This window comes from Tursiops truncatus, chromosome X, assembly GCF_011762595.2.
Source record: "Tursiops truncatus isolate mTurTru1 chromosome X, mTurTru1.mat.Y, whole genome shotgun sequence".
NCBI classification, from domain to species: domain Eukaryota; kingdom Metazoa; phylum Chordata; class Mammalia; order Artiodactyla; family Delphinidae; genus Tursiops; species Tursiops truncatus.
The window spans coordinates 85,885,074-86,028,703 of NC_047055.1; the positions used below are offsets into that span (position 1 = coordinate 85,885,074).

A 143,630-nucleotide genomic window follows, 5' to 3' on the forward strand; every position below is an offset into this window, starting at 1 on the left:
ATGAATATTACTACCCCTGTTTTCTTGTTGTTTCCATTTACATGAAATATCTTTTTCCATCCTCTGACTTTCAGTCTGTGTGTGTGTCTAACTCGAAGTGAGTCTCTTGTAAGCAGCATATAGATGGGTCTTCTTTTTTCATCCAATCAGCCACCCTATGTCTTTCAATTGGAGTATTTAGTCCAATGACCTTTAAAGTGATTATTGATAGGTATGTACTTATTGCCATTTTGTTAGTTGTATTCTGGTTGTGTTTGTACTTCTCTGTTCTTTTCTTCTTCTTTTAGTTTCTTCCTTTGTAGTTTGATGGTTTTCTTTATTGGTTTGCTTCTGTTCCTTTCTCTCTAGTTTTATATATCTATTGTAGGTTTTTAATTTGTGGTTACCAAGGGGTTCCTATATGTTGACCTACAACTGTATCTACTTTTTAAAAACTGTTACTCATTTAACTTCAAACACATTCTAAAATATTTACTTTTTTTACTCCCTTCCCCCACATTTTGTGTTTTTAATGTCATATTTTACATCTCCATGTTTATCCCTTCACAGTTTATTGTAGTTATACTTGATTTTAATTTTTTTTCTTTAAATCTTTGTACTAGCTTACTTACTTGGTTGATCCTCAGCCTTTATTATATATTTGCCTTTACTAGTGGAATTTGTTCCTTTCCCATAGAAATTTACTTTTTGTTATAGCCTTTTCAATTAGAGAAAACCCTTTAACATTTCTTTTAGGGTAGGTTTAGTATTGCTCAATTCTTTTAGTTTTTGCTTGTCTGAGAAGTTCTTTATCTCTCCTTCAATTCTAAATGATAATCTTGCTGGGAGAGCATCCTAGCTTGCAGGTTTTTCCCTTTTAGAACTTTATATGTATATCATGTCCTTCCTTCTGGCCTGCAAGTTTTCTGCAAAATATCAGCTGATAGCCTTATGGGGATTCCCTTATATATGACTCTTTGATTTTCTCTTGCTACCTTTAGAATTCTTTATCTTAAACTTTTGCCATTTTAATTATTATGTCTTGGTATGCATCTGTTTGGGTTCATCTTCTTTGGGACACTCTATGCTTCTTGTACCTGGATATTGGTTTCCTTCTTCAGTTTCAATAAATTTTCAGCCATAGCTTCATCAAATACATTTTTAAGCCCCCTCTCCCTCTCTCTTCTTCTGGGACCTCTATAATGCTTATGTTGGTATGCTTTGTGTTGTCCCAAATGTCCCTTAAACTGTTCTCATTTTTTTTAATTTACTTTTTACTATTCTGATTGCATGAGTTCCATTATTCTATCTTCCAGATCACTTATTCATTCTTCTGTATTACCTAGTCTGCTGTTAATTCCTTCCAGTGTGTTTTTCATTTCACCTTTTAAATTTTTTAATTTCCTTGTTAAAATTCTGTGTTCATCTATTCTTTTCCCTAATTCAGTTAGCCTATCTATTACTAATGATTTGAATTCTTTATCTAGTAAATTGTTTATTTCTGTTTTATTAGTTGTTTTTTTTTCAGGGGTTTTCTCCTGTTCTTTCAATGAAACAAATCTCTCTGTCTTCTCATTGTTCTTAACTTTTGCTGTCTCTAGTCTATGAAATTAGATGAAACAGTTACCTTTTCCAGTCTTGAAGGTGTGTCCTTGTGTATGAGCATCCCCATACAGTCTGCATGTGCCCAGTGACTTTGGTGAGAGAGCTAGATCTGACTTGAGCACAAGTCATGTCTTTCCCTAGAGTGTGCTGGCAGCTATCACCTTGGTAGGAGGTGGTGCTGCAGATGGAGCAGCGAGAGCTAGAGTCATGTGTGAGCCAGGGCTTCTCCCTTTTTCAGTGGCCAATACCACCCTCTTGGGGCTGGGGGCAGGTCCCAAATTGCTGGAGCAGAAGCACTGAGGGTCAAGTCCAAGATGGCTCCATTCCCTCTAAGTGTGTTCTTTCCCCCATCTCAGCACCATCACACTAGCCCCAGAGGGGAACAGTGCTGGAGCAAGAGGGGCTGGAGCAGGCATTTGGCATGGGTGTGGGCGTGGGTTCAGGCTGTGATGTCCCCAGTTCTGCTTGGAATCCTGGAATACTTCTGATGTGGTGCCTCCATAAACGCCAGGTTGCTGCCCCTGCCCCATTCAGATGCCATTTGGGGTCTGGGCTGGCATAGTCCCTCAAATCTGAGCACTCCCCTCAGCCACCCTCACCCTAGTGTAGAGCTAGGTGAAGCAAGTGGGGTAGAACAGGTGCTTGGTTCAGGCTGGCTGTGTGCCAGAGTGGTTGCAGGAAACTGGCCAGAGTCCCATTCAGTTTCAACCTGTTTTTTTCTGCCTTGTTTCAGGAATAAGCAAGTGTGTGTGTGCTCTTCACTAGCAGAGTGTAGGTTTCTTTTGTTTGTTTGTTTGCTGTACAATATATCAAAGTTGCTTATTTATTTTATACATAGTGCTTTGTATCTCTTAATCTGATACCCCTATCTCACCCCTCCCTATTCCCTCTACACTGGTAACCACTAGTTTGTTCTCTACGTCTATAAGTCTGTTTCTGTTTTTTAAATATACATTTGTTTTGTTTTTCACATTCCACATGTAAGTGATAAAATAGAGTATTTGATTTTTTCTCACTGACGTATTTCACTAAGCATAATACCCTCAAGGTCCATCACATTGTTGCAAATGACAGAATTCCATTCTTTTGTGGGGTGCTGAGTAGTATTCCATTGTATATATAAACCACATCTGTATCCATTCATCTGTTGATGGGCACTTAGGTTGCTTCCATATCTTGACTATTGTAGATAGTGCTGCTATGAACATTGAGGTACATGCATCTTTTCAAATTAGTGTTTTCATTTTCTACAAATACATACCCAGCACTGAAATTCCTGGATCATATCATAGTTCTATTTTTAGTTTTTTAAAGAAACTCCGTACTGTTTTCTATAGTGGCTGGAAACAATGTACAACCCCACCAATAGTATAATAACAAACCCCAACATTTGTTATTTGTAGACATTTTGATGATGGCCATTCTGACAGGTGAGGTGATATCTCATTTTTGTTTTGCATTTCTCTAATAATTAGCAATGTTGAGCATCTTTTCATGTGCCTGTTAGCCATATGTATGTCTTCTTTGGAAAACTTTCTATTCAGGTCTTCTGCCCATTTGTTGCCTGGGTTTTTTATTTTTTTGATATTGAGTTGTATGAGCTGTTTGTGTATTTTGGATATTAACCCCTTGTCAGCCACACCATTTGCAAATATTTTCTCCCTTTTCATAGGTTGTATTTTCATGTTATTGATAGTTTCCTTTGCTGTGCAAAAGCTTTTTAAGCTTAATTAGGCCCTATTACTTTATTTTTGCTTTATTTCCTTTGGCTTAGGAGACGGACCCAAAAACATATTCTTACGATTTTTGTCAGTGTTCTGCCTATGTTCTCTTCTAGGAGTTTCATGGTGTCATGTATTACATTTAGGTCTTTGAACCACTTTGAGCTTACTTATATACATGGTCTGAGGGAATGTTCTAATCTCATTGTTTTACATGTGGCTGTTCAGTTTTCCCAGTACCACTTGCTGAAGAGACTGTCTTTTCTCCATTGTATATTCTTACCTCCTTTGTCATAAAGTAATTGACAATAGGTGTGTAGGTTCACTTCTGGTTTTCTATTCTGCTCCTTTGATCTATGTGTCTGTTTCTGTGCCAGTACCATGCTGTTTTGATTTCTGTAGCTTTGTAGTATATTCTGAAGTCTGGGAGGGTTATACCTCCAGCTTTGTTCTTTTCTCTCAAGATGACTTTGGCAATTTGGAGTTTTTTGTGGTTCCCTATGGATTTTTATTTGTTCTCATTCTGTGAAAAATGTCATGGATATTTTTATAGGGATTTCATTAAATCTGTAGATTCCTTTATGTATTATGGCCATTTTAACAATATTAATTTTTCCAATCCAAGGGCACAGGATGATATCTTTCCATTTCTTTGAATTATCTTCAATTCCTTTCATCAATGTTTTATAGTTTTCAGATTATAGGTGTTTCACCTCCTTGGTTAAGTTTATTCTTGGTATTTTCTTCTTTTTGGTATGATTTTAAACAGGATGATATTTTACTTTCTGTTTCTGAAATTTCATTATTAGTGTATATAAATGCAACAGATTTCTGTATGGTAATTTTGTATCCTTCAACCTTGCTGAATTCATTTATTAGTCCTAATATTTGGGGGTGGAGACTTTAGAGTTCCCAATATAAAGTATCATGTCATCTGCAAATAGTGACAGTTTTACTTCTTCCCTTCCCTTCCAATTTGGATGTCTTTTCCTTCTTTTACTTCTCTGATTGCTGTGACTAGAACTTCCATTACCATGTCAAACAGAAGTGTAAGAGTGGGCATCCTTGTCTTGTTCCAGAACTTAGTGGGAAGTCTTTCAGCTTTTCACCATTGAGTATGATGTTGGCTATGGGTTTATCATAATGGCCTTAATTATGCTGAGATATGTTCCCTCTATACCCACTTGGATAAGAATTTTTATCATGAATGGATATTGAAATTTTTCAAATGCTTTTCCTGCATCTACTGAGATGATCATTTGATTTTTATCCTTCCTTTTGTTAATGTGCATCACATTGATTGGTTTGTGAATGTTGATTCACCCTCTTGACCCTGGAAAAAATCCAACTTGATCCCTTTTATATACTGTTGTATTCAGTTTGCTAATATTTCATTGAGGATTTTTGCATCTATATTCATCAAAGATATTGACCTATAATTTCTTTTTTTGTGTGTGTAGTTTCCTTGTCTGGTTTTGGTATCAGAGTAATGGTGGCCTTGTAGAATAAATCTGTGAGTGTTCCTTCCTCTTCAAGTTTTTGGAATAGTTTGAGACGGATAAGTATTAGCTCTTCTTTATATGTTTGTTAGAATTCCCCTCTGAAGCCATCTGGTCCTGGATTGCTGTTTGCTGGAAGTTTTTTCTTTTATTACAGATTCAATTTTACTTGTAGTGATTAGTCTGTTCAAATTGTCTGTTTCTTCTTGAAGCTGTCTCGGCAGGCTGTATCTTTCTAGAAATTTGTTCATTTCTTCTAGGTTGTCCAATTTCTTGGCATATAACTGCTCATAGTATTCTCTCATGATTTTTTACATTTCTGTGTTATTGGTTGTTATGTCTCCTCTTTCATTTCTTATTTTGTTTATTTGGATCCCCTCTCTTTTCTTCTTGGTGACCCTGGCTAAAGGTTTATGAATTTTATTTATCTTTTTAAAGAACCAGCTCTTAGTTTTATTGATCTTTTCTATTGTTTTTTGGATCTCTATTTTATTTATTTCCCCTATGATTATTATGTTTATTATTATATATTATTATTATTATATTATTATTATTTCCTTCCTTCTCCTGACTTTGGGCTTTGTTTCTTCTTCTTTTTCTAATGCTTTTAGGTGGTAAGATGTTTACTCAAGATTTTTCTTGTTTCTTGAGGAAGGCCTGTATTGGTTCTAACTTCCCCCTTAGAACTGCTTTTGCTGCATCTCATAGATCTTAGGAAGTTGTGTTTCCGTTTTCATTTGTCTTGAGGTATTTTCTGATTTCCTCTTTGGTTTCATCATGTCCCATTGTGGTTTTTTTTAACACCTTTATTGCAGTATAATTGCTTTACAATGGTGTGTTAGTTTCTGCTTTATAACAAAGTGAATCAGTTATACATATACACATGTTCCCATATCTCTTGCATCTCCCTCCCTCCCACCCTCCCTATCCCACCCCTCTAGGTGATCACAAACCACCTAGCTGATCTCCCTGTGCTATGCGGCTGCTTCCCACTAGCTATCTATTTTACGTTTGGTAGTGTATATATGTCCATGCCACTCTCTCACTTTGTCAAAGCTTATCCTTCCCCCTCCCCATATCCTCAAGTCCATTCTCTAGTAGGTCTGTGTCTTTATTCCCATCTTACCCCTAGGTACTTCATAACCTTTTTGTTTTCTTAGATTCCATATATATGTGTTAGCATACAGTATTTGTTTTTCTCTTTCTGACTTACTTCACTCTGTTTGACAGACTCTAGGTCCATCCACCTCACTACAAAAAACTCAATTTTGTTTCTTTTTATGGCTAATATTCCATTGGATATATGTGCCACATCTTCTTTATCCATTCATCTGATGATGGACACTTAGGTTGCTTCCATCTCCTGACTATTGTAAATAGAGCTGCAATGAACATTGTGGCACATGACTCTTTTTGAATTATGGTTTTCTCAGGGTATATGCCCAGTAGTGAGATTGCTGGGTTGTATGATAGTTCTAATTTTAGTTTTTTAAGGAACCTCCATACTGTTCCCCATAGTGGCTGTATCAATTTACATTCCCACCAACAGTGCAAGAGGGTTCCCTTTTCTCCACACCCTCTCCAGCATTTATTCTTTGTACATTTTTTGATGATGGCCATTCTGACTGGTGTGAGATGATATCTCATTGTAGTTTTGATTTGCATTTCTCTAATGATTAATGATGTTGAGCATTCTTTCATGTGTTTTGTTGTCAATCTGTATATCTTCTTTGGAGAAATGTCTATTTAGGTCTTCTGCCTGGTTTTGGATTGGGTTGCTTGTTGTTTTGTTATTGAGCTGCATGAACTGCTTGTGAATTTTGGAGATTAATCCTTTGTCAGTTGCTTCATTTGCAAATATTTTCTCCCATTCTGAGGGTTGTCTTTTTGTCTTGTTTATGGTTTCCTTTGCTGTGCAAAAGCTTTTAAGTTTCATTATGTCCCATTTGTTTATTTTTGTTTTTATTTCTATTTCTCTAGGAGGTGGGTCCAAAAGGATCTTGCTGTGATTTATGTCATATAGCATTCTGCCTATGTTTTCCTCTAAGAGTTTGATAGTTTCTGGCCTTACATTTAGGTCTTTAATCCATTTTGAGTTTATTTTTGTGTATGGTGTTAGGGAGTGTTCTAATTTCATACTTTTACATCTACCTGTCCAGTTTTCCTAGCACCATTTATTGAAGAGGCTGTCTTTTCTCCACTGTATATTCTTGCGTTCTTAATCAAAGATAAGGTGACCATATGTGCGTGGGTTTATATCTGGGCTTTCTATCCTGTTCCATTGATCTATATTTCTGTTTTGTGCCAGTACCATACTGTCTTGATTACTGTAGCTTTGTAGTCTGAAGCTACAGTATAGTCTGAAGTCTGGGAGCCTGATTCCTCCAGCTCCATTTTTCGCTCTCAAGATTGTTTTGGCTATTTGGGGTCTTTTGTTTTTCTATACAAATTGTGAAATTTTTTGTTCTAGTTCTGTGAAAAATGCCAGTGGTAGTTTGATAGGGATTGCACTGAATCTGTAGATTGCTTTGGGTAGTAGAGGCATTTTCACAATGTTGATTCTTGCAATCCAAGAACATGGTATATCTCTCCATCTATTTGTGTCATCTTTAATTTCTTTCATCAGTGTCTTATAATTTTCTGCATACAGGTCTTTTGTCTCCTTAGGTAGGTTTATTCCTAGATATTTTATTCTTTTTGTTGCAATTGTAAATGGGAGTGTTTTCTTAATTTCACTTTCAGATTTTTCATCATTAGTGTATAAGAATGCCAGAGATTTCTGTGCATTAATTTTGTATCCTGCTACTTTACCAAATTCATTGATTAGCTCTAGTAGTTTTCTGGTAGCATCTTTAGGATTCTCTATGTATAGTATCATGTCATGTGCAAACAGTGACAGCTGTACTTCTTCTTTTCCAATTTGGATTCCTTTTATTTCTTTTTCTTCTCTGATGGCTGTGGCTAAAACTTCCAAAACTCTGTTGAATAAGAGTGGTGAGAGTGGGCAACCTTGTCTTGCTCCTGGTCTTAGTGGAACTGGTTTTTTAATAGCATGTTGTGTAGTCTCCATGTGTTTGTTCTTTTCCCATTTTTCTTTCTGTAGTTGATTTCTAGTTTCATATTGTTTTGGTCATAAGAAATACTTGATATAATTTCTATCTTAAATTTAATGAGACTTTATTTGTGGCCTAGCATGTGATCTGTCCTGGAGAACATTCCATGTGCACTTGAAAAGAATATGTAATCTGCTGGTTTTGGATGGAATGTCCTGTAGATATCTATTAAGTCCAACTAGTCTATATTGTCATTTAAATCCACTGTTGTCTTATTATCTGTCTGGATGATATGTCCATTGATGTCAGTGGAATGTTAAAGTCCTGTACTATTATTGTATCTTTGTCAAATTCTCCCTTTATGTCTGCTAGTATTTGCTTTATATATTTAGGTGCTCCTATGTAGGTGCATATATGTTAACAATTGTAATATCTTCTTGTATTGATCCCTTTATCATTATACAATGCCCTTGTCTTTTGTTATAGTCTTCATTTTAAAGTCTTTTTTGTCCTTTATGAATATTGATATCACCACTTTCTTGTCATTAATGATTTCATGAAATATCATTTTCTATCCCCTCTCTTTTGTTCTGTGTGTATTTGGCCTGAAGAGATTCCCTTATAGCAGCATATTGAACAGTCTTGTCTTTTAATCCAGTCAGCCACCCTATGTCTTTTGATTGGAACACTTAGTCTCTTGACATTGAAAGTAATTATTGATAGGTATGTACTTATTGCCATTTTATTACTTGTTTCCCACTTGTTTTTATAGTTCTTCTCTGGTCACTTCTTCTTTTTGTTTCTCCCATTGTGATTTAATCATTTTCCTCAGTACTATGCTTGGGTTCCTTTCTTTTTGGTTTTTGTGTGTCTTTACCATGGCTACCATGATTTGTGGTTACCATGGGGTTCAAGTATACTGACCCATAATTATATCTATGTGACTTAAACTGATAGTCATTTAAGTTTAAACACATTCTAAAAGATCTACATTTTTTACTCCCCTCCCCAACATTTTGTGTTTTTTTAATCATATTTTATATCTTCATGCTTATCCCTTTACTGTTAATTGTCTTTATACTTGATTTTACATTTTTTCTTCTTTTAATCTACGTGCTTGCTTATTTAATTGATCTTAAATCCTTACTATATATTTGCCTTTCTTATTTGGGAATTTACGTTTCCTATAGATTCTTACTTCTTTTCTATTTAGAGAAGACCCTTCAACATCTCTTTTAAAGTAGGCTTAGTATTGCTCATTTCTTTTAGTTTTTGCTTGTGTGAGAAGTTCTTTATCTCTCCTTCTAGTCTAAATGATAACCTTGCTGAGTAGAGTGTCCTATAGGTTGCAGCTTTTTCCCTTTCAGGACTTTGAATATATCTTGTCATTACCTTCTGGCCAGCAATGTTTCTGTGAAGAAATCAGCTGATAGCCTTATGGGGGTTCCCTGGTAACTGACTATTTTTCTCTTGCTGCCTTTAGAATCCTCTTTCAGTTTTGACATTTTAATTATGTGTCTTGGTGTGGTGTGGGTCTGTTTGGGTTCATCTTATTTGAGACGCTCTGTGCTTCTTGTACCTGGATATCTGTTTCTTTCTTCAGGCTTGGGAAGTTTTCAGCCATAATTTTCCATCTTCTCTCTCTCCTCTCATTTTGGGACCCCTATAATGTGAAAAATTCCACACACACATGCACACACACACACACACACACACGTATATATACTTTTTGCTGTTCTGATTGTGATTTCCATTTTCTATCTTCCAGATCACTAATGTGTTTTTCTGTATCACCTAGTCTGCTGTTAATACCTTCCAGTGTGTTTTTCATTTCAGTTATTGTATTCTTCAGTTCTGACTAGTTCTTTTCTTATATTTTCTAATTCCTTGTTAAAATTCTCTCTGTGTTCATCTATTCTTTTCCCTAATTCAGTTAGCTTTCTTATTACGAATGCTTTGAATTTTTTATCTAGTAAGTTATTTATGTTCCATTAGCTGTTTTTTCAGGGCTTTTTTCTTTCTCTTTCAATTGAGACAAATTCTTCTGTCTTCTCATTTTGCTTATCTTTCTCTGTCTCTATGAAATTAGGTGAAACAATTACCTATGGTGGTTTCAGAGGGATGTCCTTATGTGGGAGTATCCCTATACAGTCTACAAGGCCCCAGTGGCTTTGGTGGCAGAGCTGGATTTGATGTGAGCACAAGTCACACCTTTCCTCAGAGTGTGCTGGTAGCTGTCACCTTGATAGGAGGTGGGGCTGGAGATGGAGATGCTAGGGCCAGAGCAATGTGTGAGTCAGGGCTTCCCCTCTGTTCAGTGGTCATCACCACCCTATTGGGAGCAGGGTCAGGTCCCAAGGCGCTGGAGCAAAAGCCCTGAGGGTTGGGTCTGAGCTGGCTCAGTTCCTTTTAAGTGTGTGCTCTTTTCCCTCCCAGCACTGGCACCTTCACCCGAGTGGAGCAATGCTGGAGAAAGAGGGGCTGGTGTGGATATTCAACAGTGGTGGGGGCATGGGCTGCGGTAGTCTGATTGCCATCAGAGATCTGATCTGCCCCTGATGCTCCACTTGTGCAACTGCCAGTAACAGCTGCCCCCTGTGCTCAGATGCCACTTAGGGTTTGAGTCACCATAACATCTTTTTTTTATTGACGTATAGTTGATTTACAATGTTTCAGGTGTAATATACACACACACACACACACACACACACACACACACACACACACACGTTCTTTTTCAGATTCTTTTCCAGTATAAGTTGGTACACCATAGCATCTTACAGCCAAGCTTTTTCCTTGTTGTGGCAGCCCTTAGTCCCATGTGGCGCTGCCATATGAGGCAAACTGTGCTGGAGCATTTGCTTGGCTCAGGCTAGGATGCATGCCAGAGTGGTCACAGGAAACCAGTCAGCCAGCTGGGTGGTTTCAATCCACCCTTTCTGCCCTGCTTTGGGAGCTAGCAAGTTTTCACGGCCTCCTCCCAAGCAGAGTCCAGGCATCCCACAGCTGTCCTATTAGTCCCACTGGTCCTTCAACCAGCCAAGGGGGCTCATCTTCCCTTTGTTGGACCCAAGGTCTGTGGCACCCAATCTGTGGCTCAACCCACCACTCCCCAGGGAGGATCTCTACCTGTGTAATCCCCTTTCTCTTCTGAGTCCCCTCCTAGGGGCACAGGTCCCAACCTGATCGATTCTCTTCCCTTACTATCTGATTCTATGTGGATCTTTCTTACAGCCTTGGGCATATAGGAGTCTTTCTGCCAGTCTCCTGTTAGTTTTCAGTGAGAATTGTTCCACATGTAGATGTATTTTTGATGTATTCATGGGGGAAGGTGAGTTCCACTTCCTCCTACTCCTCCATCTTGAGTCCCTCCAAGTCTAAGTTTCTTACAGCCCTCCTGTTAGTCCCACTGGTTTTCTAACAAGCTAAGGGGACTTGTGTTCCTGATGTCAGATTCCAGGGCTGTGGTGCCCAATATGTGGCTGGAGCTGCTCACTCCCCAGGGAGGCTCTCTGTCTTTGTAATCCTCTCCTTCTTTTGTGTCCCCTCCCAGGGGCACAGGTCCCAACCTGATCACTTCTCTTCCCTTCTTATCCAATTTTGTGTGGATCTTTATTACAGCATTGGTTGTACAGGAGTCTTTCTGCCAGTCTCCAGTTAGTTTTCAGTGATAACTTCTCCACATTTAGTTGCATTTTTGATGTGTTCATGGGGGGAATTGAGTTCCATGTCCTCCTAATCTGCCATCTTGATATCTTCCCCCAGGAAGTTTGAACTTCTATCTAAAAGAAATAAGAATTATATAAGGATTTTTCTTATCATGAAATTTTCAAATATATAGGAAATTTTAAATGGTAGCTTCTACCATTAATATTTCACTATACTTTATCACATATCTATCCATCTATCTATTCTTCTATCTAATAGAAAGGTTTAAAACAGAATATTTACATGTTATGTGGAGAAAAAATTGAAGGAATAAAGACTAGAGGCAAGGAAAAAAGATAGGCAGTGATGTAATTGTCTAGGCAAAAGATGATGGTGATTTGGACTGGTGAAGTGGTAATAGGAATAAGAAGAAGTGGACATAGTTAAAACATATTGAAGAGATAGAATCATCAGGACTTGGTAGATGTTTGAATGTGGGGGGTGATGGAGAGGGATGAGTATAAGTTGTAGTTAGGAGTACAGACTCAAGAGCCAGACTACCTGAAATCAAATCCTGGCTGTGACATCTATCAGCTGTCCCTTCCCTATGCCTCAGTTTTCTGTACTGTGAAATGGGGATAATAATCCTTATTTCATAAGATTGTTATAAGGGTTACCTGAAAAAATATATATGTATCTTAGAACAGAACCTAGCACATAGTAAATTCTATATAAGTGGATACCATTATTATATTTAACATTATATATAAGAGGTGACCCTCTGGTTGGAAAGATGTGGGTTCAAATCCCAGATCTATTATTTACTAGCTATGTAATATGAGATTGGTTTTTCATTTGAAACATGGAACAAATAGTAACTCCTTCATATGAGTTTTTGAGTATTAATTTAAATGAGAGGAAACAATATACGTCTTATTTTTAGAATGACCACAGATCTAAGATTATCTGTGGAGATCTTCCACAAGAATTCTTTAATTGTGATTATTTTCAGAGAGACAGTTGGGTTGCTGGTAAAGCATCAGTAGGAAGTAATGAGGGGGGTGAGGATGGGTAGCACACTATGTCACAGTGCTAAGATTCCAGGGCTCAACACTCCTTTTCCCCCTAGGCTGCTGCCATCCAACACTTAGAATCTGCAACCACTGAGTTGAACAAAATCCTGAAGGCCAAGTACCCGACAGAGATGATCATTGCAACCAGGTCAGTCTTCCTTTGGCTCTCTACCTTTGGGATGTTTTTGCCCCTCATGGGCTGTTCCTCAGTCAGAGATGGGGCTCATTTTAATAGCTTGGGGGGTTGAGGCCAAGGAAACCATATGTTTACCTTCCCAAATCAAATTTCTTCCAACTCGAACCTCCTGAATAGAAAGTTTACGAGGGAAAAAAAAAAAAAAGATGAGATTGGGGTGAGGGCTCTTGCTACTCCAAAAAGACAAAATTGTAAGCCACAGATTTGGAAGAAGCGTTACAGAAGGGAAACACGACATTCCATACCATTCAAGAGCATAGCATAGCTCCCTACAGTAGGGAGACCTTGTTTTCCATTTAATACCTGGAAAATTCTCTGTGGTACCTGCTACAGCTGCTTTCTCATAGCTGAGCAATACATTCTCCCCTTCTAAATACATGGGTCATTCATTCCTCCTGGGACTCTGGTGGGTTCCTTCCAAATCTACCACATTCTCTTTTGAGAAACAGTCCCTACAGGGAACATCGTCCCAAAGTCATTATGTTTGTACTAAATTAGCCAGGCCCTTGAACCATAGCTGATTTGACCCAGGGTGAAATCCTGACCCATGTTGGACTGACTGAATTCTGTTTCCTGGAAATTTGGAATTTGGGCTAAGAAATGCTAGTTAAATTCTCTTAGGTACTGGCATATTTCACCATATGCACATGAAGAATCAGAATAAACAAAGAGGGGAGAGGGAGTGGGGGGAGAGGGACAAAGAGAGGGAGGGAGGAGAGATCAGGAAAGAGAGAGGGAGAAGGAAGAGGAGGAAGATGGAAACTAATGACATTATAGGAGAGAAGGTCTCTGGACCTCATGGTCCATGTCACATTGTGTCATCTATCTTATATTTCCAGATTCCTGTGCTCAGCAGTGGAAGATTTTGTAGTTGATATTGTAAAGGCCTGGAGCCGGATAAAACAGAACAATACAGCAATAGAGTCTGTGATTTTGAAAGTAAGTTTCCATCCTTTTTTCTTGTACTCTTTGTGGTGCCAGGGCCCCACTTTTAATAAAAGCAAATATGCCTCTCACTGGGAATTGTAAAAGAGCAAGGAGGAGCAGCTGGTAAGCCTCCCTGATGGGGGAAATCCTCATCAAACTTCCACCTTTCACCAAATGAAGAGTGGCACTATACATGCTTATCCATGTACCATGTACCTAAGCATATGCCAAGCATCTGTCCACACCGAGACAGAAGCGTACACCAACATGTATGCACATGGTTGTATACCAGAACATTCTTGAAAATACATACAAATACATGCTAGAAATACACCCACAGTCACCTCTATAACAACCACAGTAACAATAACAGCTAACAATTATATAGCACTTACTCTGTGCCAGGAACTGTTCTAAGCACTTATAATGTATTAACTTATTTAATCTTCACAACTACCCTAGAATATAAAAGCACAAATAGATTAAGTGACTTGCCTAAGTTTACAAACTATTAAGTGATGGAGCTGGGAATCAAGCCATAATCATGTAGTACACCCCCAAACATACACACAGACAAAGGCAGACACCAGGCACCCATGCAGAGCCACATCCACATTCATAGGAGCATGCCCATGAAAACACCAATCCAGAAATGTTTATCTTTCCTTAGTTTTGCCATATTACACATCATTTTACAGGCCACTCTGACATGAGAAAGACTAGGCAACATATATTGATGCCTGCAGCTGTTCTGTAACAAATAGTGTCTCTTTGACCTCCTAACACCCTTTGGCTATCTTATCACATCTACCCAAGCAGTTCTTTCCCTAAACTTTCATCTCCCCACATGTAGCTTTCTATGCTCAGTGTTTCCAGCCAACTAGTACCCCTCCCTACCTCTCCCATACCATCTGACTCCTCATTCTGTCCTTTCAGGCACAAATCCCTCATAACAATGCCCTGTCTCCTTCCCCATATAGAGCGACTTAATGTATGACAAGCTCAGTGTCCTGATTGATATCCTTGCTGAGGATGCAGCAGTTGAGAAGAGTACGACAGCACATGCAGACAGTGCCAAGGCAGATGGAAAGCCCTTCATCCCTCAAATAGACCACATAGCCAAGTGCAAGTTGGAGCTGGCCACAAAGGCCCAGAATCTCCAAAAGTCCTTGAAACTCATCATATTCCAAGTTGAACAAGGTAAAGGCCCCAGGGTTGTGGTGATTGAGGCAGGGGAAAGAGAAGGTTCCTGTGGGTAGTTTAATGGTCTCCCTCGCTCTGGGTCTACTATTTGACAACACTACCAAAACTTGACTAGATTCTGCATTCATAAAGCATCCAAAGTCCATCCTCAGTCTCCACTGATTTGAAAAGCCTCAGTCCTGATAAGCTGCCCCTTTGGCTCCTCCTACCTCCCAGGCACTCAACTCTTGCTACTTATTTATTTTTGGAACTAACAATCATCCTAAACAATTACAGCTGCTAAGTGGCTTTGCTCAAAGGTCTGTCAGCTTCAACCTCCAGCCATGGAATCTTTTTCCACCTGCTTCTGTCTCCTTCCAACCACTGAGCCTATGATGATTTTAGAAAGAAAATAGTGTTCATCTCTGCATGTCTTGCACAGTATTAATCAGGCACAAGGGCTCTGAGAGTGGTCCTGGCAGCTCTAGCACTGATTGCCATTTCCCATAACTCATGACAATCTGCAAGCTTCCAACTCAGTAAGAAAACTCTTTCAACTCCTCCAACTTCTTACTTTAACATTTTGGTTCCCACTTCTTCTCCACAATGCTTCTTTTAAAAACAGATCAGAAAATATAACACCAAGTGTGTTCTACCTGAGCTATTGGAATTGAACAGAAGTCCATGTAGCAGGGAAGTCCTTTTGGCTGGCCTTTGACCTTTAGCTACAATACCTTCTCCTGCCTTGATACTTTTAGGTACAACCTCAGCCAAGTTTCTAAGAAAGAAAGGAAATAACCCTTCTGCACTGTGAAATCATTAAACAGCCAGTTTGCCTCTATTTCTGTAGGTAGTTTCCAAGTAGCAGGGATCAGATTAATCTGATGTAGCCATAACCCTGTCACAACTAATCCTCAGCCTGCTCCATCAATACATAAATCAGATTTAGAAGTGCAACCTGTGGCCCTGGGACAGAGAAAGGCTCCCCTGGCAGCACAGGGATTGAACCTATGAGCTTTGGCATAGGCTGAGCACCTGAGCTATACAATATATAGGCTGGTAAAAGAAAGGAGATTTCTCAAATATTCTGGGTATTGGTGAGACATTTGCTTGAAAGAACGGCCTGGTCCTAGAGGCTTAAGTTGAGAACAAAGGTCATGTGAGTAAATGAATTAACAAAGAGGCGAGAATGGAGGTAGAAGAACAGAAAGTTTCCCACCCTGCTCCCCCTACCCCTGGCCCCAAGCTTCTACTCACAGCCACATTTACTGGACGATAGGAAAAGAGTAACAAGTAAAACAGAGAAAGCTCAGGCACGGATGTGAAGAGACATGGCAATACTGTAAGAAAGCTGAAACCACAAACAGCATCATGGAGGAGATGTGATGATCAAATGGGAGTCTCCATTTGTCTCCCCACACACTGACTGGTATTAACTGAACAAAAGAGATGCTCAAGAAATGTGACCAACCCTCCCTCCCTCCTTTCCTCCTTTTCTTCCTTCCTTTCCTTCCTCTCCTTCCTTCCTTCCCTCCTTCCTTCCACTTTTTCTCTATAGTTCTTGATGAGCAAAGCCGACAGACAATATCAGTCAAGAACTTTAGTTCAACTTTCTTCCTGGAAGATGACTCAGAAGATATTAACCAGATGAGCCCAAGACACCGTAATGATCTTTCTCTTCTCCTTCCTTTACTCTAAGCTTCATCTCTGTCTTCTAGTTCCCAGAGAATAAAGATGTATTTTCATGCATCTTCCTTTAGCCATAATCCTACTCTGCAGTAGATATCCCTCCCTCTTCTCCAGAAACCTCACACTATAAGACCCCATGCCTATGTCCAGAAGTAATGACCCCATTAGATACTTTGAAAAGGCTGGCCTGATGAAACCCAAGATTTGAAGCTGTTTCACTGCCAGCAAGCAAGCAGCCCAGCCTTACTATTCTGTCAGTGGAAGTCCCTGTCCATCCAAGATGATCCCTCTTTGGAATGAGAACCCTGAATATTATCGAGGAGAAAGTCATTGAGCTTGATTCTGCTCCAACAGAGAAAGTGGGGTGAAATACAAGTGGGGGGAAGGGCTTTCTTGTTTGTATCTGACACCAAGGTGACATCTTTTGTGTCTAGGTTCTCGTCTTGGTACTCTGTCTTCTATATCTTCTCTCAAAAGTGAAGACCTGGATAACCTCAATTTGGAGCACTTATATTTTACACCTGAAACTATGTAAGTATTTAAGCCTATAACCTTCCTATGGCTTCTCCCTTTCTCTGGTTAAGAGAATAGTCTAAGGATACCCAGAGTCAAATGCTGACTATACTTACTAGTTGTGTGACCTTACACAAGTAATTCAACCAAACCTCAGTTTCCTCATGTATAAAATGGAGATAATTGTAGAACTTGCCAGATAGGTTTGCTGTATTTATTGAGTTTATATATCCAAAGTACTTGCATTGGGCAGTGTTTGGCACCCATAGTTAGGTGCTATATGTGTTAGTTGTTATTATTTTTTTTAATTAAAACAACTTCATTTCATTTCAAAGAACCTGTTTTTCACTGTTGCCTTTAACAGTAAATGATTGGAGTTGCTAAGAAGTAAGTGGGCATTGAGGGGACTAGCTAGCAAATCTAAAGACATCTGTCTCAATAGCCCTACCTCTTTAGAATATTCCCAGTAGCCAAGTTCCATCACATTCACTTATTTTGAGTTCCATTAAGAAAATCAGTTACATCAGTTAGAGAATCCCCAATTTCTGGACTGTGGTCAAGGAAGACAAATCTCATGTGAGAGATGTAGGGTCAGTTTAGTAATGAATAAAAAAAATCTGTGGTTAAGTAGCTAAATTGTACCTATTTTCAGTTACTCAAAAGAAGGACACAGCTAGCAATTATTTAAGTTTTCTGCAGCTTCCCAGTTATTCCTATATTCAACTCCCATTCCCTTCCACTTTACCATTGGATTAAGCTCATATATGAGGCCTCAATGGACCTACCTAATGAGTTTTGATCAATGGTATGCTGGAAAATGTTTAACAACCAGCTCTCTGTGGGGAGGAAAGCCCTGATTTATTCCTGGTGTAAACCTTTCCATCATGGCCTATTTCAAGCTACTGATATAATGTCATTGAATGCAGAGTTGGGAATTACAGGCATAATCAGCTTACATAAACTGGTATGAACTGGCTCCAACACACCACTGGTTTTAATGGATGGATGCAGAAGAATAAAACAAACTGCTTGGTTTTGTTGTTGTTGTATATATATCTACCCTCTTTTAACAGTTCTTTTTCCTTCAAATGTATGGTCACTTTGCCCTTTGATGTTAAAGTGCTACAAAGGAGTTCAGACATCTCTGGAAACAGTAATACAGACTTTACTCTCATCATATATTTTTATCTGAGATACTTAAATCTTCTTTCTTTATGAGAATAAGTCAATGACTCTTATTTCCCTTTATTTTATGTGGAGAAGATAATGGCCACTCATATCTGACAGCCTCCAAAGATGACTTCTTTATTATGAATCCCAATTCCACTGAATCCGCCCAACTGGCTAAGTGTCCTCTCTTACAGCTAACAAGTTAGTAGTTAACACAATAGGACATCTACATGTGCCTCTCAAGAACATTAAGCCTTGTGCCCAGTGTAGAGGGGGACTTCTCTCAGTGGTTGTTGATCACGCAGATAAAGTCTGCAGCCCAATGATAACAGCACTTCTTTCCTGCACCAGTGTCTATTCTCTTCTTCCTTTTGGCTAATTTCAGACGCTTCAAAGAAAGGTGTGTCATGAACAACTATTTTGGAATTGGACTAGATGCTAAAATTTCTCTGGAATTCAACACCAGAAGAGATGAACACCCAGGACAATACAAGTAAGGAAAAGAAACTCCCCTCCCTACATACAAACACACAATCACAATATACACACGTATTCCCACATCCCCTACCTTACAGACAAGAAACAGAAAGAGTCCGTCCTTTGGAAGTAAAACACATTAGTCCCAAGGTTAGTCTAGTGGGATATCTTGCCCCAAATATTGACCAGATCTGTGATGACGCTGCACTGGCATCCTGAACTTGGAGCTGCTTTCATAGTCTTGACCTGTGTTCAGCTAACTGTGTTACTGTTACTGAAAACAGATTACATTGACTCAGTTCAGCCAATTGCCTATCTTTGTTCTGTCTCCAAGAACTTGATGAGGTCCTAGTAGTGGTTTTAGGTCTGTTCTTGCTTGGCAAGGCTGCAAAGTATCAAAGATCGCCCTACTGGTTCTTAGTGCTCCTAACTTGGTTCCCCAGGACCTACTGATTTTACCCCATCTTGTTTGGTCTGCTTGGCACCTTCTGGTACTTTTGTGCTACAGACATACACTAAGGCAGCCTCAGAGTTCTTGTGGTAAATTTAAATTACGAGTAAAAAGAAGCACACCCTCCACCCATCATCACCATCCCCTGCCCACCTGCCACCAGAACTTCTTTCTCAGAGCAGGCCTGGGCTGAGGAACAAGTACTTTATCAGATGTGTCTTGCAAATATTGCTTCCCAGTTGCTTGTCTTTTTTGTTATTATTGCTTGTCTTTTCATTTTTAATGGTCCCTTTTGAAATACAAAAGTGTTGAATTTTGATGAGTTCCAATTGATCAATTTTTTTTTTACAGACCATGCTTTTGATGCCATGTTTAAGAAATCTTTGCCTAACCCAAGATCTTAAAAATTTGCTGTTTTCTTCCAAAATTTTTGGTTTTGCTCTTACATTTAAGTCTGTGATCTGTTTCGAGTTACTTTTTATATATGGTATTAGGTAAGAATCTGAGTTCTTCTTTTTGCACATGGATATCCATTTACCACAGCACCACCTTTTAAAACTATCCTTTCCCCCAATGAATTGTGTTGGCACCTTTGTTGAAAATCAATTGACCCTAAATGTAAGGGTTGTTTTCCTAGACTCTCACCTATGTTCCATTGATCTATGTGTCTATCCTGTGCAAGCACCGCGCTGTCTTGATAACTGTAGCTTTATAGTAAGTTTTGAAATTGGGAGATGAAAGTCCTCCAACTTTGTTCTTTTTTCAGAATTGTTTTGGTTGTTCTAGGTATTTTGCATTTCCATATAACCAAACTCCAATTTTTAATAGATAAGGAAACTGAAGTGCCCAGAGAACTTATGGTTTAAAACAGAGTGCAAATAATTTTGTGCTATGTGCTAGGCTTCTTACGTTTTAAAACCCACGCCCTGTGGTGGCTCATTTCTGTGGCTGTACTTTAAAAGCTCACAGTAAATTCTATCCAGCCTTTATAGTGATTGTTAAGTACCCTGCCTGTTTTTATCAGAGACTCTACAGTCAACAGGACCTTGTCCTTCCCACCTCCACCACAAGTCTCCTGATATCCTTGCCTGTCCCATATTCTCTCCACTGGCTCCTACTCTACAGTCTTCCTAGTAAGCTTATTTCTATTCTGTAGCATTGAATTAAGTGTTTAACATACAGGTCTTGGAAATCCCTCCACTTTGCCAGAAAAGTTATGCTTCAAAGAAACTGCAGTCTAAGAGTCACATGTTTCAAATGAAATTGATTCCAAGTGGCTGAAATCTTGAGCTCCCAGAGTGGCACTTGCCAGGGTAGCTGATGTGTACTAGCCAGTTATGCTCACAGCTTTTTATGAGCCTTACTTTCTAAATATAGCCTGTCTCTTCCAAGCCTGAACCAATATCAGAAGCAAGTAAAAATGACAAATCAATGGGATGCTGATGCCTCAAGGAGACCCAGGAACCCATTGCAGCTGGTGTTTGCATAAGGATACCAGTTACACTATCCTAGCATTCCCTCTTGTGTCCAGTTACCATTAAACATGACTCCTCTCTATAAGAAGGCACTTGACGAATAAGATGGTGTCTCCTCTTACTTTTCTTCATCCACTTATCTTTATATTATTCACCCTCTGACTACCTTTATCTCCCTGTAGTAGCCGCCTTAAGAACAAGATGTGGTATGGCCTTCTGGGAAGCAAGGAACTTTTTCAGCGCTCTTACAGGAAACTGGAAGAACGAGTGCACCTGGAGGTTAGTGGAAAAGAGGGTGATCCTTCCTGGGCATGAAGAAAGGAAATATCATGACCCTGGGAATCAACTTTCCTCTATATCCTTAGTTCTTCCCAAGCTTTTTTTTTTTTTTTTTTTTTTTTTGCGGTACGCGGGCCTCTCACTGCTGTGGCCTCTCCCGTTGTGGAGCACAGGCTCCAGACGCGCAGGCTCAGCGGCCACAGCTCACGGGCCCAGGCGCTCCGCGGCACGTGGGATCCTTCCCGGACCGGGGCACGAACCCGCGTCCCCTGCATCGGCAGGCGGACTCTCAACCACTGCGCCACCAGGGAAGCCCCTTCCCAAGCTTTAACTCTGATCCTCACTCATTGCTCGTGGTAGGAAATCATGAAGATAGATTTCCATTTTATGGATAAGAAAATAATAGCATGAAGGGAAGACAGAGCCCTTCCCCCATCTCTGTAAATGGCCCTTCACATTGGTATCTGAAGAGCCAGCCAATAAGGGCTACTCTTTTCTTTCAGTGTGATGGAGAAGCCATCTCCTTGCCAAACCTGCAAGGCATTGTAGTGCTCAACATTACCAGCTATGCTGGGGGTGTCAACTTTTGGGGAAGCAGCACAGCTACCACAGTGAGTATGGAACAAGGAACAGGGAGGAAGAAAGGCTTGACCCCTCTAAAGTCTATCAGAAAGGAGAGTTGAACTGACTGGAGTGTAGGGGAAGAGGAGGTGGGCTGGGGATCTTTATTGGCAGCAGCTGTATGATGAGGTGTTTTTTTTTTTTTTTTTTAAGGCAATTACCACCCCAGAGCACAAGAATCAACCAAAAACCTCAGGATCAGATAAATTCTTCGGTGTTGCCTGGACTTTGAATTTTCCATTCCTCACGTTTGAAAGATCCTTGAAAGGTTACCTAGGCCATGCCCTTTTCTCTAAGGAGGTCTGTCAATAAAATCTCCTGAGAAATTGGCCATGAATCCTTTCATCTGAGCTCACCCAAGAAGGCCATGAGACCAGTGGGACTGGCCTTGGGGATTTATGATGCTAGATTGGACAGGGAGAGAACCAGTTAAGAGTTGTGATCTCAAAAGGGACTGAGTTTTTATCTCAGTGCCCTTTTCCCAAGTTGGCTTCCTGACCACCTTCTTCTCCTTTTAATAATATAGTAGTTTCTCCACTCTTCATTAGCTAGAAAAATTCTCACCAGGAGCTTTCAAAGCATACCTGCTTGTGATAGGCAAGGTGTGGTTTCTCAAGGGTGAGATGTGTGACACAGTTCTTCCTCCTCAGGAATATGAGGCTCCTGCGATAGATGATGGGAAGCTAGAGGTAGTGGCAATCTTTGGTTCTGTACAGATGGCAATGTCCCGTATCATCAACCTGCATCATCATCGCATCGCCCAGGTAGGCACGGGCCTGGTGGGCAACAGAAAGGGTTTGAGCTCTGTGGCTACAATCCAGGATGTGGGGTAGTCTCAGGAATTAGCCAGGTATAAGAATGACAGGGTGGAGGGAGCACGTTATCTGGTGGGAAGCAAGGTACTGGCTGAAGTTGGAAACAGAGGTGGTAGGGACCAAAGGAGCAAAAAGCCCATAGCAAACATGTGTTTCCTCCCTGGGACAATCTGATTCACATTTTTGCCAGTCCTGTTCAGATACACATTTGGCCATGACTGTGAGATTATCAGATTGGTCTACAGTCGTTACCTCATTTTTCTCCCCCATTCTCCCTCCTCCTCTTCTCTGGCAGTGCCGTGAGGTGATGATAACCATCGATGGTGAAGAAGGTATCCCAGTGCAGGTGGATGGGGAGGCCTGGGTTCAGAGGCCAGGCCTTATCAAGATTAGATACAAGAACACTGCCCAGATGCTGACAAGAGATCGGGTAAGAAGGGAAAGGCTCATCTGGGGCTCCTACGTTGTCTCATCTATAGCTATCACTTGAGTACTGAATACTTCCAGTCAGGCAGAATTCCTTAAAGAGAGGTCTGCATAATACTTATCTCAGAGTCACCTTGGGTGCTTGTTAGAAATGCACATTCCTGGGCCCCACACAGGCCCACTGCATCAGAATGGAGATGGGTATTTCCTGGGAACTTGCATTTGCAGACAAGCTCCCTGAGACATTCTGATATACATAGACACTTGCAAAGCACTGTCCAAGAGAGTGAGACAAGAAGCTCCCTTCTGTAGTTTTCCACAAAGTTGTACTCCTCCCTCCACTGCACAGAGTTAAAGGCCTCAGGTGGTTATGGAGAAATCTGCTCCCTTCAACAAGAGAGTCTTCATTGAATATGGTCTTTAGGTTCCTCTAAGGCGTCTTAAAATACTGCATTCACAAATGTCACTCACCTCAGCTAAACCACCTAAAGCTAGAAAGGAGCCATTATTAATCAGATGTTCAATGCTTAGAGGCTTTCTTCCACTCTGGCCTGTGGACAGTCCATAGACACAGCAATAGAGAAGGGATGCGATGTCTAGTTTATAAGCTACCTACTTTGTGTTGGGCACTTTACATATATTCTCTCAAGTAGGTCCTCTCAACAATCCTATGAGGTAGATACACTTATTCCCATTTTATAGGTGAGGAAAATGAGGACCAGAGAGGTTAAATACTTTGCTAAAGGTAACACAACTAGTCAATGACAGAAGCACAATTCAAAATTAAATGAGATATGTCTAGCTCTAAAATCCATCATAATATATTGCCTAGATTTAGCAAAGAAGGGAGCTGAAAAGGGCTCCACTTTCTTATTGGTCATGATACCTACCTATAGGAGCTTCTGGAAGGCAGACATCTGTCTGATTCAAGTATGTTGTCCCAAGACTTGGCATGGTAACAGCAACAACGACAGCAACAACAAAAAACTAAAACTGCTTAGTATGAAAGAGACATTGAATAAAATGTTGGACAGATGTATGGGTGTGGAGATAGGTGTATGGGGGAATGGATGAGGCCCTCTTTCCCCTTTCCCCACAGTACCCACAAATATCAGGCTCACAGACAGATCTGTCACATGCCGTCTTAGCTACAGCAATCTTTAGGCTCTGCCACTGTCTTTATCGCCAGGACTTTGAGAACTCAATGAAAATGTGGAAGTGCAAGCATTCTGAAATCCAGGCTGCCTCTCAACCCCAGCTGGACTCCCAGGAATCTCAAGATAGCCTCTCTGATGAGGAGTATGCCCAGATGCAGCACTTAGCTCAGCTTGCAGAAAACCTCATCAGCAGGTAAGTGGACTGGCCCAGATACAGGGCTGGGAATCCCAAGAAGAGATAGGGAGAAGAAGCCAACTTGTATCTATTGGCTACTGGAGAGCCTGGCCTCAGAAAGGAGTATTGCTCAGAGCTCTGAGGATTGACAGGGACTCTGACATTCTAGGTAGAAAATAGTCTTTGTGGTCAGCAGTAAGCCAGCTTGGACCTCTACCATTAGGCCCAGAGATAAATTTTGATCTCCTCTTGCTGCCCCAGACCCAACAGGACTAAAAATGCTTATCCTTGCCCTTAAATATCAGGAGGGCCTTAGAGTTTCTGGAGTCAGCTCCTTCCTCTATTCTAGCCTCCCACTCTCCCAAAGCACCCAGTATCTAATTCTGGTGAGACAAGGATGGACAAAAGTGAATAGCTAGAGAAGAGTAGAAACATTTTCTGGCATAGGTGGCTCCCTAGAAATGAGAAGAAATAACAGGAGAGGGTAAAGAATACAATTTACCCTTAATCCCAACCCTCACCAGCACCTCAGGCCAGACATCCTTCAGAACTCTAGACTCATTTATCTGTCCTTGCTTTATTACAGACTTACTGACCTGAGTAAGGTCCACCAGCATGTGTCTGTCCTCATGGATTCTGTGAATGCCAGTGCTAACATCCTGAATGATATATTTTACAACCAAGACAGCAGCAATGAGGCAGGTGCAGCTTCCTGCACTCCCATTGAGGTAAGGGGGGAAGCGGCAGATGAAGGAAAGGAGTCAAACCAAATAGGAAAGGGAAGGAAGGGGAGCTGGAGGCTGGGTAGAGAAACTGGGCAAATGACATGGCAGGAAACTGATGGATAGAGTAGAAGGGGAGGCAGATACTGTTTGACTTGTTACTGGGAGAATGGTTGCTGGGAGAATGGTTACTGGTCCAGAGTGGTTACTGGGAGAATCCCATAGCAGATTTCATCAGCCTGATAGCTATCTACCACACTGGCCTCAAGGAGAAATAGCCTGAGAATGGAGAGGAACTTGGCTTAGGCCCTTCCTCATTCCAGGAGGATCCCTATATAACCTGTTAAGGTGACACTTGTCATTGAAACTTGTGCTCCAGGCTGCCTTGGTTTTCCTCTCGTGGGGAAGGTCTAGATTAGATTCTTGATGTTAAATGTGCCATCCTGTGACTTTACCCACTGGCAGAAGATTTTTAAGTGATGCTTTTAAAAAGTAACTTTAGTGCTAGGCAAACAATACAAAAGGGCCACATACAGGGTCAGGGCCTCCTAAAATGTAGGTTACCTATTTATTTGGGGCCGGATTTTAGTTGGAAGAGGCCTGGAGCTCCAGGCCTGGAGTTTCAAGAAGACAGATGGTTAGGCCTAACTTCATGTACCATGGGAAAGGTGGCTTCAGCCTAGTGGCAACAAGTGGCCTCAAACTTACTATCTAGTTTGCATATTCCCTGTTTCCCTATACCCATAGCACTCAATCAGTGATGCCATATGCCAAGTTGTGCTGTGCCACAGCATACAACACACCAATACAGCTGTACTGGTAGTTGATAGCTGGCATCAGTTTTGACTGGTTGGTGCCCATGCTGAACTACTAGTTGTGCTATATTGTGAATATTACTTTTTCACTTATAGCCACATCCTACTAGCCTGCTCCTACCCTCCCACAGAGAAGCCAGCTGCATGCTTACTAACCAACAACTCCTCTGTCTTTGTCCTTTCCCTTCCTTTCTTTTCCTTTCTTCTCCTCTCAGACTCTAACCAGAAATGATGCAGTAGATGTTACATTTAGTCTTAAAGGGCTCTACGATGACACCAAAGCTTTCCTGGATGAAAACTTGGTGAGTGGATGGGGTTGGAACAGGGAGGGCAAAGTATCCCATCTGAATTTGGTCACAGCCTGTGCTTGGTTCTAGAGCATTGGAAGACATGTAGGAGCATTTTGGCCAGGTGCTTACCTGGCAGTCCCTGCTGTGTCATCTTCACCCAGAGTTGTCATTGATCGTGTCACTTTATAAGTTATGCGAATCTATAGGGACTACCATATCCTTGAAGAAAAGTCTATCTCCTTTGGCAAATGTCTCTTGGGTCCAAGACTAGGCCAAACAAAAGCAGCGTTTTCTCATCATACCTCATATAGTTTCAGTAGAAAAGGGTGAGCTCTTTTGAGCTGCTCTGCATCTCCCAAGTTTCCACATACGTCTCTCACCATGTGGAAAGACAGTAAGGAATAGTGGGGAAAGTTGGGGGTCTCTGAGTTCAAATCCCAAATCTGCCCATTACTAGCTATATTAGTTTCCTAAGGCTGCTGTAACAAAGTACTAAAACCTGGGTGACTTAGGACAACAGAACTTTATTGTCTCACAGCTCTGTAGGCTAGAAGCCTGAAATCAAGGTGTCAGCAGGGCCATGTTCCTTCTGAAACCTGTAGGGAAATCCTTCCTTGCCTCTTCCTAGCTTCTGGTGACTTGCTGGCAATCTTTGCTGTGTTCCTTGGCTTGTAGATGCATTACTCCAATCCTCCATATTCACATGGTGCTCTCCCTGTGTCTCTCTGTCTTCCCATGGCCATCTCCTTAAAGGATACCAGTCTTACCGGATCAGGGCCCACCCTACTCCAGAGTCCAGACCAGACCAATGATCCCATCTTAATAATTACATATGCAATGACCCTATTTCCAAAAAATTGAGGTACTGAGGGTTAGGATTTCAAGATATCTTTTTGGAGGGGACACAAATGAATCCATAACAGTAGGTACGTGAGGTAACTTCACCTCTCTGGATCTCAGTTTCCCTACCTACAAAATAGGAATTAAAATCTCTACCTATCCAGGTTGTTGTGAGGATTAAACAAACTACTGTATATTATGTGCCTAGCTCTTCCTAGCAGCTTGACAGATGGTAGATTTTATTAGTGTTAGGGAAAATGGACTGAGGCTCAGTTTTTGAGCTACAGGAAGAGTTGCTGTTTCTCATAATGCAAAGCCCATAGGCACACCTGGTGAGTGTGCTTTAATGAGTCAACTGATCATGACTACTCCACTTTAGGTTTGCTGCTAAGGCCCCTAGGAAGGTACTGTTCTGCCTCTCATCTAATTAAGGTTTATTTGAAGAGGGGCCTCTGAGTTGATTTTTGCAAGAAGTGCAGCCACTTCCCCCTTTCCATTTGCACATCTAACTGGCACACTGCACAGGTGGAAGAGTGGTTAAGGCAGTCAGGCCAGGCTGTCCCAGCATCTGAGCCCCAGGCTAGAGTCTTTCAGCCTTCAGCGACAGCAACAGAAGTACCTTCTATATATAGGCAGAGCTAAATGGCCTTGCCAATTTGGGCAGCAGGAAATATGGGAGCTTGGCCTCTTATTGCCACTCAGGATTTCTTGAGGCTCATGGGGTCATGAAAATTGGTTTGTGCCAGCCAACAACCCAAATTGAGCACATATCATACTTAATATAGAACCTGGTAAGGACCCACACACACACATACACACATCCAAACGAGACCTGGGTGCAAACGGCTGCTAAGAATGACCATGTATCTCCAGAAAGGCCATATCATAGAGGTGGCATGGATGTAAGGCTTATTTCATTTTTTAAAATTTATTCTTATTTTATTTATTTATTTTGGCTGCATTGAGTCTTTGTTGCTGCATACAGGCTTTCTCTAGTTGTGGCGAGTGGGGGCTACTCTTCATTACGGTGCACAGGCTTCTCATTGCGGTGGCTTCTCTTCTTGTGGAGCATGGGCTCTAGGCATGCAGGCTTCAGTAGTTGCAGCATGCAGCCTCAGTAGTTGTGGCACACAGGCTTAGTTGCTCCGCGGCTTGTGGGATCTTCCTGGACCGGGGCTCAAACCCATGTCCCCTGCATTGGCAGGCAGATTCTTAACCACTGCACCACCGGGGAAGTCCAGGCTTATTTCATTTGAATGTTGTTATTCCTCCCCTTGAAGGAGGAGAACAGTCAGTGTTGGGAGAGGGATGTAGCCTTTTTTTTTTTTTTTTTTTTTTTGCGGTACGCGGGCCTCTCACTGTTGTGGCCTCTCCCGTTGTGGAGCACAGGCTCTGGACGCGCAGACTCAGCAGCCATGGCTCACGGGCCCAGCCGCTCCGCGGCATGTGGGATCTTCCCAGACCGGGGCACGAACCCGTGTCCCCTGCATCGGCAGGCGGACTCTCAACCACTGCACCACCAGGGAAGCCCGGGATGTAGCCTTTTGATGAAGAAAATCCCACCCAGTAACTCCCACTTCCCTTATGTGGCAAACTGGCTTAGTGATGTTAGAACAGAAACCAGGAAGTGAGTAACAAAGTCCCCTGAGTCAGTTTGCACATTTATCTCAGAGAAGAGTCCTGAATAAGGTCTCTATTGAAGCCAGAAGGACAAGAGAACAGAGCATAAGATTCAGGCCCAACCATATACTATTTTTCAGAGCCCGAGTCTCTAGGTGCCAAATAGGAAGTCATTAGGAAGCCATTTTATTCCTCTTCTATTATGATTAGGAATCATTTTCTAAGACCCCAATTCCTCTTTCTTCTCTGTGGTTTTGGGTTTGACTATCAAATCCCTTTTGAGCACTGCTGGTAAGTATGCCCCTAAGAATCCCTGGCCCTTTCCCCCTTATCTTGAAGTGATGGCCATTTCTACTTGACACCACTGTTCCCCGTCCCACCACCATGTACACACACGTGTCCTGTGCATCCGGGCTACTCCGTACTGTCCTAAATCATTCGTTGTAAAGCAAAAGCAAGAGATTATTTGACAACATGACTTGTTCCCCTCTCATATCCCATCCTGATTGGTCAAAACCTCCAATCCCATCCCTCGCTCATTCACCTGTCACCCATTTGTGACAGACAGCAGGGTTCCACTTAAGGCTGGCCCATGCACAGCAAGAAGCTACATAAGTGCCAGACTGAAAGTAGAGCACATGCCAGAGAGGAGAGATGAAGCCAAAGTAGGTGGGCTGGAAAGCGTGTCAGAGCTGATGATATCAGCATGCATCTGTTCTCCCAGCTCACTATTTAATGGAACATGAACTATCTCACTTATGTTGTTGGTTTAGAACTTGGTTCTTCTGAGTTGGAGATGGTCCCAGAATAATCTATTTTAACTCTCCCACGGAGCATACAGAGTTCATCCTGTGGGTGCTGGGGGTTACTAGGGAATGCTTGAGCTTTGTTTCCTAAACCCATGGGACAAGCCATCATTCACTAAGAGTGAATAGCTAGGGGCTAAAAGCACAGCCTGGGGAGGCAGACCCTCTTTGCCAGGAAGGGAAAATTTGAGCCAATCTCTCTCTAGCCCTCCCCTTGCTTCACAAAGTAGCCTTTAAATTATGGTAACTGTGTAATAAAGATTCCCCCCACCCCAGCATCTGGCCACCCCACATACCCTTTCTGGAATGGTGTGGTGTAGAGGGTAGGCTATAGAGTTGAATAGATCTGGGTTTCTGTCTAGTCATGTGATCTTGAGCACTAAACTTCTTTGAGTCTGTTTTCCCACCTATAAAATGAGAACAATAGTACTTTGTAAGGTATTATCAAGCTATTGGGAAGATGGAATGAAACTATGTATGCACAGTGCCTGGCATATAGTATTTGCTCAAAAATTGGTAGCTATTATTAGGGGGGCACTTGGGTGTCTCCAGGGGCTTGAGGGTCAAGGGTAGGACCCTTATCCTGGACCCTAAGCTGTAGGGGTACAACTTCAGCATTAATTGATAGTGGTCAAAGGGCCTCTCTGCTTGCCAAACTGTGAGCACGCCAAGCCCTAAGGAAAGCATCACTGTCTGGTTGTCTCCTGGATCTCCCTATTGAGAAAGTAAAGAGCTGGCTATACTTTCCACCGACACCATGAGCCAAAGGAGATATAAGTTGGCACACTGTGGTCTCATGGCCACTAGCAGGGACTGGGAGTTGGGGAGAAGGCAAGAGTCTATGAAGGTAGGGTGCTTAGCATTGGATACTCACTCTTTTTCCTGTCTTCACCAGCTGAGAAATGCTGAGTATGAGGCCACACTGCAAACTTCCCTGGATGCCATGAATAAGGAGTTTGAAAAGCTATCTGAGATTGACTGGATGAATTCAATCCTTTCTCCAGAGGTATGTGACCTGTGGATTGGGAAATAAAGGGGAAGAGGGATTCTTCCTTGGTGCTTTGCCTTCCGGTGTGGGCCAGGACACAGTGACTGATGTAGCATAGGGAGGCCAGTAGTGGCTTTCAGCTTGAGTTCAATGGAGCCTCCTCCTCCCATCTCCTCACCATAAGTATACAGGACAAGGCAGAAGGCACACTGAAAAACTAGATGACCATGAGAACATAACCAGAAAGAAGAACCACTCTGTATCAGAAGATTGGGAGAGAATAAGCAAGAATGGTCTTTTTCTGTGCCTTTCTCCTGGCTGCAATTCCCCTCCCCTGCTCAGTACCTGCTGCTGGGACTGAATTTTGTCTGGTACATACCATTATGGCCAATACCAGGTGTTTACAGCCAACATCTGTTCTAAATGGTTGGTGCCCAGGCCATACTGGTGGTTAAATCTACCAAATATCACCTCTCCTTGCTGCTTTCTGTCCCTCCCACTCTGGGAGGAAAGTAGGCTATCTCAATGCTTTCCCCTAGCAGGTGTGTGGCTTAAAAGAAAATCAAGCATGGCAGCTGTGGCTATAATATAGCTGTGGGGATGTCATCATTTTTTGACAATTCTGAGTGCTCTCCTGAGATTGAAAAATAGTCCCATTTCATAAATCAAATGACTCAAAGATGTCCACCTACCACCAGGTAAATTATACCTTTTACGGTCTGACAGGGTTTTTCTTTAAATTTCTCCGCCATGGAACTGCTCACTTCAACCTGTAGGAATACTTGGTTCTCCTACTCATTATGCCTGTTTTCTGGCTTCATACACCAGTTATATGCATGTGAGCAAGCCATACAAGCATGTTTGGACTAGTGCAGCAATTGGGCTACCATTTAAGAGAAAAAGCCATAGGCAAATTTAGGTCTTAAAGGATTTAATAACTTTCTCATATGCTTTTGCTGCTCTTGACCAGTAGCCCGCTGGGGAAGAAAAACATGCTGTTATGCAGAAAAGGAAGCACACTCTTGTAGCACCCCATTCTTACTCAGTTCAGCTATCTTGCACCAAGCTCCTGACCTAGGCAAACAGACTGGATATTGAGAGAAATGAAGCAAACAGTCCATGCTCTGAGGTCTCAATATGGGAGTCTGCCTGGCCTGGGCATAATCTCTTTTCTGGACTTCAGCATTTCCATAAAGATGAAGAAGTGAGGCTCTAAAGAAGGGCAGAATAGATTGAAAGAAAGACAGGAAGATGTTGCTCTTTCACTTGATACCAAACTTGCTCACCTTAAGGCCACAGAAGGCGCAGATCCACTTTAGTGGGGAAAAGCAGAATGAGAGTCAATTATTTATTGGACTTTCCAAAGCTTTGGTTCCAAGGGAAGGTCCTGTGCCCTTCCTTTAGGTTTCTTCTGAAAGGCAATTCAGAAGAGCATTTATTAACATGAGATCATTTATTAAAGCTTTTAGCAAAGTACCTGGCACAGAGTAGGATCTTGGTAAAGATCAGATGCCTTCTAGGGCACAAGACTAGTGAGTAGGGGTATCTCCCATACCTGGATAGATAGCAGATCTGCCTGCTTCTTGCAGCATCCTCGTTCACCACCTTGCCAGGCCTCTAGGAATTGTTTCTGACTATTAGGCAACTAACATTTTGACCTTCCTCTTGTTGTGGTTTGCCAGGAAAAGTCTTCAGATACTGACAGTAGAAGCCTCGGATTGAAAGTTAAGTTCCCCAAATTGGGAAAGAAGAAGCCAGAAAAGGAAGACAAACCTAAATCAGGCCAAGGCATCCAGGGCTTTATTGGTAAGTTTCTCCCACAGGCATCGAGGTCATAAAGGATTCCCCAGCAGCCTGGGTACTTCCCAAAGACCTGAAGCTCACATTAGAAATGTGCACGGGTATGGTGGTGATGGAGGAGGTGGCCGGCTGGGAGCCAACCTTAGGGGATGCCAAGCAGTCTCTTGGACAAGGTGTGAGTTAGAAAGTGATATGGAGGGAATTCCCTGGCTGTCCAGTGGTTAGGACTCCGCGGTTCCACTGCAGGGTCACGGGTTCGATCACTGGTTGGGGAACTAAGATCCCGCATGCCACACGGTACACCAAAAAAAAAAAAAAGAAAAAGAAAAAAAAGCTCCTTAAAAAAAAAAAGAAAGTGATATATGGATACTGGCAGGGAGAGAACCTGAGAGGCAACCTTGCTTTGTGATCTCTGTGATATAAACAGCTGAAGAGAAAAATGAGAACAGCCAGTACCTTTCTGCTTGACCCATTCCTTTCCTCAGTGGATAAAGTATGGCAAAACAGTCATATTTAGATCTATTTCCCAGTCAAATACAACTACAAGCTTTTGGTCCTGCTCCAGAAAGCACTATTATTTGAGATGGGTTGGGGGTGTCAGTGCTGGGCACCTACAGGGTCAGGAACAGGTTCCACGACCTATCTAAACACTCTTATTCTTTATCTGTTATAGTAAATCCCTGGAAATGCAAAATTTGTTTCATTATTTGAATTTTGGTTCCACCCCTTCTTCAGAATTGGACTTAAATGTTCTTGATATATCAGTGGGGCTCAAAAGAAGGTTCCCTTAGAATTGTCGGCTATGCCAATTCTGATGTCAATCGTCTCTCCTAAATTCTGAGCCTAGATGACCTGGAAGCTTGAGATGGGGGGAAAGGGATGGAGGGTGGCAGTTTGTTTTGTTTTTTGAGGAACTGAGACTTCATACAGATGCCAAGAGAGAATCTCCTGGACCAAGTTATGTTTGGTCCAACTGGTTTGAGTCCCTAAGAATCTGCCAGTTGGGAGACCCATGGTGCTTGAGAGTCTTTCTGAAGACTCTGAAAGGGTCAATAGCAGTTTCATGGATTATCAGGTTCTGAGAACTCATCCCATTTGTGTTTGGCTTGCATGACATCAGCTGGTTTTCTAAGATGGTTTAAAAATGGTTGGTACAATAGGAACAAACCAGTCTGTCTCCTAAAGGACTCTTTGCTCTCTTTAGCATCCATAAATTTAGGCATCTGGCAATGTGCTAACCTCATTATTTCTATACTTGCTTTTTTTCTATAAAGGAAATTTGTGGCACCGCAGACATCATGAAGATGAAGCAAAAGATGATGATCCTCCAACACCATCAGGATCTCAACTATAACCCTTGAAAGCTGGAAGGAGAACTCACAACATTTAGGATTCTACTAAAAACTCTTGAAACCTCAATACAGGCTAGACTAAATTATTTCAGAACAAACATGAGCACCACCAAGAAAGATCCTCCAATTCTTTACACTAATACATTTTTTTCCTGGACTCAATCAGGTCTCCTTAGAGGTTTACATTTTCTCATTGGCCAAAGATTCTTGTTCCGAGTTGTCTTGTTCAGTTCTCCTTCTCTTCGTGCATCTTGAGCAACTACAGTATTTAATTGAACTAAGCTTTTTGTGAATGGCCTGGGATCTACAAAAGATTCAAGGGAGTTCACCTTTTCAGGGAGTTGGGGAATGTTTTTCTCTGACTGGCAGAGAAACTGTTGATGCTAGGGAATGAATGAAAGAAATACTCTCAGGGAGATGAGGAGAGGGGTCAGGACAGCCAGGCTTGGTGGTGTTTCTCCCCCAATCCCTGTCAATTGCAACTTGTGACTTCAGAAGGTCTCTCCTAGTTGGCCTATTAAGATGAGAACTAGGTCCTGGGGGCTTGTCCACTTGCCTCTTACAATGACCATGTGAAATCTTTTCTTGTGGTGACTGCTCTCTCTGCAAACCCTTTCTGTTTTTCCATGTGCGCATGTATGTCTTTGCACATGTCCAGGTGGTGCTCTGGTGGCTGGGTGGGCCCATTGGTTGGAACTCACCCCTATGGCAACCATACAGGCTCCCTTCCTACTGCCTTGATCCTAGCCTGCATGCCTCCATGGAGTGTTTGCCTGCATTCTTGCTGGATTTTTAAACTAAATGTTTTGCTGCTGTGCTGCAGTATAGTTATGTATAGAGACATATAAAGATGTATATATATAAATATATATATATATATATATATATATATATATTTTTAAGAACTGAAAATACAACTCGACCTCTAAATGACCCTATAATTTATTGTGCTAACCCAGGAATCCCTCCCCACCCTGATCCCATCCTCCACCCCCATTACCCTACACACACATATGCCTCTACCAACTGCCCTAGTTCTTGGTGGAGCTTCTAATCTTTTGGTGCATTTTCAGTGTCTTAGAAGTGGCTGGGATCTACCTATGGCCCAGCTGATTCTGATGCCCCCTTAAAATTCTGAGCCAGGCCACAGAAAGGGGAACAAAAACACCAATGCCCTAGAGAAGGGGGCTAAGCTGGCATGCTGCCTTTTTCGCTCTATCTGTCCTGGACTCTACATCAGCAACTGCCCAACCTGTGCTGTCCCCTTCCCCAATAAACACTATATGGAGCAACCAGGCCTTGAGCTCTGTGACTCAGATGTCTGAGCTAAGGACTGCCTGACAATCAAGTCACAGCCTAGGCCCTTCCCCACAAGCTCCATCTTGGCCTGCATCTTCTGGGCAGGCTGTTGGTTAAGTCCCCAAATCACTTTTGAATCTCCCTTCTTGCTCCTTTCCCTTGAGTACAGAGGGACATTCAAAGTGACCAGAAAGAACATGACCCTGGGAAAATGGAGGCTAAAAGCTTCTGCTTCTCCCATGGTTCTTCTTCCAAATTTCTCATGAAAACAAACCAGGCCAAAATTGCTCCAGATCCCAATTAGCATTTTTTTGAATGCCTGCGCCCAGTCAGGCAAATCTAATCAAACTCCAGTATTTCTCCAGGGGTTCTCTCATGTCTGCCTTGTATCCCCACCCACCCTCAACTTATATCTTTGAGTAAGTGTCCCTTCCCATTTATCAACAGAAAGCCAGGAAACTGGCCTCTCCCTACTTCTCAGAAAAACTTAGCGTGCTCAATTACCTGACTCAGTCCAATCGCTGGTTTATCGAGGTGCACAATCCAACTCTAAGCACTGGTTCTCAACTCTGGAACTCCACCAGCCTAGCCCACTTAAACCAGCCACCTGTGTTCCACCTCTGCAGGGGTGAGGAGAAAAATACTAACAAGGGGATAGTCCCCAGACGTCTGATTGCTGTGCCAAACAAACAAAAATGTCCTAGCTCTACAACTAGGGAAGAAAGTTAATGGAAAAACATTGAGAGAAAACATTTAAAACTTATTTAAGCATCAGAATATGTTAACTTACTGTATGTATTTAAGTGGGGAATGTGCTGTTGCTGTGTCTTTGGCTTTCTCCGTATTACTCTTTCTTCCCAGGAGGAGGTATTAGATCAAATCAATAAGGTCACCGTTGCAGCCCAACTTGGCTCCTCCGTGGCTGCACACATTAACAGCTGCACACACATTCACTCACAGAGTTGGGAACCAAGTTGCATATTTTTCAGAAGAGCCTTTTTCAAAATGAAAAATTTCCAAATGAGCAAATTTTAGGAAACAAAAGGAAGTCCTGGGAGAGGGTAGCTTTTACTTGGCAGTGCCTAAGCAGGGCTGTGTCTTGTAATTATTTTTATCACCAATGACAGTAAACTGTAATAGTACTCCATCTCTTGTGTTTACTTTGCTGACTTACTATCCATCTTTGTATGTTGTAATGCTACTCTTGCTCTGTTGTACCATCTGGATTCCCTTTTACCTACCCTATCCACCCACCCTGAATCAGAATGATATTGAATGAAACCACTAAGATTGGAGGCTGGAGTCAACTCATGGAGCAGAATTGATAGGGGATGAGGCCCAGGAGCAGGTGTGGCTTGCTAAATCCCTTGGTTACCTCCTAAACTGCTTAGTTACCAGTTGTTTCCCAAAACAAGGAAGACAGCTTTGCTGAGCACTTGTTTTTGCACATACTAGCTTGAAAACAAAGCAAGAAGTGGTGATCTCTTTCTCAAGGGAGGTGGCCCATCCTCTGGAAGCATAAGCTCCTTTCAGGACTTCATGGTTAACTACTTGCAGTAATATAATTGTTCAGGTGGTGGGACCAGACACCAAATATCCATCTCAATTATGTTCAAAGTTGACATCAAGAGCCAAAGTTCTGGGGTTTGGTTGCATCTTTGGAGCACTTTCTGAGGGACTGATTGAATGGGCAATTCCTAGCAAGAAGAACAGTGGGGAAGGAGAATGCCAGTGGATTTGGACTGCCATCATCTGCTTTTGGTGTCAATACTACAGGAGGTCAGCAGCTATCATTCACCTCACCGGAAAAGGGCCTGTGTTTTGTCTAAAGGGGCAAGGGAAGAATAAGGAAGACATTTTCAATTTAATAAATTAGGTTAAAGTTGATCAGAAGAAACAGTTGGGGTTAATGTCATCTTCCCTCAGGACACAAGTAGAAGAATTTTAATTTCATAAGAAGTAGAAACTAATACCAAAACAACCAAACCCATTAGCACCATTCCATCCTGTAAAGGACCTTGATTGGCTTTATGGTTTGTGGAATTGCATTTGTCTACTTGTCTGCTAATCTTTAATCTGTTTTTTTGTTTGTTTTGTTTCCTCAGAGACCCCTGCAAGTAAGCAGCAGGGCCAGGGGCTGACTGGGGGAGGAAACTGGGGTAGTTATGGGGTAACAGGAAAAAGCAGAAAGAAAAGGTCCACAAAGTGTGCCTATTCCTCCTCCCCACAAAATGGAACACCAGTCTTCAAAGTTAATAAAGTTTTGCTTCTTAAAGTATTTTAATAAATGGATAAATATAATCAACACCAGTGTCTCATCATTTACCTCAGCATGGGAGGAGTTGAATGGTGGTGGAAATGGGGAGTGGGCTTGGGTTGTCATCCAAGCTCTAAACAAGCCACATGCATGTAGGGATGGCAGGTGGCGAGGGGTGGGGAACAGCAGCAGCACAAACTAAGACTCTCCATCAGGGTGATCATAACACTGAAAGGGCTGCTACAAAAAGTTCTAAAACCTGAAACAACTCAGGACAATCTTATGGGGGAATACCTGCCACTGTATTTGTTTTAGAAGCCAACTCTCTGCAGGATCCAGATTCCAATGAAATGAATTAGTTACAGGGGAGGAGAACTGAGGTAGAGTACAACCCAGATTGCTAACTAGATGCATACATGCAAAAAGTACCTCGAAAAACTTTCGACAATACAATCTGCTCCCCTAAACCATACATCACATACTCCTCTCCCTTCCATAAAGGTTGAAGTGGGAAGGAGTGTTCTGTTCAGATGCAAAATTGGCTAGGCCTGGGATTGAAAGTGGTTCAATTTCTGCCCTACTAATAGTGACCCTGAGGGAACCAGTTATTTGTCACATTTAATAGGGAGGCAACTGAGGCTGTACTAGACCAGGATTCCACAAAATGCTACACCAGTGTGAGAACTCAGATATTCTAAATCCTCGACTTTCCAATACTAAAAACTGTCTCTTACTTAGAGACAAAACAGTTGTGACCTTCAGGACCACAGTCTACCTCCATAAAAACAACATTCTTATGCTTTATGAGGGAAACAGCCCTATTTCTGAGGAGCTACCACCAGGGTGGGCCCTGTAATTCCTGCTAAGAAGTTTAGACTACATCCTATAAAGCTAGTAAAGTACCATCAGAATTGAACTTGTCTGTTTTTTAAATTATCATATGATAAAATTGCTTTTTTTTCTTTTGGTGTATAATTCAATGAATTTTAACACATGTAGATATTCATGTAACCACCACCACTACCAGGATACAGAAGTTTCCACTATCCCATTAATCTCCTTTATATCATTCCTTTATAGCTACACCTTAACCCTACCTCTAACCACTGATCTATTTTTCCATCCTTATAGTTTAAGGAATGAATGTCATAGAATATGTAACCTTTTGAGGCAAGCTTCTTTAACTCAGCATAATGCCTTTGAGGTTCTTCTGTTGTTTTGTGATCAACAGTTTGTTCTGTTTATTGCTGAATAGCATTCCATTGTATTGATCTACCAGTTTGTTTATCCATTTAGCCATTAAAGGACCTTTAAGTTGTTTCCAGTTTTTGGCAATTATGAATAAAGCTGTTATGAACATTCATATCCAGGTTATTGTATCCACTTCTCTAGGATAAATACCCAGGAGTGTGATTGCTGGATTATATGGTAAAATCGTGTTTAACTTGATAAGAAACTTCCAAATTATTTTCCATAGTTGCTGTACCATTTTGCATCCAAACCAGCAATGCTTGGAAAGTTCCACTTGCTCCACATCTTCACCAGCTCTTGGAATTCAGTAATTTTTATTTTAGCCATTCTAATAGGTGTTTAGTGATACCTCATCATAGCTTTTCCCTAATAGCTAATGATGTTGAACATCTTTTTATGTGCTTATTTGTCATACTTAAATCCTCTTTGGTAAAATGGCTGCAAATTCTTTTCTCTCTTTTGTAATTGTGTTTTTCATTTACTTATTGTTGAGTTTTCAGAATTCTTTAAATATCCTGGATCCAAATTCTTTGTCAGATATATGATTTAGAAATATCTTCTGCCAATCCATAGTTTGTCTTTTCGTTCTCTCAACAATATCTTTCAGAGGAGAAGTTTTCCATTTTATTTATTTATTTTTTAGGCCACGCCATGCAGCATGCAGGATCTTAGTTCCCAAAACAGGGATCAAACACATGCCCCCTGCACTGGGAGTGTGGAGTCTTAACCATTGGACCACCAGGGAAGTCCCTAGTTCTACATTTTTATAAAAATAACAATTCATCATTTTTTTTCTTCTATGGACTGTGTGTTTTTGCATTATATCTAAAAATTCTTTCTCCAACTCAGTGGTTCTTAACCCGGGGGGACTTTGTCCCCAGGAACATTGGGCAAAGTCTGGATACATTTTTGGTTGTCATGACTTACGGGGCATGGTGTTACTGGTCTCTCATGGGTAAAGGCTGGGGATGCTACTATATATCCTACAATGCACAGCAAAGTTTCCATGACAAAGAATTATCAAGCCCAAAATGTCAGTGGTGCTGCTGCTCAGAAACCCCCATTTAACCCTATGTCACAAAGATTTTCTTTTACATTGATTTCTAAAGGTTTTATAGCTTTATGTTTTAATTTTAGATCTATGACTCACTTTGAGTTAATTTTTGTATAATGAATGAGGTTTAGGTGAAGGTTCATTCTTTAGCATATGGATATCCAACAGTTCCAACATCATGTATTATAGTAAAAAAGACTGCTTTTATCACTGAATTTTTTGCACCTTTCTCAAAAATCAAACAGCCATAATTGTGTGGGTCTAATTCTGAACTCTCTACTCTGTTACATTGTTCTGTCTCTCTCTTCCCCAATAACCACACCATATTCATTACTTTGTAAGCTTTATAGCAAATTTTCAAATTGGATGGTGTGATTCTTTCAACTTTATTCTTTTTCAAAATTGTCTTAGCTATTCTAGTTCATTTGCCCATGATATTTGAGAATCAGTTTGTCTGTATGTACAAAAAAAATCCTGCTGGGATTTTGACTGGTATTGAGTTCAATCTACAGACCAATTCAGAAGTGACATCTTTACTCAGTTGACACTTCCATTCCATGAATACCATGTTTCTCAATTTGCATGATTTCTTTTATTAGCATTTTGTAGTTTCCGCCACATAGATTTTGTAGATGTTTTATCAGATTTATACCTAAGCATCTCATTTTGGGGACCTACTATAAATGGTATTTTAAAGTTTTAATTTCCTTGTATGTACATTGTCAGGATACAGAAATGGGATTGATTTTTATGTGTTGATTTTGTGTTCTGTTACTTTGTTAAGCAAACATGTTAGTTCTAGGAGTTTTTCTCTCTCTTTTTTATTGTAGATCCCTTGATATTTTCTACACATATGGTTATGTCAGCTGCCCAAAAGAAGTCAGTTTTACTTATTCTTTTCAAATCTGTATTCTTTTTACTTCTTTTTCTTGTCTCATTGCACTGGATAAAACTTCTAGTATAATGTTGAATAGGACTGGTGAGATTAGACATCCTTGCCTTGTTTCTAAGGCAAGGGGAAAGTATTCAGTCTTTCACCACTAAACATGATGTTACATGTAGATCTTTGGAGACAACCTTTATCAGGTTGAGAAAGTTTCTATCCTTAGTTTGTTGATAACTTTTATCATGGATGAATGCTGAATTTTGTCAAATGCTTTTTTCATATCAATTGATATATGATTTTTCTTCTTTAAACTGCTAATATGATTGATTACATTGACTTATTTTCAAATATTGAACCAGGTTTGCATTCCCAAGATGAACTTCATTTGTTTCAGTCATACTATTTCTGGATTGGATTTGTTAAAGATCTTGAGTCTATGTTTATGGGTGATACCGATCTGTAATTTTCTTTTTTATACTGTCTTTGTCTGGTTTTGGTTATATGGATAAAGCTAGCTTTGAAAAATGGGTTGAAATGTTCCCTTTTCTGTTTTCTGGAGAGATAGTGTAGAATTGGTGTTAATTCTTCTTTAAATGTTTGGTAGAATTCACCAGTGAAACCACTTGATAATGGAGACTTCTCTGGGGGGAGGTTTTCAACTATGAATTCAATTTCTATATTAGTTATAGGACTACTCAGATTATCTATTTTATCTGGATGACATTTGGTAGTTTGTAGTTTTCAGGGAATTGGTCCATTTCATCTAAGTTGTCAAATTTATGTGCATAGAGTTGTTCTTAGTATTCCCTTAATAGCCTTTTAATGAATATAAAGTCTGTAGTGATTTCCCCTCTTTCATTCCTGATATTGATGATTTGAATCTTTGCTCATTTTTCTTTGTTTAGCCTGGCTAGAAATTTATGAATTTTACTGATCTTTGCAAAGAAGCCGTTTTGGGTTTCATTGATTTTCTCTATTTTTTTCTTATGTTTCCTATTTCATTGATTGTTGCTGTTTCTTTCCTTCTGCTTGATTTATTTAATTCTTTTTCTACTTTAAGGAGGAAGCTTAAGTTATTGATTTCAGATCTTTCTTGTTTTCTAATATGAGCATTTAATGCTATAGAGTGCCCTAAAACCACTGCTTTTTGCTGTATTCAACTAATTTTGATATATTTTCATTTCCATTCTGTTCAAAATATTTCTAATCACTCCTCGGACATTTCTTTGACACATAGATTATTTAGAAGTATATTATTTAATTTCTAAGTGTCTGGAAATTTTACGATTATTTTTCTGTTACTGATTTCTAGTTTAATTCCATTGTGACTAGAGAACACATTCTGTATGAGTTCAATTATTTTTAATTGGTTAAGGCTTGTTTTATGACCTAGGATATGGTCTATCTTGGAGAATGTTCCACGTACACTTAAGAGAATGTGTATTCCTGCTGTCATCGGGTGGAGTAATATATCAGTTGGATTCAGTTGATTGATGTTGTTCATTTCTTCAATATTCTTTCTGATTCTGTCTGCTTATTTCCATCAATTACTAAAACTATAATTATAGAGTTTTTCCACTTCTCTCTGCTCTGTCAAGGTTTGCTTCTTGAATTTTGAACTTCTGTTATTAGAAGCAAATACATTTAGAATTACTAGGTCTTTGTGGTGAATTGACTCTTTTATCAATATATAATGTTGTTCTTTACCCCTGGCAATTTCTTAGCTCTGAAGTCCATTTTGTCTGATGTTAATATAGCCATTCCAATTTTTTTACATTAGTTTTTTTCTGGTTTATTTTTTTAATTGAAGTATAGTTGATTTTCAATATTATATTAGTTTCAGGTGTTACAACATAGTGATTGAATATTTTTATAGGTTATACTTCGATAAAGTTATAAAATATTACCTATATTCCCTGTGCTGTACAATATATCCTTGGAGCTTATTTATTTTATACAAAGTAGTTTGTACGTCTTAACTCCTTACCTTTATGTTGCCTCTCCCTTATTCCATCTCCCCACTGGTAACCACTAGTTTCTTCTCTATATCTGTGAGTCTCTTTCTGTTTTGTTATATCCATTCATTTTTTTAGACTCCAACATATAAGTGATAACATACAGTATTTGTCTTTCTCTGTCTGACTTATTTCACTAATACCCTCCAGGTCTATACATGTTGTTCAAATAGCAATATTTCATTCTTTTTTAAGGCTTTTCATTCATTTTTTTTCTTTTTAATGTCCTTATTGGAGTATAATTCCTTTACACTGGTGTGGTAGTTTCTGCTTTATAACAAAGTGAATCACTTATACATATACATATGTCCCCAACTCTCCTCTCTCTTGCGTCTCCCTCCCTCCACCTTCCCTATCCCACCCCTCTAGGTGGTCACAAAGCACCGAAATGATCTCCCTGTGCTATGCAGCTGCTTCCCACTAGCTACCTATTTTATGTTTGGTAGTGTATATATGCCCATGCCACTCTCTCACTTTGTCCCACCTTACCATTCCCCCTCCCCTTACACTCAAGCCCATTCTCTAGTAGGTCTGCATTTTTAATCCCGTCTTGCCCCTGGTTCTTCATGGCCTTTTTTTTTCTTCTTAGACTCCATATATATGGGTTAGCATATAGTATTTCTTTTTCTTTTTCTGACTTAACTTCACTCTGTATGACAGACTCTAAGCTCATCCGCCTCACTAAAAATAACTCAATATCGTTTGTTTTTATGGCTGAGTAATATTCCACTGTGTATATGTGCCACGTCATGTTTATCCATTCATCTGTTGATGGACACTTAGGTTGCTTCCATGTCCTGGCTATTGTAAACAGAGCTGAAATGAACATTATGGTACAAGACTCTTTTTGAATTCTGGTTGTCTCAGGGTATATGCCCAATAGTGGGATTCCTGGGTAGTATGGTGGTTCTATTTTTAGTTTTCTAAGGAACCTCCATACTGTTCTTCATAGTGGCTGTATTAATTTACATTCCCACCAACAGTGCAAGAGGGTTCCCTTTTCTCCACACCCTCTCCAGCATTTATTGTTTCTAGATTTTTTGATGATGGCCATTCTAAATGGTGTGAGGTGATACCTCACTGTAGTTTTGATCTGCATTTCTCTAATGATTAGTGGTGTTGAGCAACCTTTCATGTGTCTGTTGGTGATCTATATATCTTCTTTGGAGAAATGTCTATTTAGGTCTTCTGCCCATTTTTGGATTGAGTTGTTTGTTTTTTTGATATTAAGCTGCATGAGCTGCTTGTATATTTTGGAGATTAATACTTTGTCAGTTGCTTCATTTGCAAATATTTTCTCCCATTCTGAGGGTTGTCTTTTTGTCTTGCTTATGGTTTCCTTTGCTGTACAAAAGCTTTTAAGTTTCATTAGGTCCCATTTGTTTATTTTTGTTTCTATTTCCATTTCTCTAGGTGGTGGGTCAAAAAGGATCTTGCTGTGATTTATGTTATAGAGTGTTCTGCCTATGTTTTCTTCCAAGAGTTTGGTGGTGTCTGGCCTTACATTTATGTCTTTAATCATTGTTGAGTTTATTTTTGTGTATGGTGTTAGGGAGTGTTCTAATTTCATTCTTTTCCATGTAGCTGTCCAGTTTTCCCAGCACCACTTATTGAAGAGGCTGTCTTTTCTCCATTGTATATTCTTGCCACCTTTGTCAAAGATAAGGTGACCATATGTGTGTGGGTTTATCTCTGGGCTTTCTATCCTGTTCCACTGATCTATATTTCTGTTTTTGTGCCAGTACCAGACTGTCTTGATTACTGTAGCTCTGTAGTATAGTCTGAAGTCAAGGAGCCTGATTCCTCCAGCTCCGTTTTTCATTCTCAAGATTGCTTTGGCTATTCAGGGTCTTTTGTGTTTCCATACAAATGGTGAAATTTTTTCTTCTAGTTCTGTGAAAAATGCCAGTGGTAGTTTGATAGGGATTGCATTGAATCTGTAGATTGCTTTGGGGAGTAGAGTCATTTTCACAATGTTGATTCTTCCAATCCAAGAACATGGTATATCTCTCCATCTATTTGTAACATCTTTAATTACTTTCATCAGTGTCTTATAATTTTCTGCATACAGGTCTTTTGTCTCCTTAGGTAGGTTTATTCCTAGATATTTTATTCTTTGTGTTGCAATGGTAAATGGGAGCATTTTCTTAATTTCACTTTCAGAGTTTTCATCATTAGTGTATAGGAATGCCAGAGATTGCTGTGCATGAATTTTGTATCCTGCTACTTTACCACATTTATTGATTAGCTCTACTAGTTTTCTGGTAGCATATTTAGGATTCTCTATGTATAGTATCATGTCATCTGCAAACAGTGACAGCTTTACTTCTTCTTTTCCAATTTGGATTCCTTTTATTTCTTTATCTTCTCTGATTGCTGTGGCTAAAACTTCCAAAACTATGTTGAATTGTAGCAGCGAGAGTTGGCAACTTTGTCTTGTTCCTGACCTTAGTGGAAATGGTTTCAGTTTTTCACCTTTGAGGATGATGTTGGCTGTGGGTTTGTCATATATGGCCTTTATTATGTTGAGGATCGTTCCCTCTATGCCTAGTTTCTGCGGGTTTATATCATAAATGGGTATTGAATTTTGTGGAAAGCTTTCTCTGCATCTATTGAGATGATCATATGGTTTTTCTCCTTCAGTTTGTTAATATGGTGCATCATGTTGATTATTTTGTGTATATTGAAGAATCCTCGCATTCCTGGGATAAACCCCACTTCATCATAGTATATGATCCTTTTAATGTGCTGTTGGATTCTGTTTGCTAGTATTTTGCTGAGGATTTTTGCATCTATGTTCATCAGTGATATTGGCCTGTAGTTTTTTCTTTGTGACATCTTTGTCTGTTTTTGGTATCAGAGTGATGGTGGCCTTGTAGAATGAGTTTGGGAGTGTTCCTCCCTCTGCTATGGTTTGGAATAGTTTCAGAAGGATGGGTGTTAGCTCTTCTCTAAATGTATGATAGAATTCACCTGTGAAACCATCTGGTCCCAGGCTTTTGTTTGTTGGAAGATTTTTAATCACAGTTTCAATTTCAGTGCTTGTGATTGGTCTGTTCATATTTTTTATTTCTTCCTGGATCAGTCTCAGAAGGTTGTACATTCTAAGAATTTGCCCATTTCTTCCAGGTTGTCCATTTTATTGGTATATAGTTGCTTGTAGTAATTTCTCATGATCCTTTGTATTTCTGCAGTGTCAGCTGTTACTTCTCCTTTTTCATTTCTAATTCTATTGATATGAGTCTTCTGCCTTTTTTCTTGATAAGCCTGGCTAATGGTTTTTCAACTTTCTTTATGTTCTCAAAGAAGAACCTTTTAGTTTTATTGATCTTTGTTATCGTTTCCTTCATTTCTTTTTCATTTATTTCTGATCTGATCTTTATGCTTTCTTTCCTTCTGCTAACTTTGGGGTTTTTTTGTTCTTTCTGTAATTGCTTTAGGTGTAACGTTAGGTTGTTTATTTGAGATGTTTCTTTTTCCTTAAGGTAGGATTGTATTGCTATAAACTTCCCTCTTAGAACTGCTTTTGCTGCATCCCATAGGTTTTGGGTCATTGTGTTTTCACTGTAATTTGTTTCTAGATATTTTTTATTTCCTCTTTGATTTCTTCAGTGATCACTTCATTATTAACTAGTGTGTTTTTTAGCCTCCATGTGTTTGTATTTCTTACAGATTTGTTCCTGTAATTGATATCTAGTCTCATAGCATTGTGGTCAGAAAAGATACTTGATACAATTTCAATTTTCTTAAATTTACCAAGGCTTGATTTGTTACCCAAGATATGATCCATCCCAGAGAATGTTCCATGAGCACTTGAGAAAAATGTGTATTTGGTTGATTTTGGATGGAATGTCCTATAAATATCAATTAAGTCCATCTTGTTTAATGTATCACTAAAAGCTTGTGTTTCCTTATTTTCATTTTGCACAATCTGTCCATTGGTGAAACTGAGGTGTTAAATTCCCCTACTATGATTGTGTTACCATCAATTTCCCCTTTTGTGGCTGTTAGTATTTGCCTTATGTATTGAGGTGCTCCTATGTTGGGTGCATAAATATTTACAATTGTTATATCTTCTTCTTGGATTGATCCCTTGATCATAGGTAATGTCCTTCTTCGTCTCTTATAATAGTTTTTGTTTTGAAGTCTATTTTGTCTGATATGAGAATTGATACTCCAGCTTTCCTTTGATTTCCATTTCAATGGAATATCTTTTTCCGTCACCTCACTTTCAGTCTGTATGTGCCCCTAGGTCTGACGTGGGACTCTCATAGACAACATATATACGGATCTTGTTTTTGTATCCATTCAGCCAATATATGTCTTTTGGTTGGAGCATTTAATCCATTTACATTTAAGGTAATTATCGATATGTATGTTCCTATTCCCATTTTCTTAATTGTTTTGGGTTTATTAATGTAGGTCTTTTCTTTCTCTTGTGTTTCCTGCCTAGAGAAGTTCCTTTAGGATTTGTTGTAAAGCTGGTTTGGTTGTGCTGAATTCTCTTAGCTTTTGCTTGTCTGTAAAGGTTTTAATTTCTCCATCAAATCTGAATGAGATCCTTGCTGGGTAGAGTAATCTTGGCTGTAGGTTTTTCTCTTTCCTCACTTTAAATATGTCTTGCCACTCCCTTCTGGCTTGCAGAGTTTATGCTGAAATATCAGCTGTTAACCTTATGGGGATTCCCTTGTGTGTTATTTGTTGTTTTTCCCTAGCTGCTTTTACTATTTTTACTTTGTATTTAATTTTTGATAGATTGATTAACATGTGTTGTGGCCTGTTTCTGCCTGGATTTATCCTGTATCGGACTCTCTGTGCTTCCTGGACCTGGTAAAATATTTCCTTTCCCATATTAAGGAAGTTTTCAACTATAATCTCTTCAAATATTTTCTCAGTCCCTTTCTTTTTCTCTTCTTCTTCTGGGACCCCTATAATTTGAATGTTGGTGCATTTAATATTTTCCCAGACGTCTCTGAGACTGTCCTCAAATCTTTTCATTCTTTTTTCTTTATTCTGCTCTGCAGTAATTATTTCCACTATTTTATCTTCCAAGTCACTTACCTGTTCTTCTGCCTCAATTATTCTGCTATTGATCCCTTCTAGAGAATTTTTAATTTCATTTATTGTGTTGTTCATCACTGTTCGTTGGCTCTTTATTTCCTCTAGGTCCTTTCTATACGTTTCTTGTATTTTCTCCATTCTATTTCCACGATTTTGGATCATCTTTACTATCACTATTGCGAATTCTTTTTCAGGTAGACTACCTATTTCCTCTTCATTTGTTAGGTCTGGTGGGTTTTTGCCTTGCTCCTTCATCTGCTGTGTGTTTCTCTGTCTTCTCATTTTACTTAATTTACTGTGTTTGGGGTCTCCTTTTTGCAGGCTGCAGGTTCGTAATACCCTTTGTTTTTGGTGTCTGTCACCAGTGGCTAAGGTTAGTTCAGTGGCTTCTTTAGGCTTCCTGGTGGAGACGACTAGTGTCTGTGTTCTGGTGGATGAGGCTGGATCTTGTCTTTCCGCTGGGCAGGTCCATGTCTATTGGTGTGTTTTGGGGTGTCTGTGGCCTTATGATTTTAGGCAGCCTCTCTGCTAATGGATGGGGTGTGTTCCTGTCTTGCTAGTTGTTTGGCATAGGGTGTCCAGCACTGTAGCTTGCTGGTCATTGAGTGGAGCTGGGTCTTGATGTTGAGATGGAGATCTCTGGGAGATTTTTGCTGTTTGATATTACGTGGAGCCGGGAGGTCTCTTGTGGACCAGTGTCCTGAACTTGGCTCTCCCACCTCAGTGGCACAGCCTTTATGACTGGCTTGAGCACCAAGAGCCTGTCCTCCACGTGGCTCAGAATAAAAGGGAGAAAAAAAGGAAAGAAGAAGATAAAATTTTAAAATAAAGTAAAATAAAATAGTTATTAATATAAAAAATAATTATTTGGAAAAAAATTTTTAAGTAAAAAAAAACGACAGACAGAACCCTAGGCCAAATGGTAAAAGCAAAGCTATACAGACAAAATCACACAGAGAAGGATACACATACACACTCACAGAAAGAGAAAAAGGGAAAAAGAAATATATATCTTTGTTCCCAAATTCCACCTCCTCAATTTGGGATGATTTGTTGTCTATTCAGGTATTCCACAGATGCAGGATACATCAAGTTGATTGTGGAGATTTAATCTGCTGCTCCTGAGGCTGCTGGGAGAGATTTCCCTTTCTCTTCTTTGTTCGCACAGCTCCCGTGGTTCAGCTTTGGATTTGGACCTGCGCCTGCATGTAGGTCGCCTGAGGGCGTGTGTTCTTTGCTCATACTGGACGGGGTTAAAGGAGCAGCTGATTCAGGGGTTCTGGCTCACTCAGTCCAGGGGGAGGGAGGGGTATGGATGTGGGGTGGGCCTGAGGCAGCAGAGGCTGGTGTGATGTTGCACCAGCCTGAGGCATGCTGTGTGTTCTCCCGGGGAAGTTGTCCCTGGATCACAGGACCCTGGCAGTGGCAGGCACCACAGGCTCCAGGAGGGGAGGTGTGGGTAGTGACCTGTGCTTGCCCACAGGCTTCTTGATGGCTGCAGCACCAGTCGTAGAGTCTCATGCCCATCTCTGTGGTCTGCGCTGATAGCCGCGGCTCATGCCCGTCTCTGGAGCTCCTTTAATCGGGGCTCTTAATCCCCTCTCCTCACGCACCAGGAAACAAAGAGGCAAGAAAAAGTCTCTTGTCTCTTCGGCAGCTCCAGACTTTTTCCCGGACTCCCTCCCGGCTAGCTGTGGTGCACTAGCCCCCTGCAGGCTGTGTTCACGCAGCCAACCCCAGTCCTCTCCCTGGGATCTGACCTCTGAAGCCTAAGCCTCAGCTCTCAGCCTCCACCTAACCCGCTGGGTGTGCAGACAAGCCTCTCGGGCTGGTGAGTGCTGGTCGGCACCGATCCTTTGTGCGGGAATCTCTCCGTTTTGCCCTCTGCACCCGTGTTGCTGTGCTCTCCTGCATGGCTCTGAAGCTTCCCCCGTCCGCCACCCACAGTCCCCGCCCACGGAGGGGCTTCCTAGTGTGTGGAAACCTTTCCTTCTTCACAGCTCCCTCCCACTGGTACAGGTCCCATTCCTATTCTTTCGTCTGTTTATTTTTTCTTTTGCTCTACCCAGGTACATGGGGATTTTCTTGCCTTTTGCAGGTCTGAGGTCTTCTGCCAGCATTCAGTAGGTGTTCTGTAGTAGTTGTTCCACATGTAGATGTATTTCTGATGTATTTGTGGGGAGGAAGTTGATCTCTGCATCTTACTCTTCCACCATCTTTTTTGTTTTTTTGTTTTTGTTTTGTCGTTTTTTTTGCAGTATATGGGCCTCTCACTGTTGTGGCCTCTCCCATTGTGGAATACAGGCTCCAGATGCACAGGCTCCAGATGCGCAGGCTCAGTGGCCATGGCTCACAGGCCCAGCCTCTCTGCAGCGTGTTTTATCTTCCCAGACTGGGGCACAAACCCATGTCCCCTGCATCGGCAGGCAGACTCTCAACCACTGCGCCACCAGGGAAGCCCTCTTCCGCCATCTTGAAGCTCCTCCTCATTCATTTTTGAATGCTATCTATTTTTTTCCTTTTGCTCTCAACCTATTATATTTGAAGTGAGTTTCTGTAGGTGACATACAGTTGGGTTGTGTTTTTAATCCATTTTAATTTTTGTCTTTTCATTGGCATTTAGACCATTTAATATAATTATTGATATGACTGGATTTAGGTTTTCCATTTTACTGTTTATATTCTGTTTGGTTCCTCTGAATTATTATTCCTGTTTCCCTTCTCCTGCCTTCTTTAGAATTATTTAAACTTTTTTAGTAACCAATTGTTTTTTTTTTTAGTAAACAATTTTAATTTATTTATTGTCACTTTGACATCTCTTTGTCTAATTTTTTTAGTAGTTGCTCTAGGGATTACAAAACACACACTTTTCACAGTCTATTTAGAATCAATATTTTACCACTTTATTTGCAATGTAAAACCCTTTCCAGCATTTTGGGCCCTTTACCCTCTCCACTTTATGCTATCATTTCCTTATGTATTACATCTACATACACTGAAAATCCCATCAGAAAATGCTGTAATTCGCTTTCAATCAAGACTCAGGAGAAGAAAAATAGTCTATTATATTTACGCAGATTTTTACCATTTTTGTCTTCTTCCATCATTTGTAATGTTCCACTCTCCCTTCTGGTATCATTTCACTTCTGTATGAAGAAATTCCTTTAGCAATTCTTTTTCAGCAGGTCTGCTTGCTGTGAATTTTCTTAGTTTTCCTTTATCTAAAATTGTGTTTTAAATTTTACCTTCATTCCTGAAGGGTATTTTTTGCTGGATTCTCTGGATTGATAAATCTTTCAATATCTGAAAAATTGTTTGTTGCTTCTTTCTGATCTAGAGTTTCTGATAAGAAATCTACAGTCATTCAAATCAATGTTCCCCTATACATAATGCATCATTTCTCTCTGAATGCTTTCAAGATTTTTTTACCTTTATTTTTCAGTGGTTTTCTTATGATGTATCTATCTATGGGTTTCCTTTGGCTTATGCTGGTAGGGATTTACTCATTTTCTTGAATCTGTAGGTTGGTGTCTTTCACCAAACTTGGGAATTTTTCAAGCCATTATTTCTTCAAAGATTTCTTTTTTTCAGCACTGCTTCTTTCTCCTTTCCTTCTGGATCTCCAGTGGCATGACTGATAGACATTTTATCATTGTCCCATGTGTCCCTAAGGCACTGTTTATTTTTTTTCTAATCTTTTTTCCTCTGTTGTTCACATTATATAATTTCTATTTATCTACCTTCAAGTTTATTGACTCTTTACTGACATCTCACTTCTGCTATTAAGCCCATCCAGTGAGGTTTTTTTAAAATTTCAGTTATTGTATTTTTCAATTCTGAGTTTCCACTTGGTTTCTACTTCTTTATATCTTCTATTTATCTAATTAGACTCTGTATTTTAACATTTGTTCCAAGAGTGTTTGTGCCATTCATTTGAGTTTTTAATAGTAGCTGATTTAAAGTCTTTGTCAGATAAGTGCAACATCTGCATCCTCTTGTTAATATCTGTTGATTGCCTTTTGCCATGCAACTTGAGATGATCATGGTTCTTTGTATGCCTGGTAAACCTGGAGTATATCCTGGACATTTTGATATGACATTATAAAACTCTAAGTCTTGCTTAAATTGTATGGAAAACATTTACGTTTTTGCTTTAGCAGTCAATCTGATTAGGTTCAGGTCACACGTTCCCACCAGCCTTCCGTGGGCTGATGGTTCAATGTCAGCTCAGTTTTCAAAGCTTTTGCAGTGTTATTCAGATCTGTCTGGTGTGTGTGTTTGTGTGTGACTAAGTGGTCAGTCTGGAATCTAGATGGATGCCTGTTATCTCAGTTCTTTGGTATGCTCATTCGGATCTGATCAACATAGGCACAGGTTAGTGGTGGGTATCTAGGAGGTCATTAACAAAAAACATTATGGGGTCAGTTTCCTCCCACCTCTCCACAGTCTCCCCAGTGCTACTCAATTCCTGGGACTTCCCTTTCAGTCCTCCAGTTGGAAATTGTTCACTTCTGCAGCTGTGCCACATCTGGAAACAAGCAGTGGGAAAAGAGAGATAAAAAAAGCAACAGTGTGTGGCTCAGCTCTCTTGCGGCCAGAGCTCCATCAGAGCCTAAGGGTTCCCCTCTCCAAGAGTATTGGTTCCTGAAGGCTCTCACTGCTGCCACTGTTGCTGCCACTGCATGATTGCCTGAGGGTTGGGATGTGAGAGAAGAGAAATAAAGGGAAAAATGGAGGATTTCCCCCCTTCTCTCACTTCTCAAGCAAGAACTAGAGGGCTCCTCCTGGAGTTCTCTGCCTGTAGTATAGTACTCACTTCCAGGTTTCCAAATGCATTAAGTTCAGGTCAGGGAATGGGGTGGGGGGAGTGGGAAACTCACCATTTGTTTGTTGGCTTCTCAAATGCTGGTGTCCTTCTTCAATCTTCCTGCAGCTACTTACTTTTCAGAACTCTCAAACAGCTGTGCCATGAATTCTGTCCAGGTTTTATGATTGTGCTCAGTGACAGATAAAGAGTAGCAAGTACTTAACCATCTTACCCAGAACTGTAATCTAGAATCGAATTTTAAATAAATCACTCTGGTGGTTATATGCAGGGTGAAGAAGAAGGGAACAAGACTGAAGATGGGGAGACCAGTTAGGAAAGTACTCTAGTAATCTAGGCAATAGATGAAATCTCAAACCTGGGCAGTGATAATAGAGATTATGATGAAAATGCCAATTCAAGAAATATTTGGGAGGTAAAATTGATGAGACTTAACAAGGTCACCCTCTTACAAGGCCATAATTGAAATATGTAAGAAAGGAACTGACAGTGATCAAGACTGATGGCTCCATTAAAAAAAATATACTTAGGGATAAATATAACAATAGACATATAAAAGTTACACTCTGATAACTATAGAACATTGTTGAAAAGAAATACTTAAATAAATGGAAAGACATACCATGTTGCAGTATAAGTCCTGACATTTGGATTTTCTCTTTTTTGTAATGCAAATGTCTGACTTAAGCTTTGATTGCCCAGACATCACTTCAAAGAGGCACCCACTTCGAAGATGGCTACCTCAAAAAACACATTGCTAGTCACCCCCACCCCAGTTCCTACTCCTTTGTTTTAGCAATCTTGCTTGATTTTGATAACTGACCATTTGGGTTGCTTGTTTTTTCTATTCTCTAGCTTCAAATTCCCCTCTTCTATTTTCAATTCACCAATAATGAGTGAGCCCCAGAATCCCTAGTTTCCCACCTTCAATAAAAGCAGCCAGCTAGGCTTGCTCACTCATTCTCTGTCTCTCTGTATGTCTCTCTGTCTCCCTCTTCCCCTTTCTGTCTCTGTGTGTGTCTCTCTCTCCCCCAACCCTTGACCTTGCTATGTGGCTCCAGGTGTGCTGTGTATTTTCCAGGACCTGCAAACAAAAAACTTGTCTCCTTCAAAGTTTTTCTGATGGTTATTGCTGGGGGGATCTTGCAATCATAAGAACCACAGGGCAAGCCAAGCCACAACATTGGTTTTGAACAGGTTGAGACCAGCACAAAAGACATTTTCATAGATTAGAAGACTTAATATGGTTAAGATGGCAGTTCTCCCCAAACTGACCAATAAATTTGATGCAATCTCTATCAAAATCTCAACTTTCTTTTCAGAAATTGACAGGCTGATGCCAAAATTCATATAAAAATGCAAGGGACCCAGAATAGCCAAAACAATCTTAAGAAAAGAGGAATGAAGAAGAACTCACATTTCCCAATTTCAAAACTTACTAAAAAGCTTACTAAAAAGCCAATAATCAAAATGTTATGGTACTGGCATAAGGATGACATATAGGTAAATGGAAGAGAATTGAGAGTCCAGAAATAAGCTTTCACATTTATAGTCAATTAATCTTCAACAAGGGTGCCAAGATAATTAAGTGGAGAAAGAATAGTTTTTTCAACAAATGGTACTGGGGCAACTGGATATGTTACCAAGGCTGTTGCCCCAGAATCATACCCCTGTCCCTTCCTTGAATGTAAACCAAGTGCTCTTACCTAAGTTTCAGGAGGAAGCTGCAAAGAGAAAAACAAGAACTGGTTAGAACCAGCTAGGCCCAATATGGTGGAAGATTTGACTTACAGTAGGCCTTGAGCCTCACGATATGCTCATTGTAATACATTAGTAGGCTAAATGACACACCCACCAGTGCCTTGACAGTTAACAATTGCCATGACAACAATCAGAAAAGTCCATACAAGGACTAAAAAGGAGTGTTGCCTCAGTTCTGGTCCAAACCACACTTCTATTCTCAGATAAATCATGAATACTCCTCCCTCTCTTTCCAATTCCCTCCATTTTACATCAATCCTCCTATATATATGGTGTCTCCACCCAAATTGGGTTGAGAAGCTGATTTGCAAATGAGGTTCCCACTTCCCCATTCTTTGGCTATTGAATAAAGCTTGTGCTGTTCCAGTCTCAGCATCGGTTTCATTACTGGCAAATCGGATCGGAAAAAGAACCTCCCTGGCCAAGACAACAGGACTTGGCCTGGGCTAGGACCCCAGCGTGGGTCCAGGCGACCAATTCAGTAACATGTCCACATTCAAGAAAATGAAGTTGGACCCCTATATCACATCGTATACAAAAATTAATTCAAAATAGATTTAAGACCTAAATGTAAGAGCTAAAACTATAAAATTCAGAGAAGAAATATTGGGGATAAATCTTCATGACTTTAAACTAGGTAATGGTTTCTTAGATAAATTAAACTTCATCAAAACTTTTATGCTTCAAATAACACAATCAAGAATGTGAAAAGACAATCCACAAAATCAGAGAAAATGTTTGCAAATCATATATATGATCCAGATTATATAAAGAATTCTTACCACTCAATAATAAAGAAATAAATAACCCAATTAAGACTGGGCAAATAATGTGAACAGACATCTCTCCAAAGAAGATACATATATGGTGAATAAGCACAAGAAAAAAAATGTCCAACATCATTAGCCATCAGGGAAATGTGAATCAAAACCACAGTAAGATACCACTTTATGCCCATTAGAACTGCCATAACAGATAATAAAGAATGTTGGAGAGGATGTGGAGAAACTGGAACCCTCATACACTGCTGGTGGTAATGTAAAGTGGTCCAGCAATTTCCCTCTTCAGTATATACCCAAGAGAAATGAAAACACATGTCTACACAAAAACTTGTACATGAATGTTCAAAGCAGAATTATTCATAATAGTCAAAAAGTGGAAAAAATCCACATTTCCATCAACTGATGACTGGATAAACAAAATGTGGTATACCCATACAATGGAACGTTTTTCAGCAATGAAAGGAAATGAAATACTGACACATGCTACAATGTGGATGAACCCTGAAAACATTATGCTAAGTGGAAGAAGCTAAACACAAAAGGCTACACATTGTAAGATTTAATTTATACGCAATGTCCAGAACAGATAAATCTATAGAGACAGAAAGTAAATCAGTAGCTGTCTAGGGTTGGAGGGTGGGGATGGAGACTGACTGCTACTGGGTATGGGGTTTCTTTTTGGGGTGATGTAAATGTTCCAAAATTAGATCATGGTGATAGATGTACAACTCTGTGAATATATGAAAAACTATAGAATTGTACACTTTAAGTGGGTGAATTGTATGATATATGAATTATATCTCAATAAAACTGTTAAAAATCCATAAGGTTACAAAGAAAACCAATTATACTGAACTAGAAGAATCAAAATATAAACACAAATTCTTGATAAAGAAATAGATGTGCTTCTTTAGAAAGGCATTAAACAACAAGATCCAGATCTAATAGTTACCTTAACTCTGAAGTAGTGATGAGTGTAAAATAAATTTTGAGACATGTGCAATGATTATAACAAAAATGATTGATGGTTCCACTAGCACCTCTAAAGAACAATGGAGTTGGAGAAAAGGAGAGGAAATAAACCAGTTGTTTCCCCGATGAAGCTCCAGAATTAAAACGCAGGTACAAACAAGACACTTCCTTTTAGTGAGGCTGGAGATTTGCAAGACAGCTTCCAGCCTAGTGCTTTTAGCATGTTTACACTTAGTTGGCTGTGCCAGCTAAATCACTGCCAAGCAGCTTGGACCTCTGTGGCTGTACCCTTTAGTCATCCTGCAAAGCAGTGGGATGGGGCAAGAGGGAACCTAATGATATCTGGTCATCAAGGCAAAGCAAGTTGGGAGGGAGAATGGAAAATTGACACAATGGGTAAGAAAGCACTAAGACTATTTGCAAACAGAGCAACCAACAAGGGTTTAATCTCCAAAACATACAAACAGCACATGCAGCTCTGTGTCAAAAAAACAAACAACCTAATCAAAAAATGGACACAAGATCTAAATAGACATTTCTCCAAAGAAGATATACAGATGGCCAACAAACACATGAAACGATGCTCAATATCAATAATTATCAGAGAAATGCAAATCAAAACTACGAGGTATCACCTCACACTGGTCAGAATGGCCATCATCAAAAAGTATACAAACAATAAATGCCGGAGAGGGTGTGGGAAAAAGGGAACCCTCCTACACTGTTGGTAGGAATGTAAACTGGTACAGCCACTATGGAGAACAGTATGGAGGTTCCTTAAAAAACTACAGATAGAACTACCATATGATCTAGCAATCCCACTCCTGGGCATATATCCAGAGAAAACCATACTTCAAAGAGATACATGCATCCCAATGTTCACTGCAGCACTATTTGCAATAGCCAAGACATGGAAGCAACCTAAATGTCCATCGACAGATGAACGGATAAAGAAGATGTGGTACATATACAATGAGCCATAAAAATGAACGAAATAATGCCATTTGTAGCAACGTGGATGGACCTAGAGATTCTCATACTAAGTGAAATACTGAGCCCACGTGCTACAACTACTGAAGCCCGTGGGCCTAGAGCCCATACTCTGCAACAGGAGAAGCCACTACGATGAGAAGCCCACACACTGCATTGAAGAGTAGCTCCCACTCACTCTAACTAGAGGAAGCCTGTGCGCAGCAACAAAGACCCAACACAGCCAAAAAATTAAATAAATAAATAAATAAGAAGAATGGGGCTTCCCTGGGGGCACAGTGGTTGAGAGTCCGCCTGCCAATGCAGGGGACACGGGTTCGTGCCCCAGGCCAGGAAGATCCCACATGCCACAGAGCAGCAGGGCCCGTGAGCCATGGCCGCTGAGCCTGCGCGTCTGGAGCCTGTGCTCCACAACGGGAGAGGCCACAACAGTGAGAGGCCCGCGTACTGCAAAAAAAAAATAAAATAAGAATAAAAATAAAAAAGAGTGGGTATATGTATATGTATAACTGATTCACTTTGCTGTACACCTGAAACTAACACAACATTGTAAATCAACTATACTCCAATTAAAAACTAAAACGACTCACAGATTTTGAAAACAAACTTATGGTTACCAAAAGGGAAACATGGAGGGGGGAGGGATAAATTAGGAGCTTTGGATTAACATACACACACTACTATATACAAAATAACCAATGAGAATCTACTGTATAGCACAGGGAACTCTACTCAATATTCTGTAATAACCTATATGGGTAAAGAATCTGAAAAAGAACATATACATATATGTATATGTATAACTGAATCACTTTACTGAAACTAACACAACATTGTAAATCAACTATACTCCAATAAAAGTTTTTAAAAAATAAAATTTGAGGAAACAAAAAAATAAAACGTTTTTTAAAAATAGACAGCACTAAGACATCTAAGGTCATGACATGCTCTCCCTCCTGTGTCCAACCCTTCAGAAAAGGAGATATGACCAGACTAGCATAGGGATTCTTGGGTCAGAATTGGGGAGTCTTCAATGACTGCCCCCCTACCAGATATCCATCTCCAGGACTAATTTTCAAAATATTTGACAAGTGATAACAATCAGCCACAGAGCAATCACAACAGTTGCCAGCCACAGTACTAGAACAGAGTCCTGGAGGTCTCCTGCTATGACAGACATTACTTGATTCAGTTGCTAGATTGTGGGGAGGTCCCAGAGGTCCTAGAGGCAAGATTGAGGCAGTGGCTCTTCATCAACCAGCACAGAAGATGTTCAAGTCCTCTGTTAACAACTGAAGTACCTGTACCAGTACACATTACCCCAAAGATAGGGGAGAGAGAGAGAGAGAGTAGAACCTCCTTAAAGCTTTATGAATGAAGGATTGAGCAACTGGTTGATGCTTACATTCATGGGACATCTTGCTGATTTCACAGGTGGAAATTTCTCCTCTTTACTGAAAGACCAAAAGAGACTTCAGTGCACCACTCAAAGTTTTTTTCAAATTTAGACTCTAGAAAGACACCTTACTACAAAAGTAGGGGTACATTTCAGTGAAAATCCTTATCCCTACCTTTTCATCATCTAGGAAGAAGCAAGGAAAGCTGGCAACCTGAAATGGGGACCAAAGGGTATTGGCCCACGTTTCCAGCCGCCCCAGATCTGAACACTGAGGCCTGTCGGGTAGTGGGGTCTCTTTGGACTACCCCTCCCACCACAAGTCTATAGACTCATTCATCAGTTCACACCTAGATCAATTCCTCTTCCTGTGAAGAGAAAGTCTCCAAACAGAGAGGGAAATTGGATAAGCTAGACCCTGAGGCACAGCCTTTACTAGGCAGGAAAAAAACAGGGCTATGTGTGGGGCTCCTGAGCAATAAGGGGGGAAGTGAGCCATGTTAACAACAACCATTAATTTTTATTAAATTTCTAATCAAATACAACAATAATTTCTTCTCTTTCATAAAAAACACAAATATTTACAACATTATCAGTTTGGGAATAGACAAACAGTAAAAATGAAGAAAAGTGATGAAAAGACAAATTCAAGGACAGAATAAATACAGCTTATTTACACGCCTGCCTGGCCCCGGTGGCTGCTGCCAGAGTACCAGACCCTCGGCCTCAGAATTAGCAGCAGTTCAAAATCTCCTCCAGTTTCAACACGTCCAAGGGTGGGATTTTGGTGACTTCAAAGAAGACCCTGCAAAAGGAAGAGGGGTCTGCTCAGTGTAAAATAGCCCAAAGCAAGCAGGCTCCATGGAATAAGTGGGACATAGGCCCTTGGTTCCCTATCTTGCTTTAACTCTGGAGCAGAAAGTAAGGTAAAAAGTACCTGAATCTTTCTTTTCCCTTAAATGAGGTTAGTCTGGGCCTCCCCATGACTGAGCACAAACCCAGCCTCAACTGGAGCTTGGTACTTACTGGTGAGAATACTTGGAATGCACAGTCTTGAGCCTATTGCACAAACGCAAAGTCAGCAGGATGTTCAGCTGCCTGACCAAGGGGTGAAGATCAGAGGTCTTGTAGCCACTGTAATACTCCAGGGTAGGAGCCTGGAAGAAGCAACATGGACAGTGACTTTTACAACAGGAAGCAGATACTTCCTGTCTCCAATACCCAAATCGAAACTTCCTATCCATAGTACAGGCAGGGAAGAAAGTCAAACAATTCAAAGACTCATAGAGCACAGACACCGACCAATAATTATAGGGTACTACCTAGAAGACTATGTTCCAGCTGCAGGCTAGTGATGTGGCTATATCCATATGCACCAGCTGGATATTAGCCCTAGCCATAGGTATTTAAACTGAAATCCACCAAAGAATTTAAGGAACAGGACTGACTTTGTTACTTACTCTCAGGTTAAGAGCCAATGGCCAGGCAAACCTCAGAACAAACTTGAGGTCCCAACTAAATAGCCAGCAGGAACTTAAGGCTGTTCCTCCTCTCTGGCTCAAACAGCTATCATTTCATGCATTCATTTTCTCAGTCAACTTTAAGGATGCCTATCATGTGGCAAAAGGAATATCGCAGAGTGTTTAAGAGCAAAGGCTCTGGAGGCAAACTGCCTGGGTTCAAATTCCAGCTCCATTAACAGCATGGCCTTGAGCCAGTTACTTAACCTCTAGGTGCCTCAGTTTCCAAATCTGCCAAATAGGGACGATTACAGTAATTATATAACAGGCTTAAATGAGTTAATAGACATAAAGCACATGGAACAGAGTCTAGCACATACCCAAACAATGCTAGCTAGGATATTACCAAGCCCCATACAGGATGCTGGGAATACAAAGATGACTAAGAGATGACTAAGGCTCCTGCTCTTGAGGAGTCTGTAGTCTAGTTGGGGAGACAGACATGCACACATAGAATTATAAAATGTGTGGGAAGTGCTACAATGGAAGGGAGCATGGGACAGTGGAGGAACAGAGCTGCAGGACCCATGAATTTTGGCTGGGAAAGTCACAAAAAGCTTTGCAGAGGAGGGCACATCTGCAATAGGTACTGAAAGTCTAGTGGGAGTTCCACAGGTAGAGAAAAGAAAATTCATTATTCTGTGAGGCAGTGGTTTTCTTAAAATGTCTTAAATTATTTTCCCTGAACTCATGTTTTCCCAAATATCTTACCTGGAAGCCCAAATATCTTACCTGGAATTGGGGGTGGGAACTAAGAAGCCCACCAATTTGGATCCCTTTACCTTTTACATGGCCCCTGGGCCCCTGAGATACTTCTGCAGGAATCCCAAGGCTCTACTGAATACTCTTTGGAAACCACTGCCACAGGCAAAGGGCAGTCATTGGCATGCTGAGCAGGGGAGTAACACATGGGATAACACATCATATTGGGTGTGTTAATTAAGATTAACAGCCCTACTGTCACTGCCCCAATTGTTCACATTGTTCAATTGTTCACTGCCCCAATGCTTCACATTGATTATTATAAAAGCCCACTCACTGGTGTTGATACGTTCACATACGCTCTCTCATCTAATATACCTTCCATACTGCTATATACTAGTACTGTTTCCAAAACATACAAACAGGAAGATGTCACTCCCCTGCCTTAAAAACTTGCAATGCCTTAGTGTAAAATGGATCTTTCAGCATGGCATCAAAGGCTTCTCACAATCTGACCACACTCTACCATTCTGGTCTCACCTCTCACCATTCCCTACTCATACATCCTCTGCTCTATCCATAGGAAATGTCTTATTCTGCCCTGAATACATCACACTGTTTTCTTATTGCCTTCACATCTTTTCAATTGTTGTTCCCTCTGCCTAGAATGTCTCTTCTCAAGGTTCCTACTCATCTCTCAAGACCCAACTCAAAAGTCACCTCCTCTGTGAAGACTTTCTCATCTATAGCAGTATATATAGTGTAGAGGACTATGGATCCAGACTACCTGGGTTCAGATCAGGGCTGACACTTAGCTGATACTCACTGGTACAGCCATGCCAAGTGTTAAAACACTGAAATATTTTTATACTGGTTGGCAAGCAGTTTGCTGCCCTGAGCCTCTCAACTGTCCTCCCTCAGGACCTACCAGCCTTCCCCAGGACCCAAGGGTAAAAGCCTGGGTCAGCATGGGGCCTCCAAGATCATGGCTCCAGGGCTACGGCCACATCCATTCTGATTATAGAGTAGGTATATTCTTTGAACAGACTCCTAGTTCCCAAAATCCTAGCTCTGCCTCTCATTAGCCAAACATGGGAAGTTATTTCTTATCTGTACAATAGGAATAATAGTGCTGATCTCATAGGGTTGTTGTGAAGATTGAGTTAATAGACAAAGTGTTTAGTTCACTGTCTAAGAACTCAATAAATGCTAGCCATTATTATTACGTATTCTTTCTCATCGCCATCCCTGCCATTTACTTAATGCTTTCTCTGTCCCAAGAAATATCAGTGCCTTGTCCAAATTCACACAACTGTTTATAGGGTTTTTCCTCAGCACACAGAGGTTTCTCCATCAGTAGTGGTGCTAGAATTTCTAGGCTGCAGGGTCTTAGGAGTGGTTGGGAAGAGTATGCTCATTTGCAAGCATACTTTTTCTATTGGATTGCATGTTACACGTCAGTAAAAATTCATAGTGTTCTAAAGTTACTTTTATTCACAATTTTTTATAAAATTGAGAAAGTATCAAATATGCATTTTATTTGTATTGGGGAAGGAGGCTGTGGGGACCTTCCTCCTCAGAGAAGAGCACAATAGTATATCTGAGTCCCCTGTTATACACATGGACAGTTGCTTTCACTACTCTGTTCTCTGGGTCAGTGCTTTCCAAATCCTGTTCCAATGAGCTCCCTTGGGGGGCCAACCTTGCTGAGGGGGCTGCAAGGAGCAGGGGTGGAATGGGGTAAGGCAAGAAGTGGGTCCACGCCACCCCCTGCTGCAATCAGAATAATTTCACATTAGTCTGTTTTGTGATACTGGGCTTTCAGGTAAGCTGTCTTTGGAAGAAAGGGTACTGTGATGAAGAAAAGTGAAATAAAATACTTTAAAACCATGGCTCTAGAAACCCTTTAGGCAGCCAGGCCCCTAAGATGTCAAGATGTTAAAGGATTCATAATGGCAGGTATGTAGTAGTTTTGTCACAGAGTTTCCCACAGCCCTAGTTTACACCTTCCTCCTGAGCTGACCCTGTGCTTTTAAATCCCTATCCCTGGGACTTTCCTGGTGGTCCACTGGTTAAGAATCTGCCTTCCAATGCAGGGGACGGGGGTTCGATCCTGGGCAGGGAACTAAGATCCCACATGCCACGGGGCAACTAAGCCCACGTGCCACAATTACTGAGCCCACACACTCTGGAGCCCATGTGCCACAACTGAAGAGAAGCCCGTGTGCTGCATGAAGAGCCCACATCCTGTAACTAAGACTCGATGCAGCCAAAAATAAAATAAATAAATAAATATGTTTTTTTAAAATCCCTACTCCTTCTTCCCCACCGCACACAAGTGTTTACCAAGTGTCCGAGCTTCTTCATGTAGAGGGCCAGGAGGAAGGAGCCAGCAGCTAGCTTGGAAGCCCTCTCCTGGACATAGTCGTATTCCTGCAGGGTCATTTCACAGATGAAGCGGGACAAGGTCAGTGTCTTCATGCTGGCATGGACACACTAAAGGCAGGAAGAAGACTGGCTCAGCAATCAATTCAGAACACTGGCACCAAGCAGAAAACCCCCTGCACTCACTCACTCCAGTTATCCCACCTTGGGCCTAAATGGCTCTCTGCCTGAACAATGTACCTCTTTTGCCACCATGACTCACACTAAGGACCCTGCCCCCAAAGCACAGAATCTTTAGGAGGGGGGATTACGAAATTGGCAATGGTATTTGCCATTTTCAGGGTTTTAAACCAAATTATCAAGTGTGATTGTGGTACCCTCCACCTCCCCTTTCTGTACATGCCATCCTTTGAAGAGCCGAAGGCCTCCAACTGTTGACTTTTCACTGGGTTCCAGACTAGGAGGTATTTCATGCTCCAAAAGAACTCCTTCCCTTTTCTTGTTTGAATATGTGTGTGCGTGTGTGTGTGTGTGGGGGGGCACGCATGTGTGTATACACACACACACACACACACAAATCCTACAACAAGACACACTTGTATAATACAAAGTGACTTCCCCTGTAACCAATATTCAGGTGAAGGAAGAGAACTTTGACAGCATCTCCCCTAAACTTCCCAAGTGTCCCTTCCTGATCAAAGAATCTTCTTCCCCTCCCCTACTCTGCCCTCACCTCAAAACTTTATAGGCATACCATGGAAATATGCAATTTTCTTCCCCCCACACTCCATAAAGATTGCCAATCTAGGAGGGTGGACTGAAGAAGAAATTCCCCTGTCCCCAGTTGTCCCTTTCCCTTTTCCTACCACTCAAGCAGCCACTCTGGGAATGGAGGGGACTAACCCAGCAGTGGTAAAATGAAGATGTACCTGCCCTGTCTTACCTTAGCATATCTGCGCAGAAAATGATAGGCGATGGGAATGTTGATATCAAATTTGAGGGTTTTTAGGATGCTGATTTCCATGGCGAGCATCTCATCTCGCTTATAAATATCATCACAGATGTACAGGAAGTCATCCACACAAGGTGGGCTGGGCTCCTATGGGTGGAGAGGAGAGGCAGTCACAACCAGGCTAAGACAGCCCACTCCTCTCTGCTTGGAGATGAAAGGCAGGGGAGGAGAGGGGTGAAGGATAGGAGGTAATAACATTCCCTGGCATGAACCTTCAGGGTAGCTCTGAGAGCCAGCTTCTGGTTTTTGAGTAGTACATCTGAAAAACAAAATCAGAGAGATAGGAGGAGAGAGGATAGGGCCTCTTGTGGTAGATTCTTATAGCACTGGAAGCGGCATAATATGGCACAGGGACTGGAAGCACTGATCTCTCTTCTAATGAGTGAGAGCCAGAAATGGGAAATCTAAGGCCTACTCTTGGGGAAACAGAGGGAAGGAGACCACAGGAAGGGAGCTAGAGATGGAAAATAAGCCCACACTTTGTTTTCTTGTCTAAGGAATGAATAAAGATGTTTGAGAGGGGGCACTACTGGGGTAATAGGCAGTGAGAGACAGAGAGAGATAGGCACAGAGGGAACCTAAGCAGAGACTGAAGACCAAGGGATGGGAGATGTGCAAGGGGGCTAGACTGGGAAGGTCCAAGCCAAGCCAAGGGTGAGAAGAAAACCCCCCTCCACAATCTGGGGCACCTTTCCATGTCCTGCCCTTTGCAGGTTGAACCTTAGTTTGGGGGAAAGGACTAGGAGGCAGGTAGACCCCTGAATCTTTTCTCTAGCTGCACCTCACTGCCCACCCCAGCCTTCTTCTCACACCTTTATTTTCAGATCACAAACTGGACCAACCCTCTGGGTTTGCAGACAGGGAAATTGAGGCCCAGAGAGAGGAAGTGACTTGCTCAAGGTCACACAGCAACCTAGTGACAAGACCAGGACAAGAAACTCTCCCTTCTACTGCTCTACTCACCAGTGGCTCCTTCCTTTCTTCTCTTCTCATATCATCTCCATACCTCCCCTTGCAAAAGTCTTTCTGTACTTCTCAGTCCTGTGAGGGGAAGACACCCCTGCTCCAAAAAACTTAGTGGAGGTCCTTTGTCCTGATAACCAGAAGAGGGGTGCTCCTTGTTCCAAAATTTGCTAATGAGAGCACCTTGCACACTCCTTCTCCCTCCCGCTCTTGGTTGTCCAGGAACCCCCAGCTGCTTTTTTAACCCCCTTGAGGCTGAGACAGGGAGCACTTGCTTAAGCCACAAGGACATCCCTAGGTAGGTGGAGGAAGGAGGAGAAAGGGAGAGACGTGAAAAGAGAAAGGAAGGGGAGCAAGGGAATGAACCAGGAAGCCAGTGAGCAGGGAAGGAAATGAGCTAGAGAGGGAAGCAGGGAACAAGGGAGAGAGTGAGGGAGGAGGAAGAGAAAGAGGAAGAAAGGGAAGGAGGAGGCTAGGGAGCAAGGGCAATCAGGAAGGAGGGAGGATGGGAAGGAGGGAGAGAACCAAGGAGAAAAGGAGCCAGGGAGGGAAAGAGGGTGGAAGGGAACAAGCATGAGTGGGTGGGAGGGAGTGACCACGGAAGTGAGTGAGAGGGAGCTGAGCAGAGAGGGAGCAGGGAGTGAGGGGGAGCAAGGGAACCAGGGAGCAAGACAGTAGGGAAGGAAGTGAGCCAGAGAGGGAAATGGGGAGAACGAGGGAGGGAGGGAGGGAGGGAGGGAGGAAGGAAGAAGAGAGAGAAGGAGGAAAAAGGAAGGAGACAGGGAAGGAGGGTGTGAGGAAGTTAAGGTGGGGGGAGTCATGGTGCCAGAGTACCATGGAGCAAGGATGGGAGATACGGAGGGAAGGAGCAAGCAGGGAGGGGAGAGAAGGAACCAGCAGAAAAGGAAGGGTGAGGGAGGAGGGGAGGAGGAAGCAAAGGAGGAGGGAGGGGAGCACACACTAGAGAAGCAACAGGGAGGAGAGGGAAGGAGGAGGAAGAGAGAGAGGGAGTGACAGAGGGAAGAACATTAGCTAGGGAAGGAGAGAAGAGAGTGAACAAAGGAAAGGGACAGGAAGGGAGGGAGGGTGGAAGAGAGGAGGGTGGAGTAGGAGGGAAGGCGCGATGGGGTGGGTAGGTGGGTGGGAAGGCATGGAGGAGTGAGGGATAGAACCAGGGTGGAAGGGAGAGGGTCATGGAAGGAGGGATCAAGTGAGGAGGGGAAGGAGTGAGCGAGAGAAGGATAGAGAAAAGGAGAGTTAGAAAGAGCAACAGAGAGTGGGTGGGTGGGATGGAGGGAGGGGCCCAGCATGGAGTGAGCGAGTGTACAAAACAGGGATTGAGGGATCAAGGAAGGGATTGAAAGAAGGCTGGAGGGAAGAAGGGAGCTACCGAGCAAGGGCAGAAGTGGAACAGGGCAGAAGTGGAGCGAGGGTGGAAGTGGAGCAAGGGCAGAAGTGGAGAGAGAGCAGAATTGAAGAGAGGGTGGAAGTGCAGTGAGGGCCGGAAGTGGAGTGAGGGCCGGAAGTGGTGAGAGAGGGAGGCAAGTAAGGAGCAAAGGAGGGGTGGAGTTAGAGAGGGAGGTACTGATCGAGGTAGGAGCTAGTGAGTAAAGGAGAGAATGAAGAAGGGAAGCAGAAAGCTAGTTAGGGACAGATCTGAGTAGGGAACACAAAGACAAATCCACAGTTCTAAAGGTTTTTGTACTCATAAAAGTTGCTACTTCTCTGTTCCTAAACCCTAAGGTTTTATACTATTAGTCTATCTGAAGGAAAAATGAGAGTAGAACAAGATCATTTAGCATATAAGGAAGAGGAAAGACTCAGATAAAGTAGTTAGATGGATATGGTTATGAAGGAAAGGCCAGCTACTTGCTTTTATACTGCTACTTCAAAAATAACTAATTTACTTGGACTCACTACCATCTACACCAGGCCATTTTCTCTTAAATGTCTCCAGCACCTAGATTTGGAAATGCTTCCTTATATAAGCAATTCAAGACTCCACTAGACAGAGGTGGAGTTGCTGGAAGAAGAAAATGGGGTGGGGACAGAAAATTATGGTCCAGAAGGAAGCTTTAAAAAGAACAATCCATTTAACTAGTAATATGTCCACCTACACACATCTTCAAAGAGGAAAAGGGAGAATTTTGTTGACGCCAGGAAACAAATACACCACCATTTGCACCCAACACCAGTTTCCCTGCTTAGGAAGACAAAAAATCGGTAGGAAAACTTATTTGTGTGCATGTATGTAATTGTATACACACACAAATACACATGTGAATGTACACACATGCGTATATATATATGTATATACATGTATATAATATATACATACACATATGCATGCATATATATACATACATATGTAAATGCACATACATACATACATACATATATATCTGGCTTGGATAGAAACCGATTGATTAGTTTTCTCCAGGTCCTATGGACTCAGGCTCACCTCAAATTTTGCTGCAATCAGAAAAGCAGTGGAACCAAGGAGTTGTAGCTTGTCCCTCTTGCATATTACCTCCATAAGGTAGTGATCTACCAGCTTCACTGCCAAGTACAGGGTCTCATGACTCATCTCAAAGGTCATCTGGAGGAACACACAAACAGGGCAGGAATCCACGTATTGTCCAACTCCAAAGGCACATCCAGATAGATGTAACTACCTGGTCTGTGGTATTGAGGACAGTGGTGCTACCAGGCCTGGCCAGCTGAAACTCTGCTATGAATGCAAGAACTCATTCAGTTAGGGGTCTGGCTATATCTCTAGTGCCTTTGAGGACCCTGGCATTATCTATCTACACATTTGGGTAAGTGACCAATCTTACATCAGAGGGAGATGCTCTGCCTTCTCTATGAGCACCTTGAGTGAACACACCCTCTCTCTTTCATCTCCAAAACTTAGATTCTTGCTTTCCCCATTTGCTACTTTGTAGTGTAAACCCTGACGGTTGACTTTTTGTAATGCAAGTGCCTGACTTAAGCTCTGATTGCCAAAGCATCCACTTCAAAGAGGCATTCAGATAATAGGGAGACATCTTCAAGATGGCAGAGGAGTAAGACGTGGAGACCACCTTCCTCCCCACAGATACATCAGAAATACATCTACACATGGAACAACTCCTACAGAACAGCTACTGAACGCTGGCAGAAGACCTCAGACTTCCAAAAAGGCAAGAAACTCCCCACGTACCTGGGTAGGGCAAAAGAAAAAACAGAGACAAAAGGATAGGGACGGGACCTGCACCAGTGGGAGGGAGCTGTGAAGGAGGAAAAGTTTCCACACACTAGGAAGCCCCTTCACTGGCGGAGATGGGGTGTGGGTGGGGGGGGACACTTCGGAGCCACAGAGGAGAGCGCAGCAACAGGGGTGCAGAGGACAAACCAGAGTGATCCCCGCACAGAGGATCGGTGCCGACCAGCACTCACCAGCCTGACATGCTTCTCTACTCACCCACCAGGGTGGGTGGGGACTAGGAGCAGAGGCTCTGGTGGGTCAGATCCCAGGGAGAGGACTGGGGTTGGCTGAGGGAACACAGCCTGAATGGGGTTAGTGCGCCACAGCTAGCAGGGAGGGAGTCCGGGAAAAGGTCTGGAACTGCCTAAGAGGCAAGAGACCATTGTTTCAGGGTGTGCGAGGAGAAGAGATTCAGAACACTGCTTAAAAGAGCTTCAGAGATGGGCACAAACCGCCGGCAACCACCGCAGACAACAGAGATGGGCATGAACTGCTAACACTGCTCCTGAAGCCACCAAAACTCCTGTGTGCAAGCACAGATCACTATCCACAGCTCCCCTCCAAGAAGCCTATGCAGCCCACCACTGCCAGCGTCCTGTGATCCAGGGGAAACTTCCCCAGGAGAACACAAAGCACACCTCAAGCTGTTGCAATGTCACTCGGGCCTCTGCCTCCACAGGCTCACCCCGCCTTCTATACACCTCCCTCCCCCCGGCCTGAGGAGGCAGAGCCCGCGAATCAGCCACTCCTATTTTTTTTTTTAACATCTTTATTGGCGCACAATTGCTTTACAATGGTGTGTTAGTTTCTGCTTGATAACAAAGTGAATCAGTTATACATATACATATGTTCCCATATGTCTTCCCTCTTGCATCTCCCTCCCTCCCACCCTCCCTATCCCACCCATCCAGGTGGTCACAAAGCACTGAGCTGATCTCCCTGTGCCATGAGGCTGCTTCCCACTAGCTACCTATTTTACGTTTGGTAGTGTATATACGCCCATGCCACTCTCTCACTTTGTCACAGCTTACCCTTGCCCCTCCCCATATCCTCAAGTCCATTCTCTAGTAGGTCTGTGTCTTTATTCCCGTCTTACCCCTAGGTTCTTCATGACCTTTTTCTTTTCTTAAATTCCATATATATGTGTTAGCATACATTATTTGTTTTTCTCTTTCTGACTTACTTCACTCTGTATGACAGACTCTATCTAGGTCCATCCACCTCATTACAAATAGCTCAATTTCGTTTCTTTTTATGGCTGAGTAATATTCCATTGTATATATGTGCCACAACTTCTTTATCCATTCATCTGATGATGGACACTTAGGTTGCTTCCATCTCCTGGCTATTGTAAATAGAGCTGCAATGAACATTTTGCTACATGACTCTTTTTGAATTATAGTTTTCTCAGGGTATATGCCCAGTAGTGGGATTGCTGGGTCGTATGGTAGTTCCCCTTTAACCCCCTCCTGTCGACACCAGAGGGCAACCTACATGCAGAGGCAGGGCCAAATCTGAAGCTGAGCTCCAGGAGCTGTGCAAACAAAGAAGAGAAAAGGAATTTTCTCCTTGCAGCCTCAGAAGCAGCGGATTAAACCTCCACAATCAACTTGATGTACCCTGTATCTCTGGAACACCTGAATAGACAACAAATCACCCAAAATTGAGGCAGTGGACTTTGGGAATGAAGAGGAAATAGGCAGTCTACCTGAAAAATAATTCAGAATAATGATAGCAAAGATGAACAATCTTGGAAATAGAATGTTACAAGAGACAAGGAAGGACACTACATAATGATCAAGGGATCAATGCAAGAAAAAGATATAACAATTATAAATATATATGCACCCAACATAGGAGCACCTCAATACATACGGCAATGGCTAACAGCCATAAAAGGAGAAATCGAGAGTAAAATCGACAATCATAGTAGGGGACTTTAACACCCCACTTTCAACAATGGAAACATCATCCAAAAAGAAAATAAATAAGAAACAAAAGCTTTAAATGATACGTTAAACAAGATGGACTTAATTGATATTTATAGGACATTCCATCCAAAAACAACAGAATACACATTCTTCTCAAGTGCTCATGGAACATTCTACAGGATAGATCATATCTTGGGTCACAAATCAAGCCCTGGTAAATTTAAGAAAATTGAAATTGTATCAACTACCTTTTCCGACCACAATGCTATGAGACTAGATATCAATTACAGGAAAAGATCAGTAAAAAATACAAACACATGGAGGCTAAACAATACACTACTTAATAACCAAGCGATCACTGAAGAAATCAAAGAGGAAATCAAAAAATACCTAAAAACAAATGATAATGAAGACACGACGACACAAAACCTATGGGATGCAGCAAAAGCAGTTCTAAGAGGGAAGTTTATAGCAATACAATCCTACCTTAAGAAACAGGAAACATCTCAAATAAACAACCTAACCTTGCACCTAAAGCAATTAGAGAAAGAAGAACAAAAAAAGCCCAAAGGTAGCAGAAGGAAAGAAATCATGAAGATCAGATCAGAAATAAATGAAAAAGAAATGAAGGAAATGAAAGCAAAGATCAATAAAATTAAAAGCTGGTTCTTTGAGAAGATAAACCAAATGGATAAACCATTCGCCAGACTCATCAAGATAAAAAGGGAGAAGACTCAAATCAATAGAATTAGAAATGAAAAAGGAGAAGTAACAACTGACACTGCAGAAATACAAAGGATCATGAGAGACTACTACAAGCAAATCTATGCCGAAAAAATGGACAACCTGGAAGAAATGGACAAATTCTTAGAAATGCACAACGTGCCGAGACTGAACCAGGAAGAAATAGGAAATATGCACAGACCAACCACAAGCACTGAAATTGAAACTGTGATTAAAAATCTTCCAACAAACAAAAGCCCAGGACCATATGGCTTCACAGGCAAATTCTATCAAACATTTAGAGAAGAGCTAACACCTATCCTTCTCAAACACTTCCAAAATATAGCAGAGGCAGGAACACTCCCAAACTCATTCTACAAGGCCACCATCACCCTGATACCAAAACCAGACAAAGATGTCAAAGAGAAAGAAAACTACAGGCCAATATCACTGATGAACATAGATGCAAAAATCCTCAACAAAATACTAGCAAACAGAATCCAACAACACATTAAAAGGATCATACACCACGATCAAGTGGGGTTTATTCCAGGAATGCAAGGATTCTTCAATATATGGAAATCAATCAATGTGATAAACCATATTAAAAAATTGAAGGAGAAAAACCATATGATAATCTCAATAGATGCAGAGAAAGCTTTTGACAAAATTCAACACCCATTTATGATAAAAACCCTGAAGAAAGTAGGCATAGAGGGAACTTTCCTCAACATAATAAAGGCCATATATGACAAACCCACAGACAACATCATCCTCAATGGTGAAAAACTGAAACCATTTCCACTATGATCAGGAACAAGACAAGGTTGCCCACTCTCACCACTCTTATTCAACATAGTTTTGGAAGTTTTAGCCACAGCAATCAGAGAAGAAAAAGAAATAAAAGGAATCCAAATTGGAAAAGAAGAAGTAAAGCTGTCACTGTTTGCAGATGACATGATACTATACATAGAGAATCCTAAAGATGCCACCAGAAAACAACCAGAGCTAATCAAGGAATTTGGTTAAGTAGCACAACACAAAATTAATGCACAGAAATCTCTGGCATTCCTATACACTAATGATAAAATATCTGAAAGTGATATTAAGAAAACACACGTATTTACCACTGCAACAAAAAGAATAAAATATCTAGGAATATACCTACCTAAGGAGATAAAAGACCTGTATGCAGAAAATTATAAGACACTGATGAAAAAATTTAAAGGTGATACAATAGATGGAGAGATATACCATATTCTTGGATTGGAAGAATCAACATTGTGAAAATGCATCTACTACCCAAAGCAATCTACAGATTCAATGCAATCCCTATCAAACTACCACTGGCATTTTTCACAGAACTAGAACAAAAAATTTCACAATTTGTATGGAAACACAAAAGACCCTGAATAGCCAAAGCAAACTTGAGAAAGAAAAATGGAGCTGGAGGAATCAGGCTCCCTGATTTCAGACTATACTACAAAGCTACAGTAATCAAGACAGTATGGTACTGGCACAAAAACAGAAATATAGATCAATGGAACAGGATAGAAAGCCCAGAGATAAACCCACGCACATACAGTCACCTTATCTTTGATAAAGGAGGCAAGAATACACAGCAGAGAAAAGACAGCCTCTTCAATAAGTGGTGCTGGGAAAACTGGACAGGTACATGTAAAACTATGAAATTAGAACACTCCCTAACACCATACACAAAAATAAACTCAAAATGGATTAAAGACCTAAATGTAAGGCCAGACACTATCAAACTCTTAGAGGAAAACATAGGAAGAACACTCTATGAAATAAATCACAGCAAGATCCTTTTGACCCACCTCCTAGAGAAATGAAAATAAAAACAAAAATAAACAAATGGGACCTAATGAAACTTAAAGACTTTTGCACAGCAAAGGGAACCATAAACAAGACCAAAAGACAACCCTCAGAATGGGAGAAAATATTTGCCAATGAAGCAACTGACAAAGGATTAATCTCCAAAATATACAAGCAGCTCATGCAGCTCAATATCAAAAAACAAACAATCCAATCCAAAAATGGGTTGAAGACGTAAACAGAGATTTATCCAAAGAAGATTTACAGATTGCCAACAAACACATGAAAGAATGCTCAACATCATTAATCATTAGAGACATGCAAATCAAAACTACAATTAGATAGCATCTTGTATCGGTCAGAATGGCCATCATCAAAAAATCTAGAAACAGTAAATGCTGGAGAGGGTGTGGAGAAAAGGGAACCCTCTTGCACTGTTGGTGGGAATGTAAACTGATACAGCCACTATGGAGAACAGTATGGAGGTTCCTTAAAAAACTAAAAATAGAACAACCATATGACCCAGCTATCCCCCTAATGGGCATATACCCTGAGAAAACAATAATTCAAAAAGTGTCATGGACCAAAATGTTCATTGCAGCTCTATTTACAATACCTAGGACACTGAAGCAACCTAAGTGTCCATCAACAGACGAATGGATAAAGATGTGGCACATATATACAATGGAATATTACTCAGGCATAAAAACGATTGAAACTGAGTTATTTGTAGTGAGGTGGATGGACCTAGAGTCTGTCATACAGAGTGAAGTAAGTCAGAAAGAGAAAAACAAATACTGTATGCTAACACATATATATGGAATCTAAGGGAAAAAGAAAAAACGGTCATGAAGAACCAGGGGCAAGATGGGAATAAAGACACAGAACTATTAAAGAATAGACTTCAGGATACGGAGAGGGGTAAGGGTAAGCTCTGACAAAGTGAGAGAGTGGCATGGACATATATACACTAGCAAATGTAAAATAGATAGCTAGTGGGAAGCAGCCACATAGCACAGGGAGATCAGCTCGGTGCTTTGTGACCATCTAGAGGGGCGGCATAGAGAGGGTGGGATGGAGGGAGATGCAACAGGGAAGAGATATGGAAACATATGTATATGTATAACTGATTCACTTTGTTATAAAGCAGAAACTAACACACCGTTGTAAAGCAATTATACTCCAATAAAGATGTTAAAAAAAGAAAAAAAAGAAAATTGCAGACCAATACCACTGATGAATATAGATGCAAAAATGCTCAACAAAATACTAGCAAACAGAATCCGACAACACATTAAAAGGATCATACACCACGATCAAGTGAGATTTATCCCAGGGATGCAAGGATTCTTCAATATATGCAAATCAATCAATGTGATACACCATATTAACAATTGAAGACTAAAATCCATATGATCACCTCAATAGATGCAGAAAAAGCTTTTGACAAAATTCAACACCCATTTATGAGAAAAACTCTCCAGAAAGTGGGCATAGAGGGAACCTACCTCAACATAATAAAGGCCACATATGACAAACCCACAGCAAACATCATTCTCAGTGCTGAAAAACTGAAACCATTTCCCCTAAGATCAGGAACGAGACATGGATGTCCATTCTCACCACTATTATTCAACATAGTTTTGGAAGTCCTAGCCACGGCAACCAGAGAAGAAAAAGAAATAAAAGGAATAGAAACTGGAATAGAAAAAGTAAAACTGTCACTGTTTGCAGATGACACGATATTATACATAGAGAATTCTAAAAATGCCACCAGAAAACTACTAGAACTAATCAATGAATTTGGTAAAGTTGCAGGATACAAAATTAATGCACAGAAATCTCTTGCATTCCTATACACTAATGATGAAAAATCTGAAACAGAAATTATGGAAACACTCCCATTTACCATTGCAACAAAAAGAATAAAATACCTAGGAATAAATCTACCTAAGGATACCAAAGACCTGTATGCAGAAAACTGTAAGACACTGATGAAAGAAATTAAAGATGATATCAACAGATGGAGAGATATATCATGTTCTTGGATTGGAAGAATCAATATTGTGAAAATGACTATACTACCCAAAGCAAACTACAGATTCAATGCAATCCCTATCAAATTACCAATGGCATTTTTTATGGAACTAGAACAAATCATCTTAAAATTTGTATGGAGACACAAAAGGCTATGAATAACCAAAGCAGTCTTGAGGGAAAAAAACGGAGCTGGAGGAATCAGACTCCCTTACTTCAGACTATACTACAAAGCTACAGTAACCAAGACAGTATGGTACTGGCACAAAAACAGAAATATAGATCAACGGAATAAGATAGAATGCCCAGAGATTAACCAATGCACCTATGGTCAATTAATCTATGACAAAGGAGGCAAAGATATACAACACAGAAAAGACAGTTTCTTCAATAAGTGTTGCTGGGGAAACTGGACAGCTACATGTAAAAGAATGAAATTAGAACGCTCCCTAACACCATGCACAAAAATAAACTCAAAATGGATTCGAGACCTAAATGTAACACCAGACACTATAAAACTCTTAGAGGAAAACACAGGAAGAACTCTCTATGACATAAATCACAGCAAGGTCTTTTTTGATCCACCTACTAGAGAAATGGAAATAAAAACAAAAATAAACAAATGGGACCTAATGAAACTTAAAAGCTTTTGCACAACAAAGGAAACCATAAAGAAGACAAAAAGACAAACCTCAGAATGGGAGAAAATATTTACAAATGAATCAACGGACAAAGGTTTAATCTCCAAAATATATAAACAGCTCATGCACCTCAACATTAAAGAAACAATCAACCCAATCCAAAAGTGGGCAGAAGACCTAAATAGACATTTCTCCAAAGAAGACATACAGATGGTCAAGAAGCACATGAAAAGCTGCTCAACATCACTAATTATTAGAGAAATGCAAATCAAAACTACAATGAGGTATCACCTCACACCAGTTAGAATGGGCATCATCAGGAAATCTACAAACAATAAATGCTGGAGAGGGTGTGGAGAAAAGGGAACCCTCTTGCACTGTTGGTGGGAATATAAATTGATACAGCCACTATGGAGAACAGTATGCAGGTTCCTTAAAAAACTAAAAATAGAATTACCATATGATCCAGCAATCCTGCTACTGGGTATATACCCAGAGAAAACCATAATTCAAAAAGACACATGCACCCCAATGTTCACTGCAGCACTATTTACAATAGCCAGGTCATGGAAGCAACCTAAGTGTCCATCGACAGACGAATGGATAAAGAAGAAGTGGTACATATATACAATGGAATATTACTCAGCCATAAAAAGGAACGAAGTTGAGTTATTTGTTGAGACGTGGATGGATCTAGAGACTGTCATACAGAGTGAAGTAAGTCAGAAAGAGAAAAACAAATATCTTATATTAACACATGTATGTGGAACCTAGAAAAATGGTACAGATGAAGCAGTTTGCAGGGCAGAAGTTGAGACACAGATGTAGAGAACAAACGTATGGACACCAAGGGGGGAAAACCGCAGTGGGGTGGGGATGGTGGAGTGCTGAATTGGGCGATTGGGATTGACATGTATACAATGATGTGTATAAAATTGATGTCTAATAAGAACCTGCAGTATAAAAAAATCAAACAAACTAAAAAAACAACTAATACTAAAATTTCTTTGGGTTATTTGTATGGAAATATGTTAATATAAATGTTTCAGACATTACCTGAAATTTCTAAAAATCTTATATGTTCTGTTATAATGTTTAAGTCATAATTCTAGTTATTACTATAAAATGTATATCTCAGAAATAACTAAATTTCCTCATCAATTGCATTATTATGAACTTTAATCAAATCTTTAACCATGCTCATTTTTAAGTCTTTTGTCATGTACAGACAGTTCTGGGTGTACTCTGATGCTTTTACAAAAATGTTCCTATAAAAGGGTTTCATCTTCAAGGAATTCATGGAAAAGACTCTGACAAGTACAGGTTTCTGGTAACTGACTATACTGCTGAACTGAATGAATCAGCATTTTTAGAACGCTAATGGAAAACTGATGAATTCATAAAAGTGCTAACAAAAGATGAAGATAAAAAATTAATTTTATGGGACTGAGTGAACTGATGAGGATGATTATAATTTTTGTGACTTTCTGTTTGAATAAAATAAAAATCCCACAAGGACTCAGAGGCAAAAAATATACAAATCAATTTTCACTGCAAAGTAAAGGAGCTGTTACAGCAGAGGATTACTGGACTGAATGTCAATATTATGACATAGTATGAGTGTGTTTCATGTTTGGTAATTGCAATCATTGTTGCTTTTGTTGTGGTCATCCATTTACAATGCTTGGTGTCAGTTTATTTATCTCTTGTAAAAATAAAACACTGTGTGTGTGTGTGTGTGTGTGTGTGTGTGTGTGTGTGTGAAAAATTTAAAAATTAAAAAATAAAAAAGTAAATTAAATAAAAAGGAAATAAGAAAAGTCTGAAGTCAATAATCTAATCTTCCATCTCAAACTACGAAAAGAAGAGCAACTTAAACCCAAAGCAAGAAAAAGGAAACAATAAAAATTAGCATAGATATCAATAAAACTGAAAACAGAAAAACAGAAAACAAATAAAAGCAAAACCTGGTTCTTTGCAAATATCAATAAAAATGATAAACTCCTAGCAAGACTGATAAACAAAAAGAGAGAACACACACATTACCAAATATCAAGAATGAAAGCATCATCAGGAAATGCTATGAACATAAATACAACAACTTAAATGAAAGGACCAATTCTTTGAAAACCACAAAGTTCCAAATTTCATCTGACATGAATAGATAACTTGAATAATCTCATAACTATTAAAGAAATTATATTCTTAGATAAAATTCTTCAGAGAAAAGAAAAAACTTCAGGCCCAGATAGTTTCACATGTGAATTCTACCAAACATTTAAAGAATGAATAATATAAATTCTGCACATCTCTTCTAGAAAAGAGAAGAGAAGGGAATACTTCCCAAATTATATTTTTAACATCTTTATTGGAGTATAATTGCTTTACAATGTTGTGTTACTTTCTGCTGTATAACAAAGTGAATCAGCTATATGTATAGATATATCCCCATATTCCCTCCCTCTTACATCTCCCTCCAACTCTCCCTATCCCACCCATCTAGGTGGTGACAAAGCACCAAGTTGATCTCCCTCTGGAATGCAGCTGCTTCCCACTAGCTATCTATTTTACATTTGGTAGTGTATATAGGTCAATGCTATTCTCTCACTGCATCCCAGCTTACCCTTCCCACTCCCCGTGTCCTCAAGTCCATTCTCTACGTCTGGGTCTTCATTCCTGTCCTGCCCTTAGGTTCTTCAGAACCTTATTTTTTTTTGCTTACATTCCATATATATGTTTTAGCATATAGTATTTGTTTTTCTCTTTATGACTTACTTCACTCTGTACGACAGACTCTAGGTCCATCAAACTCACTACAAACAACTCAATTTCATTTTTTATGGCCGAGTAATATTCCACTGTATATAAGTGCCACAACTTCTTTATCCATTCATCTGTCAATGGACACTTAGGTTGCTTCCATATCCTGGCTACTGTAAACAGAGCTGCAGTGAACATAGTGGTATATGACTCTTTTTGAATTATGGTTTTCTCGGGGTATATGCCCAGTAGTGGGATTGCTGGGTCATATGGAGTTCTATTTTTAGGTTTCTAAGGAACCTGCATACTGTTCTCCATAGTGGCTGTATCAATTTACATACCCACCAACAGTACAAGAGTGTTCCCTTTTCTCCACACCCTCTCCAGCATTTATTGTTTCTAGATTTTTTGATGATGGCCATTCTCACTGGTGTGAGGAGATACCTCATTGTAGTTTTGATTTGTATTTGTCTAATGATTAGTGATGTTGAGCATCCTTTCATGTGTTTGTTCGCAATCTATAAATCTCCTTTGGAGAAATGTCTATTTAGGTCTTCTTCCCATTTTTGGATTGGGTTGTTCGTTGTTTTGATATTGAGCTGCATGAGCTGCTTGTATATTTTGGAGATTAATCCTTTGTCAGTTGCTTCATTTGCAAATATTTTCTCCCATTCTGAGGGTCATCTTTTCATCTTCTTTATGATTTCTTTTCCTGTTCAAAAGCTTTTAAGTTTCATTAGGTCCCATTTGTTTGTTTTTATTTCCATTTCTCTAGGGGGTGGGTCAAAAAGGATCTTGCTGTGATTTATGTCATAGAGTGTTCTGCCTATGTTTTCCATTAAGATTTTTATAGTGTCTGGCCTTACATTTAGGTCTTTAATACCTTTTGAGTTTATTTTTGTATACGGTGTTAGGGAGTGTTCTAATTTCATTCTTTTACATGTAGCTGTCCAGTTTTCCCAGCACCATTTGTTGAAGAGGCTGTCTTTCCACCATTGTATAGTTTGGATCTATCCTGGAGAATGTTCCACGAACACCTGAGAAGAAAGAGTATTCTGTTGTTTTTGGATGGAATGTCCTATAAATATCAATTAAGTCCATCTTCTTTAATGTATCATTTAAAGCTTGTGTTTCCTTATTTATTTTCATTTTGGATGATCTGTCCATTGGTGAAACTGGGGCGTTAAAGTCCCCTACTATCATTGTGTTACTGTCGATTTCCCCTTTTATGGCTGTTAGCATTTGCCTTACGTACTGAGGTGTTCCTATGCTGGGTGCATAAATATTTACAATTGTTATATCTTCTTCTTGGATTGATCCTTTGATCATTATGTAGTGTCCTTCTTTGTCTCTTGTAATAGTCTTTGTTTTAAAGTCTATTTTGTCTGATATGAGAATTGCTACTCCAGCTTTCTTTTGATTTCCATTTGCATGGAATATCTTTTTCCATCCCCTCTCTTACAGTCTGTATCTATCCCTAGGTCTGAAGTGGGTCTCTTGTAGACAGCATATATATATGGGTTTTGTTTTTGTATGCATTCAGCCAGTCTATGTCTTTTGGTTGGAGCATTTAATCCATTTACCTTTAAGGTAGTTATCAATATGTATGTTCCTATTACCATTTTCTTAATTGTTTCAGGTTTGTTATTGTAGGTCTTTTCCTTCTCTTGTGTTTCCTGCCTAGAGAAGTTCCTTTAATGTTTGTTGTAAAGCTGGTTTGGTGGTGCTGAATTCTCTTAGCTTTTTCTTGTCTGTAAAGGTTTTAATTTCTCTGTCGAATCTGAATGAAATCCTTGCTGGGTAATCTTTTTTGTAGGTTTTTCCCTTTCATCACTTTAAATATGTCCCGCCACTCCCTTCTGGCTTGCAGAGTTTCTGCTGAAAGATCAGCTGTTAACCTTATGGGGATTCCCTTGTATATTATTTTTTGCTTTTCCCTTGCTGCTTTTAATATTTTTATTTTGTATTTAATTTTTGATAATTTTATTAATATGTGTCTTGGCATGTCTCTGCTTGGATTTATCCTGTATGGGACTCTCTGCACTTCCTAGATGTGACTGACTATTTCTTTTCCCATGTTAGGGAAGTTTTCAACTATAATCTCTTCAAATATTTTCTCAGTCCCTTTCTTTTTTCTCTTCCTCTTCTGGGACCCCTATAATTCAAATGTTGGTATGTTTAATATTGTCCCAGAGATCTCTGAGACTGTCCTCAATTCTTTTCATTCTGTTTTCTTTATTCTGCTCTGCTGTAGTTATTTCCTCTATTTTATCTTCCAGGTCACTTATCCGTTCTTCTGCCTCAGTTATTCTGCTATTGATTCCTTCTAGAGATTTTTAATTTCATTTATTTTGTTGTTCTTCATTGTTTGCTCTTTAGTTCTTCCAGAAGGAACTAAAGAACCAGAAAAATACAGTACACAAATATTTTTAAAAAGAACACTACAGACCAACATATATCATAAACACAGATGCAAAAATCCTCAACAAAATATTAGCATATAAGATTTGCAATACATAAGAATAATACTCCAGAACCAAGTGGAGTTTATCCCAGGAATATGAGCCTGCTTCAATATTTAAAAATCAATATAATCCACCACATCAATAGGCTAAAGCCAAAAACAAAATCAATAGATGCAGGAAAAAAGCGTTTGACAAATTTAACATTGTCATGATAAATATGTATCAGCAAACTAAGAATGGAAAGTAAATTTCTCAACCTGATCAAAGGTAGCAGCAAAAACTCTACAGTTAAGATCATACTAATGGTGAAAGATTAACTGCTTTATTTCGAAGATCAGGGACAAGACAAGGTTGTCCACTCTTACTGATTCTATCAACATCATAATTAAGTCCTGCACAGTGCAATAAAACACAAAAATGAAGTTAAATGTATACAGACTGGAAAGGGATCAAACTGTCTCCATTTGCAAATGACATAATTGTCTATGTAGATAACTTCAAGAAATCTACCAAAAAAAGAACTCCTAAGATTTAATAAGTGAGTTTTAGCAAGATCATAGAAAACAAGGTCAACACACAAATATCAATATTTCATATTGGCACTGTACAAATGGAAACCAAAAAATTTTTTAAATACCATTTACAATAGCTACAAAAAAGAAAATATTTGGGTATAAATCTAACAAAACATGTACAGGATCTGTATGGTTTTTTTAAAAAAAATCAAAGAAAATCTAAATACATGAGAGACATACTACATTCATGGTTCATGGGTTGGAAGATTCAACATAGAAAAAAATGTTGATTCTATGCAAATTCACCTATAAATGTGTATTGGGGGTCCCCAAGACCACCTCCAGGTACAATGATTCCTAGGATGACTCACAGGACTCAGCACATAGTCACACTCATGGCTATGATTTATTATAGCAAAAGATACAAAGCAAAGAGAAAAGGAGCATGGGCAAAAATTGGTGAAAACCAGAAGCAAGCTTCCAAGAGTCCTATTCCCGCAGAGTCTCTCAGGATGCAGTTAATTCCTCCAGCAATAAGACGGAACAATACGTGTCAAGTGTTGTGTAACAGGGAAGCTCATTAATGACTCAGTGCCTAACATTTTACTGGGAGCTGGTCACATAAACACTCTACCTAACATGGACCAAAGTTCCAGACTCGCAGAAGGAAAGCAGGTGTTCAGAATAAACCATAGTGTTTGCACAAAGAGTTTAGGCACAGTTATCATTAGGGGAGAATTTTACAGCAGTGTAGGGAACTGCTTACCAATCAAGTTCCCAGATGCCAGCCAAAGGGCAACCTTGCAAACAGGCCTTTCTAAGGCTAGCAGCATCATGCCTGTTATGTTAACTCTTTTCTGCACAAGATGTAATTCAATTCCAATCAAACCCTCAGCGGGATTTTTTAGTAGATATAGACAAACTGATTCTAAAATTTGTCTAGAAAGGCTAAGACACTAGAATAGCTAAAACAATTTTGAAAAAAAAGACAGAATAGGGTTGGAAGAATCATGTTACCTCGCTTTAAGACTTACTATAAAACTATAGAAATAAAGGCTGCAATACTGGCAAAGGGATAGACACAGATCAATGAAACAGAATATTTAAAAAAAGTATAGAAATAGACCCACACAAATAAGGCAAACAGATTTTTGGCAAAGGTGCAAAAGCAATTTACTGGAGAAAGTATATTTTTCCACAAATGGTATTAGAACAATTAGACATCCATATGCAAAACAATGAAACTTGATTTCAAAACCTGCATACCTTATATAAAAATTAACTCAAAATGAATTATAGATTTAATGTTAAAGCTATAAAATTTTTAGATAAAATATGGGAGAAAATATTCATGACCTAGGTTTAAGCAGAGTTCTTAGATATGACACAAAAATTGCAATCCATACAGAAAACATCGAAAAACTGGACTATCAAAATCAGAAATTTTTGCTCTGTGAAAGACACAGATAAAAGAATCAAAAGACTACAGACTGGTAGGATATGTTTGTAAATCACACATCCAACAAAGGATTTGCATCCAGAACATGTAAAGAACTCTCATAACTTGACACAAAGAAAATAAACTACCCAATTTAAAACTGGGCAAAAGACACAGACACTTCATCAAAAAGGATATACAGATGACAAGTATGATGTTCAACATCATTAGCAAATGCAAATTAGAACTACGGTGAGATTCCTCTACACATCTATATGGCTAAAGTTTAAAAAAAAATACCCAGTGCTGACCAGGAATTCAGAGCAGCTAGAACTCTCATACACTGCAGGTGAGAGTGCAAGATGATACAGTCACTCTGTAGCACTTTCTCATTAAGTTAAACATACATTTATCATATGACACAGCAATCCCATTCCTGGGTATTGATGTTAGGAATGAAAACTTATATTCACATAAAACCCTGTAAATTAATGTTTATAGATGTTCTTTTCACAGTCTCAGAAACTGGAAACAACCCAAATGGCCTTCAATGGGTGAAGGGTTAAACTAACCTTGGTACATCCATACCATGGAATACTACTCAGCAATAAAAAGGAATGAACTATTGATATACACAACTTGGACAGACCTCAAGGGAATTATAGTGAGTGATAAAAGTCAATCCCAAAATGTTACAAAGGTCAAAAACAGAAAAACAAATACCGTATGCTAACACATATATATGGAATCTTAAAAAAAAAAATTGGTTCTGAACATCCTAGGGCCAGGACAGGAATAAAGATGCAGACATAGGGCTTCCCTGGTGGTGCAGTGGTTGAGAGTCCGCCTGCTGATGCAGGGGACGCGGGTTCGTGCCCCGGTCAGGGAAGATCCCACGTGCCGTGGAGCGGCTGGGCCCGTGAGCCATGGCCGCTGAGCCTGCGTGTCCGGAGCCTGTGCTCCGCAACGGGAAGGGCCACAACGGTGAGAGGCCTATGTACCGAAAAAAAAAAAAAAAGATGCAGACGTAGAGAATGGACTTAAGGACACGGGGAGGGGGAAGGGTAAGCTGAGACGAAGTGAGAGAGTGGCACTGACATATATACACTACCAAATGTAAAACAGATAACTAGTGGGAAGCAGCTGCATCGCACAGGGAGATTAGCTCAATGCTTTGTGACCACCTAGAGGGGTGGGATAGGGAGGGTGGGAGGGAGATGCAAGAGGGAGGGGATATGGGGATATATGTATACATATAGCTGATTCACTCTGTTATACAGCAGCAACTAACACAACAATGTAAAGCAATTATACTCCAATAAAGATGTTAAAAAAAAAGCGGGGGATAATAAACACACACAAATGTTAACACTGTTTGTACGTTGTGGGATCTTAAGTAATTATAATTTCTTACTTTGCTATAATAATTATGAATTTTGTGCAATAAAAATAACAAAACTTTTTTATTAAAAGATTCAGTTCATCATTCCAGCTGCTAGAGATATTTTATCTGTTATCCATTTATTTCCTACCCCTACTCCCAGTTTCATGCCATCTGTGAATTTGATGAGATGATCTTCTCTGTTCTCATCTACATCACTTATAAAAATATTGATCAGAACAAAGTCCACTGGCAGTCTACTAGAAATCTCTTTCTTGCTTGGTAATGATCAGCAATCTTTGTGATCAATTTTACTTATTTAAGATTTACTCAAATTCTACTCTTATCTAATTTACTATTTTGCATCATTTCCATAAGATGACATTTTCATGCTTTGCTGATGTTCAAATATACCATGTCTACCACATTTCCCTGGTCTGTCACTCCAAAGTGAGCCTGAACCATTACTCTGGTACTTAAAGGATATTAAACTATATTACATTTTCTTCCCAATTATATAGTAAGCCTCTGCTGGGCATATACTATGCTTTATATTTCCTTGCAAACTCCACAGCAATCCTTTCAATTCCATTCATTCAACAAATATTTATTGACACCTACCACGTCCAGGTACTATTCTGGACTATCTTTGTTAGTATAAAGTGATAATTAAGTATTCATAACAATATTCCCTCAACATCCAACCCTCAACAAACAGCCATCTGCCCTGTTTGGGGCTACAGTGTCCTTCCTATTACCCATCCCATCCAAAGCTTGAGAGACTTTGTCACTAACCCCTATCCAAATCACAAGATATACTTTTACAGGATTTTGAGAATGATTAAACTGACATACCATCATTGCCTTTTCTAGAAATCTCTCTCCTTCCACTGGGTTCTCCGAGTGTCTTATTAATAACATTCTTATAGTACTTAGTATATTCTACTTTGTATTGTTCTTATCTGCCTGCTTGTCTTATCTTGTCCCCTAGGTCATAAGCTCCCTGAGGGCAGGAATCATGGCTTATTCAGCTCTGTAGACCCAGTAAATTTTTACTACGTTTGGGACCTGGCAATGCTGAATGAATAATTGATAAAGAGAATATCAGCCCCTTAAGGCAGCAGTTGTCAGGCTTACCTGCACCTCCACCAACCAGTCCACGAGAATGGCCCTCATGTCACTGTTGATATCATTCTGCCTGGTCATGTATTTTTTAAGTATGAACTTTTCCTGGCAGCAAGAAGAAAGAAGTGTTAACAAATAAACTCTTCCTGTAGTTCAAAAATTGTAACTTGGGAAAAAATATTTGCAACTAATATCTCAGAAAAAAATTGTAACCTAAGTAATTTCCTCAGGGTTCTAAATCATTATTTTCAGCTGGTATCAGATAGGGGCAGATAAAAGTATCCTTTTCCAGACAAGTTTCAGTTATCCTTAGGAAATGGACACACATGATATTTAAGTGTCAGGGTGGATAGCGAGGAGTCCAGGAGAATATGGAATATGGGCAGGAATACACCTATGACTATAGATGAATACCAAAGAGATTCTGCCCCTTCTTTGCAATTCAGTCTAAAGCACAATACCAGGCTGTGTAGAGGAGTCCTTCTCAAACTTTAACATGCATATGTGAAAGATACTTGAGGATCTTTAAAATTCACATTCTAATTTAGGTTTGGGGTGAGGCTAGGTTTCTGCATATCTTTTTTTTAATTTAATTTTATTTATTTTTTTATATAGCACGTTCTTATGTTATTGATTTTAGTTAGTGTATATATGTCAATATATATGTCAATCCCAATCTCCCATAAGATCCCCAGTGAAACCAATACTGCTGAACTAAGGCCTGCACTTTTAGTATAGTAAACTCTTGCTTCCTCCAAGGTATACTAGAAAAAGTACAGGCACTGGAGTCAGTTAATCTATTGCTGTGTCTCTAGAGAGAAGATGAGATATTCATCTTTCCTCTTATGCATGGCTTGCTAAAATTCTAGTTAGTAGATAACCTTGGTCCCATCTGTTCCACTGAGAGACAGAAGAAAATCTGGAATTGATGAATATTAGTGGTAAAAGAGACTGGCAGATTTCAAAGGAGAAAGAAAATTTCACCAGGTTGGAGAGCTGGAATAAAAGGTCTGGTTTTACATACGATGCCAGAAACTTGCACAGAGAAAGGAAAAGATCCCTAAGAGCAGTCACTCAGAAAGAGCCCGCTTGACAATTTTTGTGTCTGAGATTAGCTCCTCAACAATTAGAGGTGTAGGCTTATGGTCTCCAAGGTAATTAGACTTTAGTTCATATCCCAGATCTACCACATACTATTTGTGTTGACTGAGCAGTTTCCTCCAACTATAAAAAGGAGATAATAATACCTACCATCATGAAGTTATTGGGAAAATTAAACAAGATAATGTTTATAAATCCCTTAGCACAATGTTTAACTCATAGTATGCTACCAGTAGATGTCAGTTGCTGCTAATATTGTTTTCATCATCATTATTACCTCCCCTTTAAACTTGCATTTGAAGGATGTGTGATGAGAAAATGAGAACTGGAAATCATTGCCCCTCACCCTCACCACCTACACACCTCTCTCTCCTTCATGTAACTGAAGATATCCTTAGCATATATTGAGTTGAAAAATGGATCACTGTGGTCCTTGTCAATATCCTCCAGTGGGGTCATCTGCTTGGAAATCACCAGAAAGACATATTAAGAGAAAGATTCCAAGGAAAGCTTAGCACACATACATAAAAAATGACTCCTTTCTTCCCACTGTCATCTCCTCCTAAGGTTCCTCAAGCCTTATATGTTCTGGGCCATAACAGAGCACCCCTTGGCCCTGTAATCCTCATACTGTTGAGTAACCAAGAAATGCTTAGTCCTCCTGTACATACCTGCTCTGCCCTAAGAAACAGACACTATTTTTACAGGTAAACTCAAGATTCTCCAAGAAAGACATTCTTGTCTTACTCTTTCAAATTATGTCACCTGTCTTCTTAGGTCCCTTGTTATGTCTCAGTGCTTTGATCTGGCCCAGTTCATCTTCTTGTTAGCCTTTTCCTCCCTTCTACACATTTAACCAGGTTGTTCTGCCTACAAGAGGGGTCTTTCTTCTTCTGCTTGCCAAATTTCATCCCTTAGTCCTTCCAATTTACAACTTAAAAACCATCTTCCTTGGAAGATGCCTCTGTGAACTTAATCCATCTTTAGCTAAGGTCCAATGTAATGCAGACTGCAATTACTAAGAAAGGCAATTTCCTGAAAGAAATTGTCTAGCCACTACTGAAAAGCATATATATACATACATATATATATATATTATATATATATGTATATAATACACACATACACACACACACACACACACACACACACACACACACACACACACACACACACACACACAGTATTCCAGACCCTTGGGGGGTATTCCTGGAATAAATACTTTCTAATTGCTCAGGTACATCACTACGCCAATCACAAAGTCAAGAGATTCCACAAGGCCAACTTGATTTAATACCAATTGCTTAGGAAGGCAAAAAAAATCTCTTTGCTAGCAGCCACCTCCAGGACAACAAAGAACACTTCATCTAATTTAAGAAGAAAGAAAGCAGAATACCTCCTTCTCTGATCTCTTGTCCTGAGATGAGAAAGGTTCATTGGAACTGGATTCACAAGTACTGGACTGGCTTGTGGTACTGAACTTGCCCACACTGGACATGGTGACAGTGCTGGACAAGCCTGTTCTAGAGTCAGGGGCAGTGGTAGACACATGTGGGCTGGTTTCAACTTGGAGGATGATGAAATCTTTGATAAAGGTGTCTTCTTTGTGAGTGAGATTCTTTTGCAAGGCCAATGGCTCCTTGGAAGACAAGTCTTTCTCACTGCTGGGCTTCTCCTGCAAGGCCAAGTGCTCCTTCAGGATAGGCTCCTCCTCAATTGTGGGATTCTCCTGCAAGGCCAAGGGCTCCTCGAAGAGGGTCTCTTTCTCACTCGTGGGCTTCTCCTGCAAGGCCAAGGACTCCCTCAAGATGATTTCCTTCTCAATGCTGGGATTCTCCTGCAAGGCCAGGGGCTCCTTCAGGATAGTCTCCTCCTCAATTGTGAGATTCTCCTGCAAGGCCAAGGACTCCCTCAGGATGGTCTCCTTTTCAATGCTGGGCTTCTCCTGCAAGGCCAGGGGCTCCTTCAGGATAGTCTCCTCCTCAATTGTGAGATTCTCCTGCAAGGTCAAGGACTCCCTCAGGATGGTCTCCTTTTCAATGCTGGGCTTCTCCTGCAAGGCCTGTGGCTGCTTAATTAGGGACTCCTCTTCAATGGTGATGTTTTCTTGCAAGGCCAACTGCTTTTTCAAGAGGAACACCTCCCCCTGAGCAGTGGGCTTCTTCTTTAAAGATAATTGCCCCTCTATGCTCACTGCCACCTCAGTGGAGAGCTCTTCCTTCAGAACCAACGGTTTCTTGAAAAGGAATTCCTCTTCAGTGGTGCTTTTGTCCTGCAAAGCCAACAGTGCCTTCAAGGAGTCCTCTTTGTTATCAGTCTTCTTCTGCAAGGCAAAAGACTTCCTGAAGAGGGACTCATCTTTGTTGGTAGGTTTAACATGCAGTGAAAATGGCTCCTGAAAGGGGAATTCCTCCTCAGTGGTTGACCTCTCCTCCAAGGTCAATGGCTCCTTAATATATGATTCTTCTTCAGTGGTGATATTCTCCTGCAAGGCCAATGGTTTCTTTGAGAGGGACACCTCTTGCAGAGTGGTGTGCCTCTCTTTCAGTACAGATGGATCCTGGAAGAGGAACTCTTCAGTTGTAGACTTTTTTTTAAAGGGCAACAGCTCCTTAAAGAGTGACTCCTCTTCAGAGGTAGTCTTCTCTATGACCAGTGGCTTCTTTAAGAGGAACGTCTTCCCCTGAGTGATTTGCCTCTTTTTTAAAGATACCGGTGTCTTGGTTAGAATTGTCTCATCAGTTGAAGACTTCTTCCTAAATGACATTGGCTCCATAAAGGAGGAGTCCTCACCTTCACCAATCATATTCTGCAAGTCCAACTGTTCTTGGAAGATAGGCATCATCATTTGAGTGGTACACTTTTTCTTCTTTAAAGATAATGACTCCTTGGTAGAGATTGCCACATCTGTGGTATGTTTCTTCCTAAATGACACTGGATCCATAAGAAATTCATCTTTACTGTCTATATTCTCCTGCAATGCCCATAGCTTCTTTAAGAGGACCACATCCCCCTGAATGGTGTGCTTCTCTTGCAGTGCAGATGGTTTCTTCAAGAGGGACTCCTCCTCAGTGGTAGGCTTTTTTTTAAAGGATAATGGCTCCTTAATGAGTGACTTCTCTTCAGAAATGGTCTGCAATACTAGTGGCTTGGTCAAACAGGACATCTTACCCTGACTGGTACACTTCTTCTTTAAAGACAACAGCTTATTAGAGGAGGTTGCCTCCTCAATGGTACGCTTCTTGTTAAAAGCCAAAGGCTCCCTTAAAAGGGACGCCTCCGCAGTTGGAGTCTTCTGCAAGACCAACGGCTTCTCCAAGATGGACAACTCCTCCCGAGTGGTGTGCCTCTCCTGCAATGCTGATGGCTCTTGGAAAAGGGACTCCTTAGTGGTAGGCTTCTTCTTAAGGGATAACGGCTCCTTAATGAGTGACTTCTCTTCAGAGGTGGTCTTCTGTAATACTAGTGGCTTCTTCAAGCGGTACCTCTTCCCCCGAGTAGTATGCTTCTTCTTTAAAGGTAATGGCTTCTTGGAAAGGGTTGCCTCCTTAGTAGTATGCTTCTTCCTTGAGGAAATTGGCTCCATAAGAAATTCATCTTCGCCATCCTTTTTCTCCTGCAATGCCTCTGGCTTCTTCAAAAGGGTAACCTCCCCATCAGTGGTGTGCTTCTCTTGCAACACAGATAGCTCCTGGAAGAGGGACTCCTCCTTAGTGGTAGGCTTCTTTTTAAAGGACAATGACTCCTTAATAAGTGCCTTCTCTCCAGGGATGGTCTTCTGCAATACTAATGGCTTCTTCAAGTGGGCTATCTTCCCCTGAGTAGTGCACTTCTTCTTTAAAGATAATGGCCTTGTGGTGAAGGTTGTCTCCACTGTGGTAGGTTGTTTCTTAAAAGCCAATGGTTCCTTAAAGACAGAATCCTCTTCAGTGTCGATCTTCTCCTGAAAGGCCAATGATTTCTTCAAGATGGACACCTCTTGTTCAGTGGTGTGCTTCTTTGGCAATGCAGATGGCTCCTGGAAAAGGCACTCCTTCTCAGTGGTAGGCTTTCTCTTAAAAGACAACAGCTCCTTAGCGAGTGACTTCTCTTCAGAGGTGATCTTCTGCAATACTAGTGGCTTCTTCATACAGGACATCTTCCCCTGAGTGGTACACTTTTTCTTTAAAGATAACAGCTTCTTGGTGGGGGTTGCCTCCTCAGTTTTAGGCTTCTTCCTAAAGTTTATGGGCTCCATAAAGAAAGAATCCTCTTCAACACTGATGTCCTGCAATGCCAACTCCTCCCTCGTGCAGGACTGCTTCCCCTGATGTGTGCACATATTCTTTAAAGATAATGTACTCTTGTTGATGGCTGCCTTCTCAGTTTTATGCTTCTCCCCAAAAGTCACTGGCTCTACAACATCACTGTCAGTCTCATCCTGCAAGGATAGTGGCTTCTCTAAGAGGGACACCTCCCTCTGATTTGTGCTCTTCTTTAATGACCCCTTGATGAGGATTGTATCCTCAGTAGTGGGTTCCTCTTTTAAAATGAATGGCTTTTTGAAAAGAGATGCCTCCTCAGTAGTGGGTGTCTTGGAGCTGGTAGATATCTCCAGAATGAATGGTTTATCTATAATATTTGGTACCATGGTGGTTGAGACTACTACTGGTGAGAGTTCCAGCTTATTATACCTGTAAAGGAAACAATGTCTGGGTAAGAAGAATGTAGTTCCTAGAATCCTCACCTACCATCTCGTTTTGTCACTCTACTTACTAAATGTATGGAAGTGGAAAGGGCTTCAACCCCAAGAGACAGACTAGAGGGTAAAAATCAATGGGTACCATAGTAAATCAACTAAGTAGCACACAGTATAGTTTCTATGACCTAGGTCCCCATACTTTTCCAAAAAATTTCCCCTGAAATCCATGTTATTTATGCTTTCTCATATATGATTTATTAACTTTATTTATATACAAAGGCTTTTATTATAATACTTACCACATTGTATGAGTGACTGGCTTATATATGTCTCCCTCACTAGCTGCATTTATCTGTCTTTGTCTATCAGCACCAGGCATCTGATAAAATTCAGGTTGAAATTAATATTGTTTAAAGCCTTATGAGAGAGGATTATAAGAGAGAGGCTTATAAAAGGCTTATAAGAGAAAGTTGGGCTGGTACTTATTGTTCATGGTATCTAACCATATTCCTTTCACTCTAGGCTATTCACAAGATGCTTTCCTAGTGGAGATAATAAAAAAGACCAAAATAAACATTTGTTCACATGTGTCAGATGCAAAGCTTTGTTTTGAATAGGACTGCATATCCAATCAGAGTGACTAACCTGGTGTGACCAAATCTCTGGATGACTAGAAATCAGAATAAGAAAAGGGAGAGAATTAAAGGTAAATATGATCAGTCTGAACAAGAGTAAGTACCTTCAAAAGACTAGATATTATATGATTCCTTTTATATGAAACATCCAGAGGAGACATATCCATAGGGGTATATCCATAACAGAAAATAGGTTGGTGGTTGCCTGAAGCAATTAGGCAAGAAAATAAAATAAAAGGGATCTAGATTGGAAAGGAAGAAGTAAAACTACTTATATTAGCAGATGACATAGTCTTATACATAGAAAATCCTAAGGAACCCACACACAAATACTATTAGAACTAATATACAAGTTCAGCAAAGTTCTATGATTCAAGATCAATATACAGAAATCACATGTATTTCTATATCCTTGCAATGAACAACATGAAAATGAAATTATGAAAACAATTCCACTTACAATAGAATCAAGAAGAATAGAATGCTTAGAAATAAATTTAATAAAAGAGGTGAGAAATTTATATTCTGAAAAGTACAAAAAAATGTTAAAAGAAATTAAAGATCTAAATAAATGAAAAGACATCCCATGTTCCTGGACTTAGTATTAAGATGGTAATACTCCCCAAATTGATTTACAGGTTCAAGGCAACTTCTATAAGAATCCCAGCTGGCTTATTAGTAGAAATTGACAAGCTGATTCTAAAACTTATATGGAATTGCAGGGAACCCAGAAGAGCCAAAACAATCTTGAAAAAGAGGAACAACGTTGGAGGGATCACACTTCCCAATTTCAAAACACACTACAGAACAACAATAATCAAGATACCATAGTACTGGCATAATGAAAGACACGTAGGTCAATGGAATAAAATTGAGAGTTCAGAAATAAACACATGTACAGTCAGCTGATTTTCAACAAGGGTGCCAAGACAATTAAGTGGAGAAAGATTAGTCTTTTCAATAAATGGTGCCGAGGCAATTGGATATCTATCAATACATGCAAAACAATGAAGTTAAACCCCTAACATACACCAACAATAAAAATTAACTCAAAATGAATCAACAATCTAAGTTAAGAGCTAAAAATTTTAAACTCTAAAAAGAAAAAAATCTTAAAAGTAAATGTTCATAACCTTGGATTTGGCAATGGTTTCTTAGATTATGATACCAAAAGCATAAGCAACAAAAGAATAAATTGGATTTCATTACAATTAAAAACATTTATGCCTCAAGGAACACCAAGAAGAAAATGAAAAGACCTACAGAATGGAGGAAAAGTACTTGCTAATCATATATCTGATCAGGGACTTGTATCTAAACTATATAAAGAATTCTTACAACTCAATAATGAAATGATCAATAACCAAATATTTTAAATCAGCAAAGGATCTGAATAGACATTCCTCCAAAGAAGATATGCAAGTGGCCAATAAGCACATGAAAGATTCCCAAATCATTAGTCATCAGAGAACTGAAAATCTAAACCACAATGAGATACCATCCCACACTCACTAGAAAGGCCATTTAAAAAACAAACAAACAAAAAACCCAGAAAATGGCAAGGATGTGGAAAATTCAAAACCCTCATCCACTGCTGGTAGGAATGTAAGATAGTGCAACCACTATGGAATACAGTTTGGCAGTTCCCCAATGAGTTCAACATAGAATTACCATATGACCCAGCAATTTCTAGTTACATATGCAAAAGAATTAAAAACAGGTGTTCAAACAAAAATTTGTACACAGGTGTTCACAGCAGCACTATTCACAATAACCAAAAGGTGTAAACAATTCAAACGTTCATCAACTGATGAATGGATAGACAAAATATGGTACATTCATACAATGGAATATTATTTGGCAATAAAAGAGGATGAAGTACTAATACCTGCTACAACATGGATGAACCCTCAAACATCATGCTGAGTGAAAGAAGTCAGATACAAAAGACGACACATTGTACAATTCCATTTCTGGGAAACGTCCAGTATGGATAAATCTATAGAGACAGAAAGTAGACTTGTGGTTGCCCACAGATGGGGAGGACTGAGAGGTGGTAGCTAAAGGTAGAGTTCCTTTTGGGGTTGATGAAAACATCCTAAAATTCACTGTGGTGATGGCTGCATAACTCTGTGAATATACTAAAAACCATTGAATTGTACATTTTAAGAGGGTGAATTGTGTATGTGAATTATATCTTAATAAAGCTGTTACCAAAAAAAAAACCCACTTAGAATTATGTGTGATTACAGTGAACTCTCAATAGATGTTAGCTATTAGCTATTATTAGGGTCCATTTCACTGAACTCTGAATGAGGACAAGAATGTTTATGGCATTTTGTGAGGATTTCCCTGCTAAAGTCAGAATGGTGAAAGAAATTCAAAAGAAAATAACACAGGGAATTAAGGTCAAAATACACATGCAAATCCCAGGAATTTCATTTCAGCAAGAAACTGAGTGGGCTAAATGCTAATCTTCTGGTATGATTTCTTTCTGCTGGGTAATTAGCAAAGTGTCCTGTGGACCTGGCATGTTAATTTTTAGGAGTTCCCCAAACTTTTCCCCTTACCATTTGGAACCCATGCTTAGCTGGGTTATAGCTATCTAGCTGATCTATTCTATTCTTCCAGAAAGAAGTAATTCCCACTGGAATGAGGAGAGGATATAAAAAGGTCTCACTCCACTTTCTAACTCTTCTTCTAATAGAAGATTTCCTAGGAGTAAATCCTTTTCCCGATCCTAGATGAGAATACTCCTATCTACTTGCAGAACCTGTGATCAGTTCCCTATAACAGCGGACAACACACATTTCTGGCCTAAGGAGATAGTAATTTCTCTACAGTAAAAAGGAACAAGCCTCCCCCTAAGGTTTCTAATGGGATAAGCAGACTGGCAAGCTATCAGCCAGCTGCTGAGAATCCCCTGAAAAGTTAAGTTGCATCCACACTCTCAACCACAGAGTAGCTCAGTCAAGGACTGAAGTACTAAAATAGAGAAAGATGAGCACAAGAACTTTTGGCAAATTCCTCAATGACAACAGCTCTTTCAATATGCACACACCATGTGGGTGGGTGACAGAGGGAAAGAGGGGGAGGGGGAGGGGAGGGGGAGGGAGAGAGGGAGAGAGGGAGAGAGGGAGTGAGGGAGTGAGGGAGTGAGGGAGTGAGGGAGTGAGGGAGTGAGGGAGTGAGGGAGTGAGGGAGAGGGGCAAAGAGAAAGAGAGAGAAAGATTGGGGGTGGTGGTGAGATGAGGCCTATAATTCTTCAGCAATTTAGTCCATCTAAGCACCTGGAGTTAATGTAATACTCACCACTGTAGCTCACTAAAAATGTTCTCAATGGGGACAAAAGGCAGTCAAAAGGATGTCACACCCTCTCCTTTACCATATAAAACAATGCCATCTGACTACCCTCGTACTCACCCACGAGCACGTGTGTTCCTGTTTATCTTCTTGGAAACATCTTTAACAAACTCATTACTGGCTTCTTTCTTGGGCTTGGCAGGTTGACTTTGAGAAGCCTGCAAGAAAAAAATAAAGGTGGGGGGCTGGTCTGGAGGAGGAAGCAAGGAAATGGAGAGAGAGAGAGAGAGAGAGAGAGAACCTCAAATTAACCAATAGGTGGTTCTCACAGGAAGGTCCTGACACACATCCACACCCTGGACACCTTGTTTGGGTGTTCCCAGGAACATTGATCAAAACATCTTACAACCAGTATGGTACTGGTGCCAACTAGTCATGATGGAAGCTAGCAGTACAGTAGTCCTGGTGCATATTAGCTAAATAGCAGCCCTAAGTGATTTCAAGATACATATGATGTAGTTCTGATCTCCAATGTCAGGCATATGGCTGGTAAATTCTCAAAAAGATGTTTTGTAAACATCACATTCCATTTTGACCCCATAAGATGTTCAGAGGGGGGAAAAGGTAATATAACTGGCTTTGCTGCCTGAGCATACCAAGATCAACTAGCTTTTCAGGATAGACCTCTAATACAACACTACCTGTGATACATCTATCCCATCTCACTGAGGGGATATTTATTTAACATGGGGCTCTGGAAAGCTCCACCAGAAACTCTAATCATGACTAATTCTATTAAACAGTAGAAGAGATCATGGGACTGTGAATAATGTCAGTAAAAATAATCTTAAAGGTTATGCCTTTAAAATGAAACAAATGGAATCTAATTATATTCCAAATAAATACCATAACCACACTGAAGGACAAAAGAAAGAAAACAGAAGGAAATACAAGATAATAAACAACTAATCCAAGTAAACACAGACTATACACCCTCACCATATACATCCTCAGTCAGGATGTGTTTGTGGGATGGTGGAGAATATTGCAAATAAATCTGGAACTCTTTTTAGTAGGTGTGTTTATTATGGTGGTGTGGAAGAAGTAATTCTGAAACTCTTTTAGATGTATTATAGTATTGAGTAAATGTGTTGATGATCTTGTGAACCATGGTTCTCATTGTAGAGAAGGAACATATAAACACGGATTGAGGAATACAAGAAAGAACCCTGTACGTTTTGGAATGGGAGTTGTGTGGACTCATGATTTCTTAAATAGGTATATGTGTATATACATCTGAGTATACAGGAGTGTGTGTATTTGTATATATAGATATATGTGTATATATATATATGTTTAAGTACAGATGTGTGTGTATCTATATGTATATATACATGCAGACATTTCCTAACTCTGTCTGCAGAAAGGGCAGAAAAAGCAGACACCCCAGTAGCACACCTAGCACTGAGATCTTGGTCTCTAATACCATTCCCCATTAAAAGGAACAGGAATTCTTCACAGAAATGGTTGACTCCATGCCAATAAAATAGGTACAAGAACATCCTGGAACATCCTGTTATGCTGGAAAGAAAATGTTCAAAAAAATGATGATAGTATGTCACAAAGACACAGTAGTCAGATTAAGGGGGGCCCTAGTGACCAAATTTGGGACAATTTGAGCACCAAAATAATAAAATACAATACTGAACAACAAACCACTGAAAAAACAGGAATTCATAAGTCTATACCAATAATAAATAAACAGGGAAGAAGGGAGGCCTCTGCTTGTAGACTGGTAAATGGGGAGCAAGTGCTAGAGTTGGAAAAATCATCAAAAAGATTGTTAGGCAAAAATCATCAATGAATGCTAAATCTAGGGGACATTTTGATGAAGAGTGGCTATTTGGAGGCTCTTAAGGGTGTGTCCCACAGATTATTAGTTGCAAGAGGAAAAAAAAATAAACAGTAATTATATAGTGGAGAAACCAGACAACATCTTGACTGGGTGATCAAAATTAACCTCACCAATGAGGGACAGATGGATGTCATGTGCCTCCAGATGTGATACTCTAAGGACAGAACATCACCTATACAGTACTCCAGCCAAGCATATATAACATCAATCTAATCACATGGAAACATCAGACGAACACAAAATGAGGAATGTTCTATTTTTAAAAGGGGGGTTGGGTGGGACTGTATTCTTCAAAAATATCATAAAAAACAAAGAAAGGCTATGGAAGTGTTCCAGATTAAAAGAAGCTAGAGACATGACACGTAAACGACCCTAGACTGGATCCATTACTGGAGGGGAAAAAGTGCTTATAACATTGACTTTACAAAGTCAATGGAAAAAAATTGGAATATGGACAATAGATTACATAAAAACACTATATCAATGTAAATGTATAAAGTTGTTGACTGCACTGTGTTTATATAAGACTATTTCTCTGAGGAGAAATAGTATATAGAGACTCTTTCTCTATATACACTGAAATACCCTAAGTACTTCATGGTAAAGGACCATGATGTATATAAGCAGATAGGATAAAATGTTAGTAATATGTGAATCTAGGTAAACAGCATATGTGTGTTCTTTGTACTGTTTTTTATTTTTGCAACTTTTTATAAATTTGAAATTATTGCCAAATGAAGTATAAAAAAATTATGCCTTTGTATCATCGTATCATAATAAGCAACTACAATCCAACAGGGAATTCTTTCTTAGGCCCTCAAGTTGTTGTCCACTTCTGCTCTTCAAAGAGCTTGACACAGTTTGCATTTTAATTTCACCTAAAGTTTTACAAACTCCTTATGTGTCAGGCTGAGATCCAGCTTTGGAAAAGATGTGCGTTCTTGGCAGGAGAGAGGTGGAGACCCTAATCCCCAGGGTGAAACTTTCAACTTGCCATATGTGAAGGTTCAAAGCACTAATATTTTCAGATCTAAGCTCAAGGGGACCTTTACCAGTATCTCCCCATAATTCTTTCACCAAAACATAGGAAAATAGAGATGACAATCCTACTGGCAAAAACTAATTTAGGAAATAGACTTTATCTCCTCATCCACTGGCTTTGGACCAGCTCTAACAAATCAAAAGTCCTTCCCATGCTGAAAGGATAAAGGAGAGGGAAAAAAAGAACACTCACAGCAGACTAACTAATTAAAACAGATCAGCTCTTTTGGCAAGCCAGGACCTCACTGTGGTGAATGTTGAGGAGAAGACAGATATGGGGACATGAAAACGAAGTAATACTGACAGGAAGAAGCAAATCATCATAAAGGGAAACCCCAAAATTCAGAGAGAAAAGAGTCCTCAATCCTCAAAGAAATGAGCTCAGACGTCTGCAGAAATGCCCAACCCTGGAATGGCTTAGGTACACTGTAATGATAGAACTTTGTCTGGAAAGCACCAAAGATCATTCAAGGTGACCAGGACTTGAACACAAAAGGGAAATGGGCTTTCTGAGCTTCTGAAAAGCTAGAGGCAGAGATACTGCTCAGGGATGACTTGCATCCCCAACCCTGGACAAGTATGTGGCCTAACAGATGTTGAATTCAGTTGGAGAATCAGGAGGGTCCTAGCATGTGTTTCCTATTAATTTATTTGTGTTTGTTCTTTATGAATGATGACATAAACTTCACAACAAAAAGAGGACTGAGACATGGCAGGAAAGTTTTTCATATGCGGTTAGACTTTGCTTTGCACAGTGTCACTGGACTCCCATCAGGGACTCTGGAGGCCAAGGGAAGCTACATTAAGATGAGCTGCATCTGCTTCTGATTTCTGTGGCTACCTTATTTCAACCAAGTTTCTAGAGCCATGGTTAAATAAGTCAGGAAATGAATCTAACCTTACAGGTCTGTGTGGGAGGTATAGCTCTTTCAAGCAATCTAGAGTAAATCTGATTATGCAGGAAGCTGTAACACAATCATACATGTTGTAATCTGCATGGGGAAAAGACTGTTTTAGCACAAAGGTGGTCACATAGCATCTAAAGAGCAGAGATACAAAGGGGAGAACTTTGCCAATGCTTATCCAATCCTGCCCAAGGGGGTAAAATATTATCTAGCAGATGTAAGAATTCTGGTAGCCACAGAAGGACACTATTATAGAGGGCAGGATAGGGTCCACTAGGGTTCTCTGTATCCTAGATGAAACAGACTTCAAAAACAACATTGGGCAAGTCTTTATCTGTGAAGTGGAGATAATTATAGTATCTGCCTCAAAGGATTTTATGAGGATTAAGTGAGTGGATACAGGGAAAAATGCTTAGAATAGTGCTTGACACGTGGTAAACACTCAGGAGACATCAGTTATTATTATTTTCTAAGACAAAAGATTACCTCTGACTCAATTCTATATTCAGTTAGTAACTTTCTAACTAGTAAATTTTTTTTTGCTGGCGCCTTAATAACATCAGAAGGGAGGTAACTTGGAAGTGAACTCAGGAATTCTAGTCAAAATTGAGTTTCTAGATCTCCATAATTGAAATCCAGATCATGGAACTGTGGTCATCAATGGTTCTGTACATCAGACGACATTTTTGATTGTCACTATGACTTGGATGCTGCTGGAACTTAATGCTAGGGACCAGGAATGCTGGCTGAAGTCAGTCATATACAATAGAAAAACTTTGCTGTTCAAAATGTCCATAGTGCTTGAACTGATAAACACTGCCCTAGACTACAATGAATCTACCAAAGTACTTACCTCCAAGGCCTATGCAACCAGCTGAGCCACCTCTGGACTTTATCTAAATGCAAGATCCCAAAATTCTCATATTTCTCTACAATTTCATACCTGATAATCACTCATACTGCTTCCAGAGAGCTCCATCAATTAATCCAGATGGTATGTGGCAGCAGAAGAGCCACTGCAGTTTCTGAAATTGGGTCATTGATTCCAAATAAAATTGGCTCTCAACATTCTAGAGAGGGTCAGAGTTTGGTAAACTGGAAAGGTCCCTCAAGGAAGAGGCTGTGTAAACCTTATGCAACACCATGGCAGAGAACTGGACTGGCATACTCACGTTGGTGAGATCTTCAAAAGCTGACCTCTTTTTGAGTGGTCCCTGAGGTGAAGATGGAGATATCTTTGCTTGGTAATTCTCCTCTCTCTAAAAAAGTAAAAGAGGTAAATGCGTATATCCAATTGTGAACAGTCTTTTCAGGGACGTCAGGTCATCTTTGGGGCTCAGGGGGGGAATGGCTGAATCTCCAAGCAACTGTAGATGCCTATAATAAACCCCAATAAACTACAACAAAAGGAAATTTTGGAACCCACTGCTTAGACAGTCACTGAAGGAGGTAATCATTGATGATAGGGACAAGGCTGGGAGGAGAAAAGATAACTGTCAGTGTAACTCTCAGAATGAGTAAACTAGCTTGGTGAAGCTAATTTTCTCTCTTACTCCTCTCATATTCATGGCTATACTAGCCAAGATTAACCATCACCACCCCCACCACCCTGCAACTCCCAGTCATTCCTTTAATATGGACATTCCCAGTTAAATTAGTTCAATAATTTAACAAAATTTAAGTGTCTCTTATGTTAAGTAGTTGATTTAAGACATTCTCAATAAGGACAATAACACACATACCTAGATACTGATCCAGGATCAGCTCTTTATTAGCTATTGACCTCGCACAAGTCACTTAGTTTCTGAGACTCAATTGCCTCATCAGTAAAACTGGAATAATAACCTACCGCATTTGAGGACCAAATAAGAGAAAACATGTTTTTTAAAAATCTATATAAAGTATAAACGGGCAGAAATAGTATTTTAGAAGTATATAGTCCAGGCTGATGGGTGGGGCTGGGTTTCCTCCCTGTTAGTTGTTTGGCCTGAGGCACCTCAACACTAGAGCCTACCCGGCTCTTTGGTGGGGCTAATGGCAGACTCTCAGAGGGCTCACACCAAGGAGTACTTCTCAGAAATTCTGCCAGTGTCCTTGTCCCCACGGTGAGCCACAGCCATCCTCCGCCTCTGCAGGAGACCATCCAACACTAGCAGCTCCACATGTATGAAACTTGGAAGCTGTCACTCCACCCTAATAACAACTAGAAAATCAACAACTCTTACTGGATCTGTAAGAGAAGGTGGTGGACACAGGGCAAATTGCTGCCTCCAAGATTGAAGAGACAGTTTTTTGGAATCGGGAAGATGGGGGAAGAGTAAGACGCAGAGATCACCTAACTCCCCACAGATACAACAGAAATATATCTACACGTGGAACAACTCCTACAGAACACCTACTGAACGCTGGCAGAAGACCTCAGACTTACAAAAAGGCAAGAAAATCTCCACGTAGCTGGGTAGGGCAAAAGAATAAAGAATAAACAGAGACAAAAGGATAGGGACGGGACCTGCACCAGTGGGAGGGAGCTGTGAAGGAGGAAAGGTTTCCACACACTAAGAAGCCCCTTCGAGGGCGGAGGCTGCGGGTGGCGGAGGGGGAAGCTTCGGGGCCGTGGAGGAGAGCACAGTAACAGGGCTGCAGAGGGCAAAGCGGAGAGATTCCCACACAGAGGATCGGTGCCGACTGCAACTCACCAGCCCGAGAGGCTGATCTGCTCACCCGCCAGGGTGGGCGGGGGCTGAGAGCTGAGGCTCAGGCTTCGGTTGGATCCCAGGGAGAGGACTGGGGTTGGCGGCGTGAACACAGCCTGCCGGGGGTTAGTGCACTACGGCTAGCCGGGAGGGAGTCCGGGGAAAAGTCTGGACCTGCCGAAGAGGCAAGAGACTTTTTGTTCCCTCTTTGTTTCCTGGTGCGAGAGGAGAGGGGATTAAGAGTGCTGCTTAAAGGAGCTCCAGAGACGGGTGCAAGCCGCAGCTAACAGTGCGGACCCCAAAGACGGGCATGAGACGCTAAGGCTGCTGCTGCCGCCACCAAGAACCCTGTGTGTGAGCACAGGTCACTATCCACACCTCCCTTTGGGGGAGACTGTGCAGCCCGCCACTGCCAGGGTCCCGGGATCCAGGGACAATTTCCGAGGGAGAACGCATGGCGCGCCTCAGTCTGGTGCAACGTCCCACTGGCTTCTGCTGCCATAGGTTCGCCCCACATCTGCACCCCTCCCTCCCCCCGACCTGAGTGAGACAGAGTCCCCGAAGCAGCTGCTCCTTTAACCCCGTCCTGTCTGAGCGAAGAACAGATGCCCCGTGGGACCTACACCCAGAGGCAGGGCCAAATCCAAAGCTGAGCCCCGGAAGCTGTGGTAACAAAGAAGAGAAAGGGAAATCTCTCCCAGCAGCCTCAGAAGCAGCGGATTAATGCTCCACAATCAACTTGATGTACCCTGCATCTGTGGAATACACGAATAGACAACGAATCATCCCAAACTGAGGAGGTGGACTTTGAGAGCAAGATTTATTATTTTTCCCCTTTTCCTCTTTTTCTGAGTGTGTATGTGTATGCTTCTGTGTGAGATTTTGTCTGTATAGCTTTGCTTTCACCATTTGTCCTAGGGTTCTATCCGTCCGTTTTATTGTTTGTTTTGTTTTTCTTTTAAAAAAATTATTCTTAATAATTATTTTTTATTTTAATAACTTTATTTTATTTTATCTTACTTTATTTTATTTTATCCTCTTTCATCTTTCTTTTCTTTCTTCCTTCCTCCCTCTCTCTCTTTCTTTCTTTCTACTTTTTCTCCCTTTTATTCTGAGCCATGTGGATGAAAGGCTCTTGGTGCTGCAGCCAGGAGTCAGTGCTGTGCCTCTGAGGTGGGAGAGCCAATGTCAGGACACTGGTTCGCAAGAGACCTCCCAGCTCCACATAATATCAAACGGCGAAAATCTCCCAGAGATCTCCATCTCAACACAAGCACCCAACTTCACTCAACGACCATCAAGCTACAGTGCTGGACATCCTATGCCAAACAACTAGCAAGACAGGAACACAACTCCACCCATTAGCAGAGAGGTTGCCTAAAATCATAATAAGTCCACAGACACCCCAAAACACACCAACAGACATGGACCTGCCCACCAGAAAGACAAGATCCAGCCTCATCCACGAGAACATAGGCACTAGTCCCCTCCACCAGGAAGCCTACACAACCCACTGAACCAACTTTAGCCACTGGGGACACACACCAAAAACAATGCGAACTATGAACCTGCAGCCTGCAGAAAGGAGACCCCAAACACAGCAAGATAAGCAAAATGAGAAGACAGAAAATCACACAGCACATTAAGGAGCAAGGAAAAAACCCACCAGACCTAACAAATGAAGAGGAAATTGGCAGTCTACCTGAAAAAGAATTCAGAATAATGATAGTAAAGATGATCCAAAATCTTGGAAATAGAATAGAGAAAATGCAAGAAACATTTAACAAGGACCTAGAAGAACTAAAGATGAAACAAGCAACAATGAACAACACAATAAATGAAATTAACAATACTCTAGATGGGATCAATAGCAGAATAACTGAGGCAGAAGAACGGATAAGTGACCTGGAAGATAAAATAGTGGAAATAACTACTGCACAGCAGAATAAAGAAAAGAGAATGAAAAGAATAGAGGACAGTCTCAGAGACCTCTGGGACAACATTAAACGCACCAACATTCGAATTATAGGGGTTCCAGAAGAAGAAGACAAAAAGAAAGGGACTGAGAAAATATTTGAAGAGATTATAGTTGAAAACTTCCCTAATATGGGAAAGGAAATACTTAATCAAGTCCAGGAAGCACAGAGAGTCCCATACAGGATAAATCCGAGGTGAAATATGCCAAGACACATATTAATCAAACTGTCAAAAATTAAATACAAAGAAAACATATTAAAAGCAGCAAGGGAAAAACAACAAATAACACACAAGGGAATCCCCATAAGGTTAACAGCTGATCTTTCAGCAGAAACTCTGCAGGCCAGAAGGGACTGGCAGGACATACTTAAAGTGATGAAGGAGAAAAACCAACAACCAAGATTACTCTAAACATCAAGGATCTCATTCAGATTTGATGGAGATATTAAAACCTTTACAGACAAGCAAAAGCTGAGAGAGTTCAGCACCACCAAACCAGCTTTACAATGAATGCTAAAGGAACTTCTCTAGGCAAGGAACACAAGAGAAGGAAAAGCCCTACAATAACAAACCCAAAACAATTAAGAAAATGGGAATAGGAACATACATATCGATAATTACCTTAAATTAAATGGATTAAATGCTCCCACCAAAAGACACAGACTGGCTGAATGGATACAAAAACAAGACCCATATATATGCTGTCTACAAGAGACCCACTTCAGGACTAGAGACACATGCAGACTGAAAGTGAGAGGATGGAAAAAGATATTCCATGCAAATGGAAACCAAAAGAAAGCTGGAGTAGCAATTCTCATATAAGACAAAAGAGACTTTAAAATAAAGACTATTACAAGAGACAGAGAAGGACACTACATAATGATCAAGGGATCGATCCAAGAAGAAGATATAACAATTGTAAATATTTATGCACCCAACATAGGAGCACCTCAATACATACGGCAAATACTAACAGCCATAAAAGGGAAATCGAAAGTAACACAGTCATAGTAGGGGACTTCAACACCCCACTTTCACCAATGGACATATCAACCAAAATGAAAATAAATAAGGAAACACAAGCTTTAAATGATACATTGAACAAGATAGACTTAATTGATATTTATAGGACATTCCATCCAAAAACAACAGAATACACATTTTTCTCAAGTGCTCATGGAACATTCTCCAGGATAGATCATATCTTGGGTCACAAATCAAGCCTTGGTAAATTTAAGAAAATTGAAATTGTATCAAGTATCTTTTCCGACCACAATGCTATGAGACTAGATATCAATTACAGGAAAAGATCTGTAAGAAATACAAACACATGGAGGCTAAACAATACACTACTTAATAACGAAGTGATCACTGAAGAAATCAAAGAGGAAATAAAAAAATACCTAGAAACAAATGACAATGGAGACACGACAACCCAAAACCTATGGGATGCAGCAAAAGCAGTTCTAAGAGGGAAGTTTATAACAATAAATTCCTACCTTAAGAAACAGGAAACATCTCGAATAAACAACCTATCCTTGCACCTAAAGCAATTAGAGAAAGAAGAACAAAAAAACCCCAAAGTTAGCAGAAGGAAAGAAATCATAAAGATCAGACCAGAAATAAATGAAAAAGAAATGAAGAAAATGATAGCAAAGATCAATAAAACTGAAAGGTGCTTCTTTGACAAGATATACAAAATTGATAAACCAGTAGTCAGACTCATCAAGAAGAAAAGGAAGAAGACTCAAATCAATAGAATTAGAAATGAAAAAGGAGAAGTAACAACTGACATTGCAGAAATACAAAAGATCATGAGCAATTACTACAAGCAACTTTATGGCAATAAAATGGACAACCTGGAAGAAATGGACAAATTCTTAGAAAAGCACAACCTGCCAAGACTGAATCAGGAAGAAATAGAAAATATGAACAGACCAATCACAAGCACTGAAATTGAAACTGTGATTAAAAATCTTCCAACAAACAAAAGCCCACGACCAGATGGCTTCACAGGAGAATTCTATCAAATATTTAGAGAAGAGCTAACACCTATCCTCAAACTCTTCCAAAATATAGCGGAGGCAGGAACACTCCCAAACTCATTCTACGAGGCCACCATCACCCTGACACCAAAACCAGACAAGGATGTCACAAAGAAAGAAAACTACAGGCCAATAACACTGATGAACATAGATGCAAAAATCCTCAACAAAATACTAGCAAACAGAATCCAACAACACATTAAAAGGATCATACACCATGTTCAAGTGGGGTTTATTCCAGGAATGCAAGGATTCTTCAATATATGCAAATCAATAAACGTGATACACCATATTAACAAATTGAAGGAGAAAAACCATATGATCTCAATAGAGGCAGAGAAAGCTTTCGACAAAATTCAACACCCATTTATGATAAAAATCCTCCAGTAAGTAGGCATAGAGGGAACTTTCTTCAACATAATAAAGGCCATATATGACTAACCTACAGCCAACACTGTCCTCATTGGTGAAAAACTGAAAGCATTTCCACTAAGATCAGGAACAAGAAAAGGTTGCCCACTCTCACCACTCTTATTCAACATAGTTTTGGAAGTTTTAGCCACAGCAATCAGAGAAGAGAAGGAAATAAAAGGAATCCAAATCAGAAAAGAAGAAGTAAAGCTGTCACTGTTTGCAGGTGACATGATACTATGCATGTCACCTGAGAATCCTAAAGATGCTACCAGAAAAGTACTAGAGCTAATCACTGAATTTGGTAAAGTAGCAGGATACAAGATTAATGCACAGAAATCTCTGGCATTCCTATACACTAATGATGAAAACTCTGAAAGTGAAATCAAGAAAACACACGCATTTACCACTGCAACAAAAAGAATAAAATATCTAGGAAAAAACCTACTTAAGGAGACAAAAGACCTGTATGCAGAAAAGTATAAGACACTGATGAAAGAAACTAAAGATGTTACAAGTAGATGGAGAGATATACCATGTTCTTGGATTGGAAGAATCAACATTGTGAAAATGCCTCTACTACCCAAAGCAATCTACTGATTCAGTGCAATCCCTATCAAACTACCACTGGCATTTTTCACAGAACTAGAACAAAAAATTTCACAACTTGTATGGAAACACAAAAGACCCCGAATAGCCAAAGCAATCTTGAGAACGAAAAACAGAGCTGGAGGAATCAGGCTCCCTGACTTTAGACTATACTACAAAGCTACAGTAATCAAGACAGTATGGTACTGGCACAAAAACAGAAATATAGAGCGATGGCACAGGATAGGAAGCCCAGAGCTAAACCCACACACATATGGTCACCTTATCTTTGATAAAGGAGGCAGGAATGTACAGTGGAGAAAGAACAGCCTTTTCAATAAGTGGTGCTGGGAAAACTGGACAGGTACATGTAAAAGTATGAGATTAGATCACTCCCTAACACCATACACAAAAATAAGCTCAAAATGGATTAAAGACCTAAGTGTAAGGCCAGTAACTCTCAAACTCTTAAAGGAAAACATAGGCAGAACACTATGACATAAATCACAGCAAGATCCTTTTTGACCCACCTCCCAGAGAAATAGAAATTAAAAAAAAAATAAACAAATGGGACCTAATGAAACTTCAAAGCTTTTGCACAGCAAAGGAAACCATAAACAAGACCAAAAGACAACCCTCAGAATGGGAGAAAATATTTGCAAATGAAGCAACTAACAAAGGATTAATCTCCAAAATTTAGAAGCAGCTCATTCAGCTCAACAACAAACAACCCAATCCAAAAATGGGCAGAAGACCTAATAGACATTTCTCCAAAGAAGTTATACAGACTGCCAACAAACACATGAAAGAATGCTCAACATCATTAATCATTAGAGAAATGCAAATCAAAACTACAATGAGATATTATCTCACACCAGTCAGAATGGCCATCATCAAAAAATCTAGAAACAATATATGCTGGAGAGGGTGTGGAGAATAGGGAACACTCTTGCACTGCTGGTGGGAATGTGAATTGGTACAGCCACTATGGAGAACAGTATGGAGGTTCCTTAAAAAACTAAAAAGAGAACTACCATATGACCCAACAATCCCACTACTGGGCATATACCCTGAGAAAACCATAATTCAAAAAGAGTCGTGTACCACAACGTTCATTGCAACTCTATGTACAATAGCCAAGAGATGGAAACAACCTAGGTGTCCATCATCAGATGAATGGATAAAGAAGATGTGGCACATATATCCAATGGAATATTACTCAGCCATAAAAAGAAACGAAATTGAGCTGTTTGTAATGAGGTGGATGGACCTAGAGTCTGTCATACAAAGTAAAGTAAGTCAGAAAGAGAAAGACAAATACCGTATGCTAACACATATATATGGAATTTAAGGGAACAAAATGTCATGAAGAACCCAGGGGTAAGACAGGAATAAAAACACAGACCTACTAGAGAATGGACTTGAGGATATGGGGAGGAGGAAGGGTAAGCTGTGACAAAGTGAGAGAGTGGCATGGACATATATACACTACCAAACATAAAATAGATAGCTAGTGGGAAGCAGCCGCATAGCACAGGGAGATCAGCTCAGTGCTTTGTGACCACCTAGACGGGTGGGATAGGGAGGGTGGGAGGGAGGGAGACGCAAGAGGGAAGAGATATGGGAACATATGTATATGTATAACTGATTCACTTTGTTATAAAGCAGAAACTAACACACCACTGTAAGGCAATTATACTCCAATAAAGATGTAAAAAAAAAAGTATATAGTCCAATATGTTTTTAAACCTCATAGGGGAAATTTTGTATTTTAAGAAAGGAGTTTGGTGATTCATATTAATCTCTTTTAGTGTATACAAGGGAGAGATGGGGGAAAGGAGGAAGGGTGAGTATTTTGGATCAAAGGGAGCTTCCTTTCTAGGTAGTGTTTATCTACACATGCTTTACCCCACTCCCAAATGAGCAAGACTATCTCTGTGGGGTTAGAGGTTAAGGTAAATCACGCTGTAGGGCTTTTCTGTTCCCTAACAGTTTTTATTTGGTGAAAGTCTCCTAAGTATCAGATTTCCTTTATGAATTGAGAACCCTGCCCTACCTATGTCAGAGAGTTGTTATAATATGAAGCAGAACATTGAGGTCAGACCATTTATTTTCCCTGTTCTCTATTTACATCATGGACAGTTAACACATGACACAGTAAGTGATTACAAATTTAGAGAACTGGATTCATATTACAATAGAACAATCTAGCACAGTGGAGCAATCCTGAAAGAGCTGAGAATTACTTCTGTTTTTTAATTGATTAAGCTAAGAAATAAGTAAACTATTAGTCTCTTATCTAGTTCATGATAAATAATCCTAGTGGAAATAATTAGCAAAAAATAAATTACTATTTTCTCTCAAATTGGCTAAGAAATTAACTGTTGGTCTGTTATCCAATTCCTACTTAGTATTACTGGTAGAAATAACCAGCCCCAAATAAAATCAATGGGTGAAACTGAACTCAATAAAATTTATATTTGCAAGATATGCCCTGAGAGAGTTGGATTTAGAAAAATAACTGCCACAGAAGAAAACTTACAGTGGCAGGACTCTAATTGGAAAATTTGATATGGACAAAAATCTGATCAATGTATCAAATCTTTCTTGCCAAATTTACATAGGAAAAACACATTTGGCCCCTCCAAGAAAATCATTTCAGTGAGACAAAAATGAAAATGATTAGAAAGTGTTTATCTGTGCTGAGAGAAAACCAATCAAGGAAAATAAATTGGCCTAATGATGTTTGCTCCAGGAAATACTCTTTTTTTTTTTTTTTTTTTTTTTTTTGGTGGTACGCGGGCCTCTCATTTGTTGTGGCCTCTCCCGCTGTGGAGCACAGGCTCCAGACGCGCTGGCTCAGCAGCCATGGCTCACAGGCCCAGCCACTGCGGGGCATGTGGGATCTTCCCGAACCGGGGCACGAATCCATGTCCCCTGCATCAGCAGGCGGACTCTCAACCACTGCGCCAGCAGGGAAGCCCCAGGAAATACTCTCTTAATGACAATTCATCAGGTTAGTAAAATTCTGATTAAAATATGAATGATGAGGAACATAGAACATCACAGGGTCGGAATGACAAACTATCCACAAGGTCAAAACAGCAGGCTTGGGCTTCCCCGGTGGCGCAGTGGTTGAGAGTCTGCCTGCCGATGCAGGGGACACGGGTTCGTGCCCTGGTCCGGGAGGATCCCACATGCTGCGGAGCGGCTGGGCCTGTGAGCCATGGCCGCTGGGCCTGCGCGTCCGGAGCCTGTGCTCCGCAACGGGAGAGGCCACAGAAGTGAGAGGCATGCGTGCCACAGCAGTGAGAGGCACGTGTACTGCAAAAAAAAAAAAAAAAAAAAAACTCAAAATGGGCCCATTCTTCAAATTTAATAGCTGTAAAAAGCATTATAATACATTTGTTGACCTAGTCTTCATACTCTCCCCAGGATGTACCAAGCAGCCACCTGGCAAGGTGCTTTGAGCATCTCAGAGAGAGTAAGAGTATAGATGTGATCACTAATGAGAACTGAGTATTGTTTGCTTTTGAAGGTTATGGAGGACGGCCTTCATCTTAGCCATGTATTTACAGGAAAGAAGAGTTGACACTTTCCCCCTAAGTCCTAATTTGATGGTCTTCTCCAACTACAAGGTCTGCCACCCTTTCCCACTTTCTCAGATTAAACCACACATATTTCAAAAGATGTAGGGATGAGCATAGGGACTGAACCAACACAGGAAGAGCTTATATGAAACACTGTTGGGAGGGACAGCTTGCTCTAACCTTTTCAGATGGGCCATGATTGCTGGGCACAATTTTGCTGGACTGAGATTTCTTAGTCTCACGTCTGGAGCGTTGGGGTGGTAGTGGCAGTGCCATTTCTTATGGATTCAGCAGCATCTATCCAAGGCAGGGCTGCAATCAGAAAAGGACTCTTTAAAACACCATTCACCAGAAATATCAGAATTCTCTGGAGATCCTTGAGAAAACCCAGTCTCTCTGTAGCATCCCTAGGAGAAAACATACTTTGATTTAAGCAGATCTGGGCTCAAATCTTGGTTCTACCACACTTAACCATGGGCAAGTGACTTAAACTCCCTAGGCTTCAGTTATCTCATCTGTAAAATGGAGATAAGTAAACGTACCTCTGCAGGGCACTGTTCAAATTAAATGAGATACTCTATGTAAAAAGCTCAGTACAGTGCCTGCCACCCCCTGTGGGCACTGGGACTGTGGCCTAGCCCCTAGTTTAGCCTAGGAACACTGGGGACAAATTAACAGTTTTGCATTGAAAATAATCAAGAACATGACAGATCATATAGTATGGAGGCTCGCTGGTAGGGTTAATGTTCTTTAAAAGGCATGGGGTCCTGGCCACAGCAATTATAATGCTGCTACAGAGAAGGCAAAAGAATACACTGCACGCACTCACACACACACACACACACACACACACACACACACACACACACACACACACACATATGCACAATAGGCCAGAGGGTATTCAAAGGCTGCATTCAATCAAGAAACTGTAATCCAGTTCCAGACACCCAGTAAGAAAAAAATAAAATAAAAAGATAACAGCAGAAGGAACTAACTTGTTGAAAATCACTTGACATAAAAATTTAACAGTCATTACAGACCTTGGGAGAGTCCTACCTTCATCCTATCTCAGTGTGGGATCCCATTCTACATTCCTTAAATTTCTTTTAGTTTGTGAGTTCCCAATAGTTATGATATACTTATGTATCTTACAAGCAAATACATAATTAGGAGGAATCAGTTCTTGGATATCCAAGAGATCCTTCCCACTCAAATACAACTGCCCTTCCAACTCCACTGATATTCAGTGTCCAAGCTCAACTGCATTTGACAAAGAACAGGCTTCCATAAGAGAGACCCTAAAGGCAATGCACCAGATGCTTCAGGCAATGGAGATACAAACACAAATAAATCATGTATCTTACCCTAGAAGTATTCACAGGCACAGCTCTAACAGTAACATAAAAATATGACAAATGATTTAAAAACGGTAGATAAAAAGTACTTTAGAAACACAATGGCAAGACAGTAATCTTGTGGGAGATTCCATCTGGACTTAAACGACAAAAAGGTTCCCAAGTAGACAGGGGAGCTTTCCAGGCAAAGAAAGCCTGAGCCTAGGCAGAGGGTTGAACATGCAGAGCACAGCAAGTTTGGTAACATCCTGGAGTGTGGAGTATAAAGAATGTGTTGGGGAGGAGTTAGAAAGAGGCTGCAAGCTAGGCTGGGGCCATGCTGGTAAGACTGCAGAGAAGACTGCAGTTTGAGGGGAAGGTTTAAGAAAGAAGAAAGGCTAACTTGGGCTTTGCTTTGGATGGAGAATATTAAACATTTTGTTGGCAAGGAAAAGTTAGTACAAGTATGTGCCTTCACATTTACTATGTCAGTTAATCCTCCCAACAAAACTGTGAGGGTAAGCAGGGCAAGTACAATTCTTTCCATTTTATAGTCCCAGATGAGTTAAGTGACTTACTACACAGGACAAATTATTAAGCAGCATAGAACATTCAGCTCTTTCCAGGGCTCTTTTCTAAAATACCATGAAGTCTCTCTGATCGTATGCAAAAAAGATTCCAAAATAGCCTACAGTCCAAAGTGAAAGGCCATAGTGTGGTAGTATGAGGAGTAATGAGGAGTTAGAATGAATAGACTTTTTTTTAAGAAGCAATTGGGCTCCTAAATCAGCCAACTTAGCATCTTAGAGCCTCAGTTTCCTCATTCGCAAAAGAGCTATACCACCTCTTACTTGCAGAGGTATTGTGTGGCTCAAATGTAAATTTGTACGTGCAAAGCTTAACCTGGTACTCAGAATAAATGGTGCATCTTATTCTCCTTCTCTTCCTCCAAATCCAAACCTATTTTCCATCTCATCCCTCAAAACTCAGCCAAGCAGCAATAAAGCTAAATTGAGTGAACCCACCCTTAACTGCACTGTATGAAAACCACTCACTCCACTATTATTATTCACACCTCATACAATTTTCTATGGATGACCAAAGACTCATGTTCTGAAATCTTTATCTTTCAAACGGAAAGAAAACATCAAACTGGAGTCAACAGGTCAGAAAACTTTCAGCTGATGACATCACAGGCTGACTAAACCTCAGAGAAAATAAGGTTTTTCAGATGATGGTTATGTATCACCTTCATTATCCTGAACAATAATCACTTGCTTTGGGGGACACAGACACTGACTTAAGTAACTAATTTCCCTGCCACTAGGTGGGGGGAGGGGATTGACATCACCAAAAACATGCTTTCATAAAAGGACACTCTGTAGAACACTCTCAACTTGTACCACCTACAGAACCCTTAGCCTTATTTGGACAAAAAAATTAAAATCCTTTCTGCTTTCCAGACTTTCCATCTCCCCTACATACACACTGATGAGTGCTGAAGACTCCATTGGGCATCCCAGGGCTGGTGCTGAAACCCACACAGGGGCAAGTTGGCCTTTTTAGAAGCCCAATTGCTCAGAGTCCAAAACTGTAGATCAAGACAATCTCAGGAAACAGTAGCGACTTCTTTTTATATATAAAGGCAGGTTACAGACAGCAAGACACTGGGGAGAGAAAGCAGCATGGTGTCAATGAAAGCAGCACTGAGCTGAGAAGGATGCCTAGGGTCTAGTTCTAATCCTGCCCTAGCTGGCTGAGTGACACTGGACAGGTCCCTTTTCCCTCTCCAGGCCTCCTTCCCCCACCTAATAAAATGAGATAGTGGGACCAGAGTCTCTTCGACATTTAAACCATGGTCAATGGACCAGCAATATTAGCATCACCTGGGAGCTTGTCAGCAATTTAAAATCTCAGTCCCCGAGGTAGGCCTCACCAAATCAGGAAGTGCAAGTTAATAACCCCAGGTGATCTGTATGCACTTTAAAGTTTAAGAAGCACTGTTCTAGGATCCCTTCAACTTCTGACATTCTAAGATTCCAAGAGGACCATAGCAGAGAGCAGTGGAAAGCCAGAGTTGGAGGGGTTGGAGGTGGTGATAGAAGAGAGCCAGTGGAGACAACAAGGGAGGAAGGACACATGTTTCCATCTTCCTTCATATCCTTCAACCTGTAGTTCAAAAGGCATCCCTCAAGTAGCATTCTCTAGCTTAAATACGTCTTGTGGATGAAATTGATCCTGCACAGTTTCGCTTGTGAAAAGACGTTATGTAAATGTACTCGCATTCAGGCATGTGTACTGGTAGCTCCATTTAAAAGCTGGGACCCAGTTTTGGTTTTTTGTTGTTTTTGTTTGGTTTTTTAGGTTTGTTGGTTTTCTTTGCTTTGCCATCTCACCCACTAATACACACTCCCTGCCCAACCTCGTACAGGGCTCTCTCCGCAGACTGCTGACTGACAGGAAAAAGCAAAGGTTTCGTGTCAGGGATCCCATGCATCCCGGCAAAAGAAGACAGTGAGTTACAAGTGACTGGAGTGAGGCTCAAGGACCCACCCGCGCGCGACACAACCGAACATTCAAGCGGGCAGTACAAGTTCAAAGGCGCCTACCTCATATCGAGATTGAGGGCAGAAGAGGAAAGACCACGGGCGCAGTCCTAGCCCAGGAGAGGCCCGGGAAATGACCGGAGCTCCGCGTCCCAGCAACTGGCGTTCGTCTCAACTTTCCCCGTGCTCTCTCCAATCAGCCCAGTAGCGAATTTTGAAAATTACAGCCCAGGAAGCAGAGCAGCGGTGATTGGCCAGCAAGGGCAAATCAGCGTGCAGTTGAGACTTGAGCTCGCCTAGCAAGGAGGGGCGGGGCTGGGTATTTTTAAACTGAACTCTGCAGCTAATTGACTTCACAACGGGGCGTGGTTTCCTGTACCCCTGATTGGACTGGGCTGGGCTGACAAGCGGGAGTGCTGCGTCTCTTTAAAGACTCGTTTTCATTTAAATAATCCTGCTGGAGGATGGCGAGAGCCGCTGCATTATGTAGTGAAGTTCAGAGCAATTAAAACATTAATATTAATAAGCTTTTGGGAATTCCCTGGCGGTCCAGTGGTTAGGACTCGCCGCTTTCACTGCCGTGGCCCAGGTTCAATCCCTGGTCAGGGAAATAAGACCCGCAAGCCGGCGCAGTGCGGCCAAAACGTGCCTTTGTGAGGGAAGCAGAGCAGAAATTATTGCCCTTATTTTATGGATAGCCCCCAAAGTGCAGAGAGCTAATAGTAGCTAACATTAATTGAGTGCTAGCTCTGTGCTAATTGCTATAATTTTTTTAATTGTTTTCAACACTGTCCAAAAAGGTAGGTACTTTTATTATTGCCGTTTTACAAACAACAAAACTCTAGCTTGCTAACTGCCTAATGTCACAATGCTACATTGTGGCAAAGCAGGTAATACAACCGATATGCTCATTCATTTCATTCCTACATTAATTAATTCATTCCATTCCTACATTAATTCATTCATTCAACAAATAATTATTGAGCACCTGCTTTGTTCCAGGAGCTAAAAATATATATATATGAGTAACTGACAAAAGACTTGAAGAGTGTATAACCCTGCCCTGTCTTCTGAGGAGGGAAAGAGAGAATGGAGATGCCAGGAATAAAATCTAGGAATTCCTGCATATACAGCAGATACTCTACCACTAAACTGCATCTTTACACTTATTATTAGTCCATTCTCCTTTTAGTATCTCATAGCTTCTACATTAAATGGAAAATAGTCACATGATCCCAGGCCCTCTTCTCTTTTTAATATCCCTAGGTTATCACATCCAGATCCATGACTTTAAGTAGCATCTAAAAGCTAGCCCTGAACTCCAGACTCATAAATCCAACTGGCTACTCCACATCTCCACTTGGATGTCTAATAGACACCTCAAACTTAACGTATTCACAACCTTCACCAAACCTGATCCTTCCTCCAATGTCCGCCATTTCAGAAACTGGTACCACATCAAGCCTGTTAATCAAGCCAGAAACCTGGGTATCATCCTTGATTCAAACTCTTTTCCACTACCTTACCCTACCAAATCCAATCCTTCAGCGAGTGCTGTTGATTCTACGTCAAAAATATATTTTATATCCATCCACTTCCCTCCATCTCCACTACAACCATAGTCTCTCGATTGGACCACAGTCAGAAGCTTCCAAGCTGCTCTCCCCCTTTCCAATCTGGCTCTTCTCTAATGCAAGTACAATACAATATGATCAGTCTTTTTTTAAAAAAAAAAAAGAGGTATCATGTCCCTCTCCTGCTTTTGTGGTTTCCCACAGAACTTAAAATAAAATCCAGACTCCTTACCCTGGCCTACAAGTCCCACCTATCTCACAAACCTTGTCTCATACCACTCTTTCTCATTTACTCCATTCCAGCCATAATGATCTTCTTCCCAAACTTTGAATATACAGAAAATCCCTCTTCTCGGGAACTTTGCACATGACGTTCCCACTGTCAGAAACATTCTTCCCTCTCTTCTTTAAATTACTTTATTTTTCTCATGCTTTAAGTCTCACCTTAAATATCCACTCTTCAGAGAGGCCTTCCTTGACCATGTTATCTAGAGTAGGATTCTTCTCCCAATCCCTAATATTTTACCTCAGCGCCTTGCATTTCTTTTTTCTTTTAATTGTTATTGGAGTATAGTTGCTTTACAATGTTGTGTTACTTTCTTGCTGTACAGCAAAGTGAATCAGTCATATGTATACATATATCCACTCTTTTTTAGATTTCCTTCCCATTTAGGTCCTTACGTTTCTTTTAGAGTAATTATTGCTATTTGTAATTTTTTAACCTACTTCCTCACTCAAGAATGGAAGGTCCACAACTGCAAGGACTGCACCTATTGTGCTCTTATCTCCAGTGATTAGTATTAAGAAGAGTTCACATTTATCAATTGCTTACAATATGTTTGACACTGTTCTGACACTCACAACAATACAATGAGTTGTTAATGTCCCCGTTTTGCAGAAGAGAAACTTGAAGTACAGAGAAGTTTAGTAACTTGCCCAAGATCACACAGCTAGTAAGCTATTGGATTGGGATTCAAACCCAAGCAGTCTGATTCCAGAGACCAAACACATAAGCACTACCCCATACCTGCCTCCTTGACAGATGGCTGAAAAATATTAATATTTGTTAACCAAGTAAAGGAGTATCTTCCTTTAAGGGTCATCACTGTGGACAAGTGTCCCACTGGGATGCACTATAAAGGAAATATAGTATTAACACAAGTCACAAGTCTTCTTTAGTCAAAAGAGGAAAAGGTCCATCCACCAAAACAAAAGCAACACAAAAAATCACAAAACAAGCAATTTTATTTTTCCTGTTTCTTTCCACTTCTTCACAAAAACAAAAAAGTTATTGAGTAAAAATTATAATTTTCCAAAAATTAAATTTTTTTTTCTCGCAACTTTCAAACCTCCAGTGGACTTAACCTTTCCTTTGGGTAGCACTCAGAGGGAACACTAAGAAGAGAGGAGACAGCCCTTTGACTCTACCATTTTCCAATATTTCCCTCCACCCAGGCATACAACCCTTTCATGAACTCTCCTTTCCCCTCCCCACTACATCCCTGTATTAAAACCTGATAGGAAAGATCTGCTCTTACCTACCTCACTTTTACATGAAAATATATTTCACATGGATCCAAGATTTAATTGTGAAAATGAAACAATGGAAATACTAGACAAAATATTTTAAAAATTTTTATAATCTTGCAGAAAGAAAAATATTTCTAAACAGGACAAAAATCTAGAGATAGCAACAGGCTCAACAAATTTTAGTAGCTAAAAATTTTTAATTTTTGTTTGGCAAAACAAGTAAACAAAAACAAAAACAGGGTTAAAAAACTTAACAACAAACTGGCCAAAAACATTGTCAACATGAATGACAAAGGAATAATTTCCAAAATGTACAAAGAGAATTGCATGATCAGCAAGAAAAAGATGAAAAATTTGACAAGAAAATGAACAATTAGAGAAGAAATACAAATGGTCAATAAACATAAAATATGCTCAATTTCACTAAAAAGAAATGTAGATTAAAACAACAATGCATTGTTTTGTTTAGGACATTGGCAAAGGTTTAATAGATTAATAATACTTTCTGTTGGTAAAGGGGTACGTAAACAGGCATTTTTATTCATTGCCAGCAGAAATAAAAACTTCCACTAACTTTGGGAGGGTTATTTGAAAATACCTAGTGATTTTTGTTTTCTTTTTTTGGCTGCATTGGGTCTTCATTGCTGCATGCGGGCTTTCTCTAGTTGCGTGAGCAGGGACTACTCTTCATTGCAGTGCGCAGGCTTCTAATTGCAGTGGCTTCTCTTGTTGTGGAGCAGGGTCTCTAGGCGTGCGGGCTCTAGAGTGCAGGCTCAGTAGTTGTGGCCCACGGGCTTAGTTGTTCCGTGGCATGTGGGATCTTCCCGGACCAGGGCTCAAACCCGTGTCCCCTCCATTGGCAGGCAGATTCTTAACCACTGCACCACCAGGGAAGCCCTCTAATGAATTTTTAAAGCTTGAACCCTTTTACCCAGAGATTCTGCTTCTGGTAATCTTTCCTACAAAAATACTTAGGCAAGTTTTCCAAATTTGAGAGAGACATAAACCTACAGATTCAAGAAGCTAAGTGAACCCCAAACAGGGTAAACTCAAAGAAATTCAAACAAAGACACATCATAATCAAACTTCTGAAACCTAAAGAAAAAACAAAACAAAAACCTTGAAAGCAGCAAGAGAGAAATGACACCTTTCTAACAGAGCAAAATTTTGTTGAATGACAATAGATTTCTTATCAGAAACCATGCAGGCCAGAAGAAGGTGACAATATTTTCCCAGTACTGAAAAAAAAGAGCTGTCAGCTCAGAATTCTATATCCAAGTAAAATATCCTTCAGGAGTGAAGGGGAAATCAAGTCATTCTTGGATGCCCCCCTTAAAAGAATAGAAAGTTTACAAAGTAGGAAAAATAGTAATAGAAGGAATCTTGTAACATCAGGGAGAAAGAACAGTGAAAAGAGTAAAAATACAGGTAGATACAACAGACTCCTGCTGATGCTGCTTTCTCAATTATGTCTGACAGTTATAGCAAAATGTATAACTGTCTGATATGGTTCTTAATGTATGTAGAGGAAATGTTTAAAACAATAATATAGATGTAGGAGAGTAAAGGGAGGAAAAGTTTCTAGACTTCCTCAAACTGATAAAATGTCAACTCCAGTAGATTGTGATATGTTGTGTATATATAATGTAACACCTAGAATATGCACTAAAAAAGCTATATACAACTCAACATCAAAAACACAAACACTCTGATTAAAAAATGGACAGAAGACCGGAGTAGACATTTTTCCCAAGGGGAAATGCAGATAGCCAAGAGGTACATGAAAAGATGCTCAACACTGCTAATCATCAGGGAAATGCATAATAAATCAAAACTACAATGAGATACCATCTCACACCTGTCAGAATGGCTATCATCAAAAAGACAACACATAGGGCTTCCCTGGTGCGCAGTGGTTGAGAGTCTGCCTGCCGATGCAGGGGACACGGGTTCGTGCCCTGGTCCGGGAAGATCCCACGTGCCACAGAATGGCTGGGCCCGTGAGCCATGGCCACTGAGCCTGTGTGTCTGGAGACTATGCTCTGCAACGGGAGAGGCCACAACAGTGAGAGGCCCCCGTACTGAAAAACAAAAAAAAAGACAACACATAACAAGCGTTTCTGAGGATGCTGAGGAAAGGGAACCCTAGTACACTGTTGGTGGGAATGTAAATTGGTGCAGCCACTGTGGAAAACAATATAAAGGTTTCTCAAAAAACTAAAAATAGAACTAACATATGACTCAGCAATTCCACTCCTGGGTATATATCTATTTAAAAAATAAAAACACTAACTCAAAAAGATACATGCAAATCTAAATTGGAAAAGAAGAAGTAAAGCTGTCACTGTTTGCAGATGACATGATACTATACAGAGAGAATCCTAAAGATGCCACCAGAAAACTACTAGAGCTAGTCAATGAGTTTGGTAAAGTTGCAGGATACAAAATTAATGCACAGAAATCTCTTGTATTCCTATACATTAATGATGAAAAATCTGAAAGAGAAATTAAGGAAACACTCCCATTTACCATTGCAGCAAAAAGAATAAAATACCTAGGAATAAACCTACCTAAGGAGACAAAAGACCTGTATGCAGAAAACTATAAGACACTGATGAAAGAAATTAAAGATGATACCAACAGATGGAGAGATATACCATGTTCTTGGATTGGAAGAATCAACATTGTGAAAATGCCTTTACTACCCAAAGCAATCTACAGATTCAATGCAATCCCTATCAAACTACCAATGGCATTTTTCACAGAACTAGAACAAAAAGTTACACAATTTGTATGGAAACACAAAAGACCCTGAATAGCCAAAGCAATCTTGAGAAAGAAAAACGGAGCTGGAGGAATCAGGCTCCCTGATTTCAGACTATACTACAAAGCTACAGTAATCAAGACAGTATGATACTGGCACAGAAACAGAAATATAGATGAATGGAACAGGATAGAAAGCCCAGAGATAAGCCCACACACATATGGTCACCTTACTTTTGATAAAGGAGGCAAGAATATACAATGGAGAAAAGACAGCCTCTTCAATAAGTGGTGCTGGGAAAACTGGACAGCTACATGGAAAAGAATGAAATTAGAACACTCCCTACCACCATAGACAAAAATAAACTCAAAATGGATTAAAGACCTAAGTGTAAGGCCAGACACTATAAAACTCTTAGAAGAAAACATAGGCAGGACACTCTATGACATAAATCACAGCAAGATCCTTTTTGACCCACCTCCTAGAGAAATGGAAATAAAAACAAAAATAAACAAATGGGACCTAATGAAACTTCAAAGCTTTTGTACTGCAAAGGAAACCATAAACAAGATGAAAAGACAACCCTCAGAATGGGAGAAAATATTTGCAGATGAAGCAACTGACAAAGGATTAATCTCCAAAATTTACAAGCAGCTCATGCAGCTCAATATCAAAAAGAAGTCAACCCAAACCAAAAATGGGCAGAAGACCTAAATAGATATTTCTCCAGAGAAGATATATAGACTGCCAACAATGCCAACAAACACATGAAAGGATGCTCAACAGCACTAATCATTAGAGAAATGCAAATCAAAACTACAATGAGGTATCACCTCACACATCAGAAAGGCCATCTTCAAAAAATCTACATACAATAAATGCTGAAGCAGGTGTGGAGAAAAGGGAACCCTCTTGCACTGTTGGTGGGAATGTAAATTGATACAGCCACTATGGAGAACAGTATGGAGGTTCCTTAAAAAACTAAAAAGAGAACTATCATTTGACCCAGAAATCCCACTACTGGGCACATACCCTGAGAAAACCATAATTCAAAAAGAGTCAGGTACCACAATGTTCATTGCAGCTCTATTTACAATAGCCAGGACATGGAAGCAACCTACATGTCCATGGACAGATGAATGGATTAAGAACATGTGGCACATATATACAATGGAATATTACTCAGCCATAAAAAGAAATGAAATTGAGATATTTGTAGTGAGGTGGATGGACCTAGAGTCTGTCATACAGAGTGAAGTAAGTCAGAAAGAGAAAAACAAATACCGTATGCTAACACACATATATATATGGAATCTAAAAAAAAAAAAAAGGTTATAAAGAACCTAGCAGCAGGACGGGAATAAAGACGCAAACCTACTAGAAAATGGACTTGAGGACACGGGGAGGGGGAAGGGTAAGCTGGGATGAAGTGAGAGAGTGGCATGGATGTATATACACTACCAAATATAAAATCGATAGCTAGTGGGAAGCAGCCGCATAGCACAGTGAGATCAGCTCGGTGCTCTGTGACCACCTAGAGGGGTGGGATAGGGAGGGTGGGAGGGAGGGAGACGCAAGAGGGAAGAGATATGGGAACATATGTATATGTATAACTGATTCACTTTGTTATCAAGCAGAAACTAACACACCATTGTAAAGCAATTATACTCCAATAAAGATGTTTTAAAAAAAAGACTTGCATACTGAAAACCACAAAACATCACTGAGAGAAATTAAAGACCTAAATAAATGTAAAGACATCCCATGTTCTTTGGTTGAAATACTTAATATTGTTAAGATGGCAATTCTCCTCAAATTGATCTACAGAATCAATGCAATCCCTATCAAAATCTGTATAGCAAAGAGTTAACATAGCAGGCCTGAGAATGCTATCAATTGAAAATCCTGCTGGCAAGTTTGGCCCTTGGCTAGGATCTGGGAACTTGAATTTGGGGAGGGTTCCCACCACCCTAACTGATAAGAATAGCTCACTGTACTTTAACTGTTTGTGCAAACAACATGGTTTCTGATGAACACCAGCTTTCCTCCTGGGACTCTGGACTTTTGGTATGTGCTATATAGGCAGAGGGTGCCTGCATGACTGAGTCTCTAATGAGATTCCTTCACAAAACAACATTTCACACATGTTGTCACAACTCTTTACTGGGAAAAGTTATGCTAAGTGAAGGAAAGCAGTTACAAAAGACCACATATTGTATGATTCCACATATTAAATGTTCAAAATAGGCAAATCTATAGAAACAGAAAGTAGAATAGTGGCTGTCTAAGGCTGATGAGGTATAGGGTTGGGGGAGCTGAGGTGTGATAGGTAAAGGGTATGAGGTTTCTTTTTTTTTGGTGATGAAAATGTTCTAAAATTTAGTATGATGATGTTTTCACAACTCTGTGAGTATACTAAAAATCATTGAATTGTACACGTTAGGTGAATTACATGGTATTTGTATTACATTTCAATAAAGCTGTTATAAAAAATAACAGTAGCTAATAAAATATATTGGTCTTCTAAAAATATTCTGTTGAAGAGTGGCAAGGGAAAAACTCAGTGGAACCAGTTAGGAAGGTATTGAAGTAAGCCAGGCAGTTTGGACCAACATGATCCAGTATTCTTGGCCGTGGCCAGGAACTTCTGTATGGTTCTGGGCATAGCAATTCTTGAACAGCCATTACCAATGATTGTCTTTCTTTTCTTTCTGAGATAGAATTGACATATAACATTATATTAGTTTCAGGTGTACACACTAATTTTCAGTTACGTAGATATCCTTAAGCACTTACTAATATAGACCAACCTAGTACTATTTCTTGCAGGGTAAATGAAAATGAGTAAAACAGTCATTCTCCTCAAGCATTTCTGTATTTGGAAAAAGCTCCTAATGAAATAACTATAACGCAAGGCAGAGTGTGATAAGCCCCAAAGCAAAGTGAATATAAAACTGAGAAGGACTTCAGAGGACACATGCTGAGTGATTATTTTAACACCATCACTATTGTCATAATCACTCTGACATCACCAAAAGTGATTACTGATTACTGAGTGGCTAAGTACATGAGGCCCTGTTAGGTTCTCTACAGAGTTGGACAGTCACTGCTTTCCTTGAACCTATACACATCTTTATGACAGGGCCATTAAGGAAATATATCAATAAATATAATATACACAAACATGCAGTTTTTAGGATGGCAGGAAGGACTCACCAATTTCCCTTTGAATTTGAGGAACGCTTTGGCAAAGTGGGCTTGTGTACGGGGGTGATATTTGTATTGTGTGCAAACACGTTTTCCAAGCAGCTGCGACCTCCTAGTGGCCACAGGAACTCATTACCCCCATTGCCATCTTGATTTGAAAGAGACAGGCACAGAAGGTCTAACCCTGATAGCCCCACGGGGCCACACTACACCGCAAAGCTAAAGACTAGGGCAGTCTTTATCCTATTTTAGGGTAGTCTTCATCCTATTTTAATGATCCTTAAGTGTGCTTGTTGGGGGAGGTGGGGACCCGCTACAAGGGCTGTGAGGGAACCTGAGAGGCCTCGTGCTCCCAGACCCCCTTCCTCTCCTCCACGGTCTTTGTTTAAAACATTCACTCGCTGATAATGATACAATCTGGAGGGAAGCGTAAAAACTCTGTCATCAGTTAATAATTGAAGTATTTAAATATTTAAGTATTTAAATATTTAAGTATTTTTTTGTCAGATGTTCGAGACAAGTTTGTGGGTTTGACAGGAAAAAAATATCCGATTAACAGCCAAGTTCCCTCAGCAACATCTCCAGCTCTGACACAGGATATAATTATATATTTATATGTTTATATATATAAGGTAAAAGGCTCTTTTAATACCTAGAAAAATATGTTGTACCTTTAACAAGCCACAGAGGGATTGGAATAATGCTATACATTGGATAAGAGCTCCCCACCAATCAGAAACGGAAAAAAAACAAAACAAAGAAAACAAATACACACGGAAGAGGGGCTGGGGGTAGGGGGGTGGGTACTAACCGCCTCAGAATAATCTCCTCAGTATAACCGCCTTCAGAAAAAACAGCCTCCGGAAAAGCGATCTCCCAGGCCGGAGGTTGGACCCCACCATTCTCACCAGCAGGGGGAGATAACGGAGCAGCACTTGGTTCAGTCAGACCTGAAGCCACCAGATGGGGCCAAAAGATCAGAGTAGATACCCTCGATACTTTTCTTCTCAGGGAATTTCTCTTCTGCATCTTCGGACCCGAGAAGAAAGAAAAGACCTACTAATCTCTGCTCACACACACAGACACCCACCTCCAAGATGATGGTAGTGGCCAGTGCCAGACCACCAACCAAATGGCCTCTCTGCTCCAGCTACCCATTCATAAAATCAGAATCGAAATAGTACCCGTTTCAGAAGATTGCGTGAGAATTAAATGAGTTAATGCATACAAAACACAGTGCCAAACAAATTATCAGGCCCCATTCCAGACCTGCAGAACTAGAAACTCTGGGTCGGGGCCCAACTATCTGTTTTTAGGTTTTGGTTTTTTTAACACTTTATTTACATTTATTGGTTTATATCTCCAAAACAGCCAAAAAGAAGGGATGTACAGGGCAAAGTATGGGGTGGGGATAGGTGTACGCAGAACTTTCATGCCCCTTTCAGGTACATTACCCTCTTGATCCTGGGAGCTCCCCAACTGTTTTAACAAGCCCTTCAGGTGATTCTGATGCACGCTGAAGTGTAAGAATTATTGCTCAAAGAAGAAGGCTTCCCCCTCAAATAGCTAACCAAGGTTTTTGTCATTATTACAGATTCCATGATTATGTGGCTTCTGACTTGTTTCCTGCCTGAAATTCCAAAGCCATCATTTGTTTCTTGAGCCCACCTGTGTGCCCAGTAGTGTGGCAGATACAATGAAAGAGACAGAAAACCTGCCCTCCAGGCTTTCAATGTAGGTTATCCAGGAATAGGGAAAGTTAATTAACTCTAGGAGGCCAGACCTAGTCAATGTTAGATAAATTATACAGATGATAAACAAATGTTCTAGGAAATCACAGGAAGGAAATTTCACAATTATAAGAGGGAGGGGCCTGACTAGAAATGGCCACTGCCAAGCCAAGCCCACCCCTCAAAAATAGCTGTAAGTCATTTTCTACAAGGCAATAGAACAGACCTTAGCTGCCTAATTTAGTCCCTACCATATCTGAGGAAATTCCACCATATCTGAGTCTGCTTTCCTTTAACAGCTGCCCTCTGAAATTTAAAAAATGAGAATGTTTATAGCTTTTAAAGAGTCTTTTATTTTCTCCCTCCACTGCTTCAGTCACATAGGAAAAGACAGACAGATATGCACAGTACAGACATAATATAAATACTTGACAGAAGTAATTATGCAGCACCATTGCCGAGATGTTCAGAATAGCTATCTAATTTTTCACTTTAGTGTGGTTGCATGAAGCTACTCTAAATGACATTGTGTATTCTCACGGCTGGAAAACAGTTCAGGAGAAAAAGAAGTGGAGTTCCCATTTGTATTGGTCCACAATAAATAATGTCTGATAATCATTAGCATCATGGCCCATTTTCCAAATGGTCACTGTGTCATCACATAAACTAAATTAGGTAGGCTAAATCTGAGTCTGGAAGATCCTTAGTGGGACTAACAGGCAGAAAGTGATTTCATGTAGGCTGATCATTCAACTCATTTAAATTTCATTTTGCCATTATTCATAATAATTACATTACAGACACAGGTCCCATTTTTATTATCTTAATAGCTCTTTCAAACCAAATGCAAACTGAAAGCATATTTAAAGTGCTGACTTGTATAATTATTCACAAGTTTGTGTGGAAGAGATGTTTGGGTAGAATAAACAAGGTTAGAAAACAGATGGTGATTAGAGGAAAAAATGATAACCAAAGCTGCTGTGTTTAACATCTCTGTGTTTGGCTCTTAAAGGTTAACCTAAGTGCATACTACTTCACACATACTCACACACTAACATAGCATATTCCTTCTTTTTATTTATTTATTTATCTGTTTGTTTGTTTGTTTTTGGCTGCATTGGGTCTTCGTTGCGGCACACGGGCTTTCTCTGGTTGCAGCAAGCAGGGGCTACTCTTCATTGTGGTGCACGGACTTCTCATTACCGTGGCTTCTCTTGTTGCGGAGCACAGGCTCCAGGCGTGCGGGCTTCAGTAGTCGTGGCACGTGGGCTCAGTAGTTGTGGTTCACAGGCTCTAGAGTGCAGGCTCAGTAGTTGTGGCGCACGGGCTTACTTGCTCTGTGGCATGTGGGATCTTCCCAGACCAGGGCTCGAACCCGTGTCCCCTGCATTAGCAGGTGGATTTTTGACCACTGCGCGACCAGGGAAGCCCCCATATTCCTTCTTTTAACTCTTTGGATATCCCTTCTCCCCCATCTATCCCCATCTCTAGTCAGTACAGGCCAGTCTGAGAGCTTCAGCAGGAGAAAGAAGAGGCAGTGGATACACTGTAACCTATGACTAAACCTCCTTACATTTCATTATTGGTTTCCCATCCAATTCAAATGCTGCTCTTGTTTGCTCCTGGTTAGCCTCCAAGATGACAGGATTGGGGTGCCAAGGGACCGGCCTCTAATCATCCATAATAGTTCTCTCTTTGTCAGTTAGGGGATATGGTAAGACATTTTCCAGGCCAGGATCACAGTTGTTTCCTTCTGGGCTGGGAGACAGAGTTTTTCGGTTTTTTGGTGGTTGTTGTCTATTTGTTTTTATCTTAGGGGTATACATTCTTGTGATTGAAGAATAAATAAACATTTTCTTTATTTGCTTCTTATTCCACAGACATGAGCCAGACACAGGAGCTCCAACTTTTTCTTTAATCATCAAAAGTTCCCCTTGACAAATGGGTGGTATAGGAAAAGCAGGTCCTGTATTATGGATTCTAACACATCACCACTGACAAAGCCTCCCTCCTTGACCCAAACTTATTTTTAAATAAAAATTGTATATATTTAAGGTGTACAACATGATGATTTGATATAGTCAGGCTCCTCTGAGCTGCCTTCTCAACTAGGCCTCAACCTTGGCCTTATAAGAACTACAACTTTCAGCACAATTCCATCCACTCCCTACATTAAGAGACTTGAACAAACACCAGCATAGTTTCTGTCACCTCAAGGCCATGTCCCTAGGATGATGACCCCAGCCTCTTTAAAATGCCTGCCTGAGAAAGTTCAAAAGTGCCAAAAGAATTTATTGTTTATTCCAGCCAAAACCTGACTATAGCCCCCTGACCTCCCTTTTCTCAGAACATTTACTTTAGAAAACTTGTGATTGTAAATCCTTTCTCTGTCCTTTTGAGATGTATCTTCTACAACCCAGGAAAATCTTTCTCAGAGACCTGGGAGTCATCCCTTTGAAACGTAATCATCAAGAAAGATAGGGCCCCTATCTCTCAGTCTCTATGAAAGGGTAGGAACCTAACTTTGTTAGGTTAGCAAACACAGTTAGTTAGTACCAGTTAGCAAACACGGATGCCTTGATCACATTGATCAACCTCCCACCCCAAAAATTTCCCTCAGCACTTTTCCTTTAGCATTCCCCAGCATTTAAAAAGCCTTTTGTTTCAGTGGAGTTGAGTTCTGTTCATCTGAAGTAAGGGCTTCAATAGCCTGAATAAAATAGGTCTTGCCACCTTTAACAAAGGTCCAGCTCTGTTTGTCTCTGACGCCATGAATTGACAAGGTCAAAATTGTACAGGAGGGTTAAGACATGTAATTTTAGGGTAACAGATAAAAGAAGAAATGGAAGTAGAACCAAGGATATGAAACTCTATGATTTTGGTGGTAATCTCAACTGATTTTTAATTCAGATACAGTTATTCACACGAGGTTAACGTGAAGGCAGTTGAAGAAAGGACAAGGAGAAAACAAGATGAGACTTGGGCACAATGAGAGCATTTGGTTATGGGCTAATATTTCCAAACTGGGGCTAAACTGAAGGCATCTCAAAGTGTAATGGATAACGCTTTAAGGAATACTGTAACCAGCCATCTAGCACTGACCATAATGTAAAAGAATAAGTGGGGCTCAGGTCTTTTCATGATTTGAGGAGTCTGTGAAAGGCTGACCCTGACCTAAGTGGATTGGCTTTTGGGAGGGCTAATTATGTCTCATGATAAAGGTTAAAGCTTGCTGGACCACTTAGACACCCAGAATCCTAAGGATAGAGCCCCTGTGTTTGTGCTGTCACTGGTCTCTACAGAAAGAATGATATCATGAAGTAGAAGTTCTGGTACCAACTGGCAGTCAAGGCTTTAGGGTAGCTTGGAGGGTTGAGGAAAGTAGCAACAACTTGAGTCAGACTGGAAGGGTCATCACAGCATCCAAATTTACAAGAAAAAATCATTCCAAGTTCCTACGAAATAGCCTACTCTGATACTACAAAGGTAGGGGCATCTTCCGACTTCTTTTTGACTAGCCAAGGGGGTGTCTTGATGATGAGGTGAAACTACAGAAGCTGCTAAGGCAGCCTCAAACTTTCTACTTTCATATTTTTATTCAGGATACCCAGAAAGGACTTTAACATTTCTCTGTTTCTACATAAATCCAAAGATCTCTTGCCACATAACTCTAAATATCTAGAGGGAAACCCAAAGAGAAATAAGCTAAGATGTGAAACTTAATACTGTTTTATTCACAGAGGCTGGTGGTCATTCTGTATAAGAAAAATACAGACCTCCACTGGTAACTAATATGACTAGATTGTTCTGGAAGTCTAGCCTGAAGAGTAATGAGAAGGGAGGTCTTAAGGAGTTGTGAGCTGGACAAAATGTAAACGAAATACGTGTACCCTTCTAGACAGAACAGAAAAAATGTACAGCAGACAACCTGATGTGCTTTTGATGAGAAGGGCTACTGAGTTTGCCAGCCTGCCCCCCCCCCCCTTTGCTAAGGTTGCTACAGTTTCAGGCATTATGACCCAACAAATCCTGTTATCATGTGCCAGGGTCAGAAGCAGCGAGGAGAGCCTGGCTCCTTCAGTCTCATCCAACAGCTGATGGGGTGGCAGCCAGCAGCAGGTGCCCAAGAACTTGGCATTTCCCACTTCCATCTCAAGGGGCACATCTCCCTTCTAGGTAGCACATTTTCAGCCAAAGTCTAAAATAACTTCATTATCAAGGTAATAAGTTCGTAAATTTTATTTTTTACAGTTTTTTTTTTAGGATTTAGACTGAGGCTATATCCAAATCACATGAGGAACCTCTATGCCTCCCCCTCTTTTTCTCTAGGCTAGTGATCTCTAGCTCTTGAAAAAAAGAAACTCCCTCTTCTGAGGATGTGGAAAACCTCTTCCTAAAACTTTTTCAGGGATTTCTAGAGATTTTTGAAGGGAGAGTCCAAGAAGATCTGGGGAGATGAGATGGAGGGGGGTAGGGGGAATGGTAAAGTGTCAAAATGTAGTAGTATCCTGTGAAAGGCTAGCCATCAGAGGATAGTTGTTACTAAAATGTTGAGAGTGAGAGAGGCAGAGGGAGGGAGGGAGAGAGGAAGGGAGGAAGAGAGAGGGAAGGAGGGAGAATGGAGGGAGGGAGGGAGGGAGAGAGAGGGAAGGAAGGGCTGAGGGAGAGAAGGCGGAAAGAAGGGGGAGGGAGGGAGGAAGCTAGAGGTTAAAGGGGTCTAATTTTTGAAGGAAGTGAAGGGAAAGGAATTTAACTGCCCTCTAATACTTGGCCCAAAAGGTTTCTCTTGTTAAATTTTAAAGATAAATCAAATTCAACCCCAGATACCAAAACAATTCTACTGAGCTCCTAACTGTATCTTCCCAAATGTGTCTTATATAGGGAAAATCAGTCAGTGGCTTCTGCCATTTCCTTTTTACTTTTAGTTCCAGGCTGGGGTGGGGGGTGGCAGCGGGGTTGAAGGAAGTTGGCAGAGATTATTCTCTCTTTCAAATAAACTTTGTCCTATGGGATCAGGGTCTGGTCTTCCCGCAGACATTTGTCTCTTAGTTATATTTATGGCTATCAGACTGAGTGTTCCCAGTATTCAGAAACTTTTTCTATATATTGTTTTAATAAAAAGAATTATTCACTTTACTGGTATTGACCTTAGTCTTTTCTAGTGGCCCTATGTGGTAGGTAATTTCACTTTCTTTAATGTAATGAGGAAGACTCGGTTTAGACTAGGTTTAGCTAAAATTCAGTTAAAGGGGATGAGGTGAGCTTGACTCTTTGAAGATACCCAAGAGTGGATAAAGAAAAGAGGATACAGATGAGATTTAGTTAATGAGGTTGGGGAGAAGTAAATCACTAAATTTAACCCCACAGTCTCTAGACCTCCTTTTAAATTTACTTCCCAGCCTGTCATTTTTCCTGACTGGCATTTTCCCAAGTCAATATGATACTCCCATGGTTCCAAATACCTGGTTTGGGGAATCTAAATTAAAGAAGACTATGGATTGAGGTAAAAGATAATGATCTTGATCATCAGGTTCAAACATTTCAGAGTGTCCTTCCCCCATGGCTTACCCCACCAGTTCCTAGCCTAAACCTATATGAAACAGAGATGGGTTTCAGAAACCCCTTCAGGGATTCTTATTCAAACTGATTCAGTTTCTAAAAGTCATATATAAGACTTTCAGATTTATTTTCTTTCTCTTTCCAGATGTCTGATAATAATATTGACTGGTTACACAGCCACAGGGGCATGTGCAAGGTAGATCTCTACAGCCCAACAGGACAGCAAGATCAGGACCAGAAAGTGGTAATATACAAAATGACTCCTACAAAGAAAGGCTTGGCATTTGGGTATAGATATCCTGGAGCCCAGGATAGACTAATGGATAGTGGTACTGTGACTTCTCCAAGGAATCAAGCTCAGTAAGGTCTGTGGGGGACCAATGTGCTCATACATCACACAGGGACAATTCAAGGGAGGGGCAAGATGAGGAGTGATGTGAAGGAGCTAAGGAGGGGAGGCTTGTGGGGGAGCCTGAGGGGAGCCAGGGGTGGTGGTTGCCTAGTTACCAGCCTCTATTATCTCACACCTCTGAAGTCATAATAATGTCGCCTAGCTACCAGTAAGTTACCCTAAAGCTGGACTCCTTCAGGAGGGCAAAATATGTATTTTTCCTAATGAATAACAATAAAAAGCACCTATTAAACACAGAAATGTTTATCCATGTACCACTTAAAATCTTCTATGTCATCAATAGTAAAAACACCACATCTTGGCAACATTAGTGTAGTAGAAAGTGCTCCAAACTGGGAGCCAGGGGAATCGAGTTCTAATAGGAGTTCCACTTTTGAGTCTGTGTCAGTAGGGCAAGCCATCTCTCTTCTCAGTTTTCTCAATAAATGTGGATATTGTATTTTGGGCCTCTTTCTCTCACACGTAGGTATTCTCATTTAGGAAATATAGTAACATTAAGATTCTGTCTGCCTAGAAGTTGAGACACAGATGTAGAGAACAAACGTATGGACACCAAGGGGGAAAAGCCGCGGGGGGGTGGGGATGGTGGTGTGCTGAATTGGGCGATAGGGATTGACATGTATACACTGATGTGTATAAAATTGATGACTAATAAGAACCTGCTGTATAAAAAAATAAATAAAATAAAATTCAAAAATTTAAAAAAGATTCTGTCTGCCTAATAAAAATCATTTGTCTATTGTTCATTAAGTACTTAACTATGTCTAGGTGCTCTACTAAAAGCTTTACACGCACTATCTCAATCAATCTTCACAAGAACCCGATAAGGTAGGTGCTACTATCATCTCCCAGAGAAATTAAGGCCTTTTCTCTAGAATTTTTCTAAATTCATCTTAATTTGATGCAGATATACTTTGTTGATGTGTCCACCCTGAACATGGAAGATAAAGATTTTAAGGTGGGTACTCTCTGCTTCCCTCAGAGTTGGAATGGGTGGGAGGATGCTGAGAAGGGTTAACAGTTTCAGCATGAGGAAAGGGAAAGGTTGTGGCAGAGGGTGGAAAGGTGACGGGGACTCAGGTGGGAAGCCATCATTCTCATGAGCCCATGATCCCTGGTTTGGAATTTACTGTCATTCTTGATACCAAATCTCATTTTATAAGCCACTTAAGTCGCTGGTAGGACTAAAAGAATGAAAGCATGGAAGATAGCATGTCAGAAAAGCAGGGCCGGGGGGGGAAACCCTGTCCAAAAGGTTGATGTTTAATGGAATATGGTTCCTGAGACTGATGGCTTTGTGAATACCTTCAGTGGGGTGGGAGGGAGTAGTAATTTGTAGAGGGAGCTTTATCTCATTCTTCAAAGACTAGCTAGCCTTACAAGCCTACCTTTCCTTCAGAAAGAAAGGGGATAATAGGAGAAATGACATTCATGCTTTGAAGTAGTAGCCTAGCGGGTCAGCTTGGAGAAGTCTCAAAAAGCAACTTTTCACAAGAATCTTGCCCTTTAATTCCATAGGATGCTGCTGGTTCCAATTCAGAAGGTGACTTAAACCTGGAGAATCTGGAAGAAGAAGAAATTATTGTGATCAAGGATACTGAGAAGCAAGACTCGTCTAAGGTATAGACTTAGCCTCTGAGTCTACCCTTTCTCATTCCCAGAGCCCAGTGCTGAATCTGAGGACTCTGGTTCAGAGATAGTAAGAGAACTATTGTCAAACAGGCCCAAAATACAAATATTATGATATTCTAGAGAACACAGGCCTAAGCTCACAGTCACAGTAAGTTAAATGCTCAGGTAACTCACAATGACACTATCACAGAGGCTCAGAATGCCCTCTCCTAATTTCAGGTACCTACAGCAAAAAATCTCGCTACGCTTATCTTAACAAAGATATGGGCTTATAAGCAAGATCCTTTGCAATGATCTTTGCTGGCTTGTAATGGACTTGTGTGCCCCACATTGCCCAGTGTCCAACAATGAAGAAAGAGGATATGAAGAAGAGCGAGTCCACAACAACCAAAAACTGTAGTTGCCCTACCTTGTTGTCTAAGCGATTACCCAGGCTGTTGGGTAGCATAAAGTTCAACGCAATTACACTTGCACACCACTGTCAGATATGGAATCCTTTTGTTTTTTGTGTAAATATCCCAAATTACACCTGGCAGGCTGGTTTGGGGTAGGCATTAGAGCACATGACAAGTCACTCTCACTGTCCTAGGAGCCTAGAGTAGCTGATATTGGAACAGGATATTTGGCTTCAGTGCAAAGGAGTCAAATATTTCTTGTTGTGTTCCTAGGCTCATGTTATAACCAGAAACATCATTTTTGACCCCAGATGCCTTTGGAGTGATGAGAGTAGCCCCTGAGGAAGGGAAAACCAGTTACAAAATATTCTCCAAAGAGTCTTGGGTTCAGTTGGGGGTGGCCAACTCCATTTTGGGGTCTTAATAAAAGGATATACCTGGTGTTTGGGGTTTTTGGGGGGTTTTTTGTTATTGTTTTTTTGAAATTTATTTTATTTTATTTATTTTTTTATACAGCAGGCTCTTATTAGTCATCCATTTTATACACATCAGCGTATACAGGTCAATTCCAATCTCCTAATTCATCACACCAACACCCCCATCCCCTGCCACTTTCCCCCGTTGGTGTCCATATGTTTGTTCTCTACATCTGTGTCTCACTTTCTGCCCTGCAAACCGGTTCATCTGTACCATTTTTCTAGGTTCCACATATATGCTTTAATACACGATATTTGTTTTTCTCTTTCTGACTTACTTCACTCTGTATTACAGTCTCTAGACCCATCCACGTCTCTACAAATGATCCAATTTTGTTCCTTTTTATGGCTGAGTAATATTCCACTGTATATATGTACCACATCTTCTTTATCCATTCGTCTGTCGATGGGCATTTAGGTTGCTTCCATGACCTGGCTATTGTAAATAGTGCTGCAGTGAACTTTGGAGTGCATGTGTCTTTTTGAATTATGGTTTTCTCTGGGTATATGCCCAGTAGTGGGATTGCTGGGTCATATGGTAATTCTATTTTTAGTTTTTTAAGGAACCTCCATACTGTTCTCCATAGTGGCTGTATCAATTTATATTCCCACCAACAGTGCAAGAGGGTTCCCTTTTCTCCACACCCTCTCCAGCATTTATCCTTTGTAGATTTTCTGATGATGCCCATTCTAACTGGTCTGAGGTGATACCTCATTGTAGTTTTGATTTGCATTTCTCTAATAATTAGTGATGTTGAGCAACTTTTCATGTGCTTCTTGGCCATATGTATGTCTTCTTTGGAGAAATATCTATTCAGGTCTTCTGCCCATTTTTTGATTGGGTTGTTTGTTTTTTAAACATTGAGCTGCATGAGCTGTTTATATACTTTGGAGATTAATCCTTTGTCCGTTGATTCATTTGCAAATATTTTCTCCCATTCTGAGGGTTGTCTTTTCATCTTGTTTATGGCTTCCTTTGCTGTGCAAAAGCTTTGAAGTTTCATTAGGTCTCTTTTGTTTATTTTTGTTTTTATTTCCATTACTCTAGGAGGAGGATCAAAAATGATCTTGCTCTGATTTATGTCAAAGAGTGTTCTTCCTATGTTTTCCTTTAAGAGTTTTATAGTGTCCAGTCTTACATTTAGGTCTGTAATCCATTTTTAGTTTATTTCTATGTATTGTGTTAGGGAGTGTTCTAATTTCATTCTTTACTAGTGTAGCTGTCCAGTTTTCCCAGCACCACTTACTGAAGAGACTGTCTTTTCTCCATTGTATATCCTTGCCTCCTTTGTCATAAATTAGTTGACCATAGGTGCGTGGGTTTATCTCTGGGCTTTCTATCTTGTTCCATTGATCTATATTTCTGTTTTTGTGCCAGTACCATGTTGCCTTGATTACTGTAGCTTTGTAGTATAGTCTGAAGCCAGGGAGTCTGATTCCTGCAGATCTGCTTTTTTTCCCTCAAGACTGCTTTGGCTATTTGGGGTCTTTTGTGTCTCCATACAAATTTTAAGATTTTTTGTTCTAGTTCTGTAAAAAATGCCATTGGTAATTTGACAGGAATTGCATTGAATCTGTAGATTGCTTTGCGTAGTATAGTCATGTTCACAATATTGATTCTTCCAATCCAGGAACATGGTATATCTCTCCATCTGTTGGCATCATCTTTAATTTATTTCATCAGTGTCTTATAGTTTTCTGCATACAGGTCTTTTGTCTCCCTAGGTCTGAGGTGGGTTTCTTTTAGACAGCATATATATGGGTTTTGTTTTTGTATCCATTCAGCAAGCCTGTGTCTTTTGGTTGGAGCATTTAATCCATTCACGTTTAAGGTAATTATCGATATGTATGTTCCTCCGACCATTTTCTTAATTGTTTTGGGTTTGTTTTTGTAGGTCCTTTTCTTCTCTTGTGTTTCCCACTTAGAGACGTTCCTTTAGCATTTGTTGTAGAGCTGGTTTGGTGGTGCTGAATTCTCTTAGCTTTTGCTTGTCTGTAAAGCTTTTGATTTCTCCATCGGATCTGAATGAGATCGTTGCCGGGTAGAGTAATCTTGCTTGTAGGTTCTTCCCTTTCATCACTTTAAGTATATCATGCCACTCCCTTCTGGCTTGTGGAGTTTCTGCTGAGAAATCAGCTGTTAACCTTCTGGGAGTTCCCTTGTATGTTGTCGTTTTTCCCTTGCTGCTTTCAACAATTTTTCTTTGTCTTTAATTTTTGCTAATTTGATTACTATGTGTCTTGGTATGTTTCTCCTTGGGTTTATCCTGTATGGGACTCTCTGTGCTTCCTGGACTTGGGTGGCTATTTCCTTTCCCATGTTAGGGAAGTTTTCGACTATAATCTCTTCAAATATTTTCTCGTGTCCTTTCTCTCTCTCTCTTCCTTCTGGGACCCCTATAATGTGAATGTTGTTGCGTTTAATGTTGTCCCAGAGGTCTCTTAGGCTGTCTTCATTTCTTTTCACTCTTTTTTCTTTATTCTGTTCCTCAGCAGTGAATTCCACCATTCTGTCTTCCAGGTCACTTGTCCATTCTTTTGCTTCAGTTATTCTGCTATTGATTCCCTCTAGTGTATTTTTCATTTCACTTATTGTATTGTTCACCTCTGTTTGTTTGTTCTTTAATTCTTCTAGGTTTGTTAGACATTTGTTGCATCTTCTCGATCTTTGCCTCCATTCTTTTTCCAAGGTCCTGGATCACCTTCACTATCATTATTCTGAATTCTTTTTCTGGAAGGTTGCCTATCTGCACTTCATTTAGTTGTTTTTCTGGGGTTTTATCTTGTTCCTCCATCTGGTACATAGCCCTCTGCCTTTTCATCTTGTCTCTCTTTCTGTGAATGTGGTTTTTGTTCCACAGGCTGCAGGATTGTAGTTCTTCTTGCTTCTTGTCTGCCCTCTGGTGGATGAGGCTATCTAAGGGGCTTGATGGGAGGGACTGGTGGTGGGTAGAGCTGACTGTTGCTCTGGTGGGCAGAGCTCAGTAAAACTCTAATCTGCTTGAATGCTGATGGGTGGGGCTGGGTTCCCTCCCTGTTGGTTGTTTGGCCTGAGGTAACCCAACACTGGAGCCTACCCAGGCTCTTTGATGGGGCTAATGGCGGACTCTGGGAGCACTCTCGCCAAGGAGTACTTCCCAGAACTTTTGCTGCCAGTGTCCTTGTCCTCACAGTGAGCCAGAGCCATCCCCCGCCTCTGCAGGAGACCCTCCAACACTAGCAGGTAGGTCTGGTTCAGTCTCCCATGGGGTCACTGCTCCTTCCCATGCGCACACTACTTTGTGTGTGGCCTCCAAGAGTGGAGTCTCTGTTTCCCCCAGTCCTATCAAAGTCCTGCTGTCAAATCCCGTTAGCCTTCAAAGTCTGATTCTCTAGGAATTCCTCTTCCTTTTGCTGGACCCCCAGGTTGGGAAGCCTGATGTGGGGCTCAGAACCTTCACTCCAGTGGGTGGACTTCTGTGGTATAAGTGTTCTCCAGTTTGTGTGTCACCCACTCAGCAGTTATGGGATTTGATTTTATCGTGATTGTGCCCCTCCTACCATCTCATTGTGGCTTCTCCTTTGTCTTTGGATGTGGGGTATCTTTTTTGGTGAGTTCCAGTGTCTTCCTGTTGATGATTGTTCAGCAGTTAGTTGTGATTCTGGTGTTCTTGCAAGAGAGATTGAGAGCATGTCCTTCTACTCTGCCATCTTGAACCAATCTCTGGTGTTTGTTTTTAAAAGAGGAGCCCATACTTACTACACACAATGCAGGTCTACTTTATTGCAACTGAAGCCCTTTTGCAAAAAGTGGACCTTATTATGACTTCACGTTTCTAGGAATTCATGGTGATGAAGCAATGAATGGAGCAAAGAGGGCAATGGTACTTAGTGCTGAGTAGATGTGTACACAATATGTATACACATATCCAAACATGGGCATACACAGTCACAAGTATAGATATACACATATACGTTTACACAAAGTGACATACACATAGATATATACATGTATATACGTTAACAAAAAATAATTTATAAAATAATTTATAATAATTTGTAGCCAGGCCAAACACATGCCTGGCTACATGTGACACTGACAAACACACACAAGCATTGAAATAACAAACTTATGTATAGTGATCTAGTCATAACAATGACTTACACACATATGCAAAGATATACAGTTATACAGAGTCAGACACACTAATGTGCCCACATGTGATACACATAAACATTTATATATACATCCAAGCACACTATGCATAAACACACACTCACATTGATACACACAAGCCTTGATCAAAACAGACCATGCAGACTCAGGTACAGGCATACTCACTTATAAATATACCTCATGTTGATACACACACATACAAACTTTAACAAAGTGACACATTAACTAACGCACATGCTTGTGTACACTGATACACATATTGACACAAATGCAGTGACATCCCCACTCATGTACTCACAGACACACTCAAATGCCAGTGTGTATGCAACGCTGACATACATCAATCATTGACATATTATATAAATATAACATAAACTGATACCTAATATATCGATATACACAGTCATTATACAATCACCTATTTATACATACTCATTTTTAACATACATATTTATTAATATATTATACATTAATTATATATTAATATATTGATGAGTATGTATGCTAATACCTGAATGTATGTTTCAACATATATAAATACATTTATCGCTGCATGATACATGCTATTGGATTTATATCATAAACACATATGCAGCTCTCTCAACTTGACACTTGCTTATTTTCATATTCAGAGACACACTGATATACACACACATATTTTTACATTCACATATATGTACAAAATATACATACTAACATGCACATGCTGGCCTCTACAGTTGACATATACAATGGGTATGATGTCAGCACATTATGACACATGCTTACACACGGTGACATCACACACTGTGCATTGACATACACATATGCACACACAGGCACATTTTCACACACTAACAGTACAAACTGACACATGTTCCCACTCATGAATTGATATATTGATGTGTATATACACACACGACAGACACTGACATATTTTTGACATGTATTGAAATAAGCACACATACTCAGATGAAATTGACAAACATATTGATAACACTTGTGTATAGTTAAGTGTACAAATGTATCTACTCTGAGCTTTTGTTGCTGTCACTTGTGCTTGAACGTGTATTAATGGATATAATTGTGTGTTATGCGCCCATGCAAATACTAAAGGCCAAATCCCTAATCTGTGCAACTTGGAAGATATATCTTCTAAATACAATAGGGGAAAGAAGTAGCCTAGCCAAAGCCTTATGGATAGGTCTTCTTTTTTTAGATGGAGAGGTCAGTGTGCCTTTTCAAACAAGCTCCTTCTAATCCTATAAGTGTCCTCTATTGTCTACTCAGTGATCTTCAGAAATATGCCTTGTGTTTCCAACAGGCACTTAGCCCCTCATCCTCTAGCTGTAGACGTCAAGTAGGAGACACAGAGGGCAAATATCACAAACTGCCCACTGGGAACTGCTACAGAGGCTATGCCAATCAACTGAAAATGGATTACGTGGCCAAAGGACCTCAAGGCCAACATCTGGAAATGACAGCGGCCAAAAACACCAACAATAACCAGAGTCCTTTCACCCCACCAGCCAAATCTCCTAGCAATCAGAGGACAGTTATCTCCCCTGATGGAGAATGTTCTACGGATGACCCTTCCTTCTATGTCAGCCGACTATCTCCTCTGGTGATCCAGATGGCCCGTAAGAAAATCAAGGAGAAGTTGGAAGGTGGAAGCAAATGTCTTCATCATTCAATCTATCCACCCAGTGGGGACAAAGGGAAAAACAGCCCTCGTAGTGCTGTGAGCAAGATCACTTCTGAAATGGCCCATGATGCTGTGGAAGTGACCTCTGCAGAAAGGCAGGGCACTGGGGAGGAGTGTAGGGAAGGTGGCCGAAAAACCTTTCTGTATAGTGAATTATCCAACAAGAGCAAAGGTGGAGACAAATACATGTGCCAAAGAGACAACAAAGAATTTGCAGATTCGATCAGCAAAATGTTCATGGTTTATGCAAATCAAGTGGCATCTGACACAATGTTCTCTGTCATGCAGAACTTGAAAGTTCATAGCTCTGGGAAGCCAATTCCAGCTTGTGTGGTCGTGAGGAGGGTGCTGTTAAAACACACCAAGGAAATTGTGTCCGATTTGATTGACTCCTGCGTGAAGAACCTACGTAATATCACTGGGGTCCTGATGGCCAACTCAGACTTTTTCTCAACTGTCAGGAGGAATCTGTTCAACCATGGGAAACAAAACACTGCTGATATCATGGAGGCCATGCTGAAGCGTCTTGTCTGTGCTCTTCTTGGGGAAAAAAAGGAAACTAAGTCTCAGAGTTTGTCATATGCATCCTTGAAGGCTGGGTGCCATGATCCCAAATGCAAGAACCAAAGTCTCGAATTCTCAGCCATGAAGGCCGAGATGAAGGGGAAGGGCAAAGGCAAAATGAAACCAGAGAAGTGCAAGTCATTGACCAGTGCTGAGAAAGGCAGTGAACATACCCTCAAGGAGAGCCTGACAATGTGGAACCAAAATCAAGGCAGTCAAGGCAAGATGGCTGGCAAAGCATGGACCAATAAGGAGGAAAAGAGAGAGAAGATCAGCCTTTCCATGGATTCACTGGCAAAGGACTTGATTGTCTCTGCCCTTAGGCTGATCCAATACTATCTGACCCAGCAGGCCAAGGGCAAAGATGCATTTAAAGACTGTCCTTGTTCTACCACCAGCTATATGACTCAGAGTGCCCAATACAAAAAGTGCAGACGTAGCCAAAGTGTCAAGGCACTTTCAATGAAACATCTAGAATCTCGTGGAGCACCTGGATCATCCACCTCTCAAAAGGAGAATGAACACCTGGACTCCCAGAGGCTGGATATGTCAAACATCGTTCTGTCACTGATTCAAAAACTGCTTAGTGAGAGCTCCTTCAACTGTGGAGATCTATGTGAAGGTGAGAACAAACGTTCTGAGCCCAGGACAGACAAAGGAGCCTCCATGTCCAAGAGGCCTGACAAAGGGGAAGAAAAATGCCAGGACAATCAAGAACTTGACTTTATCAGTGGGATGAAGCAAGTGAGCCGACAATTTATAGATCAACTGGTAGAATCTGTGATGAAGCTGTGCCTTATCATGGCTAAGTATAGCAACAATGGGGCAGCCCTTGTTGAGTTGGAAGAATAAGCAGCCTTGGCCAACAACCCCAACTACCAGGCCGGTGGCCCCAGATGTAGTCATGATGCTGCGATGTCACAGAACTATCAAGACTCTCCTGGAACTGAAGTCATTGTCAATAATCAGTGCTCAACAAGTAGCTTGCAAAAGCAGCTCCAGGCTGTCCTGCAGTGGATTGCAGCCTCACAATTTAACATACCCATGCTCTACTTCATGGGAGATGATGCTGGACAACTGAAGAAGGTAAGCAATGCAACAAGGAACAAGAAGAAAGAGGGTTAGAATGGGTAGGGGCAGGGAGGCGGTATTGTACTTAGAGCCCAAGAAGCAGTCCATTTTTTTGAGTCTGTTCTTTATCATGTGACTCATGAATTACTCTCACCTCATAAAGACACAAAAGTGATGAACCATTAGTTACATGGGGCTCTGGACAACTCAAGTCCTGTGTACTTCCAAGAGGAGGAGAGTGAGATTAGCTCATTTTGTCAGTGATCCTTTCAACAAACTATTTGGTAAAACATCAGGGAGCAATTTTTAAGTCTTATGTTTTGCACACGTGTGCATGCACACACACACACACACACACACACACACACACCCCACAGCTGTGTTTCCTACATTAGATGGATTCCAGAGAAATAAAATACTGAACCAAATTATCCTCCCTATTTCCAATCTCATGTACTTTTTTTTAGGGAGGCAGGGGAATGGCAACCCCTAACCTTGACCTAGAAATCAGTACAGATTAACTGAAGGATCCCAGTACCTGATGAAAAGTATTAGTGAACACAATTGATTCCAGAGTTTGTTTTTTGAAGCTCAAAAAGAAAGGACCTTTGGCATTTTAATCTATGCCATTAGAGGAGGGTCCAGAAAAAAGGAAAGCCATGTCAGCAGCCTCCAGTCCTGGACCTGTGGCAGCCTTTAATCCTAGAATCATAGGCAGGAAGGTGGGTGGGGTATAGTAGACTTTCTCCGTCGGGGCCCTGGCTCCAAAAGCATCATGTGACTCAAGGTATCTGCTCTCTCCACAGCTTCCTGAAGTTTCAGCTAAAGCAGCAGAGAAGGGGTACAGGGTAGGAGATCTTCTTCAAGAGGTCATGAAGTTCACCAAGGAACAACCACTGGATGAAGCCGTGGGAAACATGGCTAGAAAACAACTGCTAGACTGGCTGCTCACTAACCTGTGAGCCAACAATTCTTTCTCCTCTCCGTTTACTCCCCACCCCCAGCAGCATTCTATCCCAGCTGGAGCACCCTCTACCATCAGACCAGTGAACTGCACGCTGCACGACTGTATTTTCCAATACATCTGAGCAGTTGGACTGTGCAAATACAGGGTGTCCAACAAACTGGGCAAGAACTTGAATAAAAAAAACTTTTTTTAAATTGTGTCATTGTTTTCTTGGTCAGATATATCCGAGGCAAGGGAGGGGAATGCGTCCAATTTCAAGGACTGGTGATACAGTGTTGGACTTGTGTCCGGATCTCACCCTGGGTTATTTTCTAAGCACCCAAGACACAGGGATATAACCCATGTCCAAGTTCCTAAGTCATCCGGTTTATCCAAATCTCAGTTCACAAGCTATTTAGAGTTTTGCCACCTGTGGTCTCCCTGTTTCTCCCAGAATTTCACAGTTAACTTGATAATCCCCCTTCTAATCCCAAGGATGCAGCTTTCTTGATCACTTTTAAGAGTTTGTAGATGGGCTAGCTTAGATGAAAAACAAACTGAAGAAAGTATATTACCCACGGACACACATACACTCCCAGTGTTCACTGCACATGGTTAAACACTATCCAGAACTACAATGGGATCTGATCCTCCCCCACACATAATAAAGCTTCCTTATAAGTCATTTCCTCCAACTGATGAGATTTCCTTGTTTTCCAGCAGTCTGAGAGAAAAATTTGCAGAGAACAAAGCTACAGAATGGTAAATTCTTCACAGCCACCTTATGTGAATCCCAATGTCTCCTTTGAGACTAGCACTAAATTCCTAGATTTGCTCTATGCTTCTCAGAAGTCTATCACAATGCTATAATTCATTACAAATCAGATCAAGACAGTGGTTTCAGCCCTGTGGTCCTCTGTTAGCTAGTTTGCTGTGGCATTCCTTGGCACCTTTGAGGTGCTTGTGGCTTAGTAGAACAAGCACAGATGTGGCTTCCTTCTCGACTCAAAAGTTAAAGCTTTGGCCTCTTACTAGTTGCATGGCCTTAGAGTCACCTAGGTAGACTCTGAGCCTTTTCCTTTATCTGCAAAATGTAGACAAAAATTACCCTCTCTGTTTAGAGGTTAAACTAGAAGAATAGATGTAATGATGCTTTGCAAGGAGAATCTTGTTACAAATTAGATATGGGATTGAAGTTGTACCTCTCAAAGCCCATCCTAACACAGTTGCAAGTGCCCTTGATATATTTCCAAACTGAAAGCAAGATCCTCTGAGTGTGGGACCCAGAAAGGCACATTTTGGGGGAGATAAGAAGCATACAGACAAACTTTGACAACTTCTCTACAATGCCTGGACCAGTCAGATAGAAGTAAAGGTAGGCTCCTTCAAAGCCAGGATTTTAAAACTCCCCAGCCCTTCTAAAGCTAATCAAACCTTTTCTAGTCTCACCCCGACCCCATGAAAAGCTTTGGAGTTAAGCTACCACAGAACATTCTCTTTGTCCTTGAAGAAAATCCTTAATAAACAAATCCCGGGACCAGGTCTGCATTTCTGATGACTCAGTCCTCCCTGAGCACAGCTGGGTCCCATAGTACTTTACTTCCTTGATTAACTCGGCTCTTGACTTACTCCTGATTTTTATTATGAGGCGGCCTTGGGGATTCTTTGGAACGTGGAAATAGAGCAAAGGAAGTTATATGTTCTGTTAAATGAGGGCCATTGGGGCAAAATGGTCTCTAAGGGCCCTTCCAGCTCTGACATTTGAGGATTCTAAGAGTTTCTCTTCCATAATTTCTCAGGGAAACTTGTGTGGATGAGGTAAGATCAGGGTGAGGAAACTTGATTTTTGCCAGAGCTAACTGACAGACTCCAGCAGAGAAAGGAATGCTTTGGGCCAGACAGGGCCCTGACAAGGATCTGGAGGAGCTCAACAGGCCTTGGGGTTTATTCCTGGAGGGTGAGACCCTGACCTTTCACCCCTCTAAATGGGGAAGTGATCCCAGGCATCCTATTAGCAATGTGGCCACTGCCAGCAGCTAGAAATGGACAAAGGCTTCTGCTGAGCTGAAAGCCCCACATATAGGAAAGGGATGACAGGAGCAGAAGGAGAAGGAAAACAGGATTATCTCCTGGCAGGCAGTGTCACTGGTTTGATATCGCTGACAATTTTAGTCTTTCTGAACATCAGGCCTCCATTTCACAAGAAAGTTGTGAGCAGAACTCATCTGGGAGGTTACCACAGGGCCAGGCCTAGGCTGAGGTGAGGCAAGAGAGACATTTTCCTCAGAGGCAAAATTTAAGGGGGCAGCAGAAAAAACTTGGTAATCAAAATCAGTAGTTTTTTTTTAATTGAAGTATAGTTGATTTACAATGTTGTGTTAATTTTTGCTGTACAGCAAAGTGACTCTGTCATACATATATACTTTTTCATATGCTTTTCCATTATGGTTTATCACAGGATAATGAATATAGTTCCCTGTGCTATACAGTAGGACCTTGTTGTTTATTCATCCTATATCTATAATAGTTTGCACCTGCTAATCCCAAACTCCCCAAATCAATAGCTTT

At 40.5% G+C, this 143,630-nt stretch overlaps 3 protein-coding genes across 3 annotated transcripts in view; 2 read left to right on the forward strand and 1 right to left on the reverse strand.

Annotated features, from left to right (window-relative positions):
* The window catches only part of DGKK (diacylglycerol kinase kappa), a 153,223-nt gene extending 119,032 nt beyond the window's left edge, over positions 1–34,191 (forward strand). Inside the window, exons 13-28 of the mRNA XM_033849703.2 lie at positions 12,635–12,726; positions 13,614–13,713; positions 14,682–14,901; positions 16,442–16,546; positions 17,007–17,103; positions 18,641–18,748; positions 20,841–20,937; positions 21,441–21,548; positions 22,209–22,322; positions 22,669–22,803; positions 23,989–24,149; positions 24,718–24,859; positions 25,884–25,970; positions 30,120–30,230; positions 31,895–32,018; positions 33,287–34,191. Coding sequence (XP_033705594.1) covers positions 12,635–12,726; positions 13,614–13,713; positions 14,682–14,901; positions 16,442–16,546; positions 17,007–17,103; positions 18,641–18,748; positions 20,841–20,937; positions 21,441–21,548; positions 22,209–22,322; positions 22,669–22,803; positions 23,989–24,149; positions 24,718–24,859; positions 25,884–25,970; positions 30,120–30,230; positions 31,895–32,018; positions 33,287–33,366 — 1,881 coding nt within the window. The 3' untranslated portion in view covers positions 33,367–34,191. The remainder of the gene's footprint in view (positions 1–12,634; positions 12,727–13,613; positions 13,714–14,681; positions 14,902–16,441; positions 16,547–17,006; positions 17,104–18,640; positions 18,749–20,840; positions 20,938–21,440; positions 21,549–22,208; positions 22,323–22,668; positions 22,804–23,988; positions 24,150–24,717; positions 24,860–25,883; positions 25,971–30,119; positions 30,231–31,894; positions 32,019–33,286) is intronic.
* Positions 34,192–58,413: 24,222 nt separating this feature from the next.
* Positions 58,414–113,562, reverse strand: CCNB3 (cyclin B3). The gene is given in 13 exon segments (XM_033849622.2): positions 58,414–58,647; positions 58,649–58,718; positions 58,940–59,070; positions 62,482–62,631; positions 63,464–63,619; positions 66,957–67,094; positions 84,607–84,699; positions 86,059–86,154; positions 87,092–90,368; positions 94,435–94,532; positions 99,348–99,434; positions 109,660–109,791; positions 113,426–113,562. Coding segments are annotated over 12 exon segments (4,479 nt in total). The 5' UTR covers positions 109,756–109,791; positions 113,426–113,562; the 3' UTR covers positions 58,414–58,560.
* Positions 113,563–128,269: 14,707 nt separating this feature from the next.
* On the forward strand, positions 128,270–141,219 carry AKAP4 (A-kinase anchoring protein 4). The gene is given in 6 exon segments (XM_073798945.1): positions 128,270–128,387; positions 129,872–129,970; positions 131,046–131,096; positions 131,657–131,758; positions 137,996–140,131; positions 140,923–141,219. Coding segments are annotated over 5 exon segments (2,544 nt in total). The 5' UTR covers positions 128,270–128,387; the 3' UTR covers positions 141,079–141,219.
* Positions 141,220–143,630: the final 2,411 nt, after the last annotated feature.